Source organism: Vanellus vanellus (assembly GCF_965231255.1).
Source record: "Vanellus vanellus genome assembly, chromosome: 3".
NCBI lineage: Eukaryota > Metazoa > Chordata > Aves > Charadriiformes > Charadriidae > Vanellus > Vanellus vanellus.
Window position 1 is genome coordinate 123,043,359 of NC_138907.1, and position 144,179 is coordinate 123,187,537.

The window sequence follows — 144,179 nt, forward strand, 5'->3', positions numbered from 1 at the left end:
TGCCTTAACAGTTCTTAATTTCAACTTTAAATGCTCTGCATACTCTGCGTTGTGGTATGCCATACCAGTATAGTTATATCTGCGCTCCTCACCTGATTGCCTACCTCCTAGTATTTAAAAAACAAGTTCTCCTGCTGCATTCATCATTTGTGGGCCAATTATTCACAGACTTTGCAAATCTGGTATACTAAACTCACCAACCAGACATTCTGGACAAAAAGCTGCCATGTTTGGAAATCCTGCATGGAAATTGCACTATAACCAGCAGAAAGGCAGGTCCCTTAGGCTGTGTCACTGCTTCCTGCAGGTTTCTTTGAACCAAGGTTAAATTGGTGGCTTGTGGTAACTCCATACAGCTCCCTGGTGCTGGTGTGCACAAAGTGCAGGACAGTGCTGAGCAGAGACCGCCAGATCAGATCTGCAGCCATGATAAACTAGCACCACTTATGTATCACTGCCTGTGTAGCTAGGTGAAGATCGGGCCTGCTCTGCCTACAATTGGTGCCAACTTTTTGAAAATAAAATGCATTTATCGTGGAAAAATTGTGAGCATGGGAAACACTGGTGCCTTGTTCCGCTGGAGCACCTCAAATTTCTACTGAGCTTTATTTGCTCCACAGGATTCAGAATCGGTCCTTGCATGAATATGCAATGAAAGCTTGATCATGATGTTTGGCTTCTAATGAAAAGCGATTGCAAGAAAAGCTACTGCTATTCATTTGACTGGTTGTCTAACATCTAGAACACTTGCTTTCCCTTTAACGTGACGTACTTATAGAACAAATTGGACAAATCTAAAAATATTTAATTCTATAAAGAATACCTAATAAAAGTTGTTCAAAGAAGCTGTCAAATAAGTTCAGATACCAACACTTTAACTGCTGTCAGATTTCTTATACGATAATAGCTGGCATTTATTTTTAGTCTTTTAAGTAAAGATTATTCATCATTTTAGAGGTATTTGCAAAAAAACACAAATGGACTTTCAACAGCAGTAAAAACCATGGGGATAACATTCATAGGAAAACAACACGTTGTATAAGTTATTAAATGGTTTGCTTACCTCAATTATGGATACAACAATTTAACAAACTTTAATGATTTATATAGCTGGAAAACTATTCGTCCAACTTCTAATTTAGCTCATAATGGTTAACACTGCAAGAGTTGCACTCTTAGCTGCTGTTTCAGATTCTCTTCCATAACTGAAAACTATTCCCTTGGTTTTCATGTCTGGTTGTTACCCAAAAGTGTATATTTTAATTTTAAAATTTGGAAATGTCCACAATATCTGTTCAGGTATCTTGTAGCTTTGTGAATATATTTTTTTTTTCCCAATGTGCATTTCTTTTTATTTTTTTGTTTAATTTTGGTGGTTGTGTGTGTGTGGTTTTGTTTTGGTTGTTTGTTTGTTTTTTGTTTTTTGTTTTTTTTTTTTCCCAAGAGAGGTAACTCAAAAGAGGAAAATTCTGTAATGGTAAACTTGACTTTAAACTAAAAAGGTCCCTAAAGGAAAGTATAAACTGAAGGTCAGCATCAATTTGGTTAGAATGAATAAAAGGCACCTGAAGCCAACTAAAAGTTAATATTTAATAACACACCACTGCACATGGCTTCTGATCTGTCCTAAACACAAGCACAATTCGCGTGTAGTTTCTGCACATTGCTGAGTTTTTCAGACTTTCAGAATTACATTCTGCCTCCTTCCATATCCTGCAAGAACAGCCTGTAGACTATGTTAGCGTATGTGATAAAAAACACATTTTCCCACATAAAAAGAGGAGCAAAAGCAGGTGGGAACCCTGAGCAATGCCCTCTCCAACACCTCCCAGGGCTGGCCATGTCCAGGGGCGACAGCCATCAGAGACAATGGGAGCAGCTCCCACCTTTTGGGCTGAGGGGGAACACTGTCTGCAAGTATGGGACACACTGAGGGATGAGGGGAGGAGCAGCTTGCACGAGACTTCTTATGGGATATTTAGGGAAGGAACCAACGGAGGGGAAAGGGAGGGACCAGGGTGGGTTGCAGAGGAACAAACGTGGGAAAAAAGAGGGATAAGGGGATGAAAGAGGTTAATTGCATGTAAACAGGCTGCTGACCAGTATGTTCGTCTGACTATGCCCTGTGCCTGATCAGTGCGGTCTGTCCCGTCTTTTTCTTACTCTCCATTTTCAAATTTTCTCCTGGGTGAGGGGCTCTCTTGTGTGTGCACGTGTGGGTATGGGGGTGTGAGTGCAGCAACTGCAGTGGGACCATGGGTCGGAGGGACCATAGATCTGTGGTACCAGCAGCTGGAGGGAGCGTGGGTGTGCATACTGTGTGGGTGTGTTATTTCAGTGTGTGATCGCGAGTGTAAACCCTGCCAGGCTAGCTGGCGAGCAGGTGAAATGTGTGTGTCTCAGGGTGAGGCACCTGGAGGAGCTGGCTGCTGGAGGGATCAGGGGGTTCAGGCCATGCTGCTGAGAGCCTGTGGGGTCTGAGGGTTGACTGAGACCGCCTTGTACATGTGTGGGTGCATGCCTGTGTCTTGGCAGGAGGCAGCTGGGGAGAGCAAGGATTCAGGAGGAGTCTGTATTGTACATATGTATTTTTACATATATGTCTTGCTTACAGATTTTAACCCTGATCTGCTAGAGAAGGGAGCAGGATGAAGCTGTTGGTGCTGCTCGTGTGAGAGCTCAGTGAGTTCTACTGGTGTTGGCCAGTGGGGCCATCAGTGCCTACGCATGTTGTACACATGTGTTTGTGCATGAGCCTGCTGGGAATCCATGCTCAGCCTCGGTGCAGATTGGACCCCAGGGTGTGGAGCTGTGGCAGCCTCACCTCTGTCAAGCCACCGACTTAGCAACTCCCTAGCAGGCTGGAATCAGTCATGAAAATATTTGTCCTGAAAGGCAGGACATATTTTTATTAAATTGTAGGCTTTTGGCAGGAAAGAAGTACCTGTTCTTGACAGCCAGAGATACACAAGCAGCTGAAGAAAAGTGGCCTTGACACTGGGATCCCATTGCTCTGTGACTGCCCTGTCATGGATGACAGCTCCGTGCACTTGCCATACTTTCCTAGGTAGAAAAAAACAAGGGAGGTGGATTAGTAAAGCAATGTGGTGGTCAAGTGATAGAGCTAAATGGGGTCTTCTACCTGGAAATAATTCAGAAGCTTCTCGGGGAGGGAAAGACAGCACTTTCCCACTGGGACAGGGTTAAATGGGTATTAAAAGGTCATCACGATATCCTACTCAGGAGTGGATTAACAGTATCTAAATTGTTCTTCTTCAAGTGTTTGTCCAGTCCGCTTTTAAATACGGCAGTGCTGAATTTCCATGGAGCATTTGTCCTCTTACTTGACTCTCCCTACTGTTAGAAAGCTTTTCTACGCATCAGTAAGAGTCAGAATGAAGTTTTTATGCATACTACCACCTCAAGGGTAGTATATCCACAAGCAGATTTTTAACCCCCAAAAGAAAAAAAGTATATTGACCTATCTTTGTATTTCTACCTTACATATGAAGTATGAATGTTAAAGGGAATGCAGTGGGGCATCCCTCAAAAACCATCTTAGAAAATGCAATTGTTCCTCCTCTGGCCATGCTATAGGTCAGATCTATCTGAGCAAACCCCACAGTTTGGGCTGGCCAGGACTCTATGTTTTTATTCATTTGTATTGGGATAAGTAACTCCCATGTTTAAGCCAGGGAAACAAATGGTAGGAGTCTTCTTAACAAGAGAGAAGAAATCTAGAGCTATGAGAAATGAGCAATAAAACTCTTTTAAATTGAATTTCCTTTAATAATTTTTGGAGTTTATTGTATATTAAAGAAGAGTTTCAGGAAAAAAACCCATGGAGACTATCACATTGCAGCCAAACATTTTTTGATACTTTTGAGGAAAGTATAAACATTTTCCCTGGAATCATATTTCCTGTGGAAATACAATATTTGACAAAAAAACTGATCAAAATATTTTGAGTTAAAATTTTTGACCTACTGCAAGTGAGTCTTCTCCAGTCAGCACAGTGAGAAGATAACCCTTCACATCAGCAGCCACCTCCCAGAATAATCACAACTTCTTTTATGTCTTCCCTCTAACGAGCCTCACTAAAGGCCCCTCTCATCTGTACTTAGCAGTCAAGTATTTCAAGTGGTCTCTTTCTTTACGCTAGTAACGGTATTCATATCTTTTCTGTGCCGCTGATTGTCACAGAAACCAGAAGTTTAGGCTTAGCACGTATACCTCCTGAAAATAGATATCTGGGGTCTAAAAGATATGGCTGTAGCCATTGAGAGGTAAGCTAAAAATAATTACTTCCTTCTGAAAATAAATTAAGTCTAAGGCCCTAGTTCTGTGCTGTGCTTAAGCACTGTGCCAAGCAAAACTCGACTTAGGCATGTTTTTTGCTTTAAGCAAACCCTTGCAATGGATTTGCAGAATAAGAATGGATTTCACTTAAAGCACAAGCTTAAGTGCTTTGCTGAACCAGGGTCCAAATGCCTCAGTTGCTAACCCGTTGTTTACAGTTAGTCTTGGCATCTGTGTTGTCATTTTAAAGATATACAAGGGTTAGTGGAAATACTGAGGGAGCTTTGCTCATTTTAGGTGAAACTGGCAAACGTTAAGGGCTTTTAGGAAAAATATATTTTTTTAATCGGTCACATTTATAGCTTAAACCCGTAGGCTTTATTGGCAGCAAACATCTTTCCCAGTTATTTGGTACATTCTAAAAGTGTGGCTCATCACATGGCAAAAAATATTTCCTCTCCACCGGTATGCAGTGGAAGGGGAATTAGACACAAGAAAGGCATTCAAAAGATAGCCAGCGTTTAATTGAAACAACCAAGGAGAAGCTTTCATCATGTGGCCATTCTGAATGACATTGGACATGCGACTGATTGGCACAGCATTATTTATTGTTTTCACTTTGATCATAAAATTACTAGGAAAGGCTTAATGGAGTTATAAATATCTTGTTTCCATGAGAGTCCTGGGAAGATAATTATAGCACTGAAGTCTTTACAGAGATAGAGCATTTATAAAATGATATTATCTGAGGACTCCAATGGATAACGCAGGGAATTCTGCACTCTATTCCCAGCTCTCCTGTTGACTCACTGTGCTTTTTGGGTGAATCACTCCATCCCTCAGTGACTCAGTTTCCTCATCTATATATTGGGCTAATAATGATAATTGCCCACTGCTGCAAAGTCTGTATGGATTAAAAGTTGTAAGTATTTCTTATGCCCATCAGAGCACTCAAGCCTGCTTATTGAGAGTAATGGATGTCTGTAAGAGTTTGGATAAGCTATGTGCTTTCCTGAATTGGAACTGCCATATTTGTGTTACTGGTAAATCACATCACTTGTAGAATTACAGCCAAAACAGTCAGAAGAAATATTTTAAATGTCTTGGTTCACACTTTTTACGAAGCTGATAAAACAGCTGTACCTCAGACTCGTTAGAAATATTTTGGTTTTAATGCAAAGCTTGGAATTTAAAGACTATGGACAAGTTTCTTGGTGAGCAAAAATACAATGTCCTTTCACAAACCCAACCGCTATGGAGCAGCATTACCTAGAAGGTTGTCTAGCAGCTACCTGTGAGATAGGAACTACATCTATACTCTAACTTCCCTAAGTTTTATCAGGCTTTTTCACTTGTGTACTGCTTTTACTGCATTAGAAATTTGATACAGATCTTTCCCAAGTACCAAGCAGAGTATTGGAGTAACAAGCATTGAAAGAACTTAATGTACCATATACGTAATGTTCCATAAAGCAGCTTTTAGGTAGTATACAAGGGCAGAAAACTTCTTTTCTGAGGGTGTAATACCCCCCAGAAAGGGGACATCAGATTAGGTAATCACAGCTGGTCAGAGAAGCCTAAAGCTAAGGAGGATCATGTTGTTTTCAAAGTGTAATTAGGGAATGGCAAGATTTAGCATTCACTTTTTCCTGGGTCCTTGCTTAGAGACAATTACCAGTGATTTCTGTGAACATCTGACCCAAATAAGAGCCAATGAGGCTCTATGGATGTAGTCCTTCAGCACTGCATTTCCAGACTCCTCTAGCTGAGATGTCTTGCACTGGTAAAGTGTGCTCCAAGCTGAAGATAGGGCTCTGTCATTCTTTCTCATCTGAAAGGTTTCAATCGTAGCTAGACTTGACTCTTTTGAATTAAACACAAAAGTTTCAGTGGGTTCATGGTGTTGGTCTTTGTTACTGCTGACACACATCCAGAGGCAACTTCAAGGCATTGGCCTTTTATCTGGCCTTTATTCTGAAAACCGTCATTGCTCAGAAAAGCATTAAGTGTGTCCATGTTTGCTTGATACCAAAAGAAGATCAAGTGCTTTGCAATATCGTGACATGGCTGCCTGAGTGTGATTCACAGGTTAAAATGAATAGATGAGCAGTGCAAGATACTTAAAGAGTTCTGCTCTTTAAATAATTCATTACAGTTTAAGATACTGCCTTTGACGCTCTTCTTCTGTCCAAATCTTGGTATTAGCATTTACTATTTTAAGCTTGTTTATAGAACTGGAATAATACACAGATAAAAAAGGATGGTTGTAAGAGTGTTTTCAGGCATTAAACCTGAGGTCTGAAGTTTCTTTTTCTGAAAAAATAAACCAAAGAATGTTTTACTGTCTGAAAACCTGGCAACTGGTCTTTGCTTACCATGAACTGAAATCAAGCACCACTTTGTTAAAAGCCAGTCTCATCACAGTCATCTGGTTGTTCCTTAAAATAATAAAAATACCTGAATTAGCAGGAGATGGTTATATTCTGTCCTTTGGGTATCAATCAACATATTCAGCCTTGCTAAATTTGTCTTAGAGCCTCTGGCCTTGCAGCTTGGTTCAGAGGTTTTGTAGACATGCACAGTTTGCCCATGTAGGCATACGGGTCTGTAGGAACAAATTGGGTAACGAGTTCTCTACATACCCACAAGCCAGGACAAATCCAAGTGACAGAACATAGCAAAAGTTGCAATCACTAAAGCATCTGCCCTGAGCTACCCACACCTGCCAGCACTGATCTGCACATGACGAGATACATTTATCCCTCCACACAGCAACATGCCACTGTTGGCATCTTTGTACAGGGGTCGAAGGTGGAAGCTGGGCAAAGGGTGGGAGCTCGGGCTGGCCCACCTTCTGGACTCCAAGCATCTCACAGCCTGGGGGCACACTGTGCCACTGGATGTCTTGATGGGCTGGTTGTCTGAACAAGACAGAGCTCTTTCTGCAAACAGATTTACATAATGAATTCACAGCACAGCGGGCTTCTTCCAGAAGCGTCATTTGAGCAGCCCAAGGGCAAAATCTACACCAGAGGCCCTGTTTCTTCTCTCCTTTCCCTTTTAACTTTCCTTTACTGTTCCCATCCTCCCTGGGAACTTCACTAGTGCCCTTTTTTACCCAGCTCATGTCTATGCCCAGCTTACTCTTTTCTTCAGGATTTTCAGATATCCAGGCTGCCAAATATCTGAAAACCTTACAGTTGTAGTGCAACACTGCAAGGTAAGACTGGTAGATCAGTGCCTCCGTAGGACATAATGCCTGGATGGAGTGGCTATCTCTTTTGGAGATCTGCCCCACAGCTGGAAGAGCAGGAGGAAGGGGTAGACACTTCCCTCTGGCTGATGTGGAAGAAGGACACTCCTCAGAGGTTGCTTTGCCACAATGACTCAGTGTTGTGGAAGTTATGACTGCCCAAGAATATTTGTGTCACGAAGACCATTTCAATTTTTGCCATCTCCAGTGTTCACCTTGCACAAGGGCTGGCAGTACGTAGGCACTGGCACCATCTAGGGGCCAACTGCCAATCATCGATGTATTTCTATTTCATAATATATAAAAATGATAATCTATGTAAGCATATGCTATAATAATGTGTCTAAACAAAACATATCCTAGTAGAAGTGTTGAAAAAGGCAGTGTCTGTAAGTCTTTACTGCTATGCACAATTCAGGCACAAAAATATAGTCTCAGTTGTTACTTACCTGCTTGAGCTGCTTATTTTGTATTAACTGAATATGTATGTGGTATCATGTGCTGACTAATAACTCATCATTCACACTCTTCTGCTTCCAATGATATTCCAATTATGCCTTCAACAGTCACCTAAAAGTGTCAGAATAATGAATGAAGACTTAAGAAAGAAAACACAAAAAACCTTAAGACTATGGATCGCACTTTAAGAGAACGAAACGCATAAATAATTTTTTATGATCTCTCAATATAAACGAAACTCCTTAATCTGACATTTTTGAAAGCTTTCTGTGTCAATCTCTATAATTATGGATAAAGATTAATAAAAGGCAAAGAAATCTAGTGCAATGGACTTCTCCATCAAACCTGTCTAGCACTGCTTCAGAACTAGGGCTCCTAAATTCTACTTCTTAACAATTAATAAACAATAATTTCCACACTATTCACTTTATAGGAGTAAATTGTGTCTTGCAGTTGATTACACTCTGTGGCTTTCTAATTAGTACATGTAAAAATAGTATTTGTAGTATCTTTATTTTCTTAGTTGTTTACATTCTGAAGCGGATTAAATAATGTATTCAGAAGTTCAGTCTGTATTTAGATACCTAAATAAGCATCTTGATTTTTCAGAGCACCTACAACTCTCAGCATTGCACAGTGCTTCTGAAAATCAGGCCATTTATTTAGGTGTCTATATTTAGGTACATGAGTTTGAAGCGTTTGGCTTGAGGTCACATAGCTATGGCTCATTGCATTTTTTTTATTTCAATTTGGGTCACAATGGGCAAGTCACTTCTAATAATTCTCATCACAAATCTAAGAAATAGCAAAAGAGGTGGTAAGAATTACTTACTAAATACCATCATGATGCTTAGCACTTCCTCAAATAAATAAAGTTTCCTTCCCAGAGAATTTCAGTCTAAAAAAAGATAGAAATCAGTGCATCAGAAAGGTAACACAGTGTGTTTAGAGACTGAACTTATGTTCTGGTTAAACTGTGCTCATTTCCTGAATTTTATTTGTCTGGCATCTTTGTCATTCCCTCTATAAGCCTATGATCATTTTGACAAGCCAGATGTTCTAGCTTCCTGTAGTTTGATTGGGTAAATCCTAGAAACCAAGTGATTCTACTTGTTAACACATGGCAGCAAACTGCAGTTTATTCTTGAGGAATTTGAGCTGACATTATCAGTCATGCTGTTGAATTGTGACCGTACCTCCAAGACTGCTTTTGAATTTGCATGGTAGCTTGCACAGGCCTTGACCTTACTGAACCAGTTATGAAATAGCAGTTGAAGCCTCTGCAGAGAGATCACTGGGAAAAGGACATCAAGAGGAAAATACAATCCTTTAAAGAAACAAGGAAATAAGTTTCCTTAACATCCTACCTCTGCAGTTTGTCATCCCTCTACTTCACAACGTGAGATGCTTGTAGCTTTGGTAGCTTTGGTAGCAGGTGTACACACCATCAGCGCTTCAGAGCGCTGCCTTCATTTTGCATAGAGATGGTGGCTGGGAAGAAACAGGCAGCCCATAGGTGAAACCAATCATCTTAAATACCTCATATATTTCAACAAAATGAAAACCTCCTCATCTTTCAGCATCCTCTTTCAAATGGGAGAATTTAAATCTTGCCATAATATTTGAGATTTGAGAGAACTCTACTTGTACTTTAAGGATGGTATTTGGTTCAGAACAAAAAGCTTGCTTTTTTTTTCTTTCTTGAAATGGAGACTGTTTTAAAAGTCAATGAAACCCATTTTTGATCTATCATGCATCTAGGCTAAAAAAACATGTCTTGGTTAAAAATATTCCTTAACCAGAAATTGGGACATGGCATTTTTGTTGTCTTCAAAACTGAGGGTTAGCTATAAGATAATAAAGCTCTATGTTGTGTTAGATATGGAAATTTTGCAATGTCAAATCAAAAAGACTTTTTTTAGGCAACTCACTCTCTGAAGCGGATGGAAAATGTGAAGACTCTTTGTTCCTCTTCTCATGGCTTTAAAAGACAGGAGTCTCCTGTCTGACCCTGAAGATGCTCAGAAACAACAGGGCTATGCTAGAGGGAGGGTTTAGGGAGCAACACGGCCAAATGCAGGGGCTGTCCCACGGCAAGGCTGTGAGTTGAGGGGTTTCCAGAGTGCTGCCACAGGTTCTCTCCATTTGCCTGACTCCCACATACCAGATTTGGAGAGAACCAGCATCCCTGTGCACAGCAGAAGCTTGTTCTTCTCTGCATCTCCAAATGCCCAAAGAAGGAAATGGCCCTGCTCCATGATCCACCTGCTCATGGAGTATCATGTGCAAGGGCGTTACAGGCACTGAAATTTTACAGCAAGTGAAGGATACTCTCCCTTTCTGCAGCAACTTTTCATTGGTGCAATTATTAATCATTCTTCTTGCACCTAGAACCGTGCAAAATACTCTGTAGATAAATGAAAAAAAAGGAAAAGGGATGGCCTTTGCTTTACACATATTTCTTTAAACATCTGCAATACGTTCTAGCTAAGCTTCTTTGCAATTGCTACATGCATACAGGATGGAACTGAAGAGGTGTCGAGGCAATGTTGTCTCACTGTACTGAGTGACTGGGTGATAAAATAGCAGATGAAATTCAGCGGTGATAAGTGCAAAGTAATGTACATGGGAAAAAATAACCCTAACTATACATACATAGACACCGGTTCAAGCTATCCCTTTTGCTGCAGGAGATCTGGAGGTTGAAGTGGAAAGCTCTCTGAAATTGTTAGTATGGGGTTAGGAAGTGGTCAAAAAGGGGAATTGAGTGTTAAGAACTAGTAGCTCCCCCCTTAGATGACAAGGAGACCCCCAAAGTCATAGGACTCTATGGCTCATGTGCTCAGAGTTCTGAGTCCCTCGGCCATACAGCTCTTTCCTGTTCCAGATCCAACAAAATTCATTTTAGTAGAATCAAATTTTAAAAGAAAGTAGTGTTTTCTAGTAAAATTAGAAAGGATAGAGAGGATGGTGATAAAGTTTCACACTGGAAATAGAGAAAACCACATCAGCTTGAAAGAGGGATAGCTGAAGGGAAATCCAATTAAAGTCTGGAAAATAATGATGGTGAGAAGATCAAAATAGAAATTTCATTTACTGCCTGTATAACAAAGGAACACTTAATACAACAATCAGGAAGGAGAATTAAAATTGTTTTTATACAGTGAAGAATTATCATGGCACATTCAAAACCACAAATAGGCTTAAAAAGAGTTAAGACAAACTCCTAGAAAACAGGACCACTGGTAGCTACTAAGCATAGTAGATTGGATACAACCCTGAGTTCCAGAAGTCCCTACTTCCCTAGTTGCTGGAAAATGATAAGGTAAATAGGAGAAGAATACATGGTCTATTTTTACACTGTTTTATTAAGTATCCAGTCTCGGCTGTTGGAGACAAGATACAGAGCTGGATGGATCCAACTGTGTTTTTATATTCTAAAAAAGTAACAGAAACAATCAAGGGTATGCTAATGCTGATAGAGTCAACATTAATTTTACTTGCTTTATCCACTCTAATCTCTGGACTCAGACATTTGCAAGAAATCATAATCCATATCTGGCAGAAGAATTTGGGATTATCCCAGTGAGAAGAAATGTAACAGAATCAGTGTTCACTTCTTGAGAATCTACAGATTTTGAGACATTACTTACTCATTTGTTCCGAAAAGAGAAAACGTTGTCACCAAAGCTCCTACAAAGGCTGCAGGAGTGAGTCAGTGTTTGTATTTTGATGATCAGAAAACAGCTCTAACACGGGACCAAAGTCTTTTGGCTACACTTTATTTATGTTGAAATTCACCATGGTTGCTTCAGTAGGTTTGAGAGGCCACTTTTTCTTACCGATTAAATCTGTGGGTAAGAAACAGGTGCAGAATGAAGATAATGAGCAGCTCAGGTTTTGGATGAGATGGGCTAAGCCCGTGCTCTGAGATACCAGTAACAAAACTCCCACTCAGTTCTGTGGGAGCAGGACTACAGCACTGCTTGCAAATCTTGCAAGTAGCAGCTGTTTTATCACCTCCTCTGGTATCCTTTCCAGAATTTCAGCTTCCTCCAGATTTTGGCACTCTACAACTACTTGGGTTGTGAGAAGATGCCCACAGCATTTAGGAAGCACAGGCTGCATGGCCTGAATAGCACTGGGGCCTAGGTGAGTAAACGGTGTGACTCCAAGAAGGACGTTCTCTCAATTGCTCATTTTTTTCCATGTCTAAATAATATATTATTTTGTGACCTTTCCTAATAGAAATCTTTAATGCTTACAACAGGGGATATTAAAAACCCTGCAATTGTTGCCATTCTCACTATTATCTAATTTGAAGAACATATTTAATGCAAACTGTGGAATTTGGGTTTTTTTCCCCCTTCATCTTAGCAATAATGTCTGGACGTACATAAAAGCAAAAGTACTGACTTAGGCATTCCTGATTTTTCCTGAACGTGGATTAGCTTGCTTTTATAACTGCAGAGTTCCTATTTTACTACATGGAAAGCATATGCCAGGGCAACTTCATGACAATGAAAATATTCTTCCCAATATAAAAAAGAATAAAACTTGAGACTGGCTACCGTGAACAAGACACAGTTAAGAGGTATGGGGGGATAAGAAGACACAAGGAAATTGTATAACATAAAATGTGGGACAGAAAAAGCACGGTGGGTGCTCTTCCTACTCAGAATATTAAAATAAGACATCATGCAAAGGGAACACATGTAAGTGGAGACAGAGGAAGATTTCGTACCAGGTTTAATTCTTAAAACAAAACCCAAAACAATAAGCGTATAATTTGATTCAAAACCTGGTTAGTTTATATTGTGACATCTTTGGTTTCATAGCTTGCTTTCTCTTCTGCTTAGTGCCCGAAGCAATAAGATCATGGTCAGGGATTCATATTTTAGGCACAAGGATAAAACAACAAGAAATAATAATTACTAATATCTGTTATGTATTATATATTAAAAAGGTAGAACCAAAAATGAAAGCCTGGAAGGTGCCTAAACCAGATATGCATCAAGGCATAAGTCAGTCTTTAGTTAACGGGACCAGGAAGAAACTCTTCTGTTGCAAATACGACAATTTACAATGCATTGCTCTTAGGTATTTGCAGAGACGAGGTGGGATACACTATTGATCTCATTCATTACAACAGTTTTTTTCTGCTGTTATGGAAAGTGCTGCTATAAATGGCATACATCTTTTTATATATTTGTAACTACTGGAGAATTATTCCTTCCATGGATTTTTTTATAGGGTATTTAATAATTATATGGAAGTCTCCTAGTTCTCCATTATATTCTATAGATTTTCAAAGCCATCTTTACAGAAACCTATTTACATTTCTTTATCACCCTATTGATTAAATCCCTCTGTATTACAATCCAAAGTGAACAGACCGCGGAAAATCAGCATTAGCCTCTGACGCTTAGCAGCCTCGGATGTACAGCTGGAAGAGAGAAAATAGCCCTTCCTTTAATAAAGCATGCCTTGGGGGCATCTGAATGCTTTCTCTTCTTTTTAAAATCATGACCATGATCAGCCCTTTTCCACTGTAACCCTGATGTTCCTTAAGAGTCCTACAAATGCACCTTCTGGCCTCATCTATAATGGGGAGATACACCTTATTCACCTGTTAGTCTGAAGAAGAGATGAACAACAACTGGATCCATTCCAGATGGAGCTCACTTCAAGGGTCAGTTTGCTTATCAGTGGTCAGAAGTGGGAATGGTGGTTGGGAGGTCCATGCCCCAGAGGCATTCAGACCCCCTACAAAATCACCATGGGGGACCGTTAGGGGGTTTGTCACTAAAACCATGGTGAGGTGTGCTGGCACCGTGCAGGCATCCATCCCACCTCTTCTCTTTGCATCCCACCTCTCCCCTACCCTACCCCATCCCACCCCTCCGCACTCCCATCCCATCCCATCCCATCCCATCCCATCCCATCCCATCCCATCCCATCCCACCTTTCCTCACCCCATCCCATCCCATCCCATCCCATCCCATCCCATCCCATCCCATCCCATCCCACCTTTCCTCACCCCATCCCATCCCATCCCATCCCATCCCATCCCATCCCATCCCATCCCATCCCATCCCACCTCTCCTCACCCCATCCCATCCCATCCCATCCCATCCCACCTCTCCTCACCCCATCCCATCCCATCCCATCCCATCCCATCCCATCCCATCCCATCCCATCCCATCCCACCTTTCCTCATCCCATCCCATCCCATCCCATCCCATCCCATCCCACCTTTCCTCACCCCATCCCATCCCATCCCATCCCATCCCATCCCATCCCATCCCATCCCACCTCTCCTCACCCCATCCCATCCCATCCCACCTCTCCTCACCCCATCCCATCCCATCCCATCCCACCTGCCCTCACCCCATCCCATCCCATCCCATCCCATCCCACCCCATCCCATCCCATCCCACCTCTCCTCACCCCATCCCACCTCTCCTCACCCCATCCCATCCCATCCCATCCCATCCCATCCCATCCCATCCCATCCCATCCCATCCCATCCCATCCCATCCCATCCCATCCCATCCCATCCCATCCCATCCCACCTCAGGGCCGGGGGCAGACATCCTGAGGGGGGGAAGCTTTGTCACGCACTAGTACCAAGGACACAGACCGCTGCCTGGTTCCTACCGCTCCCTGGGTGCCGGGGGCGACGTGAGACCCTCCCCCGGCTCACCTGTCCCCACACGGAGCGGGGAATGCCCCCTCACCGCCCGCCGCCGCCAGCGTCCACGCTGGTAACCTACACCGGGCGCGAAGCGGTGGGAGGTGAGGGGCGTGGTTTAGGGTGGAGAAGGCGGGGCTACTTTGCTACTCGCATTCTTATTGGTGGCCCCTGCCTGCTCGTTTGGGCGGAGAGGCTTGCTGATTGGTTTGTGGCGTCCCCTCACTCCCCCCCCCCTTTCCCGCCTTGTCCTCTACCTTCGCCTCAGCGGCGCGGGCAGCTGAGAGGTGCGGGGCGCTCGCTGAGCAGCCGGCGGCGCGGTCCTCAGCGGCGGCGATCGCTACCACCACCGTCAGGGGGAGGAGGGCGGGGAGGCGAAGGGCGAGCGAGCCCGCAGCAGGTAAGGGCAGGGCCGCTGCCGCCAAGGGGCTCCTTCCCCGGCGGGGCCGCCCGGTTGCAGCCCTGCCCCGCCGACCTGGCGCCGTGCGCCCGCTGTGGCGGGGTTATGTAACCGCCCCCCCCCCCCGGCTCTCCCTGCGGCGCCCGCGGTTCTGCCGCCTCCTCGAGCCCCGCTCTTACCTCGGGGCTCCTCTCGCCGGTGGCTTTTCGGGGCGCGGGGCGAGCCCGGGGCTGCCCCGCAGGCGCACGCCCTCCGGCCGGAGTCGGTGCCCGTCGTGCAGCCCCTGCGCCGGTGGCGGGGGGGAGGTGGAGGCGTGCGGTGAGGGAGAAGGACAGGGACGGGGCAGGTGGTTGGTCCACGGGGTGCGGAGAGGAGCGTGGGGTGGGGTGAGGTGAGGGAGTGTCCCCGCGAGTGGGGCAGGCAGCGGGGGGGTGGGCTGGGGGTTTTGGGAGCCGGGCGGGAAGCGCTGGGTGCCGGCTCAAAGTGGGGGGGGGGGGGGGGGGGGAGGGGATGTTTGAGGCGGTGCAGACCTGTCCCGGCTGCTGGTACCGCCGAAGGCTGGGGTGCAGGAATGCAGCGAAGCCCCTATCCCTGAGGAGGAGTCTTCTTGGGCTGCTTTAAAGTTAGCTACTGTATCCCACAGTGATGTTATTTGATGCTTATATAGCAGGTAGCTCTCTGGTTTGGTTTTGTGTTGGTTTTTTTTTTTTTTTCTCTCCCGGCTTTTTTTGTATCTCTTTAAAAATGCTTTCCTAAAAGGAAAACGTATGATAGGTTTATACAACTTAAAGAAACCATACAAATGAGAACGATAATCAGGAGTTATGGTTTGCGTGAGCTCCTGTGTGAGGCTTTCAAGATCAGCACTGACAAATTGGTTTGCTCTTTGTGTTGTTTAGCTGGTTAGAATGGTTGTCCTGTTGAAAAGGAAAAGTCTTTTTCTATGAAAATACAGCATTACTGTAAAGAAACTGCTCCATTTATTGTTGAAGCAAAACTAGATTACATGGTTACACATCGTTCCTGAACAGATGGAAGTCTGAATACTGTGAGAATATAAAACAATCAGGAAAAACTACACACACATCACAGTAAACAAGGACAGAAGAAGACTTTCTGTAGACTATCAACTCCCATAACTGGTAACTTTTTCTTAACAGCAGGAACTGTATAAAGGAGTCCATTCTCCTTAATCCTCTGAGAAAGAGTTGTCAGCTATGTGATCTAGTTTGTCTGTCCTCTTCCAAATATTGTAGTGTATGTTCAGATTCAGTGGCTTGGTTTGTCATTGTATTGAAAATGATTGTCATTGCATTGAAAATGTTTGTCATTGCATTGGTGTCCTTAATGATTTTTAAGCTATAAATTACTTGTGTGTACCAGCAGAAAATCCTTTTCAAGGAAACTTTAAAATCTTATTCCAAGTCATCATGGTGTCTTGAGTATTTTCTAGGAGTTAAATACTGCAAACAGGTCCTCTTGCATATAGTTCTGACATACGTGGTTTCTTCCTTTTTCCCTCCTGATGGGGAAAGGCAAAGTGGGTCTTGGTAGGAATTGGGGTATAGTTATGAATTTTATGTTACAAGCCAGAGGGCTGTTAAAGGAATGTTCCACTGACCCCTGTGTGAGGTGACAGGTCTGGCTGAAGTCCAGCAACGTTGTAATACTGTGCCCCTTATAAAACTGGCTCGCTTTAAATAGAATAGCATAGAGGCCAAGTGAAGGTAATTGGAAAGCTTGTTCTGGTTTCTTTGGGTTTGGGGAGGGTTTTTTGTTCTTTGAATACCTTGATATTACCATGGTAACTTCAGTGGTTGATTAATCATAGCCCAGCTTCTTGTCCTCAAGAGTAGCGCACAAATCTTCAAGCCTGGCATTGGCTGACCAAAGCATCATCTTCCTATTGTGGAATGGGGCTGGAGTCTTAGCTTAGTAGAGTAGAGCACCAGCGTTTGCTCGCTTGTTTTCTCCAGGGCTGGACATACAGGTTGCTTAGCAAGCCAATGCCAGCTGAGTTACTTTACTTGTCACAGGATACATCCCTGGCATGGGAGGCACAGCTGAGCCTTCTGAGCAATATGCAGGTCTTGAGCTGGCCAGCCCTGGTCTAGATGCATAAAAGTGAATAGTCCTTTTGGATGTTAAAAGCTTCCAAAAATAGTTACAAAGTCTCAGCTAAATTTAATACGGTTAAAATGTCAATGGAAAGGATTAGAACATTTGGGATTTGCACCAGTTAGCATTTAAAAAGAATAAAATCCTCTTCCTCGTATCTGCCACTTCTGTAAGAGGAATAGTGGAGATTTGACACTGTTTTTGTGTGGTGCTAACCAAATTGAAGTTAACATGTGAGTGGACTTCGCTGTACCAGTAACTTTTATTATTGTAAGGGGAATAGTCGTTGCATAGGTGAAGGTTGAGGGAAGGGGTGACTGTGGTCTGTATTGTTTTGAGACTTCAACAGTTCATTAATCTTGTTGCATGAGGTCCTGTTCTGCTCTTTCTAATTAAGTAAAATGTCTCCGTTTAAGTCCATGGGAGGTTTCCATAGGGAAGAATTAGCACCAATATAAAAATAATACTAATCTCCAGTGTTCATTTTGCAGAATGGAATGAAGTTTCAGTAGGTTGCTATTATCTGAACTTCCCTGTTATACTTGTGCCTTCTGCCAAAGTCTTTAGTGTGAGTCCAGTTGACTTCAACAGGAGTTATCCTTAGGCTAACACTACAGAAGCTGGTGATTCTACATCTGTTGAGTCAATAAATATTTTGACTCAAAACTGATTGTTTCAGTAAAATCTTAGTGGGTTTGATTCCTCCTCTGTCCCCTCCTCTTTGAATTCTGGTTAAACTTGCTGCTTGGGTTGTTTTTTGGTGTGTGGTGGTTTTTTGCTTGTTTTTTTTTTTTTTTTTCTTTTGTTTTTCTTAGTAGGAGCAGAGGTATAATCCCTACAGTTTTTCTGGACCCTTCTAGAAAAATAACTGCAACTTTTCTCACTTTGTTTTTTTTTCCCAAATTTTCTTAATTCCTGTAGATTACAGTTTCCAGGTTTGCACTCAGGACTCAATAATACTTTTAGTTTATAGTGATTATATTTAAAGCTTCTATTTGTAACGTTTGTTTGCTTTATTCTATTTTTAGTCATGTTGTTTGTCATGGCAAGCAGTGTTTAGTAAAAAAAAGTAAAGTTTCCTAGCAATTTCAAGAGAGATGTGCCTGTTTCTTGATGTCCCTCAGGGACTCTTTTTAAAAACTCTTAAGGCAGGGAAATGGTCACCAAGGAAATGCCTTATTAGTTTCCATAAAACAGTGGATAAATCTATACATTCTTGGTGATATATAAGGCATTGGTCCATTCAAACACTTCATGTGCTCAAGTTGTCTTCATTCAGCAAAATTTCAGCTGAAGTTCTTTGCTCTGTAGGGGTCTAACTTCATAACAAGATGCATATCTCTGCACTTTCAGCTTTACTCTAAAAAAGCAACACTTTTTCATAACAATTTTTGAAATAGAAACCTCAGTAAGCTATTGGTATTTGCCGATGAATATAGTCTTCTACTGGTCTCTGTTAATTTTAATTAGAGGTGTACCATGTCTAAAAATAATGAAGTAACAGAATGAATACTTGGCTTCCACCTGGAAACTACAGAACTTTCAGCTGCAGTATCTACAGTGTTGAACATTGACACAACCTAATCTGTTCCAGTGGGAAGGGTGTTTGCTTCATGTTTTGAACAAATGACAAGCTCTTGTACCCCTTGACCACAGGAGGAGGAATTTGAAATAGCTTACATCAGTGTAAAGTGATGCAAATTGCGCATGTGAACTGCACAAAAGAAATGACAAGGAGATTTCCACGTAGGGTCTGGAAGGGTAGAGGCTGAGTTGGTTTTCCAAGGGTTAACAGTACTGCACTCTTGGGGTACTGTATTCTGTGTAATGTATTTTCTGACTTGAAAGTTTAGGGTCAAAATCCTACACCAGATTCAGAAATAATATAGGAACACAGATTACATATGGGTGAACTTTATTTCAAGGGGATAAAAGGATGTGACAAGCAATCAACGTTAGCTGGAGGTTACATGAACTTGGGCCCAGGTTTGTTTATGTCTCAGTATCTCAGTCTTCTAAAGGGAACAATCCTGCTATAGAGTTTACTAGTGTGGTCCTGGTTAAGATCTTGGTGAATGAATTTAGCATCAATATTGGTGCTGGATGATGCCTTGGTGTTACTGCAAATTTTTTTTTTTTTTAATGGTGTTGCCACTTTTGAAATTCTTTATGACAACTGTATCTTAAGTATTTGAAAAAATTCCTGATTTGGGAAGAGAGGAGCAAATGCACAAGTCATTACATTGAACTCATTACATTTTAAAGTTTAGATGAATGTGGTTTACTCTTATGGATGCCTTTCTATGTTGTTTTTTTTTTTTTATAATATAGAAGGGACTGTAAGAGGTGGGAAGTTAACCTATTTTGTCAGAAGCTGTGGAAAGGAGCTTTAATATAAATGGGAATATGATCCAGTGATTGTAGTATAGTTACATAAAAGATGACTTTTAATTGGATTTATTTTATATGGCAATCCAGTTCATGGATGACACATGATTTAGAATTAATTGTTTTTTAGGGAATTGAAATGAAAATTCTTTTGTTCTAAATTAGTAGAGTAATTTTTTGACAGAGGACTGCCTGAAGTGCTAAGTAAATTCAAAGAAGCCATAAAACACTACCAGAACACCTGAGCCTTAAGGTGTTTGACAGACATAATAAAGGATATGTAGTTATGATTTGGTTTCTGTACATGTGTAACATTATTTATAATACAGAAATGGTAGGATTTCTAGCTCATGACTGGCTGAAGTTAACTTCTGATATGGTGACTTATTATGAAGTTCATGCAGAGCTGTGAAAACTGAAATTATAATTTCATGAATGCTGTAAGTAGGTTAGTTGCTGGAAAGTTAGATCCCAACTTTTGCTGTCACCTGCCCATTCACAAACTCGTCCCTCACTTTTTCTGGTTTCTACAAATATTTATGCAGCCATGAATTGTATCAGGTCAGTTATCTACCTAATGGACTCAAACTTTTTTTCATTAGGCCTGGTCTTTTCCTTTAACTCAATCAGTTTGTGCAGTTGTGCTATGAATCTGAGCAGACTACAAAAGGTGGTGTGGGGCCAGTCTCTGTAGGAAGTGACTGGTGTTGGAAGCGAGAAGCCTGAGGTGCGTGGCAGATTATGTTGCGTCTTTTGGCAGAAGTGCTAGTTTGTCCAGTCAGTCTGAACTTACAGCCCAAGGATTTGAAGTGTGCTAACAAATGTTGATTCAAGTATGTTTGTCTGCTCTGATAACCATTGAGCTCAGGTTCATAGGCAGTTTCAGTTCTCTTGAGGAACACGTGTGTCTTTTATTAGTGAGATTTCCATTTTACTTGTGGTGCTGTGCCTGATATTCTGCAATGCATGGACCTTGCATAGCAAAGTAAAACTTGTGAAACAATAGTTATTCCATACATATGTTCTTAACTGTGCAGGTGCCATCTTAAATTGGGCAGGGGATTTGATAATTAAGGTATTGTAAGTTTACTTGCTAGTGGAGGGAACACTTACCAGAATTCTGGGTATATCTGAAGTATAGAAGAGGCATGTGCATCTACCTACAAGTCTTGAAAAGGAGATGGTCAAAAGGCATGTGAGACAGTGACCGTCTTAAGAAGACTTGGCCAATACTGGAGTCCCACTGAGCAAATCTGTCTCAAGAGTTGACTGAAAAAAGAAGCAAGCTTTTCTTGTTAAAGAGCTCTAGCAGAGCAAAACTGCCACCACAAAATGTGAGAGTATTTATTAATTTCTAATCTCAGATGGAATTTTGAAGCCTATATATTGTACAATTACCTGCTATGGTTGGCAATAAGGAAATGAGCATACATTAAGATAGTTAAAAATCTGAACTTGATTGTAATAACTTAAAGTCCTGTTCTGTTTTATTGCTTGTCATAGTGGTTTTCCTTAATGCTTAATTTTAAAAGCTTCCTTTTATATCTAGTACCTTATAATATGCCTCTACCAGGAGAAAAAAAAAAAATAACAGCGGTTTAGTGAAGAAAACTAGATTTTCAGACTTCTGTTGATATATTGAGATTCTTTAATTCTCTTCATGCTCTAATAGCTGTGTTATGCATTGAGGAACAGAACATATGAAATCTGTTAGCTGCCCTGAAGTTATCTGGAACATTACTATCATACTTTACAGTGAAAGTGAAACTTGTTTGTTAGTCTAAAAAGTACAGTTTAAGAGATCATCTAGTATAAATAGGGATGTATATAGAAAACAAACCAGTGTTGCCTGTCTTGCTCTACTTTGACTCTAAGTTCCATTCAGCCAGCAAATTCCTGTTTCGTTATATCCTACGACATTCTTGTAGATCTTAAACTTCACTATGCAGTTCCATTTAATCTCCTCTCTTCTCGCTAGAGTGCTTATTGAGCGTTAATTCATAATCTGAATTCCTACAACTTTTGAGTATCAGCTTGTGTCATCTTTATCCTCTTGAGTCTGTTGCATAAAGCTGGCTTTGAAACATCCCTCTCTGCTGAGTGGACTCTTCCAGCTTCAGGCTTGTGGGGGAAGAAGGGTTTTACCCAATGTGACTATAAAATAGTCAGTATTTTCACTGCAAGTACTTTGCCTGTTGTGAATGAAATACTTCATATTCACTGGCAAAAGTCTGCTCTGCCATGTAAATTATATTTTGTAATGTGCTGGGCTTGAGGTTTATTTTCATAAACCAAAAAGCAATGAATCTTATCTTGACACAGGCTAGATGTAATGGCAAACACATTTAGAGCTGATTGTATTTGGAGTAGATGATCTATTAATATTTTCTGCTAGAGTGGTGATACATTCTGAATTTAAGTTTCTTCCCCAGTGTTGGCTGCTGTTTGCATTTCTTTATAGTACTTATCTGGGAATGTTTATGCTGAAATGTACAGTAATACTAGTCTTAAGTGAGTTGGTTCAAATATCAGAGGCAATATTGCTGTGATACTTAGTTCCTATTACACTAATGTATACTGTTGGAGTTGTAGCCACTCCTCTGTCATTTGTTCAGGCTTATTTTCAGTTAGAATTAAATTCCTAAACTGAAATTAGTTGGAGATAGTTGTGCTAGTATCAGACTGAGTTGGCAAAAATACTAGTGTGTATTTGATGGTCTAAAAACCTGTCCTCAGGTTGACCCAGTAAAAAAGTAATTGGCCTGAGGCTTTCATACTACACCTGTTTCCTTACAGCACTGCATCTTTGTTTTAAACCCCTCCCTCATAAATTACATGCATAGAGTATGGGACTAGGAAACTATTCTGTTTTTAGCTGTGTAACATATTTTAGTACCTAGAGAAGGAGGACAGCTAAGATCCCGTGACCTACCAGCTCTCTGCAGATCACTATATGCACTATGAGTGGTATTGCTGTACAACACTTACCTCTGGTCCTGAATTATCTTGGTCTGACCTTGTGGTTTGGACTGGATGACCTCTGCAGGCCCTTTCCAACCTTAGCTGTCCTGACTAACACTGGCTAATAAGTCTGTCTCTATCGCGTGATTTGAGAGTGATAAATGTGGACTCTGCTCCAAACTGATACTTTTGAGCATGACTTAAACCTGTTTTCTTGTTGACTTCTGTCATTAGCCCTGAGTCTTCAGCAGTAACAATTACTGACACTCCTGTAACATAAGGTTATGGGATGATGTGCTGTCATCAGCCAAACGTCACTTCAGAGCAGCAGCAGAAACAAGGTTATACGAAAGGCCCCGGCATGGCAAATTATCTCCATAATTTAGCTTTGCTTTACTGAGGTTAAGTGTAATAAGCCCATAGGGTTTAATTTTGGACACTAGTCCTAAATAGTGTATTTGGACTAATATTTACAACTATTTATAGAGAATAGCAAGTACACAATAGAGCAAGGGCAAATCTGAAACAGATGAGCACGCAGTGTTTATGTAACTCTCTCCTTATGTTATGAAGAGAAAGAGCAGCCAATGATTGCATATTGTTATTGAAAGAAACAAAAATATAAGGGAATTAATTATTCCTCTGCATAGCTTCTAGTCAGCTTCCTGGACCTCTATAGAGGTTGATGTGTGATACACCTGTACTAAGGACTGATAAATACCTGAATTTATACTGACACACTAATAATTAATTGGACCTTTACTTACTCTTCTTGGCTGGTATGAAGCTTACTCTTATATCAACAGTAGGGATACTGTTTGATGTATTGTCTTGTTACTTCTGTGTGTCTTAATTATCTTTCTATTCTGATGGATTTGGGGCAAAGGCTCCAAAGTCAGCAGGATTTTCCTAAAAGGTGGTGAGATTCACCTCTTGAGTCCACTCTTCCCTTAGCTTTTTTTATTTGCTTCCTAATGTGATTAAGATGCAAAGAAAGAAATTGCTAATGGGCATGGAGAAACAGGGTACGTTCTGTCCTTAAACTGTAGAAAAAAAATTGACTTTATTCTTTGTAATAGCAATGTGTCTTAGTTGTACTGTTTTTTCGATGCTTCTGTGTTCATGCTATATTTCAACAGGGACTTTCTTTGTTCTTTTTTCTTTTCCTTTAAGTTGATGCTTGGTATAATTTTCAAAGTGATTTTCATTTTTTTTTCTTACCTAGTGCATTACACTTTCTCTTGAATCTGAATGCAAGCTCAGAAGCACCAGCCTGCCTTACCAGTAACAATATGACTCTCAAACCCAAATACAACACAGCATTTTCTTTTAGGGCATGAGGCACTTAAATAATGCCTTGCTTCTGGTTGTGTTCAGCAGCTTGTGCTGATATGGTTAGGTCTTTATGCAAACAAATGAAACTAAGCAAAGTTCTAGTGCTCTGTTTAAGATGTCAATTGTTGCCTTAAAATAGTGTGAAACACACATTCTACAAACTAAGCCCCCAAACTAAGAATTTCTGAGTTAACTTGTGTATGTGATGTTTTTAAAAGTGTAGTGTAACTGTGTCTCTCTTCTCTGTGCTGCTAGGAATGAGGGAAGACTCCTATTTCTTTGGAATGCGAGGCCTTGGTCACTATGGCTGCTTCCCAGAAGATGGAGGACAGTTCTTACTCTACTCTATAAATGGAGACAACGATTTAAAGAGGTGTTTTGCAGAGGAAGATTTTCATGAAATAATTGACTTCAACGATCTCCCAAACTCTCTCTTTGCTTGTAATGTTCACCAGTCTGTGTTTGAAGATGAGGACAGTAAGGTACAGTGCCAGTTTCCATATTTTCAGTGTAAGAGACACATATGCCTTATGTTTGTGTTTATTGCAGTTTCAATGAAACAAACTATTTATCTTTCTTGTACAAAGAAACCAGATCACAAATATGACTTCTTTCTAAAGTGACAGCAACACTCTGCTGTGATGTTTATTTCACGAGCTTAAAAGCCTTTTTGTAGACTATGGTAAACAAAAATGTTTCTCTTGTTCAGATCTGCAGAATGCTGAAATACATGTCTTCACAGCAACCATAGTTGCAGTCATGATGGAGGTGGCAAAGTTAAACATGTGAAAGTTTCTCTCAGTTGCTGATCACGTACCACTGTGATGGGAGGCTACCTTTCTTGTCTTTTCTCATAGAATTGTTTAGGTTGGAAAAGACATTTAAGATCGATCCAACCATCAACCTAACACTGCCAAGTCCACCACTAAACCATGTCCCAAAGCACCACGTCTACATGTCTTTTAAATACCTATCCAGGGATAGTGATTCCACCCCTTCCCTGGGCAGCCTGTTCCAACACTTGACAACCCTTTCAGTGAAGAAATTTTTCATAATATCCAATCTAAACCTCCCCTGGCGCAACTTAAGGCCATTTCCCGTTGTCCTATTGCTTGTTAATTGGGAGAACAGACTGACACCCGCATCTCTACAACCTCCTTTCAGGAAGTTATAGAGAGCGATAAGGTCTCAGATGTTTTAAGTTATCTGAAATTTTAGATTTTTCCAAATAAAATAATATGAATGATAGTGAGAACAATAGGAACTGCATTACTTTTATTTTTTTAACTCTGCAATTAGTCTAAAACAGAATGTTGAAAACAACATTCTCCTAAAATTAAAAAAAAACAACATATTTAACTTTTGCAGGAAGTGTTGAGTTCCTGTTTCTTAGCCTATTATTCTTCCTGATGGAGATGTCAGGAATATAAAACTGATAGCTTGGGGCTTTGTTGTCTAATTAGATTAGTCTTGGCTAATTGTTATAGGCACATCTGAGGCTAATTGAGTGTCTTGTCCAGAATTTTCAATTCAGAAACAAGCTGGCAGTAGTAAAGTAGGTTTTGGCTGGAACTGGCTGATGAGGTATTCAGATAAAACTACAGATTCACTGGGACCGAAGCTGGCCAGGTTGGACAAAGTGTCTTTAGTGGGGAAACTAATAGATGAAAGAGAAATGAAAGAAGGCTTCCTGTTAAAGGTACTGAAAGTGCTATCTGTTGAGGCTGTACAAGTAGAATTGTTTGGGTTTATTTTTTTGAGACCTTTGTCTTCCATAATGATGTCTTGTGTATGTTTGAGTACTACAAATTAAAAGAAAATAAAATTTCATACCACAGCACTAAACAAAATGGTCATACTTATAAATAAAAAAATCCTGTACTCTAAACTGCAATCTTGGGGAAACAGTGCACCATTTTATTGTATTTAAGTCCTTTTGCTAACAAGCATCTTGCATTTATGTTGTGCCATTTTGTGGAATTTTATAACAATCTGGTAAAGATTTTATAACTATCTGGTAAAGAACTTCACTAAAGTTGAAGGGGTCTGAAAGTCCAGTTTTAAAGGTAGAAAACAGGAGCCTGCCTGGAGCTAGAGAATCTCTCTCCATCTTGCAGAGTTTCTATCCCCACTTGCTCCTGAGCTTTCCCTTTTGAGAGCTGTATTCTAGGATTTAGCCGATGGCTTAGAAAATGGAATGGGCGATTATGTAAGTATGTGGGATAGCAATCCCCAAAGACTTGCAGGACTTAAGGATGCGTCTTAAGAACAGCAGCTGGGTTGTGGAGGTGGGTATTCTGTTCCATGTGCATATCTGTATCTGTCAATGATGTGGATTGTCATTGTGCTCAAGCACAAACCAATGTCTATCTGTCAGTGACGTGGATTGAACAGCTCTGTTTGCAGGTAAGTAGTTACTCCCGTAAGTCTATTTAACTAGATGGGATTACCTTCAGATTTCTCATTCAATCCAAGAACCTGAGGAGTTGATTATGATTTTTATTATTCCTGTAGAACATGTACTTGTGTTCCTAGTTGATTTAATACTTTCCATTATTAACTCCTGCTGCAGGGTAAGAGTTCATGAATTCACACACAGTCACAGTAAATGCTGCGAACAATCATATCTTCAATTATATATTGATCCAGTGTATGTGTAGTGGTACAGTAAACTTTTCAAAGAACATACCGCAGTAATGGTTATATCTACAGTAGTTTCATTGTTATCCATTCTACAGAAAGTAAAGGTTTTTTTGCAATGTATCTTTGACTTTTACTCCTCACCTATACTTTTAGGAGGAAAATGGAGGTATGATTGGTTTGGAAGCTACAAGTTAGCTAGTGAAGAAACCTGTCATTGTAAATGTTGGGTTTGATTTGGTGTGTGAATAAATAATATTTAAATATTTAAAATTCTGAGTGGCTCTGGCATGCAACAGTACTGATGTAAAGAATTCATGCTGACAGCTTTGAAGTTATGTTACCTGAAGTGTGTAAGAGGCTGAACTGTCAAATTCAGACTTCTAATGCACAAATATCTAAGCAAAAGATAGGTTTTAAAAGCAAATGCCTTAAACAATTTTGGTTTTAATTTGAAGGCATATAACTACTTTGTACTAGATATAGGGTAAACTCTGGTTTGTGCTTGAGCACAGGCTTGCAGCAACCCCAAGGGAACACTTAGCTTCACATACACCTGCACTGTGGATAAGCTGATTTGCTTTTTCTGTTCTTACTGCATCCTGTATCAGATATGCCCTTTCACAAATACCATGTGGCTGTACAGTGCTTCTTAGAAAGGATTCTGTGTTGCCTACCAAGAGCGATGATGACATCTGCAGGGAGCCTGAGTTTGGACTGTCATTTTCTGAAGATGAGGAATTCTTGCAGCCATGTAAAGGCCATGTCCTTTACAGATGAAGAAGCTGTGTTGGGCCAGGCTTGAGATTTCTCCTGCCTGGCACCCTAAGGTCTCAACGTAGAGTGAGTCTGAAGACTTGTGGGCCCTGGGATCTGAAGACTGGTGTTGCCATCTGGCTTAAAGGAAGCTGCTCAGGAGTGACTGTCTGATCTTAAACACTGGCAGAAGAAAGGAGGAATATAGATTAGTACTAGCTACGTGTATCTGATTTTGCTACAGTAACAGAGCACCTAGTCAAAAAATATTTCCCTACCTTTCAGACCTGTGTTCTTGGAAAGAAATCTCTACTTGGGTCAAGACAATGCCCTGGATAGCTGGATTGATAATACAGGCATTTAAGGATTTGCACAGTATGGCTTAGCAGCTTCAATGAACTAAAAGCTTGCTACAAGTGAAGGGAGGTGGTTTTGCTTGTCTCCACTACCATTATGGACAGCCTGCTTCTTTGTACAAAAAATGAAGTTTTAGCTTCTTAACAATGTTGGCTAGAAAATACTGAGACTTTTAGTTTTTAAGGAAGAACAAAGGCATGGAGAAGTAGATTATCCAACAGACCTGTTGCAAAGCTGGGATCCCATTCGGCTGTATCCCCATCATGGTCCTGTGTTCTGATAATTTGTTTTGGCATATAACCTGTTAATGATAGGGGCAGATTTTTGTGGGTTGGTGGTTGTTTTTTTTTTTTTTTGCCTGTACAGCACTGACTATCAGTATTTAAAGGGGGCCTACAGGAATGATGGGGACAAACTTTTTAGTAGGGCCTGTTACAATAAATAGGACAAGGGGTAATGGCTTTAAACTAAAAGATGATAGATTTAGACTAGATAAAAGGAAGAATTTTTTTTACAAGGCTGGTGGAACACTGGCACAGGTTGCCCAGAGAGGTGGTAGATGCCCTATCCCTGAAAACATTCCAGGTCAGGTTGGATGGGGCTCTGAGCAACCTGATCTACTTGAAGATGTCCCTGCTCATTTCAAGGACCTTTAAAGGTCCCTTCCAAGCCAAACCAGGCTATGATTTTGTGACTTGCTTGGGTCGTGGAAGTCTTCTTATAAAGAAGCAAAAAATCACATTACCCCTAAACCCTGGGATTTGCCACATGTCTCTTGGAAAAACTGATGGGACTACTGACGTGAGCAAGATATGGCAAAATTGAGATTTATTTTTGGCTGATAGTGTGAGTGAATGGGAGGTGCTGCTCCTTTTATCTTTGCTGATAAAGAAATTGTGGTGTCGAGCCAATTGACATGACTGATTACTCCTAAGGGTGCACATGTGTGTGTTTCAACAGTTAATTGCTACGTATAGCCCTGAGGCTTTCCAGCTAGTAACCCTTTTGTTGTGCTTTTGTTATGCATGTATCACTGTTTTGTAAAACCGTCTTTTCTCTAAGAAAAGTAATTGACTGTAAAGGACTGTAATTTCCTTCAGGGAGAAAGTGGTAAGCACGTTGTCAAAGCGAAGCAGATATCTTTGTCTTTTAAGATGGTTTCTTCAGATGCTGTAATGCCTCAGGAGATGCTTACACAAAACTTACCTACTGTAAGCATGTTCTAATAGTAAGGATGTGGTTCTTCAAGCTATTAAGAAGCTGTATGCTCTTCTTTCCACTATGTTGGTTCAAATTGGAAGGAACCCCTGTTAAACTTGATGGTTTTATTTCAGATAAAGAATGATGAATTGGTTTCTGAGTGTTTTAGTTATGGTGGAGCTTCCTAGGAAATGATAGCCAAAGTCCATTAAGTACTGATGTAATTCAAACCAATAGGAGATATTATTTCTGCATGAGAAAATACAGTGACCAAACGTGTGTCCAGTTCTGGACTTCCTAGTACAAGGAAGGCATGGACATACTGCAGAGAGTCTAGCAAAGGGCCAATAAGATGATGAAGGGACTGGAGCATCTCTCCTATGAAGAAAGGCTGAGGGAGCTGGGACTATTCAGCCCGGAGAAGAGAAGGCTCAGGGGGATCTTATCAGTGTGTATTGACACTGAGGGGGGAAAATGCATAGAAGAGAGAGCCAGGTTCTTTTCAGTGGTGCCCAGTGACAGGACCAGAGGTAATGGGCACAAACTGCAACACAGGAGGTTCTCTCCGAACATCAGGAAACACTTTTTTTACTGTGAGAGTGATCGAGCACTGGCATAGGTTGCTAAGGGAGATGATGCAGTCTCCCTCCACAGAGGTATTCAAAAGTTGTCTGGATGCGGTTCTGGGCAGCTGGCTCTGCTTGAGCAGGGGATGTTGGACAAGATCGTAGATCCCCTCCAACCTCCACCAGTCTGTAACACTGTGAACGTATGTTGAAGTATATCCTGCTCTTCTGATGAGGAGGGTCAGTGTGTGAATGCAATATTGGGGAATGAAGGTGATTAAAAAAAAAATAAAAAATGCATTTCCTGAACTGTGAGCTTAAAGGAGGCTGGGTGGGGAAGGGAGGAGGGAAGACGTTGAACTAGTAAGTCAATGGAAAAGATAATCCTACTTTAATTGAAGGACTTTATTATGAAAACAGTTACTATTTTCATAAGGGATTTGTTCACATTGCAACTTAATTTACATATATTGGATGACTACTTGCTTTTACTATAGAAGCCTGTATTAGACTTCCTTTTACTTTTTTTAAGATATGTTATTGAGCTTGAGCCTTTAAAAAGACAAGGCTACCTCAGGTGACTGCTGGAATATTTGTCCAAGGATGATGCTTTAAGAGAACTCTGTAGCCTTACTTGGAAAGGCTTTATTTCCTTTGTGCTTGCATTCAGCTTTCTCAACAAAGCACATCTTCATGCTGCTATTTTTATTTTTAAGGTGCAGTAAAAGACACTGGACTGTTCAGTGGTCTGCTGTGTTGTCTTTAACTTTTATATGTTAATTCTGGAACTGAAACTTTCTACTGATTCTTTGACTCTGAAGCATATAATTGAAACGTGTCTGTTCCGTGCTCCTTCTAAACACAGTGGAGCCAGTGTGTCTGCTGCCATGTGTCAAATGTTTTTCTGGTTCCCTTTTCCTACAGGCTGACTCAAGAAGATGCTCCAGGAGGCAGGCTTTGTTTCTGCAGGGGAAGATCTTTTCCTCTTCCCTTCATTTTTAAAAATCTAGATTGTGAAGTCAGAACCTCTTTGGTCATATTACATCACTGAAGCCTCTAGGTATTGAGTCATCATTATATTTAGAGGGTGGCACGCTTCTTTTTAGTCTAATATTAGTATTCAAGCCTGGACTCAGTGGAAGGTCACCCTAGCAAAGATGAAGTCACCACTCCAAGGCTGGAAAGGAATGCAGGCCTCGTTCTGCCTTCCTGGTACACTTGCTGTTGCTTTGTTTTACTTTCAGTTTTTCTACCTTTTAAGGTGGTTGTCCATTGATATGATAACATTATCAGGAACTGCCACTTGAAGCAGACTGTGCCTTGTGCTGTGGAATCCTCACCTACTCTTTGTTCTGCTTTATAAATGGGATGAATGTTATTCCTTGTCATTCTGTAAAAATTGAAGTTTCTTTACTACACACTGTATATATACGCACCTAGCAAAATAAAAATACAGAGTTGCAAAGAAAGGCTGCAGGAGCAGCGTCCTTCAGCACTTGATGAATCATAGCTGCCCTCTAGGAATCCTATCTTGCGCTCTTCCCTGGGTGGCGCTTTACAGACATCTAAGAAATACTTTTTTTGTATGGTCGTGGAAGCACATGGAGGCTGTTCTTGCTCTGAGATGTACGCTGTCTAAAAAATTCATTTTCCATGGTATTTATATTTTATTTTGTAACTCATTGCAAATACTTTCTCTGAACTGTATCAGTGCAATACAGTTATTTCAGCTGAAAATACCTATGAACTTCCATGCTCTGCATCTGAGGTCTCATCTGACTGCTGGAGTGATAATCCCAACTTTTTGAGACCCGTTATATAAGTCCTCTCTACAACCCAAAAGAGCTGTTGATATGTGGCATTCATAAACCTACCTTGGTTTGCTTTCTATGGTATAGCTGTCAGACCTTGTATTGACTATGGAACAGGATGCTGGTCTAACAGCTCTTCTATGTAGCTGTGCTTTACTCACAAGTCAGATGTGAGTTATGACAAGGAGCTCAGCTAACAAAACCAGTCCCTTCATGAAGTCAGACATACTGTATCGTATGAACTATCTAAAGATGCCTGGCACTAAAAGCTCCAAAGCATATGAGTGTCTAGAGCTCCCTAGGACTGTAGAACCACAGTAACAGTAAGGTGCTCAGGTTTTACTGGAGAAAGGGCATAGTGAAGTTAACCTTTATCGGCATTTGGATCTATTGACTGTTCATTCTGGTTTTGGGGAAGAAAATGAATTAATTTTGATGTGTCATTTGCACACTCAGAATTTCAATACATATATATCAGGAGTTTATTTAAGGTTACTCTTGTTGCTGTTAACATGACAACTTGCTGAGGGTACTAAAGGCAGCTCATGTATTTATGTATAGATATAGGGGCTGACACTAATTTTCTCTGAGGTAATCTGCAGAATTTCTGATGGAACTGTAAGGAGTCATTAGTCTGGTTTAGGCATTCCTTCTGTCTTCCCTCATAAGTGTTTCTGGCTCTTACTGAAAGGCTTCAGCATTTCTACTGTCTTTCTGGAAAAATGGATAAGCGTTGTGATTTGATAGCTTTCAAAGAGACAGCAAGAGCATATTGAGATTGTGCAGTTGTAACAGTATGGTCAAGTTGAATCTGTGCATGTGCCCACTTCATCCCATGTAAGTAGAAGGTATACCTGGCCATGATTATCCTCTTGGCATCCAGGAATTGCCAGACTCCAAATATTCAATCAGTGTTCAATTCCTGTTCTGAAAATGTGTTGTTGGTGTTGTGTTTTTTAAAAACAACAAAAAAAACTTCAACAACAAAGAAGTAACTAGTATTTCTGGGTCTGAAGCACCGCTGTCTGTAACGTGGATGCTGTCTAATAATTTATGCAGAATTTGGGGTTATTTTCCCATCCATGCAAAGGGTGATTGGTAGCACAAACTCTGTTGTTTCAATGGGAGAACGTGCCTGGCAAAAGACCAACTGGGTTAAAGGTAGGCCTGTATTCGTTGCAGCTGAAATTTGGAGTAGTGCTTCAAAGCATTTAACTATACTAGTTGTTTGTAAATTACAAAAATAAACTGATTAATGTTCTTTCCAGAACACACAAGACAGCAGTTACTGTCTGCTTTTTAAATTTGGAAATGTACTTTTTCTCCTTAAGAGCAACTATGGAAAAATTCTTTTAGTATTGGCTTTCTGTGTCATGCTCCACTCTGCAGTCTAGAGGGAACGTGTTATCTCAAGAAACTAGGATGGGTGGGAAATCTTTGCTGAGAAAGGACCGTTCAGGGCAAGTAGTTAATTTTTTTTTTTTTTTTGTACAGGAATATCATTTTCTTATCAGCTCTGCTAAAATATGCAGAGTTTTGAATAATGAGAAGTTTTAACAAAGGTGTTGGTAAATCCATGCTAAGATTTGTGGGGACCTTCTGTTGTGGCATGAGAAAACATAGGCTCTGGGAGCCAGAGGGAATTGCAAGGTCTTATCTGTAAGTCAGTAAAGAATCATTCTGTTAATTACTCCTTTCCTTAGCACAATGAACTTTGCAGTTGTCTGTCTTCAGTAAAGGTTGAACTAAATTCCTGGACTCAAATGCCTTTCAGTCTTTGAGGAAGTTGAGATCTGACCTGGCACACTGAGGCTAGTGTGCCTTTCCTCTGAATTCACTACCAGTGCTAGCTGGGAAGCGGAGTTCAGCTGAGGACTTACGCTCGTGTAGAAGTTTTCTTGTTGGTGGTTTTTTGCCTTCTGATTATCCTGCTTGAAAATATTTGAGAGTTTGACTGCATGTACATGGAATACTGAATCTTTTTTTTTTTTTTTCCAGAATGGTAGTGGGCTATGTTGCCTTCTGGAATGATAAGAGAACTTAGCAGCAACCTCTTCATGCAATTTTATACCACTTCCTATTTCCCAAGTTTGAGAGGGTTTGTATTGTAACTGGTGATACTTGCTATTCTTGGCCAGTGTTACTCCTGGGGTTTTTTTGGCTTTTTTTCTTGTCTGGCAATCTAAGGTGTGGTGTGTGGTTTTGTGTGTGTTGGTTGTTTGGTTTTTTTTTTTTTTTTTTTTTTAAGAGCAATGTAAAGCCGAGAAGATGGACACCAGGTCATGCTTGGAATAAACCACAACAATGTCTTCTACGTGAACTTCCTTACATCTAATTGAAACTTTTATGTTGGTACAGTGCATATTAAAGCAAGAAGTCAACCCTTCCGGTATCTTCTGACACAAGCAAGAGCCACCTCTTTCAAAGGAAAAACCTGTCTTTAAGTAGTTTATAGAAAACTCTTTGGTTTGTTCCACTAGGTAGTTCTTATCAGCCAATATCTGCTAATAATCAAACACAGTCTTGCCCTTCTCCCTCCAGCAAACTGTCATTCTGAAGTCAACAAAAATACTGTTTTTCTAGCTGATAGTAATCAAAAAGTGCAGTAAAGCCATTCTAATGTTGTTAGGGCAGCAGCTGTTCCTTATTTTAATAACATCAGAGGTCCTAATCCATCCAGAAGTTCTGATATCAGTTTTCTGGCCCAAGGAAAAGCCTTCTGAATGAAGGTCAGCCTTCATTACCAATGCATAAAGACATTGCATTTACAGAAGCTGCATTCTGGCTTTATCACATTCAAAACAGTAAATTTACAACTCTACCAGTTATTGAAGGGATTTTCTCAAATGTTTCATACAAAATATAGGTTAAGAACACTGCACCAGAGTTTCATGTGATTAATAAATCAAATAATGCTTTAGAGAGGTAGGAAAAAAGTTAATGCTTCAAAGGGAATGCAGTCTTGGAAAATGAAGGAAACTCGAAGGTGATTTGAGGTAATAGAGAGGAGAAGAGAGACAGCAGCTTTAAGCCTGTGGCATTGGTTAAGACAAATTCTGCAAATTCTGATAAAGGTGAGAGATCATATTCAGAGTTGAATCAAGGTGAAATGAATTATCAATTATTTCTGTACATTTGAAAACATGTTTTCTTCTGTGCCAAATAAATTTATGCTTCTTTGTGGCTCATAGAAGTTTTAGCATTTGCAGCAGTAATACAAAGGCTTCTCCATGGTTGTGTTCTCCAATCCAATCCTTAGGCAACAGATCTGCTGATTAACTGTACTGTTCTGTCAGCTGAGGATTTTGTTCAAATTCTTAGTTTCCTGTGTAGTGCGAGTGTGTGAATAGTTTTAAAAATGTCTTGTACTACTTTTATTGCCTTGCTTTAATGTGATTACTTTTACCTGTAGGTCCTTTTGCTCTAATTTGGTTGCATTTTATGGACACTTTACCCTGCTTAAATTACATGACTTTTGTAATGTGCTTTGAAACTTAATACAGAAGCAGAGGCATTGCAGATATGGTAGATGTAATGTGTATGTCTCAGAGGGATAAGAGAAACCTTTTCCATGTGATAGAGACTAATGAGCTGGAAGTTAAGATGACAGTTGGATGGGAAAAAGAAATTACAGTATCCCTGGCAGGAGAGTAATGAAGGTATCTATTACACTGCAGCAGGGTGAATTCAAATCAGTATGTGTTGTCTTTAATTGGCTTTGCCAATAGTCCAAAAAGCATAAAGACATTGTAAAACTGCTGCATGCAGTCACTTAGAAATTTTGCATTTAATGTCATTGGGATTACTATTGCGGAGAAATCTAATAGTTTAATCCCTGTGTTTTCAGGGTTTGGTTGTATTACAAGGGAAGAAAAAAACTGAAAACTTTGTAAGATGCTGAGGACATGAGGTACCAGCCCTCGGCTGAGTGGGGCCTCAGTAACAGACTGGAGTGCACTGTGGGGCTGACTTCTCTAAAACCCATGATAGAAGTCAAGCAATGCACATCTCTTCTGTTCTTATTCTTCATGACTCTTCTGAATGGTGGTTGTATATTTGTTTCTCAAGATATTTCTTGTTGAAACCTTCAGGGTTTTTTTTTTTTGTGTTTAACAGCTGGAGTCCGTGGTATCCCTGGTTGAAAATACAGTCAGTTCACTCAGGCTGAAATACCGCCGATGTTGAAGTGAAGGGAACAGGTATTTCACATGGCTGAAATCATGTTGCATCAAGCCACAGGGCTATTTAGATCAGCCTTCTGCCAGTTTGCAAACTAGAGGTCCTTTTATTTGATTATTTTTTTTTTTTTTTTCCTTCGGTTGCTGGGACAGGGCCATGTACAGCCTAAGAGCACTGGTACAGCACAGGCCTTTACCAAGAGGCTAGCTCCTATGCCATATCAAGCATGTATATTAGAAAGTTTACTTTGACAGTGGTTGCTTTCACTTTCTTGCCTTTGCAAAGCTTTTGTGTGGATTCTCCCAAGAATGTCTGTTTAACAAGCAAAGAGAAAATTCAGGTTACGTAATGAAACGTACCTAAATGAATAACTTCTAGACCCACTCTGTTCTCTGCTAGTGATTCTAGTCCTCTGAATAACTGTGTATGGCTGCTTCTCACCATCTGACTTAAGGAGTTTGGTCATGGACATTTCCCAATTCCGTTAAAGTCTGCTGCTGTCACCAGCAACTGAGAAATATATCACAGAACAGTGTTATGTTGTCCTTCCTTCCTGTGACCTTCTGCAAATCCCCTTACCTTTTGCATCTGTAACTACAAATCTTGTTTGTTAGTACAACCAGTTCATTTCAGGTGTTTCTTTAGACATAGTGTCCAGAATATATGCTCTGTAATACAGCTTCTGATGCGAGCATTTCTTTAGCAGTTGGAGGGAGAAACGCAAAACACAAATGGTACAGGAGTGTTTCTTAGGAAGGTTATCTGTCTTTTTTATATTCCAGTTTTAAATAGTTTAAATAGTAAAGCTTATACCTTTTAGTAAGCATTTCCAAAATAGTTAGTTTTATTCATTATTGTCTTTATCACCCTTACAGTTTTGAAACTGAAGTTTTTCTGTCTTCCTGCTGTTTTATGACCTACATATAGCAGATGCAGTCCTACATACACAGGACACAGTGCATCAGCTATATGTATTTAAATTTTGAGAATTTTTTTTTGGAGGTGACTGTCACTTACTGAAGCATAGTTCAGATTATCTATAAAACCTATTGCACTTTAGTCTTTCTGTTGTTCTAAAGTATATGATCAGATTGACATTATGTAGGGACAATGAAAACAAGCATTTAAAATAGCTTGTCCAAACCATGTACCTGCATTTCGTGCATTTACTTCAGATCTAAGAATTAAATCCTTCTCTGATATTTGTCAGAGTCTTAAACCAGAAAGAGATGGATGTATGCCTTATCAATACCTCTACTGAATCCCTGGGAAGGTAATGGAGCGACTTATTCTGGATGTCCTCTCCAAACATGTTGAGGAACAGGAAGTTATTGGAAGTGGTCAGCATGGATTTACCAAGGGTAAATCATGCTTGACCAATCTGATAGCTTTCTATGATGTTATAACTGGTTGGCTGGATGAGGGGAGAGTCATAGATGTCATCTACCTTGACTTTAGCAAGGCTTTTGACACTATCTCCCATAACATCCTCATTAGGAAGCTGAGGAAGTATGGGCTAGATGAGGTGTCAACGAGGTGTCAACTCTGCAGACAGAGCTGGCTGTGGGACAGAACTCAGAGGGTTGTGAGCAGCGACACAGAGTCTAGTTGGAGGCCTGTAACCAGTGGTGTCCCCCAGGGGTCAATACTCTGTCCAATCTTGTTCAATATATTCATTAATGACCTGGATGAGGGGACAGAGTGTATCCTCAGCAAGTTCGCTGATGATACCGAACTGGGTGGGGTGGCTGACACCCCAGAGGGCGGTGCTGCCATCCAGCATGGGCTGGACAGGCTGGAGAGCTGGGCAGAGAAGAACCTAATGAGGTTCAACAAAAGCAAGTGCAAGGTCCTGCACCTGGGGAGGAAGAATGTAAAGCACCAGTATAGGTTAGGGGCGGACCTGCTGGGAAGTAGCTCTGAGGAGAAGGATCTGGGGGTTGTGGTAGACAGTAAATTATCCATGGCCCAGCAATGTGCCCTTGTTGCCAAAAAGGCCAATGGAATCCTGGGCTGCATAGGGAAGAGTGTGGCCAGTAGGTCGAGGGGGGTCATTCTCCCCCTCTACTCTGCACTGGTGAGGCCACAACTGGAATACTGTGTCCAGTTTTGGTCTCCCCAGTTCAAGAGGGACAGGGAACTGCTGGAGAGAGTCCAGCGAAGGGCAACTAAGATGATTAAGGGATTGGAGCATCTCCCTTATGAGGAAAGGCTGAGAGAGCTGGGACTCTTTAGCCTGGAGAAGAGAAGGCTGAGGGGAGACCTTATTATGGCGTACGAGTATCTAAAAGGTGGGTTGAAGGAGGATGGAGCCAGGCTCTTTTCAGTGGTTCCCAGTGACAGGACGAGGGGTAATGGGCACAAGTTGGAACATAGGAAGTTCCATTCAAATACACGGAAAAACTTCTTTACGGTGAGGGTGACAGAGCACTGGCACAGGCTGCCCAGGGAGGTGGTGGAGTCCCCTTCTCTGGAGATTTTCAAGACCCGCCTGGATGCAGTCCTGAGTGATGTGCTCTGGGCAATCCTGCTTTAGCGGGGGAGTTGGACTAGATGATCTTTAGAGGTCCCTTCCAACTCTGAAACTCCGTGATTCCGTGAATACACTACAAAATAAAATGAGATTTTTGTGAAACTCGTATCTTCATTCCCAGTACAATCCTGTGTATTTTTGGTTGGTGGTGTGTGTGTGTTTTTTTTTTTTTTATTATTTTGTCCTCCCTGTTAGTAGGTCTTGCACAGATTTGCACTTTGAGAATTGAAATGGACCACCAACTACTCTCTGGTAGTATATCTGAAGGGCGGTGGGTGGAGTCTGAATGCAAACATTAACAGACACTGGAGTCTCCAGAAAATGCTTTGTAAGCTGAAAGTCATGTGAGGACAGTGACTGTTTTAGGATTTTGTGTGTTTTGTATATACTGCAAAGATGGGGTATACAGTTTCTGTATAGGCTGATCTCATTGAAATATTTGGTACCTGCTTTGCTTTTTCTTCTACTTTTTCCCTAGCTGTTAAGGTTCTCTCTAACTTACTTTGCTTTTGAACGACCTTCAGCTATCTTTTATCTGTGTTCTTGTAGCATATCATCTGCTATTAACCCCAGACGGGTAAAACACAGATTGTGTTAGTATTCTGTGATACTGATGTTTAGGAAAACTTTAGATTCTTATTAATGCCTTCTGAGTGTTTGAGCTTTCAGGTTTACCTGAATCACCATCTATATGTGGGTTGGTTTTGGTTTGTGTTTTTTGTTTGTTGTTGGTTTTTCTTTTTTTTTTTTTTTTTTTTTTTTTTTCCCTTGAGGTCATTTCTTGGGTGTCTGTAGGGTTGGGTGAAGGAGAGGAGTTGAAATGGGGGTTCTCGCACAGATGCATCACTTCTGTAAACTGGGTAAAAACACCAATATTGTGGAATTTGAGATTAAATTTACCAAAGTGAAAGGCACTGTTCCACTTCTTTCTGATCTCTCCTTGCACCTAATAATCATGCAGCGTCACCTTGATGGTCAAGATAACTTATATCCATTTAGACTATTTACACAGTATAAGCGAAAATCCTGGCTGGTACAGAAAAAAACCCCAAACTTTCTGTGAATAATCCACTGTGTATGAATTAAAGGTCATCAGAATGTGTGTGCTCGGGTTGTATCAAGTGCCATGGGTGCCATCTGCTGACTCCTTCATGTACCACATAGCTCTTCAGCTGTGGGAAGAAGGAAAGATAAGATATGGTAAGGAATGTAGTTATAAATACCCCGCCACTGAAATATTATTTGTAAAATAATTTTTAATCCTTGCTGGTTTTGTGCAATATGAATAGCAGTGTTCACCCTAAGTGTATTTGAGTTTTATTTCAGCCCTGCAAGATAGTAACAATAATTACTCTGTATACCTATCAGTGTTCTTTTGCAGTGTTTTTGCTTAGAGTGAACCTAGATCTTAATTTTTTGCAGTGTATTGCGGCTCATGGCCTGAACTCGGCTTCTAGCCATGTGTTTTATCTTTTCAACTTTTTTACATCTCTGAACTTTTTCCTCATTCTACTTGTTATATTTCACCTATGGTATCCTGTGTATAACTAGGAAGGGAGACTAAAATAATTTCTTTATGTGCTTGCTTGCAAACCTGGTAAAGTAGATTCTGTTGTCTTCAGTGAACATACCAGCAGCGCTATTGGGTAAGGTGGTATAAACAGTTGGCTACACCTGATTTAGTAACAAAGCTGAGACAAGGGGCAAACTGGAGGAGTGCAGATTAGCTATCCCCTAGGGTAGTTCATAGCCTATTTATTAAATTGGTTTTAAAGGGAAACTTTTGTTTTTCCTTGAAACAAATTGTTTAGCCTTGCTTGTTATAGTTTTCTTTAAAACCTAAATTGATGAATTGCTTTGGGTCACTCAACTGAACGTCAGTATCTACTAAGAAGTAGTTCAATCCTAATAAGCATGAAAATGTAATATCTAATGCTGTAGTCTTGGGCTGTGTTGCTGCTGTAAATCAAATTATGTTCTGGCAAGGGTTCCAGCACTATAATGTGAGATAATGTTTTCAACTGAGTTGTTAAAATGGTCTGTGCCATGCTTTTGGCTGAGGACAAACAGTACTTTCCCTAGGAACTTCCAGGCATAGTTTGGGAGTCTGCATGGTCCCTGGGATGGTTCCCAATAACCATTTTAGAAGCCAAGAGTTAAGTTTCCTTGAAATAATTTAACTTTCATTTAATAGTATAGGTGCAGCCAGCATGTGGCAGTTAGGGCCCCAGGTATACCAAGGGACTTCAGTTACTGTGACCAGCTTCAGCTTACTGGTCCATTTAAGCACAGGATGGGGGCCTTCATTCCTGGCCTGAACACTTACGTAGGTCTACCTGTCTCAAGTCCTGTCCTTGAACCCACATTGTAGCCTGGGACTTATATTGCAGCCTTTCTAATTTTGGCTCTGATCCCATCTCTTTCTCCTTCTGACTCCCTGGATAGACCTGGACCTGTTTCCATTGCTTTCTGTGGCCAGGGCTGTCAATGGCTGTAATTGGCACCCTGCTCTGCCCTCCCTGTTCAGATGCTGCCAGATAGGCCCCTGTCTGGGAGGGTACTCCCTGCACTGTGGTCACCCTCAGCTTCCAGCTACTCATTATGCATGGAGCAGTTTTGGTTTTGCTACTCCTGGTCTCTAAATTGAAGAGATGGATTTGACAAATGGACCACTCAGTGGATAAAGAACTGGCTGGATGGTCACACTCAAGGAGTTGAAGTCAATGGCTTGATGTCCAAGTGGAGACAAGTGATGAGTGGTGTTCCTCAGGGGTCAGTACTGGGACCTGTACTCTTCAACATCTTTATCAGCAACATGGAAGGTGTGGTTGAGTGCACCCTCAGCAAGTTTGCTGATGATACCAAGCTGTTTGGCAAGGTAAACACGCTGGAGGGGAGGGATACCATCCAGAGGGACCTGGACAGGCTGAAGAGGTGGGCCCAAACCAACCTCATGCAGTTCAACAAGGCCAAGTGCAAGGTCTTACATCTGGGTTGGGGCAATCCCAAGCACAAATACAGGCTCAGCAGGGAATGGCTGGAGAGCAGCTCTGAGGAGAAGGATCTGGGTGTGCTGATTGATGAGAAGCTCAGCATGAGCCAGCAATGTGCGATCGCAGCCCAGAAGACCAACCGTATCCTGGGCTGCATCAGAGGAAGTGTGGCCAGCAGGGCGAGGGAGGTGATTCTGCCCCTCTACTCCGCTCTTGTGAGACCCCACCTGGAGTACTGCATCCAGCTCTGGAGTCCCCAACAGAAGGACATGGACCTGCTGGAGCATGTCCAGAGGAGAGCCACGAGGATGATCTGGGGGCTGGAGCACCTTTCCTATGAGGAGAGGCTGAGAGAGTTGGGGCTGTTCAGCCTGGAGAAGAGAAGGTTCGGGGGAGATCTTATTGCAGCCTTCCAGTCCCTAAAGGGGGCCTACAGGAGTGCTGGGGAAGGACTTTTTACTGGGGCATGTAGTGATAGGACGAGGGGGAATGGCTTTAAACTGGAAGAGGGCAGGTTCAGATTGAACATTAGCATGAAGTTTTTCACTTTGAGGGTGGTGAGGCACTGGCACAGGTTGCCCAGAGAGGTTGTTGAGGCCCCATCCCTGGATGTCTTCAAGGCCAGGCTGGATGTGGCCTTGGGCAACCTGGTCTGGTGGGAGGTGTCCCTGCCTATGGCAGGGGGGTTGGAACTGGATGATCTTCAAGGTCCTTTCCAACCTAAGCCATTCTATGATACTCCATGACAGTTGGCCTCAGGACTTGGGAATGGGCCTTGACACTGCTTAACTTTTGTCATGTAGAAGTAGCTCTAGTGTATTAATATGAGTCTTAACTCTGGTGGATTAACTGGAGATTTCTCATGTGATGTCTTGGGATCACGATTGAACATATGGTCAGGCTTTAGGCTAGTTACTGATGGAAGCATTGCATATGAAATAGGGACAATAACTCTAGAAACATCTAGTAGGGGACAAAGAACACATTTTAGAGAGTTTTGCAAAATCAAAGGTTGTGTGCGCTTTCTTTATGAAGCTAGTGTAAACCAAGCAGTGCTCCAGAGACTCCCAACATAGCTGGAAGCAGAATGCAAAGGCAGATCCTGATGGAAAGTAGTATGGTTTCAATCTTGATGAACAGCAATGCCAGAGAGGATGTGCTGAAGGTGCTTTGCTAGTGTCCGAACCCACATGTGGCTAGCAGTAATGGGTTGAACTTTGGTTGGTGCAGGTAAGTCAGAAATGGGTGTTGAGAGAAGTTTATAAACATTCTTTCTTCCTGTTACCTGACCTTCCAAACCACCATAGAAAATGTAGTATCTGCAGAGGAGAATAATAGTTGAAAACCTTGGAGTGATACCATCAAGGCTCCTCTATTTCCTACCCAGCTTTATTTGCATCAAGCAAAACACTTAATATGCCAGATGGTTTATTTTCTTCCTTTTAAGGACAAAAGCAAAACATTTGGAAGTGCTGTGAAGGTATGTGCTTGGGATACAAGAACAAAGATTCATTCTCTAGCTTTTTTGATTCTTTCATGGAACTTGGTTTTCCTGCTTTGGCTTCAGTTTGAAGGAGCATGCGATCTGTCTTTACAATACCATTTGAATCTTCCATGGTTGAATGATTATGAAACATTTTTTTTTTTTTCCACAGACAGTTTGGTTCTTGATTACCTGAGGTTTTCTACTGAAACCCATTTTGGCTGAACGAAAAAACCCCAAACCTATGGTGTTCTCATAATGGCCTCCCTCTAAATACTTGAGATAGATGCCTGTCTCCTTTGTCAGAAAGATTAGAAAAAACATCTGAAATGGGAATTCATACAGTTCCTTTACCTTTGCTTTTTTACCTCTTGCTATTTGCTTTCCTCTGGATCACAGTCTTGCATCTTGCAGAAGCAAGAATCAGCGGGTGCTGCTGTGCACGTATTCTCTCTGTCATTTCATGATGTAGGTTCTAATTTTCAAATTACTTTCTTTTAAATTAGAACATACTTCTATAATATAATATTTTTTTAAAGCTTGTTTGTAGTATTCATGTGTAGTATTTGAGTGTGTTACCATGATATGTTTGATGGACACACGAAACTCGAGTTATGTAAAATTTCAGTTTATACAGTCACTCAAACTCTGAATGAAAACAGTGCCAACTTGTACACTGCAGTTGAACTGAAGTATGAATTATCTGCAAAGCTTAGCAGAACACTTTATGCAACTGAAATTTAAGTGCACTGCAGTGCTAAAGGCAGTTTTCCAAAAAGCAAGTATTGATATAAGCACCACAGGAAACCAATTGCTTCTCAGTGCTTTACATTAATAAATTGCTTTTAATACTTCTTAATTGTCTGCTGAGCTCTGAATCCTAATGTGTGTTTAAATATCCAGTGTTTCATCTCTGTGTATATATATATACACACCTGGCACTTTCAAAAATCTTGAACAAATATGAATGTTCTACTGTGCTAGCTAACTTCTGATGAAATAGCTTCACTGCTGTACTGATAACAGTAAACTAAATCTAGAAGTGTGAGTTTTTAGACAAGCACTTGATACTGGGTTACATAGTTGAACTGCACGAAATTAATAGTTTTGCAGTGCTTGGAAAAAGATCTTGTTCTTGTAACTTGAGATGAATGAATGGTATTTTGTAGCTGATTCCTTTTAAACAGGTAGGTCAATGTCTAAAAAAAAAAAAAAGTCTAGAATATGTTGGAAGGGTTTAGAATCTGGCCCATGGGGAGTGATGATGGAAATCAGTGCATGAAAACTTGAATTACAAAAAAAAGAGGCCAGAGGCACAAAAAAAAAAAAACCAGCAAAACAAACACTTGGAACAAATGCAAATCCTGTTCCTGGAGACTTAGTTTTGCAGTCTTCCAGTCCTCCTAAAAGTGTCACTAACAAGCATGTTATTTACAAGAAAGGTCAACCCTCCACCCTCCCTTGAAATTGGAAGTACAAATTTATTTTGCTTTCTTGCCCCTTGAACATGGTTACTCTGCTGTGTTTAAAATAGTTTCAGTCTATTGCCTACCTTATGTACTTAGGGTGCACAGAACCTGCTACTTAACTAAGAAAAAGAGCTATCTGCTTCTCAACATTAATACTTTAAATGTGAGCTTTTATCTAACTTCTAGGATGTTTTCCTTTTCAGAGTTTGGAATGTCTCATCTGTCTAAATAGACTCACCAGAAGGTGGGGATAAGGACCTTTTTAAAAGCTTGGAAAGGAAACATGAGAGCTTTTTCTTTATTATTCTGCTTCTTACTGGTACTTTAAATTATCTACTTGCTATATGCTAGTAATTCAAATTAGAATATTGTATCTGTATATGATTCTACTTACTCACTGAACTCCCCTCACCATGATTTGAAAACAACCCAAGACTATGTAGGTAAAGTAGCCTTCAAATATCTCTTTCTAGTTCCTGGTGGTGTGTTTTGTTGTTTTGTTTGTTGTTTTTTTTTTTTTTTTTTCTCCTAAACACAATCTCTTCCCTGTCAGTGTTTGCCTCCATCAGTCTGTTTAGCTGTGGATTGTACAAGTTCTGTTCTTCGTACCAGCTGACACAAGGATATTTCTACCTCCACCTACAAAGGAAATGGTCCAAGATACATACTAAGTGGAAAATCCTGAGTGGATAGTTTGGTTTCAGTGCTGTGGAGAGGAAGCATAACCATATGATTACAGACCTGTTTGGGACTTGGGACCCAAATTGCGTTCACTGGCTTATCTTTCTATCCTGACCAGGCTGCTTTATATGTCTTTCAGAGTGTTCCCACCTATTACAGCAGGGATGTTGTTAGGATAAATGTATTCTGAGAATTATTTAAGGCACTTGCTGTTACAGGTAGCACCTGACCTTTTTTTTTTTTTTTTTTTAAAGAAAAGGAGGGGAGGGGAAATACTGTTGCATTAAGGTGATAAAAATCTGATCCATGTTTATGCATATTTGTTGTCTTATTTGGCAAAGCCCTGCTGAAGCATATAGGATTACTTGAAAAGCATAAGATGGATAAAGTTTCAGCCTGGCTTAGATGAATGGGATCAGCTAAAATATGCAGTAGTAAATTATTTAAATAAATTTAGAGTATGTTTTGAACAAAATGGGAGGACTGAGTACTTGTGCTGTTCATAGCCCAGCCTTGGTAAGGAGACTGTTTTTGTTAAAAGATTATAGTGCCTGTGTCCTCTCCATTTGACTGCTTAGGGGGATGGGGAGAAATCTTAAGTATTCTGATCTTTATGGGGGAAGGAGGGATGTCTTCCACAATACACAGAAATACTTAGCGGAGCTAACTGGTAACTAATGGATACAGTCACTATGTAATGCTTAAAGATAGTTAAGTAAATGAATGGACAGAAGAAAATGCTTCCCGATATATTTGAATACATCAGTAGCTTTAAATGTATTGAACATGAAGTATATATTTTCAAGCCATGCAAACAAAAGGACTGATCCCTGATTATGTGATTATTGAATTTTACTATCTGTATCAGAAGATGGTAAGTTCTGTCATTTTTAATTCCTGCTGGTGCATGCTCATTTAACTCTGGTGCTGAGTGACATAAAAAACCTCTAGATGAACATGCAGTTTGGGATATATTCACTTTACAGATACTGTAGAGAAACTGTGTTCATAAACAATGAGTAATAAAGCCCTAGTGATGCCAGAAATGCTTTTTGGGTAGATATGACCCATGTCCTTCTTTCATACTTAGACAACTTTGACTTTTCAATGAACCCTAAGCCAGACCATTTAATTACAAACTTCCTGCTCTAAGGTAGTATTTTTGACTTGTTTTACTGTGTGTAGAAGGAATTAGCATAATATATTACGGCTGCCCAGAGAGGTGGTGGAGTCTCTGACTCTGGAGACATTCAAAACCTGCCTGGATGCCGTCCTGTGCAACCTGCTCTAGGTGTACCTGCTCTGGCAGGGAGGGTTTGGACTAGATGATCTCCAGAGGTCCCTTCAAACCCCCATCTGTGCTATTTACATAAACTTAATGTGATGATTACTTTTTTCTATATTCTGAATATATAAGGGCAGATAATAAGTCTTCATACCAGTTTGGTTCTTTTAATTCTGCTTTTTTTTTTTTTTCTGTTTTGTATGCACATATGCATATAGTGTGTATGTGCATACTTCAGAAAAATAATTCTGATGTGAAAGCTAACTGACTTTCTTGGGCTAGCAGAAAAGTCAGGTAATTTTAAGGAAGCCAGTAGAAAGCCTGCTTGCCAGAATTCAAACAAAGAAGTTACTGGCAACTATAATTGAGTACAAGAAACTTGAACAAATATAAAGCAGCATAGAGGAGATGTTACTGAATATTTTTTTAGGTAGAGAGACAACTCATTACTACGAGAGTTATTGTTTTATTTCCAAAACAATTTGCTCTAACTGGAATTCAATCCTGTATACGATATGTTGGTAATACTGGAAGAACCTATAGGCCAACTAGGTAAAAAGATGGCTTTGCATACTCAAAAGCCACTGTGATGAAGTACATTGTAATTCAAAGTTTGGGTGACTGTAGTGAGGTATTTAAATGTACTTACACTGATATTAAAGGGGCAGTCAAGGAGTCAGCTTGACAGATAATTGTTAAACAAAAGCAAGGGAGTTTTCTAAGCTCTTGGCAAGGCAAAGTATATTGTATTATTTCCATATTGAGAATTTGACTTCTGTCTACTTGAGGTATTTCTTTTCTGAGTCTACCTCAAGCGGACCCTCCCTCCTCTTCCTCATGCAATTAATAATTTGAGAATCTGTAATGAGAAGGTCTGAAACTAACCAATGCCTTTTTGAGTTTGAGTGGTAGCACAGATTTACCTGAGCAGAATAGCAAGCGTTTTATTTGGTGCATCCACTTAGTGGACAAATATATGCTTTGTTTTCTCCAGGAGTGTCCCCCAAATTATCGTTGATGTGCTGAGCAATTAAGTTCCTGCACTGTATCTTCAGTGAATCAGACACATTGGTTGGAACGGATCTCTGGAGGCCGTCTGGTCCAACCTTTTGCTCAAAGTAGGACTGTTGCCAACACTAGATAAGGTCAGCTGTGACTTTTTTTTTTTTTTTTTTTAAAATCGGCTATTGAAAACCATGAAACTCCACAACCTCTCTGCGTAGATGGCATCAGTGCTGCATTAAGCTTCAAGAGAAGAAATTTTTCTCTAATGTCCAATCAGACCTCCCAAGCTGTGACTTAAGGCTTTACCCCCTATTTTACTACCTATTTTACTATCATTTGCGCTTTCAGCAAATTTGCAATTTGTCTACAGAACTCAGAAGGTTGTGATCAGCGACACAGAGTCTAGTTGGAGACCTGTAACCAGTGGTGTCCCCCAGGGGTCAATACTCTGTCCAATCTTGTTCAATATATTCATTAATGACCTGGATGAGGGGACAGAGTGTATCCTCAGCAAGTTCGCTGATGATACCGAACTGGGTGGGGTGGCTGACACCCCAGAGGGCGGTGCTGCCATCCAGCATGGGCTGGACAGGCTGGAGAGCTGGGCAGAGAAGAACCTAATGAGGTTCAACAAAAGCAAGTGCAAGGTCCTGCACCTGGGGAGGAAGAATGCAAAGCACCAGTATAGGTTAGGGGCGGACCTGCTGGAAAGTAGCTCTGAGGAGAAGGATCTGGGGGTCGTGGTAGACAGTAAATTATCCATGGCCCAGCAATGTGCCCTTGTTGCCAAAAAGGCCAATGGAATCCTGGGCTGCATAGAGAAGAGTGTGGCCAGTAGGTCGAGGGGGGTCATTCTCCCCCTCTACTCTGCACTAGTGAGACCACAACTAGAATACTGTGTCCAGTTTTGGTCTCCCCAGTTCAAGAGGGACAGGGAACTGCTGGAGAGAGTCCAGCGAAGGGCAACTAAGATGATTAAGGGATTGGAGCATCTCCCTTATGAGGAAAGGCTGAGAGAGCTGGGACTCTTTAGCCTGGAGAAGAGAAGGCTGAGGGGAGACCTTATTATGGCGTACAAGTATCTAAAGGGTGGGCTGAAGGAGGATGGAGCCAGGCTCTTTTCAGTGGTTCCCAGTGACAGGACGAGGGGCCGTGGGCACAAGTTAGAACACAGGAAGTTCCGTTCAAATACACGGAAACACTTCTTTACGGTGAGGGTGACAGAGCACTGGCACAGGCTGCCCAGGGAGGTGGTGGAGTCCCCTTCTCTGGAGATTTTCAAGACCTGCCTGGATGCAGTCCTGAGTAATGTGCTCTGGGCAATCCCGCTTTAGCGGGGGAGTGGGGCTAGATGATCTTTAGAGGTCTCTTCCAACTCTGAAAACTCTGTGACTCTGTTTTAATGTCCAGAGTATGTAGGAAAATACTAAACAGTATCTGCCCTGATACTGTTCCTTATGTTACTCTGCTTGTTACTTGTTGCCAAATGGCTGTTGAGTACTTGATTATTAGTGTTTCAACCTGTCAGTTCAGGAAGTTTTCAATGCATTTTTAACGATCTGTTCATGCAGCCTGTACTACCTGTCATGGTTACAAATGAGATCATTGGGTAAGGATTTTGATAAGTTGGCATTACTCAAAGCTCTTTAAAGTGCTTATGAAACAGGTGATATATGCATTGTATTTGAATGCTTAGTATTAGCATGTTATTTGCTGTACATGTAGTTTTGTTTTGTTTTTTAATGTCTGGGACTGGCCTACAGAGAAAGCTCAGTTTGCTTTCTGTGAGTTACTGGACCCTGAAACCTGAGCTGCTGGACAAAGAGATGTTATTTCTTCCTTGGAGGCAACTGAGCACTAGGAAAGACGGGTTTCCAGAATGCAAGGTAGAAGGGGAGAAAGCTTAAGAGAGAGAGAAACCTGCAGGGCAACAGAGTTTTGGGAAGATCTGGGAGTGAAACAGGAGCTGCAGGGACAGTGGAAAGAGGCTTCCCAGGGAACGAGGGGGCAATGCGTTGGGTTTTGTGCAGTGCAGGAAGCAGTTTTATTGCTGGATGGAAAGCCACCTGAAGGGTAACCCTTCTATCTGTGGGGATGCAGTAGACAGGGGTAATTTGCTTCCAACTGTGTTTCATTTCTGTTTTCTCACTGTGAGACTTCTGTATTTTAAAATGTTCAAATTCTAGTCTTCAGTCACAGATAACTGCATAATGTGCTACGTCAGCAAGAGCAGGGCCAGCAGGCTGAAGGAGGTGATTTATTTTATTTACTTGTGAAGCAACATCTGGAATAGTGTGTCCTGCTTTGGGCTCTCCTATACAAAAAAGATGCTGACAAATTTGAGAGGGGCACTGAAAGAGCACGTAACATGGGGAGAGGCTGTCTTCACATGGGGGTTGGGTTTGTTCAGCCTAAGGAGGAGAATACTAAGACCTGGGAAGGATCTAGTTGTTGTCCTCAACTTCGAATGAGTGTCTATAGGGAAGAGTGCCTGACCTCACAGGTGCGCAATGAAAGGACAGAAGGCAGCAAATACAAGTTGTGATGTGAGAAAATCCAGCTGGATACAAGGATAAACAGTTTTCAGTGGCTAAGCACTGAATCAAGCTGCTGAAGGAGGCTGAGAAACCACCACCCTTGAAGGTTTTTTGGAATTTAACTGAACAAGGCCCAGAGCAATATGATTTAACTTTGAAGCTCTCCTCAGTGGCACTTTATTGGTGTATCCTGGAAAGCAATGTGGATTTGTGTACGTGGGTATTCTTCTGCTCTTTGACTTTTGAAGGTCATTCAGCAAAGTCAGAAATATCTTTGTGCTGTGGTTCTCTTTAATATTGGCTTTGTAAAGCATTTAATCTTTACATGTGAACACTGTGGCAAATCTGCTGAAGAAATGTCTGGAACCAGCCTTTTTGTTGTCGAATTGGCAAATGTAAAACTCCCTTGCATATAAGCTGCCACAGATGGAACATGGTTGGTTGCAAGCCTTTTAAAAATCATGCTTTTATTTGGACTGCTTCCTGGCCTTTCTGTGCATTGTTGTCATTACAGATCAGAAGATTTCATTCTTCGCGTTCCTTCCTGCATGACTATGAAGAGATGGAAAATGGTTAGCATCATTCTGACACCAGCCTAATCGTTTTTGCATTGTTGATAAAATGTTAATTTTTTGCATGATAGTGGCTAAGTACTGTCTGCTTAAGTTCTTTTTTGATAACCTCTGCTAAATATAGCTGTCTCTGGACTGAGATCTTGAAGGTGTGGGTCTGTAGAGGAAAATGGTTGTATGTTATGTGTGTGGGAATATGGCATTTCAGACTACTTTTTAACCTAGTTTAAGCCCTCTGGACTGACCATGCTCACTATGGTCCTGGAATGCCTCTTCCACTTCAATTTTGTCCAAAGAAACCAAATTTGCACACTCAGCTTGATCACTGGTGTAGAACAAAGTGTGGTAGGTGGGGGTTTTCAGGAGACTTGCTTCAAAAGCACAATCCTCGTCGGAACTAAATGCAAATGTAGATGCACCCATGAAATACTCCTGTGTATGTGAAACATATTGAAGTTGAGATTTTTCTCACCTGCTTGGGGAGACTTAAAACAGAATAATAAAGAATGCCTGGGGCCATATTGGCATGATTCTTAGTAATGTAAACTCTCTCCAACATTTTAAAAGAAAAATACATTTTTAGTACACAAGTTGAATAACCCATTACTATGAATTATATTCTGATATGTGCACATCTGGGTTGTGGAGCTACTGAACAGCCATCTGCAAATAAGTTATTGTGCTAGGGTGTGCTTAGTTGAACTTCACACATGGAAAGACAATAAAAAGCAGAGGGGACAGAAAGGCAACTAATGGGGGAGAAAATGTTAAAGATGGGGTTTGGTTCATTTCTTAAATGACAGTAAAACGTTAAGTATGTGGGAATTCATGCTTGACCAACCTGATAGTGGTCTGCAATGAAGTGACTAGCTCGGATGAGAGGAGAGCCGTAGGTGTTTATCTTTACATTAATAAGGCTTTTGACACTGTCCCATGTAACATCCTCATACACAAATTAATGAAGTAGGTACTAGATGAGTAGACAGTGAAGTGGTTTGAAAAGTGGCTCAGCTGCTGGGCTACAAAGGGTTGTGATCAGCAGCACAAAGTCCAGGAGGAGATCAGTCATTGGTGATGCACCCCAGGGGTTGCTACTAGGGCAGCATCTTCATTAATGACATGGATGATGGGAGCAAGTGTACCTTCAGCAAGTTTGAATATAATGTAAAACTAGGAGGAGTGGCTGATAGACCATATGGGTGTGCTGCCATTAAGAGGGACCTCAGCAGGCTTGAGAAAAGGACCATCAGGAACCTCATGTGAAGTTCAGCAAAGGGAAATGCCAAGTCTCGCCCCTGGAGAAGAAAAACCCCGTGCATGAGAAATGGTCCTGAAGTCCTGGTGGCCACCAAGTTGAACATGAGCCAGCAGTGCAGCCTGGTGGCAAAGAAGGCCAAAGACTTTCTGGGCCATATTCTGTAGAGTGGTGACAGCAGATTGATCTTTTCCCTCTGCTCACTCCCATTTGGGTGCTGTGTTTTAGAACTAGAGTTCTGGTCTCCTCAGTGCCAGAGAGAGATGCATACTGGGAAGAGTCCAGAAAAGGTCCATGAAGGCAATTCAGAGACTTGAGTGTTGCATAAGGAGAGGCTGAGAGATGGGACATTTCAGCCTAGAAAAGAAAAGGCTCAGGGGAATTTTATCAGTGTGTATTAACACCTGAAGAGGAGGAGTGCAGAAGATGAAGTCAGATTTCTCAGTTGTATTCAGTGAAAATAAAAGAAGCTGTGGGCACAAATTGAAAAAAAAGGAAATTTCATTTAAATATTAAAAAAAAACCCACTATAATAAAAATGTTTTCTATTCGAAGGTGGTCAAGTGCTAGCATAGCTTGCCTAGAGAGACTGGACTCTCAATCTTTGTAAACATTCAAAACCTGACTGGCATGACCCTGAGCAACCTGCTCTAGTTTGACTCTGCACAGAGCAGGGGGTTGGACTAAATGACCTTCAGACCTGCCTTCCAGCTGCAATGATTTCCTGATTCTTACTTGTCTGTCTTCCCATATAAAAATGTCACAACTTAAAACTGTTGTTACAAAGCATGCCTATAAAAGCTCTGTGCAAAGTAGAATTTTCTTGGTAGATTGGGGAGTGTTGGTGTGCTAGTATCGGACTTCTGCTTCATGTTTGCCCATGCTTAAATTTATCATTGCAGACCAATTAATTTAAAATGATCAATTGCATGTACTGATTTAAGTCATAAGAATCATTTTATTGCACAAATCGAGGTATTTGAACTGGCACTTCTTGAAGTTTTTAACCAAATTAAAATCAGGCTCTCTGGGAGTAAAATAGCTTCCAGTATGTACGAAGTTCAGGTTATCAGTGAGCTCCTGTTAGACTTGGATTTGATACTGTATTCGTAATTCACTGATAAGAAATAACCTGTTGTTGCGTTGCGCTTCGTTGTCTCTTTGGCTAGGAATCCTCTTTAAGTTGCCTTGGATCGTTCCTTTTTTTCCACCTGACTTGAGTCATCAGCACAAAAGCTGGAGTTGATTCAACTTCCCAATTCTTATCTGACTCCTAAAATCCAGCTGGCCTGTTTTAATGGACACTTACGTGTGCTTTGCTGACAATGTAAAAACTTGAATGACTGAAACCAAACTCCTGTTCCTTTTCTGACGTCTTTTTTTGTTCTTTTATGCTGAATATGTCGCAATATCTTTGCCCTGATTCTAGGTGACAGACCCAGGCAATCGATCTAATTTTAACTATGCTCGGCAAACTTCAGCTTTAAGAACTATTCTTTCCCCCTGCTTCTGTGGCTGAAGGAATGTATGTGCCATAATAAACTCTTAGCTGGGCTGATCGTGTGCTTGAGTTTCATGACTCCCACACTCTCCCATGCTATTTCATTATTCAGCATTGCTGTTAAGCATCTTCCTTATGAATCACTGTGAGCATGATTCTGATGTATCTGATGATGCAAAATGGTATGAAATAAGAGTGTGCTCAGGTTTCTTTTTTACTCTCTCCAGCACCAATACACTTACCTATTCATGCCACTGTTTTACAGTTCTGTTTCAAGTTTATCACCTTCTTTAGTCTGCATTACTTCTCTCCCATACTTAACTTTAAAAAATCTTTCAAATTACTGTTGGAAAGCAAAGGACGAGTAATGCCAATCACGCTGTCCTGTTAGCATTCCCACAGACATCTTGGAGCTTGTTATTAAATGACAAGTGTGTATTCATTTGCTATCTACCATTTTTTATCTATCTCTTCTTTAAATTATGCTAAGTATTGAGCTGAGGTGTTGTGAAGTGACATAATAATTTGTCTGTCTTTACGTGGAAGCGTTCTGCTGCTGAAACCTGGAACTGGATTGCCTTTTTCCAAATGCTGGTTATGTTACCTTACCTGTGCTGCTGGTGTGTGATAAATTTGTAGTCCCAATCTCCATCTTCCTGTGCTTTGAAGGCTTTAAGCCATTGACAGTTTTGTGAGTGCCTGTCTGTTGCATGGCTTGTCATTAATATGCCAGATAAAATTACTGTTAATAATCAATTTCAATAGAAGTGGTATGAATAGCCTGCCACTGGTCTGGTACTTCCTCTGTTGGTGCTGAAGGTAGTGCTATCCTCTTCTGCGCTTAGCAGTTCCTATACCAATCTGGTCTTCTCTGCATTAACAAACAACTTGCTGTCTGGCACTGTATCAGATGATTTATTATATGCGATTCCCCATTTATTTATCTGAAATAAACCATGCTAGACAAAATCTATTAAAGGGCCTTTTTCTGAAGAGAATAACTTTAAACTTTTGCTGTCTTTTTTAGCATTTGAGTGTATGGATGGCAATGATCTCTTTCAAAACTTCTTCCAAAAAATCTCTTGGAGTTGTGTGGGCTTGTGCTTGCCTACCATACTTCTGCCTATATTTAAGAAAGCTGTGTTTATTCTTGTCCAGTCATGTGGGTTTATGATTTGGTGACACAACCCCAAATGGATTAAATTTGAGATTGACCCAAGTCCCTGCCTTTGATTTGAGGTGAAATTTTCAGATGGTTTTTATTCGAATTTGTAAATAACGTGCTAAAAACAGAGAGCACTCAAATAATGAGATATCAAAAGTAACATAAGAGACAAATGAAGTGGTTAGAAAATTTTACTCTGCAAGAACAGCACATGGAGGGGACACAGGAGTCTCTTTTTCCAGTTCAGCCATTTTCAATGGTGTCCTGGGTTGCAGCAGATTCTCTGCAGTCATAAATGGAGAAGGTCGGAGATAGTGGAAAGAAAGGAGCTTGGTTTTGTTTCTCTGTTATCTACCCATTTGGAAACTGAAATCTCTGTGAGAGATCTGTTTCTATTTCATTTGAATTTAAAACTACATGGACTTCAGATCACTTTTATTTATGTAAGCTCTTCTGCAGCGTTTTGTAAGTTAACAAATTCATGTTGAAAATAACAGCACCTCTAGCTACCCGTTCACCAAAGGAAATTATACTTCAATTCCAGCCAAAGCAATTTCTGTACATCTGAATTCTCCATCAGTATTACATATAAAAAATTATAGTCAGAAATATAAACTAAATGAAAAATATTATTCTGTGTTAGTTGCAGCATGCAATTGTTCTGTGGATTACAAAATCGCTGTTTGAGGATACTGATTTTTAAACAGTGGAAAAGATATCTCCTCATGATTTTTCTGTCTTTTAAAATTTTTCTTTAAAAAAATATTATTTCTTTGCTCAGCTTTTACTCTAGAAGTAGTGCTAAACTAGTTCTTAACTTGTTATCCCTTCTACATTTTAGGAGCAGAAGGAACTACTTTTGATTCTGTACATTAAGCTTGCATAAATGTTTTACTTCCAGAAATTTGTATAGTAATAAATAGATAAGTAAAAGGAATTATTCATGTTTATCTTAATAAACTGAGGAATTTATTTAGCAAATTAAAATACAGCCATTTTCATAACTAAGGAATGGTTCTAAGGCATTAGAGGAAAAGTCAAAGATGTGGGACATGAAAATTTAAATAACTTTTCTAGATCTTAAGTTGGCTTTTTAAAAAAAAAAAAAAAAACCACACAAATCCAAAACTGTCAATGCCTTGAAGATTCTGTGTGTCATGAGTTTTTACTTGATACGTACTCTGCCTTCGAGAATCACTTTTGTTATCTATGTGTTATCAAAATACTGTGAGGTATTTGCCCCATCCCTGGAAAAATTCCAGGTGTGGTTGGAGGGGGCTCTGAGCAACCTGATCTAGTTGAAGATTCTATGATATTTAGTAGCTTGTGAACAGTTATTTTAGAGTTTCGTAGCTAGCCCCACATATAAGCGGATCTTAATATAGAAACTTTTCTGTCTGTCATCCACCTTCTCTTTTGTATCTTTACAGAAACAAGGCAGCAAGTTTGGGACCATCTTTATGGATGTCAGCATATGTATCTTTATGAATGAATGTCTTTTAGTCCCTGTTGGTTCATGGGATTGGTGCAAGACTGTGACTGTACCGTGCCCCTGTTTCATGACCACTGTGCTTCCTGGCTTATAGCCAGGAGTGTCTTTCAGTGGTTAGCAAGATGCTCTTTTAATCTTTTATGTGCAAATTTTTTATACTATGGCCATCACTACTCTGAATGTGATGCCTTGAAGACTTCAGTGGCCTTCTCTTAGGACAGTCTAATATGGGGTAGACCTCTGTCCTGCAGCAGTCTGCAACCTGATACAGGAATTAATTTGCTGGGGAATTTGTTCTTTTTTAAAATCTGCTTACTGTATATGGTTTGGTACATGTGCCTTCAAAAATTTGGTTGCATTCTTTTGTGTATGTAAAATATTTTGTAAATAGTAACCAGACATTACAATAACATTTTAAAATGCTAAGAGAACATTGACAGAACAGGAAATATATAACTCTTTCGATTGCTCTGTCCAAAAGATAAGAAATTATTTTTTGTTCACATTCTAATTCAGTTATCTTCAAGGAACGTTTCTTGGCTTGTGACTGTCTTCAATTACTTCCTTCTGTCATAGAAACATAAACAAGCTTGAGATACACTTAGTAATTTAGAGTGGAAATAAATCTGTGTTAGCTGCAGAGCATATCCTTTTCATGAGAACTGGTTGCTATCATTTGATATCATCCAATGTTAGAATACATTTTAGCAGTCTTTTAAAAGTTAAAGAGTTGTGACCTTCTTCGGTTATGGGCATTTTGGAGCATGAATTTCTTATTCAGGTTGACAAAAGCGGTGCTGTGAAATAAAATGACGTAGTTCCAAGTACTCCTTTGAGAGTGTGCCTCTTGCTATGTGTTGTAATATTTGAGCCTAATTTTATCTCTGTGGTCTGAGGAAATTGTAATGCAATTGGTGATATCTCAAGTGAACTGAAGTAGAATTTTTCTTGTCCATCTTAAGTTGGAAGGGTGAGAATGAAGTTCTGACTGTAAAAACTCAGTTTATAGCTAAAATTTATAGATACTGTTTTAGAGTTGCATATTAAATTACAAATTAATACTTGTATTTTTTGTCTTTTCAACAATGAGCAAACAACTGCTGTTTTACAGGAAGCCCAGCTTGCTTTATGCTGCAAAGAAAGATTCGTTTACAGAAGAAAGCTGTGAAACAAATAGTGACCTCCAAACTAATATAATGTCAAGTTCATATTTTATGGTAAACGTCAGTATGGAGCACCTTGCATCGAAGGGCATAGGGCAGACAGGAGTGTTTTCTTTTAGTGAGACTTTTTTTCCCTCCTTCAGCTGGGATCCTGTACATGATATGAAAATTGAAGCTGGATTAACGCTTAATGGTTTGATTTTATTTTTTTGTTTGTTTTTGAATGTTTCAGTTCTGGCATTCTCCCTCTTTGTAGCTTATTCGCATTGTTCTAATTTAACTGACTAAAAAGAAAATTAAGTGATCTATAGCTATGTGATAAACTTTCAATACCCTGTATAAAGGAAAGCTGTAGAGTCTGTATTAGAGTTGTATCAGTAACTGCTCTATGAATTGATTCACATAAGTAGAACAGAATATTACCTTGAATTCTTGGTAACAGATTACAAAAATAATTAGCAAATTAAAGTTAAATCATCAATAAATATTCTCAGATAACTTGAAGAGCTTACTTGTGAAGAAATATAATTAAATATGCATTGCTTGATGATGAGGTGAAATAAGCTGTGATAAGGTGAGCAAAATTCAGAGTGGAAAATAAGTGGGGCGTAAGCGGTCATGATTATAAATGCAGAATTGAGTAGCAGGTAAATTCATATCGTCCTAACAGATAATTTTAACTACAGACTCTGTTAAAGGGAGACTCCTCATTTGGATGTTTAAATCTAGCTTGGACAAATTTAGAGATGGACTGTGCTCTAGAGAACACCTCCACATCAGATTAATGGGCCTGCATCTTTGTGTTTTGACGTGCAGCAGTCAAAGGCAGTTGCTTTGGGATTGAAGTTATGACTGTGGAATTTTTACTTAGTGTTTTCTGAGATCTAGCAATTTTTTTTTTTCACCTTTGCAATGAAAATGTTTTAACATAGGTTTGTTGTGTTTTATTTTTTTTTTTTAAATTGATGATAAAACAGGTCCATTGGGCTCTACAAACTATCTTTGACTATTAAAGTCTGTCTGGGAGTGGGGGGCAACTAAGAAATCTTAAAAATGGCATCTACAACAGTAAGTTCAAGCATGCTTGTCTATGTAAACGTGGCTAGTAAATTGTTAGACGGACCTGAATCTAGCTGTGCTAAGTAGTCTTTTCTCCCAGCAGTTCCTGGGGGTGGGTAGAGCTCCACAGCAGTTGAGATCTTCCCCGTGGGCAGGCTGAAGATAGATATCTTCTTTTACAGGCCAACAGTACCAGCGCAGATGTGGACTGCTGTGTGCTAGTTGGTCTCAAAACTAAGCTTGGACTGCTCCTAACAGACTTAGTTTACTGGAGTAACTGCAAGTACAGTTTAGGAATCAGTCCTAGGTCCAAATTGTATGTAGCCACTGAATCCGAAATCTTCAAAGAATTAACCGGCACTTTCCCAAAGTCAAACAAGTTCACAAGCTGGGTTTGCCTAGATGTATAGCAACCAGAAGACCATAAGAAGCTATAAAACAAATAAATAAAAATCTGAGGCTGAGAAAGTGTCTTGTTTCCAAGAAAACAAGAAACTTTGCAGAACTTCATAGAAACATTTGTTTCTGTTTTTTCGAGTATTTACAGGGACTCCTGATTAAAATCAAGTTACTTAAATGATAAAAGCTGAAACAAACAAAACCCAAAAGCTAAAGTAACAGCTGAACTGCTCTAGTTGGACCCAATATCTGGGTTCTCCCTCTCTGGCCTTTGGAAAAAAACAAAACAAAACAAAAACAAAACAAAAAAAAAAACACAAACAAAAAACAACCAAACAAAAAACGTCTTGAAAAGTCCTTGTTGTCTAGGCTTTTATATATGGTTTTACAAAGTAAGGTGGTGAGGAATAACACGTATGCCTGAGGTCTTGTCTTAACTGATAGTTTGCATCTGTTAGAAACCCACAATAATTTATTGTTGTTTACACAATTATTCTATCGCCCGATGACCCCTCCCCACCCGGCAAGAGGAATCTGGGAAAAACAAGGAAAGCTAGGGGTTGAAATATAAACAGATTTAATATAATAAGGCTGGATAATTAACATTGATAGCACTAAAGAAACAATATTGATCCCGATACCAACATAAACTATACAAGGATTATACTCAGCCAATTCTAACAGTGGGAAGCTGTGCACTCCCAGCAGGGGATAGCAAATGTCAGACACTGAGCGCTATGGCTTCGGGAGGAAAGGAAGGGCTCAGGGGTCTGGCAAGAAGTTCTCAGGATGGCAGCCACCAAGGGAGAGAGAGAAACTCCTCAGCAAACTTTCTAATTTATATTGAATGTGACGTTGATGGTATGAAATAATCCTGTTGGCCAGCTTGGGTCAAGTGCTTGGGTCTTGTTCCTCCTCATCCCTGCACCTGGTTAACTCAAAAAAACCTGAGACCTTGAAACCCACATACCATAGCTGGCTATAAAGTAAATATTTCACAAATTCAGACACTAGAGTCTTCTAAAAGGGCAGTTTTCCCTGCTCAAACCAGGACAGCATCTACCATAGACTTTGTATGGCACCTGCAGAACTGCTGCTTCAACTACAAGTATGGCTGATACCATTGTTCAAAGGTGGGAAAAATCTACACTGGTAGACATAGAGAATTTCTCTATATTAGGCTTTTAGTGGTAGCTCTAATTTGATCAGAATATGTAGCACAGACGAGATTTACCAGGGATCTGCATGACTCGACCCAGGAATGCTGTAGGGTTTTTTTCTTGAAGACTCTCAAAACTAGAATGAGGTAGAATTTTTGTATGGAAATGTTCTTGTACTAGAGAATGTTTTGGTTTGTATAATAGCATAACAGTTGGGTTCATTGTTCGCAGCTCCATGTTTCAGAGGGAAGCTGATTGTTTAAATATAGCTAAGTTGCTTTGAAATAAGATCAATTTTCTGTAACTCGTATTTTTTTAATGTATCTGCTATTTAACTACTGTCAATTTAATATTGACAATGCATTGTAATGCCCTTTTATTAGAGAGTGAACCAACATATAGAATGACTAAATGATTTAGAACTGTATTAAATGCGTGTCCTCTGAAACCACTGTACTGATACTTCATGTGTGAGGTGACTGTATGGGAACTAGCTGGGGTTTAATTTTTTTTTTTAATTCTATTTTTATTAAGATCTGTTTAGAGCTGTATCACACTTCATAAAAACTACTGAAAAATTGAGTAAACTGAGAGTGCAAAGCGGAATAATGGAAAACTGGTTCTGGTCGTTTCCTGGGCTGGGTTAATGGAAGACTATTTATCAAGTTCTAGTTGGGAAAATAAGTCTGTTCTTTAGGGAGAGGAAAAGAGGGAAACTAAATCTGATCTTTTCTATCTTCACATAAGATACAGGCTCTTAAATGGGCGATCGTCTCTTTCTTCTGTTTGTGAAATCATGGAATCAGACTTGTGGGGAGGGACTCGGATAAAAACATCTTATAAATACATTATAAGTTCACTAATATTTTAGAATTACTCAGATTTTTTTTTTCTTCTGATCATCAGTTATATGCTGTAGGGCAAAAAAAACCCACAACTTCCTTTACAGATTTCAAATTTCACTTCAGAGCCACTGGAGAAGCTTTATATCCGACTTCTGGGTCCCATATTATCTAATCTCCATCTGTCCTTTGAACATAAATAGAAATATAATAGGAGAGAATTTATCAAAATGGAAAACACTGTCTTCTGTCTGTAATGAAAACAAGAATGGATATTTGTGTACAGTAAATTTTAAGTATCAACACTTTTTTTTGTCTGCAGCTGGATCAAGGGATTAACAGAAGAGACTATCTGGTTTAAAGTGTTGCAGCAAAATAAATAGGCATTTTATAATATCAGCATAAAATAGCATTTACGTAAGAAATCTATTATTCATTGCTTCATTATTTGCTGTCTGACTGCATGCTGTTTGACAGTTTACTTTTTTTTTTTTTTTCCCTTTGAACTGGACTGCTTTTGCTGGCTTGGCAGTAAGCACTGCTTTCTCTCAGCACAGCTATTAAATCTCTCACCTGCGTGTCCTGTGCAGAGCTGCAGTTGAGAGATAAGGTTGGTCTCTCTCGCAGCCATGAGCATTGGTATTCCAGGCTCTTCTTTCAAGGGCATTTTGCTGTGATGAACGCCTCAAATGACAAGGAAAACATACAGGCATGTTAAATACCCTTGCTAGTCTGAGACAAGTTAAGGGTAAATGGAAATGACTTAAAAATGCATTTTGAAACTGTTAACAGAGTCCATGAATAACCGTAAATCACATTTTTAGGCAGGAGTATTACAGGCCTATCACAACCGGCATCATCCATTAAATAATGTCTAGTAATGGAGAGTACTTGTCCTGCCCAGCTTATACTTAAAATCCAAATAAAACATAAGGGCTCTGAGCCCTTCGGAATATCTGTTCCTGTGTGTTCTTTGTCCAAGGTCACAAAGGTAGTTCTGTGAAGAATTGAATCCATCTCTTCAGCGTCTTCCTCCTGTGCCAGCCTATGAGCACCTCCATCTTCCCAGTGTGACCTGAGAAGGTGCCTGAGGTTTTGGAGTTTCTTGCAGCTCTCAGAGCATTGGCTTGACATCCTGTGTGTGTGGTGGTCTCTTACAGAATCTATGTATGACCTAGTTTTAATTCTGTTTTTAGGTACTGTAAGAGTAAATATGTGTAAGTGTATGACCTGTTTCTCAGTCTTTCATAAAATAAAAGAGAACATAAGAATCTATCAATCAGAAATTGCCTGGGAAATCTGTTTTACACATGCTTATTCACATTGCCATACATCTACACAGTAGGTAAGTATTACCATTCCTGTCTTGCTGTTGGAGAAATTGAGGCACAGTGGTAACATTATGTGTAGGACTTGGTTCCAGATCAACACTTAAATTTAAATGTCAGCTTATACATATGTACATATGCACTGTATGTTTAAGTTTCTGTTGTAGTTGCTGGAAATCTAGTTAGCAACCAGTGGAGGTTACAGAGTAATTCAACCCATCCGAAACTACACATCAAGTGCCTGGTCAGCAAAATCCCACTCCGGAGTCCATTGAGTGTATTAAACAAGAAGCATTCAATTGCCCAAATACAGGTGCTCAGTGCTAATTTGAATATCTTAAAGGATCTCTCAGGGCCTCTGGCTGATGGTTCAGAAGGGAAGGGTCTTCCAGAGGTCCTTTCTCACATTTTTCATGTGTGTCTCTTGCATATCCACCCTAAGGCATCTCACATTGCACTAGCTATCCATGCTGAAGCAATCTGTTGCCAGTAATGGAAGTGTATATACCAGGATGTGGAGTTCTATGTTTAGTTCTCTTAATTTAAAACTGAAACCCATGCAATTTATCTATAATACTGTGTAGATAGACTGCAAATAAATTTAGCTTACACTGCAGGGTTATGATCTTCTTCTGTTATGAGGGATTCATGGGTGTGTTATGTATTCTGTGGGTGGTCATCTGTTCACCAAATGAATCAAGAATGTCCTGACTTCTGAACTGCAGGAGCTCATTTTATGAGAGAGAGGGTTCTGTAGTTTAGAACTGTAACAGTTCTTCTTATCCTGCATAGATCTGGCACAGAGAAGGATTTGTAACCATTTCCAGTAGACAGAAGACGCATGCACTGATTTCCACCCCCTCACACCTCCCCACATATACTTGGAAGCTAAGGACTATGAATGGTACTCCCACGTTAAAAGTAATTCAGCAATTCTGACTCAGAGTTGAAACTTGTATGTAGCTAAATGAGACAGCAAAATGATGTTGGCTGAATGACATAGTCGTTTATGCAGTCACCGAAGTATTCTCACATTAACATATGTGGGTCTTTGAGTTGCTTGATATGATCTTTAATAAAGGAAGGTGAAAGCCTTCATAATGTTTATGAATTGTTTTATTTTCTGACTCTTGGACCCTCAGATTCTGAGATCTATAAGTATGAATAACAGGAAGTTATTACCTACAGAAAAGCAAAATATCACTTATAATACAGAAAAGTTGCCTTTCCAAAAATCAAGGCCAGTTATGGCATGGTTCAGCTAGGGATTTTCCAAACTCTAGAGTTTCTGCACGTATGAGGAACTTACTGATTTAGGGTTATTCTAAGTTTAATTAAACATACTTTTTCTTTTTTCTCTGGCTAAAATTCTGTGTCTTTAAAAATTCTCAAATCATAGGAATGATTATTTGTTATGAGAAGGGGTGAATCGGAGTCCTTTTTTGCCACATTTGTTGCCAATTTAGAAGTTGTAGAAACTTTAGCTTGGGGGTCAAACTCACCTTGGAAAAATCAGAGGGTTTGTAGCTGTTGGATAGTTCGTCGTTTCTTATTTATTGTAAATGCTAGTTAAATTTTCTGTCTAAAAGATATTTTATTTGATGTATAATTCATCTAGTTATCATCTTTGGGAGGTTCAAAAATGCTCTAGATGCTCTGTTTTCTATCTTTGATATTGTTGTGTTCCATAGCCTCGGAAAATTCATGGAGTTTTGATAGTAATTTGGCACCTAAGAAAGAATCAGTTGGTGCAGATAGGCTTTCTCTGGCTTAACACGCTCGTTTCACTGTTGTCTCTGTTCTTGGAGAAGTTTCCTAATGGATGTTAATGGAATCTCAGTTTTTTTCATGTATTACATCAAGATTTAAAACCCTTACAATGTTGTCAAAAGGGGCATAACTTTAACAGAGTAATATTTAATGGCTGTTCTGTTTGGGAATTAAGAGTGGGAGTAATATTTCCAGGTAACGGTGAATTCATGTAGCACGGTGATGCTAGCTCATAGTATCCAGTAATGTGTTTTATCTCATTTGCTTTCACATCTCCCTTAACTTCAGATATCTCTCTCTGAATTGTCAGCCTTTCACCCTTCAATATATACAGAGTGCAAATTGCAGCATAGCTAGAGAAAAGGATAACTCCTCCCCTCAGTTCCCAGTTCATGGCCCAGATTGCTCTGGTCTGACGTGTTGCCAGTGTTCCTTTGGCTGGATTTATGTGTTACTTCCATCCTTTTGGGGGGTAATCTACTTTAGCATGAGTCAATGATCACTGTCGTAAGAAAAAAAAAACATAATTATGCACTTTCTTTTTCCTTCTATGGCTGAGCTGAACCCTACTCAGTCTTCAGTATTCCACTGTCTTATAAAATCTTTATGAAAGACCTCTTTGAAAGAGCTAACTTTGTTCCTGAAGAATGTATCTGGTTGGCCTTTCTTATCTGCTGCTGCAGACAGAGAAACTGGAAGAAAAGTCTTTTATCTGGGCTTTTTTTCAGGGCTGTCTGTTACGTTACTAAATTTTGATGGGTTTTTGAAAGTCTTTATCTTTTATAATTCGGTTGAAAAATAGGATTATATTTGTAAACGTATGTTCCTGGCAATAGGTATGTAAGGGAGCTTGGTTTAAATACTTTTGACTCGTGTTGTAGGTTGAACGAGATCAATAAAGATGCACATCATTAAAAACACTTGAGTGAGACATAATGTTAGTCTCTTTACAGTGTTTTATTCAAGCACCAAAGGGTTATTGATGTAGGGTTTCTTTTTTTTTGTTCTGGATTTGTATAACGCCTTAATATGATTTGCACCTGCAAGCAGAGCTGCTACAGAAATATTCCTTCTATTCTTAGTAATAATGAGCACAAGCTTCATCCAGTGAGCAAAAAATGTCACACTTGCTTCTGAATTTAGCTGGTATTTTTGGTTACAATGTGGCTGATGTTACTGTGAGGTCTAGATATAGTGAAGTTTCCCTAAGGCTAAATCAGTAGTAGTGCTTGCAAAAGGAGGGTCAAGATTTCACACAAGTTGTTTTAACGACTTGACAGTTGAACTTGAAAAGTCTTAAATCTGTGGTACTATTTATATGCATCCAGCTGAGACATAGCTATAACTCTGGTAGCACTGTAGAAAAACAAAACCTCCACGCGCAGGAGTAAAGGTTGTAGAGTAGGACTGCGTTATCCCAGGCACTGTACAAATCCAAAATGCAAGTGTCCCTGGCTTGAACAATATGACTTATTTTTCCTTCTGATTTTTGAAACTTTTCGTCTTTTTGAAGGGGGTTGCTGATTCATGTATAAGACTTGATCATCAAGTGTTAATCATCAGAGGGTCTAGTTATGCTATGGAACTATGTTTGTTCTTGTAACAATATCACCCGGACTTATGTTTAATCAATGTTATTCTGAGTTTTAGAACCTAGTTGATGGCTATACATGTAACTGCAAAAACTTGGTATTTCCATATTCAGCCTAGATGTACAAGTGGGTCTCAGTTGCTCTTAAATTCACTCCCCTGAAATATTCAAACATAGTGAATAGTGCTCGTTTAATTCTATGCACAATTGTTGCTCTGGACAAATTGAGAAACTTCTGAATGACTGTTAAAAACTCTCTACTTTCTCTCCATTCTCAGAATTGGTGGTCGTGGCCTTAAGCCCAATGTAAAGTTGGTAGGAGATGGCAATAGAGCTATATGCTTTTGGATGCACTTACATTAGCATTCTAGTTCAGGCCATTTTCTTCTGGAATGGTCTTCCACCTTCTGCACTTTGGCTCACATTGCAGAGCACTCTGCATGTGGATTCCTTTCAGATGAACCTATACAGAGGATGCCTTCAGGACTGCTTCTACTGTGTTGCTGCTGGGTACTGGTCCACAGGGCATGCTAGTCCTAGCCTAAAATAATCCCTCTTGAAATAGGTATACTGTTCATTTCAGGTCCTCAGCACCAACTGTTTCACTTGAAAAAAAAAAATCTGCTTGTATTGGTCATTGATATTCCATATATTGCCTAGCCTTTGATGTGGAGCTTTAGGGTGTATATGTGATCCACAAATCCTCTGGCTTGGCACCTGCCAACAAAAGCATGGCTTTCCTGATCACATGTTAGTACAAACGCTGTGATTTGTGATCTGGAGAACCTACTGAAAGAGCGGGTTCTTCGAGTATGCTGAAGTGCATTATGTGTCTATGTCAATTTGTGTTTATTAAATATGATACTTTAAAATATGCATGAAATACGCTTTATTTTTTCTTGGGAGTTTGCTGAATTGAATTTAGCAAGACCATTTAGAACCAGAGTTAAGAATTTTTTTGAAAGAAATTGAAAGAATCTTTCTTTAAATTTGATTGAAAAACAAGTCTCCTGATCTGGAGAAAGCAATCAATATTAATCAATTTTAAATTATCCGATAATAAATTTTTTTTATTAATATTAGATGAGACTATAAGGAATTGTAGATTGCCCTGAAAAAAATCTCACGTAGGATTGTGTCTTGATTTCAAATGAGAAGCGAGTAGTAACAAACAGAATATGACGTATATTGAAAGATGGAAGTTGAAGTACTCAAACGCTCTGTAGAGTTCTTCTGTCAGGTAACGCTTGTTTTCGAGAAGCAAAACCAACTAGATTGTTGGTTTAGAGCTCACTAAAATACTGTAACGAGCTAGAGTGGTTTTTAAGGGGAAAATATAGGTTATGCTTAGGCATAAGAAGGCAAGAAGAAACAAGAAATGAAAGTAATCGTGATCTCAGTAAGGTTTCCTTACTCAGATAGAGTAGAAAAATTGCAATGATTCTGTTTTGAAAGAAGATGAATAGTAGAAGTGCAAGAATAATCATGAAGTGGAACAGGTCAGTTCGCACACCATGTACCAGTTTTCATAAGATTATTTAAGGAAATGGGCTATTGAATTTGATAGGTGACAGTTTTAAAAATGAAAAAAGGAAATAAATTATTATGGAACTACCCAGTGTAGTTCTGTACTGTAAGATCTTTTTTCTGTCACTGCTATGAAACCACGCTCAGGCCAGGCATCACTTTCACTTCAGATGCCTTCCTAGGCCTTAGGGATCAGCATCATCTAATTCTTGATCTTTTCCTTTTTCAAATGTTTGTTATGGGTTTTTTGACCTGTTCGTCCACGCTGCTGAAAGTTTCATTAGGCTCAGATATACATGACTCGTCTTTTCTTTCAATGTTTCCTTCCAGCTCTTTGATAACCACTTACTAACTTCTCAGTTTTCTGATGACATGATTTTTCCATTGCTGCTTGCTTAGAACCTCAATCAGGCATCTTTATGGCTTTTTTCTATATCGCATATATATGATATTCAAATATATGAATAAAAGTTCCTCTAAACATGCACAAAAACGTTAACTTCAAATTCTTTCTAAAAAGTCTTTTCCTATGGTTTATGCAAAAACTTGACAGTGATTAAGTGACTCGTGTATAAAACAATTGATTATCATTATAAAACATATTGATTCATTTGTTGCCTTGTACTCCCCCATCTGTTTCTGTTGTTGGGTGTAGCCCTGGTTTATAAAGTCTTTAGCGCTGGGATATGTTTCTGTCCTTGTTCTGGATCTTGGTATAAGAGATCGCAGCTTTTCTGTATTGGCAACTAACCTTACTGCCAGCTCGCAGGGGATGTTCTGCCATCGGCTGATCTGGAATTCCCTGTGCTCACCAAATTTACAGTGCTGGTGAAAAGAGTAAGACAGGAAGCTGGGTGGCTTGAGTCTAATCCGATGGTGCTTCTACTGGTAGGTATCTGAATGCACAGCTTTGGTGGAAATAATTTGATATATATTTCCCAGGTGTCTTCATTTTTAATTTCATTAAGGGTACGGTAGTCTGAAGCCCAAACTGACCATGGTTCAGCATACATGTCTGAGATAGTTTTAGACAACCCAGTTTAAATATCAGTAGCAAACTATGTGCAGCAGCATCACAATGTGGTGCAAGCTGCAGTATCTGTCAATGGAAGTGGAGTAGGCAGAACAGTCTCTTACATTGAACTATGTGCTGATGCTAGGTTTATATCAACACTTAAATATATTAATTCTGCCTGTTAATCTGATTTACCCATAAATGTTATCTCTAGGCTTGCAACAATTAAAAGTAATTTATGGATCACAAGAATGAAACATTAGAGGAAGAATAATAGTGCAAGTCTGGGATAAAGATCAACTTTGTTGAGTCAAAGACTCAACTTTTTTGAGTCCCAAATTTGTAGATATTTTATGTCTATCATTAAAAAATAAACTTGCAAAATATAAACAGCCCACTAAGTCAGCGGGTGTAAAACTTCTTCACTTTACTTAAATCTGTTTCTTTCAGGTGAATACTGTTACATTTGTGAAGGAGTAACCCCAAGGACAGATGGTATAACGGATGCCTAGAGTGAAGTCCTAATTTCAAGGGAAATTTTCGTGTTCTGTTCTTTGAAGGGGTATTGACTTCCAAATCGCACACAGACATGCCTCTGATCTTCCTGTCAATTAGTCATACTGCAACTTGTACGTCTAAGTACTGGGATCAAATTTGCAGTACGTTGATCTCTCCTGATGATAGGAGTAGATGTTCTCTAATCTCATGTGTGGGGTTATATAGCGTACTTTATTAAAAAAAGAAGACTTGGAGCTATTAAAAGCAGAATGCTGAGGGGGTTGTTGGTTTGTTTGTTTTTTTTTTTTTTTTCCCCCTTTCATTAGTGCTCTGCTGTAGGTTTTAAAGTATAATAAAGTAACGAACGTTACCCTTAGTGGCTTAGTGGCTTTAAAGGCTGGGTTAATTTACACTCAGAGTGGAGCTTTCAGTGTCAGGCGATCTTTTTTGCCAACATAAGCACTCAGCTGAAACAACAGCTATGACTCAGTTGCCAGTGAACGCTGCTTGAATTGATTTAGTCCGAGTTCAGATTTAGCACATAATCATGTTCAATTTGATCCACTGTGCTGCCTAGAGATAAAAGGGTTGAAAAAATAGATTTAGCTTATGTCAGTCTTTGCGGTGATGTCATTGCCATGAGAGATGGAATAGCGCTGTTACTATGCTGTGCCTGCTCAGTTGGTGGGTGTGCGAGGGAAAGGCAAGGAGCAACTCAGTTAAGTGCAAAGAGCTTGTGTCGGAAGCTTGCAGTTATTGTCAGCATTGAAACAGAATTTTGGACTGTTCAGTTGCAATACTGAATTGAAGATTTTTATTTTTTTTTCTTCCAATCGTTTGTTACTCTGAGGTTGCCTAACTCTGTGTACAAAAGGGGGGGATGCCAGCCCGTAGCATGGACTGTGATGTCTCCACTCTGGTTGCCTGTGGGGTTGATGTGGAGATTTTTGCCAACCAAGAGGTTAAGGTATGCGCCTACAATTCTTTTGTTACAGACGCTTCTTAGAAAAGCCTTTGGGAGCAATAGGCATTTGTATGTAGCAATTCAGAATAAGGAGGCAGATGGGATTCTGCTGCAGTAGTAAAAGACGTGCAGTTAAAAAAAAATTGTTAATTAGGGGAGAGAAATATGGGAGAGAAATGTGCCTGCTTTTTATTGTGTTTTGATAAGCTGAAAGAATAGGCTAGTGTTTACCCTTGAATGATATAAGAAATGGGTTATATAACTGACATCTGTGCATATGCATGTTTCATATTCATAACAAATCATTCATTGTTAATTTTGCCGAGATATTTTTAGTCCCATGTCACTTTTTAGATCAGCCTGGCCATAAATGTTATTTATCAATGTTGATAATCCTCAGATATTTTTACTCAGTTGAGCAGTAGCTGTTTCTTTTCTTCAGATCCAAATCATGTATACAAGTACAAATTTTTTGTGAAGGGTTAAAAGTTTGTAGCAAGTATTGCATCTGCAATGTAACAGAATACAAAAAGTTGTGCATCTTGCATATCATATGAATACCTCAAAGACAATGCTTAAATCAAAGGCTTGATATGCTGGGCTCATAGTCTCTTAATTAGACAACTGCTGTAGAAAAATCATTGTGTGTAATTGCTTACTGTTGAAATCAATTATCTTTTTCATTTATTCTCATATTACAGCAAAAAAATTCTCTGCAAATTAAGTTTGAAAGAGGAATTTTAAGTATGCTTTTCACAGATCATCTGAAAGAGCTCATAAGCATAATACACTGATATTCAGCAGTTTGTTTAAAAGACAAAGATACAGGCAACATTAGTTTCTGATTGCTCTGTTCTTAGTATTAAAAGAATGGAATGGGGAAAAAAGGATTTAAAAAATGGAGATCAGATTTTGAGCCCTGTTCTGTTTAATTCTTAGTCAAACATTGAAGCCAATGGAAGTATCTGGAAATAAAACCACTTTAATTTGCAAGAGGTTATTATGATTTTTATTTCCCTGATAGTTTGTTACCAGGTGATATCATGCACACTTTGTACAGATGCATTTGTGTTGCCAGCAAGAAATTCTTCTTAATTTAAGAAGCTTTTTCTTAACACTTTAATGCTGGATTTAGAGATGAAATAGGGAATAACTCAGAGGAGTGGTTCAAGTGAGCAGTCATGCCTGCACTGGGACATGTTTCCTGTAGTGTTTTGAAGTAGTGAAATGTTTGTCTGCTTATTCCTTTTTTCTTTAGAACATATTTTTGTTTTTAATTTAGAAGTTACACCTGCATTGATATGGGCTTGTACCTGGAGCAATTGTCTTTTAGTGTCTGGTCCACACTGAACATAAGACTATGAAAGAAATTAAAGTTGTAGTGATCTTGTATCCTTATTCATATAACAGTAGCAATGAAAAAGCAAAATTTTTGGCTTTCATAAAATCAGCAGAAAGCTTTCCATTGACTTTGGTAAGACTTAGATTAGCCTGATTTAAGCTGCAGCATCTGGAAAGTGTGGCCCAGGAACATGGGATAAAAGAGAACAAAAGGGTTACAGAGACGTTACAGGAATTGTAGTCCCTTTTATGTTACTTGGACTTTCTGTGCTTTGTTTGCTTTGGTTAAAACTGCCCTTTTTCTTGTTTCTTTTTTTCTGATGTCTGAATTAAAATGTTGAATGCAAAGACTTTGGGTATATTTACAATGGAGACTGCACTGCAGACTGCACTGCAGCTTTGAAACGGTAAGTCTACTTGGAAGTTGTCTGGCTTAGATGCTGGAAACAGTCTGTCCTCAGTGACCCACAGCTCACTGCAGACTCATTTTCACTTAGCTGTCACCAAACTCGGCTGTGGGAGGCCGTGCAGCGCTGCCGCAGCTAGGCTGCTTCCAGTGCTCCAGCCTCGCTAGCTCTGCGCTGCTCCCCGCTCTCTCTCTATGCAGCAGGCTGCAAGTGTAAGCATCCTCCTTGTGAAAGTTTCAGCGCAACTGATATTTTAATAAAGTGGAGAGACCTACTGCTCTTTGCTCACTCCCAGGAGAATTGCAGCCCCCCCCCAAAAAAACAAAAACAAAAACAAAAACAAACTCTTTTTGCTCTTTTTGTCTGCAAAAGGAATTCACTTCAAGGTGGGTGTTTTTGTTGACAGTATGGTCACCGTGAGCATGAAAATGTTTGTGTTGACTTTGATAGGATGATGGGAACATCAAGCTTTAAAGTTGAAAAGGAAGGAGTCTGTTTCTGAGAAGCGAAGGGCATGGAAGTTGAAGTAAAAGAGCAAAAGCAAGCACAGAAATCCTGCCTTCGCCCCTTCTCCTCTTCTCCTTTGTGCACCCCTCCACCCAGCCCTTCTGCAGGTCAACTGGAAGGCACAAGAAGTATTGAAAACTGGAGCCTAGGCTATTGGCCTTTCGGTTTTCTTCTGCTATAGAGCTTCTCATGTACGGCAAAGATTTTTTTGCACAGAACCTTCTGGCTGCGTGAGGGGACTGTTACTTCAGTGGTAGAACAGATATATCAAAGACTTCATATGTGTGGTGCTTGATGAGACTTATTAAAATGAGCTATTAGTCCTGTAGAAGTTCTCTAATGTCAGCAAGAATTGTGGTTTAGGTTTTAGGATATGCCTGCAGCATGGCTCACTTTATTTCTATTTAGGGTTAGAACTGCAATGATGTTTTGGAGAAGGATGCCGGCTGTACTGAGCCATCGTTGTCCCGCTTGCAGCATGTGGGTTGGATGCACCTGGGAGGCTGACTGCAGCCAGCAGGCTGCAGAGAGGGATGGACAGGAGCTGCCCTGTTTGCCAGGCCTGCAGTGGAAGACTTTGGTATGTGTTTGGGTTGTAGAGCAGGAGCTCTTGCAGCAGGTGGCAATGGTGGCTCCTCAAGTTGTCGCTCCTCCAGAGCAATGGCCCATCAGTGCTGGGGTGTTCTTACAGAGAGGCAAAGGCTGCTACTGGGCACAGGGCTTGGAGCAGAGTGAGCTGCTTAGCTTATTGCTGCTTTTCCACCTATGCAAGTGACCTTATTCTGTAGGCATTATGCTCTTAGCATCTGGCAGACAAGCTCGGAAATACTCTTTTTTCCATTTGGCCTCTGAAACAGGAGAGCGATTACTTAGGCAAAGCTTTTTAGTTTCAGCATTTGGAGTGGCTCATCCTTTCAACAGAGGCTCGTATGGATGCCCTGAAACTGGCAGCTGGCCCACAGACTGACACCGTTGGTTTACCATCCATGAACCCATCCAACAGGCCTTTCGGTTTTGATCAGCTGCTGTTTTGAATTGTCTTTTATAATCCAAAAACTGGGTCAGGCTAATCAACATGCTACTAACTGTACAGCACCTGTACATCAGGAACTAGTAAAGTTGAGAAGGCAACCATAAAAGTCACAAAGTGCAGTTCTGCTTTGAAGTTCACCTGGATAATTAAATTTCTTCTTTCAGTGCCTCTACATGATAATTTTATGTAATGATGTTTGTTACATAAGCAATTAGCTAATGAATATCTTGTTTATTTCTAATAGAGAAATTCCAGACATTACTGAAACAGTGGAAGAGAATTTAAACTGGTACTTCTTCCTCTAGGCAAGGTATTCTTATATTATTAATTCTTTATGTTCTCTCTTCAATTATGTTCACATGCACAATTCCGCTAGGCAACAAGGTATGATTGGGACCATGAGGCACTACTGTAGCAGAGAAGAAATACTAATGATCCAGATCGATTGAATTTGTATCTGAAGACAGTAATGTAATGTGGGTAGGAACATTATCTTAATACAGGGAAAAAACAATGTGGACATGAGCCAGGCAGCAAAGGGAAATAGTAGAAAGAGTTTCATTGTTTTGACTGCATTGCTTTGTGGGATTAATCCTCACTGGAGCAGGATCTCTCTCAATCTGTAAACTCATTCAGTTCAAATGCTCCAGTGAGCACACTGCTAATACCAGTTCTTTAGGATGGATGGTTTGGAGATCAGTGATTGCCCTGCAGTTGCCCTTGAGAGGTTTAGCAGTCTGACATGTCTCAACTGAGGTCTTGAGGGTGAAAGCATACTGGGTTCTTGTGTTTTTTTCCCTCCCCGCTTCAATTCTCCATTTTAAAAGTGTTTCATTCACAGAGATGTTCTGAGGTTTGAAGTTTAAGTGCTCTAAGATTAGAATCGAGTGAAGAAAGCTGTAGAAAAACATGCTCCTCTGGATACTGCCAGCTGTCCAATGGCAGAAATCATGACTTGGGAGAGTTTCAGGGTTTCTTTTTTCAAATTCTTCTCCTGAGCCCGTAAGCTTGATTTGTGGGAAGGGACTGGGTAAGTCATAAGGCTGCCCAGACTGGGTCTATAAGGAGGAAACCAAACAACAGCATGATTACCAAAAATGCCCTGGTGGCTTGAAAGGACTGCTTTTGTAATTTCATCTGTTACTATTTAGAATCACAGAATCATAGAATAGTTCGGGTTCATAAAGGTCCAACCTCCAACCTTCCAACCTCCCCTACCGTAAGCAGGGACATCTTCAACTGGATCAGGTTGCTCAGAGTGCTGTCCAACCTGACCTTGAATGTTTCTAAGGATGGGGCAGCCACCACCTCTCTGGGCAACCTGGGCCAGTGTTTCATCACCCTCATTGTAAAAAATTTCTTCTATATATCTAGTCTAAATCTTCCCTCTTTTAATTTAAAGCCATTACTCCTTGTCCTGTTGTAACAGGCCCTGCTAAAACATTTGTCCCCGTCTTTCCTGTAGGCCCCTTTTAAGTACTGAAAGGCTTCAATAAGGTTTCCCTGGAGCCTTGTCTTCTCCAGGCTGAACAACCCCAGCTCCCTCAGCCTGTCCTCATAGGAGAGGTGCTCCAGCCCTCGGATCATCTTCATGGCCCTTCCCTGGACCCGCTTAAGCTCAAATTGCTCACTTGTCACCCAGTGCTACTGCAGACCCAGGTACTGCCAGTAACCTGTGTTACAGAAATAGTTTAGGCTTTGCCTTTGTTATTCTAACAGCCCCCATGTGACGGCAATTGAACCCTTAAGACTTCTAAGGGTTGTGATATGCCCTTTAGGCTTACCTTCAATTATTTCTATTTGCTTTTTGCTTGACTCGGAGGAAGTCCGGCTTTTGCACTGGAGGTCAGTGGCAGCTGCAGGTGCTTATGCACCTGTGAGTATGTCATGCTTTCTGCTTATCATTCTGCACTCTTTTATATTAACAGAGTGAACAGCAGAACAAGTCAGAGGTTTTTGTATTCTTTTTGATCCTCCTTTCTGTTGGAACTCACGCAAAGTTATTTCCTTTTCATAAGGATAATTATACAATGAGCAATTTGTGGTCAAAAGAAAATAAATAACAGCTAGAATGTGTTGCTAGATGGTGCAGTATTAATCCAAGGCAGGGAATAAGGTAAGATGGACCTTGCAATTATACTGATAAATGGCCCAGCATATGTGAGGAACAATTAAGAGATGGTGATTTTCTTTAGCAGATTTGAAGAATTAACCAATACAGCTATAGATTGACGTCCTTTTAATACAGATGCGAGATACTGGTTTTTCATTAAATAATGACTTTGGTTAGAATTCCCAGAAGAACCTAGAGAGATGAAGTACCCAAATTCTTTTTCTCCAAAAGAAGTTTTTCAAGGGTACGTTGTTTTCAAGTCTATAGTGATCTAGTCTCATTTTTCTCTAGAGGTACTGTATATGAGCACTGTTTTGTCTCAAGCTTTACTGATACCTTTTGCTGCTTCTTAGCATGATCTAAACTTTGTTACTGAGAGAAGTTGCAGGTTTTGAGGCAGAAGTCTGCACCAACTTTTTTTTTTTGCACATAGAATAACGGATATGCTTTATGGTTGGACGATTCTTTAATATTTTCTAGGGGTGATTCTACCAAAGAGGTTAAACAATCTACTTAGTTTTGATAGTTCATGTGCCAAACAGCATATTTGCTTTGGAAGATATTATCTAATCATATGCTAGAATGCAAACAACCATGACCGTATGGTCTCGAGCAGTGAATTCTTCCTTGGCAAAGAGATGCTGAACGAGAGTGCCACAGTTTATCGAACACTTGGCCAACACACAAGCTGCCAAGGGCCAGAAACTGGCCTAGCTAAGCCTCCAGTCAGTGCTTGGTAGCTGCAGGATTTTGTTTTTGCCATCCATGTATTTATAGTGGTGCCAGGACTGTGTGCATGTGCTTTTCCGGAAAATTTCTCCCATTCATATGGCTAAGTGTCAATAAGCATCTTCACCTTCTAAATGCCAACAGAATTAAAATTTTTCCCATGGGAGACTTCTGAGACTGTACTGTCTAACCTTGCTTGAAGTAACTGTATTTATTGACTTCCCAGTGTTGAGTCTTGACTCTTTGGTTTGGTGTAGATCATACAGATGAGCCTCAACTGCTGCTGGCTTGAGGCATGACAGCTTAGCTGCCCTCTGCACTAACTGCAGTACAGGATATTAGACATTTAATTTTTTTCTGGGGAAATAGGAAACTTCTCCCCCCTTTTTTTGCCTCCTTCACAATGCTTCCAAGATGTACAAGCGGCCAGCACGTTTGGCTCCAGTCCATGCTTTCCTTCTAGAGTTCAGGCTGATTTCTGCTTTGTCCATGTTAATTCCCGAAAGCACAATCGCCTTCTCACAACATCAGTGTTCCTGTGATGCATTTAGCTGCCCCTGTTTGGAGTTTGTTGGTGCTGAATCAAGGTTGCAAGCAGCTCTGATGGAGTGAACAGCCCCGCTGTCCATGCAGGGTGTCCGCACAGCAAACTGCGCAATAGGAAGGCAGATAGATGGGTCCATGCGGAGCTGGGTGCTGCAGTGGCTGTGGGCTGCTACTTACATCTCCGTGGCAGTGTGTGTTTCTCTTCTGCACTCCTGGAGTTGCTGAACAACTTCAAAGTGATGCTATAGATAAAAGATTTCCAAGTATTCTCATTTGCAGATGGAAAACTAAGGAACCAGGAAATAAGTTTTCCAATTAGGAAACTGGATTGGAATGTACCAGATCTGGTGTAATTAAAAATCCTTTTTTTTTAATAATCTGGTTTTGTAGGTGTTCAATTTCAAATGCTGTTTGAGCTCTATATGCTTTCCAGGGAGCAAGGAACTTTGCTTAGTTACTGGTTAGTTTTTGTTTGTTCGTTTTTAATTAGCTCAAACTTCCTACCTTTCAGAATCTGCCTGAGATTCTGGCAGCATCTGGACAGAGATATGGACTTTATCTTGCAGGATGGCTTCATATTTAGCAGGAGAAATGTACTGCAGCATGGAAGAGCCTCCAGTTTTGCAGCACCAGATAGTCCTATCTGTTGAAATAACAGTCACTGATCTGAGAAACACAATAAACCTATTGTGCTCAGCGCAGTATCAGCAGGCAGCTGTACACTGTAATTTCTTCAGCTCAATTTGTCACTTGTGGAAGTATCTGTCTGCTTCAGATGTTGCAGTGAGTAATCTTGATACGTTGGCCATAAAGGGTGGAGGCATTCAAACAGCTGAATCATGCAACATGAGTTCTGCTGTGTGTACCCATGTCACGGCCAGAGGAGCGGTAGCCTTGCAGAAATCTCATTTGACCTTTTATTCATGCAGGTCAGATGTGCTGGTGTGCAGGCAGATGAACAAATTATGGTAAAAGAACTGCTAATCCTCTCAAGAAATGAAGTTCCATTTATGGAGGAAATAAGATTGTTTCATTTGCGGTATAAGTCTTACTCCAAGTTTACCAGCCTCAAGTTTCATCAACCTTTGCTGCATATTCTATTGCCTGATGGCAAGCTTCCTTCAGTTTTGGATCCTTTTCCATGTTTCTGAGAGAAAAACAATAACTAAACCAACAAGAATACAAACTCTTTCCTTGATTAAATAATTAAACTATACTGGGAAATTTAACTACCACTTGTCTGTAGCTGTTGGTTTGGTGTGGGTCCATTTGTTTGGCGGGGGTGGTGGTGGTGTTTGGGGGGAGTAGTAGTATTGTATTTGCTAGTGCTGATCAAAAAAACCCACCCCAAAACAACCCACCATCAGAAATGGCCTTTATGCCTTTCTCCTTGAAAGAGGAACATGTATTTAAGACAAGCAAGTATCTTTAAGGAGCAGGTCATAGTTGGAAGTTCTCTGGACTGTGGTTTAACCGGAGGGAGGAGGAAAGTTGGTTATTCAAAAGGGTGGCTGGAATGAGGAAGGGGAGTGCAGGCTTTCAGAGGAGGGAAGTCCTCTTTTTTCTTCCCCATGAGAAGTGCCTTTGTGGTGCAAGACCAAGAACGGAGAAAACTCTTGTGGAAGCTGGGGCAGGGAGGTAGGTCACGGCAGGTCTTCTGATTGAGTGGGTGACAGAGGCAGAGAAGTTTAAAGTGGAGGGAGAGTTGATGAAAAATGAATAATCAATAGAAGACCAAGGTGAGAACAGAGGACCTTGACTTCTCATGGTGTAGTGGAATGATTTAGGGACTTTAGACCAGAAGCTGACACAAGATGCCAGATAAAACCAGGTGATGGTTGAAAAAAGAAGGAATTTTTGACAAAGCTTTCACCAAGGTGTTAGGATTGTTGAAACCTTAGGTAAATTAATCTTGAAAGTTCATTTGCTTTTCAGAAAGCATATTCCAGAGGCTTCCATTCCACCTCCAGGTAACAAAATCCCTTTGTGAACTGTTACTCTGGGCTGCTGCCACTCTTCTTTCAACTCTCTCCTCAAAACGTTTTGCTGTTAAATGTCTTACAAGGAAATAAGTGATTGAATGTGGCTAGACTAAGCTACATGTGCCTGCATGGGACAGAATATGTTTTGTAAACCCTACCAAAAAAAAAATCTATTCTTTTTTAATGTATCTTATTCCTACCTTCTCTGTCTTCCTTTCTGCTTCATCCTTCTGGAATGCAAGAAGGAATTGTCTGTTTTCCCTTGTTTTTGTCCAGTGTGGTAGATGATACTAGAAATAAATAACAATACTTTCTAAATTGTTGAAAGTATCCAAACAGTAAGTGATACAGTAAGACATCATATATCAAATTATGAGAATGTTCTTGGCACACTTCTTTCAGCAAATGGAGTTAGTTAATTTGTATTTGATTTTCGATTTTGATCTTAACAATTGAGGAAGAAATTAATAATGGCAAGTACTTCGGATAAAAATTATTTTGAAGTAAGCTTTTGAAATAATGAAAGTCTGAGATGAGACAAACAAGGAAAATTATTTTTTTAAAAAAGTCATTTTCAGCAGCCTTATGGAGCTGGTAAATAGCGTCCCCTAAGAAGATTATCTGAGAGACTGAGAAGTGCATGAGAATTAGCAGTTAAGGAGGCACTTTTGAATGCATAATGGAGATTATCTGTCCTGATGCAAAGGACAGATGGGATGTACATTAAGAGACTGTTATGGCTAGATCAGATACTCCTTTTGCTTTACAGCAGTTTAAGGATTTATATATAAAGTGAAAACAAAGTGGGCAAAATCACAAAATGAGTTTCAATTAGCGGAGAGTTTAAACAAGAATAAGGAAAGTCTTGTGATTCTTAAAAAGTTAGCAGAAAACAATGTGCAAATCCATTAACAGCAAAGTACATACGTAACGAACAATCAGGGGAAGGTTATGGTATGACTGATTTCATGTGTGGTAAATAAAATGCTTGACAGATAATCAGCTAAATTAATATAAAAAAACCAAGCCTAGTAGTGACCAGAGCAGACAAAAACTGCTAAAAACACAGAGGGAAGACAGTTATTCAAGTGTACAGGAGCTGATAAAAATCCACCAATGAATGCTTTAGGATGTAGTTGAAATAATCTAATTTGAAATTATCCTTGAGAATTCATAGGTTACAGAGAGATTGCTGAGGATAGGAGAAGGAAAGAAATAGCATTTGTGTTTAAAAGCTGGAGGGGGAGAAAGGTCTGTGTAATTAGAGATATTTTTATCTAATTTGAATTTGGGAAATAAGTTTGTAAGTACTTTGGAAGTAATTAGGCCTGGGTAGTCTAGAGCAAATCATGTCAAATCAATATGCCTTCCGTGTTTGACAGGCCAATTGGATAAGTGGGATAAAGGAGATATTGAAGGTAGATATTTTGACTAAAGCTTTCATGCTGTTCAAGTCATTTTTGTAAGTAATCTACAGTCTAAACATAACTTCCGTAAGGTGAGCGCATAGTTGTTTAAAAAATGTCTAAACCAGAAGGTGTTTATTCTCAAATGGTGAAGGCATTTAAGTAGATAAGCTCACATGTGTCTTCCTGGAACCAGGTTGGGATTAATGACAGTAGTCAACAGAGAAAAACCTTAAAAAAAATGTGGATGACACCATGCTGGTGGGGCAGCATCAAAATTCTGAACAAACTTTAATTGAGCAACAGGAGTGCAAAGGATTACGCCTGAAAAGAAATAAAAATCACAGCTGTATATAGAAATTCATGTGTCTAAGCAGTTGTGTGCTGCAAATCTTTTAAGTTCTGGTGAATTGCAATGAAGAATAGTCAGCAGTATCTCACTTTTGTAATCAAAACAAATGTAGAACTACAGAATTGTTTGGGTTGGAAGGGACCTTAAAGATCATCCAGTTCCGACCCCCCTGCCATGGGCAGGGACACCTCCCACTAGACCAGGTTGCTCAAAGCCCCATCCAGCCTGGCCTTGAACACCTCCAGGGATGGGGCATCCACAGCTTCTCTGGGCTACCTGTTCCAGTGTCTCACCACACTCAGAGTAAGGAATTTCTTCCTTAGGTCCAATCTAGATCTACCCTTGTTCAGCTTAAAATGGTTGTCCTGTCACTAGAGGCCCTGGCAAAAAGCCTGTCCCCACTGAAAGGCCACAATAATGTCTCCCTGGAGCCTTCTCTTCTTCAGGCTGAACAACCCCAACTGTCTCAGCCTGTCCTCATAGGAGAGGTGCTCCAGCCCCCTCATCATTTTTGTGGCCTCCTCTGGACCCATCCCAACAGGTCCGTGTCCTTCTTATGTTGGGTGCCCCAGAGCTGGACACAGTACTCCAGGTGTGGTCTCACCAGAGTGGAGTAGAGGAGCAGAATCCCCTCCCTCGACGCGCTGGCCACGCTGCTGGACATGCAGCCCAGGGTACGATTCCCTGCGTGTAATTTCTGGACGTATGGAAGACAGTGCAGATCACTTGTTCTCTCTCTTTGGTACGTTGATGCTGGGCTACTAGGGCTAGTTTTCAGTGTGCTCTGTGCTCTAAAGCAAATGCAGACAACCAGAGAGAATGTGGCACAGCTGCAAGAATGTTAGAAGCTGAGCGCTAACCGGGATGGCAGCCCTTCCAACGGCGCTGTTACTGCTCTTACGCTCGTCTGTTATAGCTAGTTGTTGGGGGGAGGTGGTTATTCTGCTTCTTGAGGTTGTTACGGAGCCTGGCATTGTGAATAAAAGTCTAGTCCTGCCTGGTGCTTGGGTAGTGGTTTGCAAGAGGCAGGTACTTTCTGACTCTGTTGTCAAGCTGACTGAAAGCTCTCAAATTGTGGGTAGCATTGTGGTGTTCTTGGGCACGTTAATTCTGTTGAGTTTACTATTTTGGGTTCTGTGCTAATGTAGCCACTGGTCAGCTTAAGTAAGCTCGCTGTTGCAGGTACGCCGTTTGTGTCTTCAGGCTGGTTAGACTTTTCAGATGCACATTTTTTGTCTAAAAGTGAGATTTCATGTTGCTCTCTTGTTTGCAGATCCTAAGTAAAATACCTAGTGTGAAAGGTAGTACCTTTATCTTTAGAAACAGCTGATTATATTAGAGGAATTCCAGGACTTTGTGACCAGCCAAGTTTTCTGCAGACTACTGCTAGTCCTTGAACCGTAATCTGAGAATTGTTGAACTAAAAAAAATTATTAATCACAACAGCTGGGAGCAAAGCCAAATGCTGGCCCATAACAGTAATAAATATGCAGCTTATGTTAGACAGAAGTAAATTATTGGCATACTTAAAAGTTTTAGAGGTTTGGCAAGTTGATGCATTTTTGTCTGAATTTTTAAAATAAATGAATAAAGAGAAAAGATATTTAGGTATCTACTTCTTGCTTTTGTAGCAGGTAACTGGACTGAAACTGTTGAAAAACTGTAGCGATTTAAGCTACCTGCACACAATATTAACTCCCAAAGCGGTCGTACTTCTTGGGGTAGGGGAGGGAGCTTGGTGTCACTAAGTAATGTTGAATGAAAAGATTTGCTTGGCTTACAGTAGCAGTCCTGAAACGGGAGAGTACCCAATGCATACTGCATCCTAGAAAACAATACAGAGTATTATTGAATGCCATTGGCTCAGTGTTTGCTAGAATTTCTGCTTAAGCTTTAACTATTTTTTATAGTTTTATAGTTTATATAGTTTTATAGTGAAACAGAAGCAGAGCAGATGGACTTTAAGAAAAGGTTTAAATTGTCTTGGATAAGGAGAATTTACTTTGGGAATAAGTATTTGGTATACGTATGGTAAAATGATAATTAATAGGTGTGTATACATCTGTGTAAAATAAAGTATGTGGTTGATAATAGCTGCAGATTGGTGTATATTGAACTACTCTATTTTGAGACCACTTATCTATAGGAAGTTACCCTTCCTTTCAACCTCTTGATTTATTCTCCCCTGAATGTTTTCCATTGAATCTGAGGTTTATGTGTAGCAAGACTAGATCTACTGTGTTTCTGATTTAAATACCCCTTAGAAAGAGTCTGTGGACTATGCTAAGGAACTTGTAGAATGAACTTGTTCACTTTTAGGTGGTAATTTGTTCTTCTTAATTAAATATTAGTATCCTATACTGAGTAAGTAAACAGTTCAGTTGAAATTGAAAAATGTAAATTCTGTTCTTGAGGCTACAACTGACACTGCTTCTGCCGCGTAGTGGTTTGCAGCTGGATGCAGGTGTAGTCGGTGCAGCAGGCTGAGTGGTCTGGGAGACCCTCTGACATTTGAAGGTGTAACCTCGGTAGTGAACAGGTTGCTTCCCTTTATTTTGACTGATGAGTTCCTCCGAAATTAGTAGTCCCACGTCTTCCTGTGTCACTTAGAATCTATTTGCACCAAACTTTAGTGCTTTGAAAATCTCAATGACCTCCAAGCCAGACTCCTCGAGTCTACACATTTGTCTCCAACTCTGCAGACGCACACATTATGGACTTACGTAACAGCATTTGCAAGGCACATAACTTTCTTTCACACAGTGTGAAACAGTGCCACAGGGCAAGAGACTGGACTCTACGGGATACTAATTATTTTTATATGTCCTACTTATTTTTAAAAAACTTGTTCATACAAAGAACAAAATCTACCTTTGGTTACTACTCTGCTTGCTAGTCACTGGGCTCGTTGCCTTTGCACTGAGTGCTCTGGATACAAGCCTCTGCGAAGAGCAGCTTCAGTTTCATAATGCCAGTCCAGTATCTTTTTAATATCATGCTGTTACTAATATATTTTTTCACATCAGGAAATGAAAATGATTTTGATGAAGAGCAGTGCTGTTTTTAGCTGTAAGATAGGATTAGTCTACTTTCCAATTCTTGTTTCTAAACAAAATCTGTGCCAACTGGAAGTTATCCAGTTGCTTGGAAAATGACAGGGGAGCAGTTTGGTCAGGAATATTTGCTTTTTCACCCTGGGGTTTCTTCCATCTGCCTAATAAAACAATTATATCACTGTAAGACTAAAATTCCCTCGTCTCTATTCTGTTGGGTAGTGGACAGTACTACCGGCTGTTGAGGCAGATAGAAACCATTGCTTCTTTTTCTGCCCTTATGTACCTGATACAGAGCCTGGGTCTGTCATATCAGTAACTCTTCCTTGGCTGCTTACCAAGTCCACCCAAAACCTTTCTTCTGGCCTACACAAGCCCAGTTTTCTGAAATGTGCCGAATTCTTGATTTCGTTAGGTACTATAGCACTATAAAGTTCTAGAGGCTAATTAAGCAATGTAGTATATATTGGAAATGAAAATATGCTGTTGATTATTTTTTTTTTTTTTAATAAGGCAGGTAGGCTGCTGTATAGCTTTTCTTTGATATTTCAGCATCTGTGCAGCTTGGGATCCTGGAGTTCTCTAAAGACTGTGACCTCTGACGGGGAAGAATACTGCCTCTCGAAGTGTAAAAATATTTCAAGCACTTTTTTTTTTTTCCACTGAAGTTCATTCAAACTGGAAAGCATCTTCAGTTTTTTGTAGGACAGTCCTGAAACAGGTGTTACAGTGACAATATAGAAAAAGCATGGAGGGAAGAGTGTATCATTTCTGTTTATGCAGATGCTTTCCATCCATTTTCTGCCACGATCTGCAAAATCAAATTCACAGGTAAACTTTTCAGAATGATAACAGCATTAAGATCAATTATACCCAGCAGGCTATAGCTCATCTGAGGCTCCTCTTGAGGGCATCAAATCACTGAATGTGGGAGAAAGGTATGCTTGCAGTATTTTATAGTTGCCTTTTTCAGTGCAATGTATAAATATAATCATTTTAGTCCATGGAATTTCTACCATTTTAAGTTAGGGGAACAGACTGTTACCTGTAAGTTATCATCTTTTTTCTTTTCCTGTGTCTTTCCATTTCTGATAGCACAATTCCTGTTGTAAGGAAATTCTATATCCTGTGTAATAATAAAAAAAAGACTTCTTTTTCTCTTCAAAATAAATGTATCAAGCTCAAATGTTTTCTTATAAACAATTAGTGAAGGAAGGACTACAAAGAGCAAAATAGGTTAAAAAGAAAATATACATAAAGAGTTGATGATGAAGATGGATTTTCACTGGCAAGCTACGGAAGGAGACTTTCATGAATCATAAAAGCCTTTTCTGGAAATAACTGTGCTTAAGAGATTGCAACAGCTCAGTGTATTTTTTCTGGATCTCAATTTAAAAGAGACGTCACTGTTTCTGAACTATGTTTTAAGGTTGTTTATTTCGCCATATTTTCCTCTTCCATTATCCATTTTTTCCCACTTGGAACACTTCTCTATTTTAAAGTGAAATTAGGAACTAGAACAAGTTAACATATTTTAAGAAAACTGTATTGATCTCTTGCTCAGCGAGATGTGAAGGGGTTTGCTGTGTGAACCAAGCACAAAATGCGGAAACCTGTGCTGTGGTTTAAGCATCTCTTGTGTGACCCCGGACCCTCAAATCCTTATGTAGCCCATCAGGTAAAATTAGTTTGAATTGTATGTGTCATCCATTCAGTTACGGTGTGTTGCTCTGTGACCAGTGCGTTGCTATTCCATCACCTACACTGAGCTGGATGTAAGAGAGACAGAACACGTCAGAATGTGTCTGAAACGGATCCTAGAAAAACATTCCCATATCCCTCTGTAAGCAGAAAGTTTCCTCTGTGTACACCTTTGCTCTTTTCCAGCCCAATGATGATTTTTTTTTTTCTTAGTTTTCTTTCTCTCTCTCTTACATGTTTGTTTCTGATAGAAGGTACCTGTATTGAACTCTTTTTGCATACTGTTAGTCTTGAAATGTATTTTCATGTAGTTTATGTAGGTTTGCTGCAGACTCCATTCAGTCACTCAATTGGAGATAGCATTTTATTGTCCATGATGTATCTTTATTGTACAAAGAGACTCCAGTCTTAAAGGCTGTAGATTCTAAGAGCTGTTTGAATGTATACAGCCAACAGACCTGCTTGAGTAATTTGCAAATGAAGTGTAAGACGGGGAATGACAGATGGTCGCGACAGACTGGCAAGAACGAGAAACAGTCAACTAGTACAACCAGAGTGTTAGACGTTGGTCACAGTACTGCAGGTTCTGCCCACTAATTGTGGGCTGCAATGGCAGGGAGAAAGGCAAAAGGGGACAGTAAGCAGCTCTTTGTTTTAGTGCAGAGGTGCAAAGTAAGACTAACGCCCTGAGTGACAGCTGACTTCTATGTTTTTGTCTCTGGGTAGACTGTTTTCATTTGTATTGGAAGCTACATTTTAGCAGAGATATTTTTACTAAACTTCTGAAGTTGTGTATTCGTAGGTTAATATGTGTTTTTTCGATAGTTAAATAACATTTATGGAGGAGCATGAGATTAGATTCTCTTCTACTCTCCTACTTGTTTTTCTTAGTAGTCACTTTCAAAATTGTCAGTGTCCTTTCTAAATCCAGACAAGTTGAAACTATATTTTAGTCATGTTAGTGCAGTTTGCAGTTCTTGGGAGAGAGCGAAGGGAAAAAGCATTCTCCATGACCGTGATGAGAAACAGCTGAACTGCTATAAATGTTGATCACTGTAGGCAAAACAGTAAATCAGGAGTGGGCAAGGCAAGCATTTTATTTGTTTGAACTGTCCCATGGCTTTTTCTTGTTTATTTTTCTAGTTTAACTGGGTTGACAGAGACAGGGAATGAATAGTATGTATTTTATGGTGGTTTTACAACATTACAGCTCCAAGAGTATAAATAAAACAAAGTTTTTCAGCTCTTAGTGCTCTCTTTATTATATTTCATTCTTGCATTTAACATTCTATTCAAGTGAGGTTCTGATTCTGTGTCACTGACAGCAACAGAGGTGTCCCCTGACACTCTAACAGGCTTGGTAACAGATTTTTGAGAGGCTGAGCTTTCTAGATACTCTGGGTTTTTGGATGCTTGTAGAAGTAAAGATGCTCCTGAATGAGTTACGGAAACAATGGTTCTACTCCCATGGTTGCCCGAAAGTGGGCACTGTGACTATAAGCGAATCTGTCTTTGCCTCAGTGTCACCACACAGGAGAGTGGTATACCTCAGAAGGGTTGAGGAGATGAAACTTAAGTTCTCAAAGATCAATGAAAAGTAGTGTAATAAGAAGATGGATATTTATGCAACTTTTCTTACAGTTCCTAAGTTTATAGAGTTAGTATGAATATTTTTCACCTGGCTTCTCATAATGCATGACCTTAATCCTAGTTTCCTGCACGTTTGATTACCAGTCCCTTATTTATTATTGTCCCTAGCACTTAAGGTTTTTATTTTTTTTTTTTGCTTTTCCAGGAGTGCCAGCTAACTGTTCTTAGATACTGGCTTGCGTCTACATTAGCATTTTTAGTCTGAGCTGGGGATTCTCATGAGGCAACTTTCCTCCTGATCTTCATTAACTGTGCTTTTCTTTCACATCACAGACCAGTTCATGAACTGGATACCTTCAGATGAAATTAATATAGAAGATGCACTCCAGTAGTGTGCTTCATATGCTCCAACTGCTAATGGGCATTCGGTCTGTGGCACCTGATCAGAAAGTCCTCAGCACCAACCGTTTTGCTGTAGAGATCTGCTCCTATTGGAACACCATTACTGATAGAAGCATAGCAGCTATTGGTAAAAACTAATTAAGGTTGGGTTTTTTCCCTTAGCTTTGTTTGCTGAAATAAGATAACAAGAACTTTAGGAATTATTGAAACAGGCTAAACATATAGACAGCAATTTGTTCCTTGTGCTATAAATTAATTGCTGGGCTTAAATGTTTGCAGCAATAAGACAAAATTGATAAGCCAGTATTGTACTATGTACATTCTTAAATCCAATGCAGATGAGCTCCTTGGAGTTCACAACATATATTATCTACTCATTTATTGTTTGAATTCTTAAAATCAAGCAAACAAAAAAAAGCTTTTCTTCAGGAAAGTCTGAATATTTTCTTCATGTCTTTGTGACGAGCATTACTTTTATCATTCTAAAGCCAAAATGTAAGGCTGCTATTTAGAAAACAGAAATTGCATTAAATCCTCCACAAACCTGCTCTTGCTTTTTTTCACTGCCAAATACAATGCAACAGAAAAAAATATAATCAAGTGATGCACAAAATGGTACCCAGCACAGGAATCAAAAGTAGCTTCTCAGAGAGCAAAGAATGATGTCTCTACAGAACACTCCCTAGTACTGGGGGCAAAACTAATAGACCTAGCCATATAAATGTGTGCTTGGCCAGCTGGTTTGAAAGAGTGCTTCCAGCGTTTCAGGGAGCTAATAGGGCATCTGGAACGGGAGTACTTCAAATATGGAGTGCTCAGAAAATCGGTCGCTGGTGATACAGTAAAATAGCAGTGCTCATATAAAGAAGAAATGTAAAGTGTGGATTTTTCTTTTAGCTCAATCGTTGGGTGTGAAATTGAATTGAGAAGTCTCCAAACTATATTAAATCACCCCCTTGGCATTGCCACAGGAACAATTTATTTCATCTTGAAGGAGCCTTTGGTTTCCAGATCAGTGGAGCTAAGCAGGAGGAATGTGCGTCACATTGAGGTAAACAGGGATGTGAGCTGGTTAAAAACAGAAAAGGCAACGCAGCAAAATTCTGTGCCCCTGACATTTGTCAGCCTCTTCTGAAATGTGAATGCCGTTTCCATTAAGCTTTGGGGCAGATATTATCTCTGTACCTTTTGTTGTGCTGATGAGTTGGAAGCTGAACGTAAATTTATTTAGTTCAGCTGATTTTTCAAGTGGCAAGTCTGTCTTGTTTTGTGCACCAGGAGGTTTGCGGTGCTATTGCAGTGCTATCACGCCTTGGTGGACTGTTACAGGAAGACTGGTAGTGAGGGATGGCACTTACTGCCTCAGTCCTGGTGTGAAATGTGACTATCAAGCTTCTTCCAGTTTCCTACCTATTTTTGTCATCACAAGTTTTCATGAGATGGTGAATTACAGATGTCTATGCAACATTATGCAATGCCTCATACTTTCTCAATGTCTCTCTCCGGAGCATCTGTAAGCAGTAAGCTTTATATCAAATATGCATGGTGTCAGAGTGATTTTGGCACATAATGAAGGCAAAACCCTGGATGCAGCCTTCAGGATCTGCAAGATCACAGAATCATAGAATGGTTTGGGTTGGAAGGGACGTCGAAGATCATCGAGTTCCAACCCCCCTGTCAGAGGCAGGGACACCTCCCGCTAGACCAGGATACTCAAAGCCCCATCCAGCCTGGCCTTGAAGATCCAGGGATGAATCTTCCACAATTTCTCCAGGCAACCTGTTCTAGTGCCTCACCATCTGCATAGTGAAAAATTTCTTCCTAATACCTATTATAAATCTGCCCTCTTCCAGTTTGAAGCTATTCCCCCTTGTCCTATTACTTCATGCCCTTGTAAAAAGTTCCTCCCCAGCTTTCCTGTAGGCCCCCTTTAGGTACTGGAAGGGGCTATAAGGTCTCCCCAGAGCCTTCTCTTTCTCCAGACTGAACAACCCCAACTGTCTCAGCCTGTTGGCATCTATACAGATGCCTCCAAAACAGCCTAGTGTGTAAGGGTAACATGGCAACATTGGTGAACCATGGACCAGGGCTGTGTGTAGACATGTTTGTGGCCAATGTGTTTAATTTCATCTTTGGCTCACAATTTGCCTGACCCTCTGCCCCTTAAAAACAACAGAAACCCAAGCATAGAACAAACCGCATGAACTGTGGTAGCAAACATGGGTTGATCTGTTGATGTACTGAGACAATTGTGTAATTTAAATAAATAAACCCAAGCTCTTTTCACTACTCTCTGAATGCTTAAATCTAAGTGCAGTTTTCTATTCGGGAAGAAACAAGCAGAACTCGGCACTGAGTTCCAAGGTGAGAAATGTGCTTTTAGTCAGTACTGTAACCTGGCAGTCATTGCAGAGCACTTTGTAATTCTGGTTACTTCATGACCCAGTCTTCCGCATTTTTTCCATTCTTTCAAAATTTTACATTTTTCTACACATGTAGAAATGCTACCATGTTAGTATGTACCCTGATGAATGGACAGGTGGAAGGACATGTTTTTCTGTTGCATTTTTTCATTGCTGTTTCCATCTACAAGATTGTATGAGAGATTTCCTTTAATAACAGAAGAAACTTTCTGCAAGACCAAAATTCCACCACCAAGGCAGTGGTATTCAGTCTGAATGGTTTATTGAAATAATATTCCGTCCCATTGGTAAGGAGGGAGTAGGAAGACCTCACACTCTTGACTGCACTACCTTCAGTGGAAGGTAAAATAAAAAGCTAGGACATGGAGACCGGTGCCTTACAGTGATCTCTGAATGGTAAATTAGTATTTTATTCTCTTGCCATTTTGTAAAAGTGTGAGGACAAGTTCATGTGAGGTCTTTATTGATCATCATCATAATTGGTTTAAAATATTTCCTCCCTTTGCAGCACTCCTGGAATTTTAACTGAGAATCAATAGTGTTTTTTCATACACGATCTCCAAGTTTCCTAGGAAATGTTGCTATTTTAGAACCAGAGAATGTGATAGTTGATTAGGCTGTTGTCTACACTGGCTACTTGCAGGAGTTCTTGCCATGTTCTGATTTGACAAATTTTTAGAAATAAACTCCCTCTCCCTCTCCATTTTTTTTTGTTTTTACTTTCAGAACTACAAAAATGCATACTGCTGTTCCATAATCTTTCCTTCCTATCCTTTTCATGAAAGTAATTAGCCTTTTTGCTACGTGTGGGACAGTGGCACTTTCAAAATTTACTGGTCTACTCCTCAATTCAAGCTTAAATCTTTTAATGGACGGTCTTTGTTTTGTATCAACACTGATGTTTATTTTAATTCAGATAATCTCTTTCCCTTCACATCATTTACTGATTTCCTTATACTTAATTGTAGCAGGAAACACCCTGTACCTTAGTCTCAGTTTCCCAAGGAGAGATCATCTACTTCCTGTGGCAGGCTCACCACTTCTCTGATCATCCTTGCAGTCCTCTTCTGCTGCTCTTCCAACTTGCCTCTATCTTCCTTAGCCCTAGATGAGAAAATCCATTTGCAATATTCAAACTAGGTCATTACAATACCCTTCCTGTACCACTGACATATCCCAATCCCGAAATTACTTCCAGCTGGTATTTTTTTTTTTAATGCGTGGAACTTTAGTGACTCATTTATCCCTCTACAATTAACCATCATGCCCATCCTCATTACTATAAACTGGGAATGAACCTGTTGGTAGAATGTTTTTGTTACTAGACTCTTCAGCGTGCAGCCTCTGTATGTCCTATCCAATTCCATCTTTCCTCTTGTGCTGCACAAGAGACCTGCAGTGTTGCAACCAGTGCGGCTGTGTGGAAACAGGAAACATTGGCCTCTGAGACTTGAGTGTATTTCTTATGTGAAAATTTATATCAGGTACAGAACTTATTTCAGGAAAAACGTTTCATAATGTGAATTACATCTCAGTTTCCCTATTGTATACAATTAGTTACTTGGATTCTCTTATTTATATAAACGAACAGGAAAAATTGAAATGGGAAAAATGCTTGCTTTATTTGCTTACAAAACTCTAGGAAAAAGAATTAGAGTAAAGTTTTAAATCACAGCCATCTCCTAAATCAAATGTGTAACAAGGGTGATAATGAGCGTAAACACACTGAATAATAAAACGTTAATTTGTGTTCTGAGTTCTAGGGCTGTAATCCAAAGCTCACTGATGTCTGTGGAAAGACTTCCATTGATTTGAATTAGGCCTTGGCTTTTGTCCTGAATGAACACAATGCCAGTGGAGCTATTCATGAGAGAAATGTTTGGAAATAAATCACAGGAACACAGAACTGGAAGGAACTTGCTGTGTCGGAACCCAATTCACTTGCTAATTCAGGCAGTCGTGTTTTACAGTGCTTGTTGTGTTGATATTCTGTTATAGTCCCTCGCATGAACTAACCAAATTCAATCTTAAAAAAAATCACTTGCTACTGCTTCTGTAACTGGAAGGTTGTTTCTGGATCATTACTCTGATGTTTGGAACCTTCTTTAACTTCTAGCCTAAACCTATTTATGCCAATTGTTTCCACTTGTTTTATGCAAATGTAGTCTTCTAGTCTGTATAGAATACAGTTCTGGTAATTGTCCCATTGTTCTGATGATTGTCCCATCTCCTATCAGGCTTTGCTGTGTTTTGCTAAATAAGCCAAACATTTTCATTTCTTATTCAGTAAGTTGTTCTTTCCTTGTAGCTTTTATCTGAATTTATTCCTGTTTTGCTTAGTCTATCTGGGGTACAGGCAACAGAACCTGCATTTTTAATGAAGTGTAATGGTGCTCTATATAATGTTGTTAATACTTTCCTTGCTTTACTGGAAATACTTTGACAGATACAAAAATACAAAATACATCCAGTATTTTGTTTGCCTCCTCATGGCTGCATTTCACTGATCCCTTTTATGGTGTGACTTACAGGATCTCGGTTCCCACGTGAGCTCCCATTCAGTAGTAGAAATAGTTTTTAGTGCAGGAGAGTATCGCTGTACTCTGAGGTTTTTAGCTGGTGTCTGTTACTCCAGTGCTCGTTTCTTCCTTACACGGTGCTCTGTTTGTCCTCTGCATCTGCTGTCATAAATGATAACAATCAAGCTTGAGTAATCAGCAGTCTTAATTAGTATGTTCCCACTTTGTGCTGATTTTGTTAATTAAAAAAACCCCAACCAACTCTAGAAACTGATAGAGGTGGTGAATGATGAGTGATGGGAAGGTGACAGGAAAGAACTGGGGAAAGGTGCCCCGCTGGGCAATGGAATAGGGAGAGGGAGCGAGGGCACGGAGCCCACGATGGAGAAGTGAGAACTTCTGCAGTATTGGTCCAATGAAGGCTACTCAAATTTGCCAGCGCATTATTTAGGTCTCACAGAGACATAGTTGGGATGGATGAAGACATGCCAAAATCCCAGAAATCAATGAATCACTCATGACTTTCTGCATTTTGAGTTTTTAGAAGTAGCAACACTGCTGCTTAACTTCGGATGTTCCTTTATTTATTTTTTTTCAAGAGTTTTCAAAGTATCCTGAACGTTTAAAGACTAACTTTCTAAAAGCATCTTAAAAATACTGAATCCTAAAAGCGCTTTAAAGGTCCTGAATTGAGAGGCTTATGAGTCCTGAATAATTTATCCACAAAACTTTAAAGGAAGAGAATTTGCTTAGGTTTTTAAAATGTATATGATACATTTACTTATATATTGGGAGGTCTCTGAAAGACTTTTAGCCAGATAAGTACATTCAGCAGATATTAGAAGTCAAAGGCAATAGCAATTAAGGCATAAGGCATTTCCTGGGAATTAATACCAAGATGGGAGGAGTTGGGATGGCTCAAGATGCAGCTGAGGGCTATTAACTGCAGTTGATGATTAATGACCTCTGCTGAGGTCATTATTATTATCAGCTGAAAATGTAGAAAAATTCATATATATGAATCTTTTTAAGGGGAGATGCAGTTTTAGTTGGTGCAGTAGATGTGACCCCACGGTGGATAGACTGCCCTGTATTAATATCAAGTAGAGGGCTTGATTTCCCTCCTCCCTGCGGCATTTTTAGGAGCGTTAATCAAAGCTGGATTTCTAAAGCTGCGCCAGTATCAAATTGAAAAGTAAGCAGAATAAAGTCCATAGTGCTTTAATGTTCTCCCAGTATTACATTTGGCGTCCAGAACTTAATCAGCTTTATTTAGAGATATTCCCATCTGTCCCTGTCGGTGCCTCATGAGAGTGCATCTCAGTATTGTCCAGAAATGTGCCCCGAACAGCCCTTGTGCTCACTGTTCTTGGATCCACATGTGAAATCTTGTCCTGCCTTCATTTGCGTTGTGCCCCTAACCAGGATCGAGGTTGTGGGTTGTCATATATGCTGTGTACAGAGGGCAGGCACACAGGGCTGGCCGATGCAAGAAAATACTGCTGGGTCCATACAGGAAGAATCTGTTCCCTAATAAATAGTCAGTCATATCAGAACTTACTTCCCAGTGTCCAGACAAGTCCATGCATGGTTTCTTCCACAGTTGATGAGTTTTATTTTTTTTTAATATGATGAATTATTTCATTTTTGACTCATAGGGAAACTGAGAGGTCCTACAGAGGACAAGGAAATATTCACCATGCTGCTTATTTTTAGCTTGTGTGACTTCTATTTTAATACCTTGATCATCTCATATATATATGTGTATGTATATAGAGAAAAATATAAATATATTTATAACCTATATCAAGGTATTTGTTTACTTCAAGGTGCTTTTTAAAAACAATACTGATGAAGTCTGAAATAGGTAATATAGGTAACATAAAGACATCCGCTTTAATTAGTCACTATTATCTTTTATTTAGATTATACACAGTACTGGTACTGCATATTTCTGAATGCTACAGAGGTCCTACTTTATGCCTACGCTGGTCCCCTGTCCCTTTCTGTCCCTTCCCCCAGGCCTCTTCCCCTGGTCATTGTGAACGTTGTAGCATCAAAATTCCAAGCAGGACAGGACAGAGATGACTGCTGCTTTTGGCTGACCTTTATACAAATGTCACTGGATGTAGACTTCTGCTCAGGAAAATGGAATTTTGTGAAATTGTAAGAAAAGCAGTTAAAAAAATATAACTTAGGTGTGAAATATTGACAATGTGAATGTTAGGTGGTACAACTAGACTCGCCTGTGCAAACCTATCAACTTCACGCTGTTTGTGGGATTGCTGCCTGCCTTTATTCACCTTCAACCAACCCACTGAGCTCTCTCCTCTCTTTTTCTTTTTCTTCTTTATTTTTTTCATTCCTCCAAAGTATCTCCTGTGGTGAGAGAAAGAGGTGAATGAGGTCAGGCGAAATGAAATGAAAATCATGAAAGCTTAATAGACCACAGGCAGGTTCCTTTGAAAGGGTGCCAGAGATGGAATATCAGTTATGGGGAAGAAGACCACAGACTTGGCAGTGAATGAAAGGAGATCTGGTACATGCGCATTACTGTTTCATACTCCTTGCCACAAAACTGGCCTGTTTTCCTAGTTAACTCTTTAACAAATGTATCACGCTGACAGTAGGCAGTCCCACAGTGCTACCGGTGCTCCCTGATGCAGCTTCACTGTGCTTCAGGATATATTTTTCTAAGTTCTGGATTCTTTGTCTTGCTTGTAAGATCAACAGATGAGAACTGAAGTATTGATGGGATTACATAAATTGCATTTTCTGTTTCATCTTCTGCAGCCTCTGCTAGTTATCCACGCTAAGGGATCTCATCCCTTAGAGGGATATTATCCCTTAGAAGGATAACTGTTTTCCTGGATGAGAAGGAAAGAAGTTATATTTTAAAACATGTGAAAACATGCTTACTTGCGCATATATCAAAGAAAATGTCAGGTTATTGTAATTATACAAACACCTGACATAATAGCCCTCAGTGTATGAAATGGTGCGGCCAATCATCTCAAACACTGTGTTTTCAGGATAAAGAACTCTCAAAAGAAGGGGCTTTACTCTGATTGATTCTCCTTCTTCTAAGACTTCAAGTCTTGGTTGCCGTAGTTAAAATGCTAGGACTTTATGTGAGACTTGCTGGATGGCAGTCTAAAATCTGAGTAAACACAAAGGCTAGGCTAAATGATAACTGCTCCCTCTCAGTCTTGACATTTTATGAATCCATGCTTGTGTGAGTGAAAAGACCTGTGCAAGAGTGTCAGAATTGATTTAGGGACTTTGGTTTTATTTGATGATATGGAACTAGTCCTCTGTGTGCGCATAGTTTACAGAGAAATTGTAGAGACTCTAATCCTCCAGGGCTGTGAATATACCTTGAATTTCTGTTGATCTCTAGGTCCATAGATGTGGTACATTTCAGACCCTTCCTTTGCAATGTTAAAATATCAATATTTGTGTCATGTGCTTCTGGACATGGAGTTTTACAACTAAACATTTTTAAGCCTGAAATTTGTCTTTGGGATGGGACACTGTTTTCGGTTACCTCATTTTTTTTTCCCTGCTGCTACAGGAGCTTTCAAGGAATGAGTGTATATCTGCGCTAAGTATTTAAATGACAAAACATCCAGAAAGATGTAATATGCAATACAAAATGACCCTGCAGTGTTGATGTGAATGTAATCCTCCATTTCATTGGGCCTGACTTTGTCTGCTGACTCCATTGTAATTCAGCACAATGTTTGCTTTTGTACAGATGAGACCACAGTTGTCTGGTATTTTCAGTCATATGCCCTTTTGAGATTCATTTAATAAGTCATTATCACAATTCTGCTCAACTTTTACGAGAAGTTCAATAGCTGCTGGGTTCTCAATTTGAAGACTCCTTCCCCCAAACATTTTGCAGAGTTCAGCACTTCTAGACCAGTGCTTTTCCTGAGTGTCTTTTCACAGAGCCTTTATCAGTTGATGGACACCCACCCCCAAAGAACACAGGGTGAAACCTCCCGGTTCAACAGTTGTTGTCAAGTTTCAGATAATCCTTTGACACAGACTGATGTGACAAAGCACAAAGTTAATCTTCAGCATTATTTCTTTTTCATTTGCAGGAAAAATTTGAAGGCTTGTTCCGTGCCTATGATGACTGCGTGACATTCCAGCTGTTTAAAAGCTTCAGGCGTGTGCGGATAAATTTTAGTAGTCCCAAATCAGCTGCTCGTGCCAGAATAGAGCTGCATGAAACACAGTTCAGAGGGAAGAAGTTAAAGTTGTATTTTGCACAGGTAATGAAATCTGGAATCTACTTCTATGTTAGTGTATAGCTTTTATAGAAATACTCCGCAGTAACACTGAACAAAAGTAATAAAGGTTTATCCCGTGCCCAGTCTCTGCTAAAAGATTACTCAAACATCCTTATGTTGCCTGAGCTGTACCTGCCCAGTGGGTCTGCAGTAAATTTAAAGGACCACTTATTCAACACACAAAAGTTACATAGCTTAGAACTGATTTACAACATTGGGTATTTTCTGTGGCTAGCTCTCTAAACGAACCATAAAAAACCCAGTAATGTAAAGTATTGTAAGTTCATAAAAACCATAGGGCTGAGTTACTTATTTGACTGCAACCCTGAGCCACAGTCAGGCTTCCTCCTGCCTTTTTTTTTTTCTCCCCTTACTGAATATATGTGTGAATTTTCTAAAAGGAATTTATTAAGTTCTTATGCTGGAGACTCCAGAGCTGGATGCAGTACTCCAGGTGGGGTCTAACGAGTAAAAGGGAGAAGGTAAGGGGAGAAGAAAACCCCCAGCCTGCAGGCATAGGTGATTGTATCCATCTGTTGGAAGTGTCAGATGAGGGTTCAATCCTTCTTGGCCAAGGGAGAGAGAACCCAGATCTCCCACAGCCTGGGTGAGTACTTGGCCCCAGCCAGGGTATAGAAGGGTGAGGGAGACTGAGAGCCCAACCACCATCTTTTCTCAATGTATTTTAATAAGCTTCTGTGGCCACTGTGGCTTATGGGATACTCACTAGTGCTTATGAGCAATGTAAGTTTGCTTTGAGCTGCCAGATTGGTCCTTCAGAGGTCTTAGGTTAAGGGCAGGCTCACTGGAAGGGATCAGTCAAACCTAAGAGGCAGTTAAATTTTGAGCCTCTACAGCCTGGTTAGAATGGGAGCTGTTTTGAGCCTAGGCAGAAGGAGAACCTCAGGAGGATGGGAAACTATAGTTGTGGAAAAAAAGACAAACAACAATACGCTTACAGGTTAGATGAGTTCAGAAGATCTTACAGTTGGATTTAAGTGTTGAAAATCTACCTCAATCCCATTTTATATGCCTTAATCTTGTAGATATGGCTCCGATTTTTTTCTGAAAGGTTTCAAAACCTGCTGTTAAGCAGATCTGAGAATCATTTCACTCTAACTGCACAATCAAGAGGTTAATTGAAAACTTGGGATAACACAAGAAAAAAGAGCATAATAGTGATTAGTCTCCATATCTAAGCTGATTTCCCGCAAAGCCACTTAGGTATCTGCACTATGCTCTCCAGTATATGCAGTCTTAAAAGAGCTTATTAGTTGTGTCCAGCGAATGAGTGTGTGGAAGCAGCACAGTGTCTGGAGCAGGGTATATTTATATGGGCCTGAGCCAGACTGAATAAGCACTTCCATAACTGGAAGTTCTGGGGAACATGGAGTTGTGAGACCCAAACTGGCTCTTTGCAGAACCCATTCCAGTATAGCAGGGTGCTGGCTCAGGCATCCTGTCATGCAAATGCAGTTTATTGCTTCTGGACCCGAGCTGGTTGGAAACTTGCTCAAGTATGGCTGTAGCATAATTCATTTATGTTGAGGCTTCTTTAATATACCAGAGGAAAAGCAGGAATTAAACTAGATAACTTAAGATGGAAATAAAATGAGAACAATTAGTTGCAAATGACTAAGGAACATGATAGATTCCTTTATCACTTCAGCTAAAGAAATCAAATATTGAGAAACCTTTCTGAAATTACTGATAAGGCCTTGGTGCAGGAGTTACTGGCTTCTTGTCTAATGCCTGCTTTTATTTAGGAGTTTAGGCCAGTAGATCACAGCAATATCTTTTCAACCTCAAAAATCTCTGAACTAGCAGCTATGGATACCAAAGCTTTGCATTTGTCCTTGGAGGACATATACAGTAGGCACAAACATTGTAGCTTTGCTCATATTACAGCCCCCCACAGTGTATTTACTGTAGAGGAACCATCTGTAAGGTTGAGATGAATTTCATCTCCAGGCCTCCTCTGCTGAAACTGACGCTGAAACCCTGCTTGGGTGGCATTTGGTATTAGAAGTGTATGATTTGAGTAATCATTCCATTTACCCATCCTGTACTAAACAATGTATTTGTTATGCTTTAAAGATTCAGACCTCCGAGACAGATGGAGACAAGCTTCATTTGGCACCACCACAGCCTGCAAAACAGTTTCTCATCTCGCCTCCAGCCTCCCCACCTGTAGGGTGGCAACCAATAGATGATGCAACACCTGTCATCAACTATGACCTCCTTTATGCAGTTTCTAAGCTAGGACCAGGTAAGCTCGTGGTCCTTGTGTGAAAATGTGTCAGAAAAAGCAGACGAGGAATAGCAGCGTAGATAATAACTGTAGCGGAAGTTGGCGTAGAGCCTGTAAGTTGCATTAAAGCTTTGGATTTAAGTTGAAGCATGTCAACTGGCTCTTTAGTTGAGAATGAGTTCTACCGTATGTATGTACAGAATTATATCTTAGCTGCAGCTTGTGAGTGCTATCTGATTGAATAGCAGATCAAAGCTTGTTTACACAATTTCTTATGCTTCGGTTTGTGCTTAGATGAGACAACTGATGTTTATGTGGGGACTGGACAAATGCTTGTCCATGAACTTGATGAGTTTTTGCTTTAAATCACATCTGCTCCATACTGCATTCCAAGATGCAGAATACCTCACCAAATGTTTAGGCGTCACTGCATCTCCACCCAAGTGGAGAATCTCTCATGTTAACAAGTTTGTTGAGACAGAACTACCATTCCCCAATCCTGGCAGGATTCTTCTGTTGGGACTGCCCATTTTCTGTTGAAAACTGTATCCAGAAGGAATGGGATAAGTAGTAGCCTCTATTACCATAGGATAGATGTCAATGGATAATGCAGATAGACTTTCTTCTGTCTTCCCATCTTCAGCTAATGCCTGGAATTGAAGTTAGCTGGGATTAGCTGTTAAATCACTGTCTTTTAAAATTTTCAAAATGGAAAAGTTTCCAGTTTCAGGTCTAAGTATAATTTAGAAATTAGTCTAATTTATGTTTGTAAACTATAAGAAAAATTAGCTCGTTAAATTATTTTTATATTGAAATAAAACACTTCAGATCAAATCTAATAACAATTGGGGGGTGAGCTCATGAAAATTTATCAGAGTTTATTTTGAAATCCTTGTGGGATGAGACAATTGTTTTCTCCCCAGCTGTACTGAAGATGCTGCTTTCTTGTTCTGAGATGAGCTTCCAATTGCTGACATTTTATCACTGGGGCTTTTGTGTAACTGCACCAGAGTAATCCAGAGCTGAAGTGTGTGGGGTGCAGGAAGAGATGTTTCATGATTCACAAGGTTTGCAGGATCATCTCTTGTCTTTTTCACATGGGATCTCTCACAGGGGGGAAATATATATCAGGCGAACATCAGAGATTCCTGTGTTTTATTCCCCTTCAGCAGGAAAGCCCACAGAAAAGGGCTGTCAGGTGTAACACTTCGTATTGTATATTGCATATTATTATTTCCAGAATTGATGCTTTGCTTCTAAACTGCTGAATAGAAGAAAAACAAAAACCTAATTTTTTTTTCCATTTGATGCAGCAGTGTTATAAATGGAAACATGTAAACGAATTCCCTGGCTATCTGGGTAATAAATCAATTCCTGTTCTAGAGCAGTGGAATGTGAAATATCACTCATTGTCCCACACTCTGGGACAGCTTTGCGTGAAGGTCACATTCACCCGTATTTAAGGAGCCTGCAGGGAGCAATATGAAAAGTCATTGTGTGCTCTCTTCTTTCTATTTTTAGCACTTGTTAGAGAGATCAATTTTAGTTAACTGCAGTGGCGGTTTTAAAATAGTGTTGCAGTTCTCAGTTGTGCATTTACTATGTTTAGAATTTCATTGAAAAACAACTCCCACCAAAACTGATTTCTGAGTATCACACCAGTAAAACATGCTGCTGTATGTCAAACAACACTGTTAGCCTCAGCTAAGTGTGATTTTTTTTCATTCAAAAAACAATAAAAAATGTAACCGTGGCATATCAGCTATCAAAAAATACTCACTGGCACAGTTGTTTACAGAACTCTGAATGTTAGAGCCTGACTTCTATGTCATTAACTTGTGAGAAATCTTTGCTATATTAAATACACTGTTTTGGTAAGATTAATATCTGAGGACCAGGAAAACTCATTTGAGAATGTAAATAGCGAACAGTTTCTGTGTGTGTCCTCAGTACAAGATGAGTTTTACATAGTTCGCTGGGAATGTAAGATACACCACTTAGACACAAACCCATGCTACTTTCCCACTCCATGAATATAGGTCATCTCCTTTCACAGTACACTGCCATAATCATCGTAGCCACAAAATTAGAGACCACAACTATCCCTAGGAACAAAGGGTGGGAGATTCGCTCCAGAGTAAAATGAATAGGCCAGAAGCTAGTTAGCAGATTTGTTGTGTGTTATCTTTTTCCAAGTTCAGTTTTGGGACAGTTTTTTTTTTTTTTTTTTTTTTGCAGTCTTGTCGTTGCAGCAGTGACTGTCTAGCATCTTGGAGGTCTAATGGGAAAGATTTCTTTTTGCAGTGCCCAAAAGAAAAGTGGCTCTTGGTCCTTCAATATGAAATTCAGATCGGTGAGGGCTCATTTACTTCTTAGAGAAGACCATGGCATATTTAATTAAGCTTCTTGTTGATTGATGTATATTCTCGCTTTCTGCAGATGCAGAAATGGAGCTTTAAACAGGGCATGAACAGAATACTGTAGACCAGTCAGAGCCAGGAACTGTGACTTTGCCAGGTTCTGACCACCAGCCTACCGTTTTTTCAGAAAAGAAGCGTGATCATTAATGTCTTTGATGAAAAACACTTCCACTGTCAAGAGAATATACTGATGAAGATAAAAAGATATTGCACTGAATAAGGGTGGTAGTTTGGCTGTTTGCCTATCAGGCCCAGGTTGTGTCTCTGCCTGGACTGACTTGGACCTCACCTTCCTACAGAAACACTTGCAACCTAGCAAGCTGTTGTCTAGTCTGGGCCTTCATGTCTTTTCCATAACATTTTATAAGGTCTTAGTTTCATCCCACTGAGCAATACAGGAAATAATTTTATGTGAGAAATGTTTGTAGGGGGGAGTGGGGGGAATCTCCATGTCTAGGCTAAGCATACACAGCAGAACTGCTCCTCTAAAAGAAAAGGCAGCTATGTTTGCTTTGCCATTTGTTAGTGCCGCAGTTTACAAACCATCACCATCTTCCTGGCGCTAGAGTAAGTCCTTTTTTTCTGTAAAGCAGTCCTACACCCTCCCTATCTCCCCCGCAACCTGCACATTTCTTCCCTCCTTCTCCCATTGCCTCTTTTAAAACTGTTACCCCAATTTCTTCTCAACAGACTGCCCTGTACTCTCTCACTTCCTAACTGCACTCTTCAGAGCACCTTTCCTCAGGACCCCGGGTGCCGCCCGGACCTTCCCTTGCCAATCTCCCTGCCCGCTGCCCACATAGCAGCTGCCCAGACAAATTGCCTTTGATTCACGCATCATGGCTCCGCTGATGAGAGCACAATACGATAAGACACGATATAGGTCAGGGTCCTGAGCACTCAACTGCTTTGGGTGGTCTCCAGTCCGATTTTGCCCTCTGTCTGCTGTCACTCGCCTCAACAATTTCAGGCACTAATTGAAAACCAGTGCAGACTGGGCACCTTCTTACAGTATCCCGTATAGACAAGCTTGTGCCAATTTCAGTTCTCTCCACATTTCCCAGTCCTTCATCAGCATTCCAGCAGACTTTGCACCTCTGAAATGCCCTCAAGCTACACTCCAGGACATGTAAAATACATTTTTCGCATTATGAAAGTGCCATTTGGAGTGTTACACATGATGGCTCTTAGGTCCACAGTGGTACCTCTTGGGACACAAAGGAGACCCTGCAGCAGTCTGTGCCACTTGGCTGCGAATGATCAGTGGTCAGAGGAGGGGTTGGGTCAGGGTTTCGTTTGTGTCTCTGAGCTGTTAAGATGTGGCTGTTCCTGCCGTGCTGTGACTGGGCTTCTTGAGGAGGATGTTAGCTCCTGCCCCTGCTCTGCCCTGGGTTCGGCTCACCCTTGCCCAGGGAAGGGGAAAACGGGGAAGAGCAGGACCCTGCCCAGTAAATATCACATGCAGGGATTTCAAACCATGTCTCGCACAGCAAGTTTTCTATGCCCAGGTGTTTCCAAACTCTCATGTTTGTTCTCAGTGATTGAAAGGAAACACTAAATACTTCATCTGACTTCCAGAGAAGATTAAAAGGGGGTGGATGGGCAGGCAGATGGGTGATAGATAAAATTTCCATCTCTGTCGTTCCTCTCCCCTCTCTTCTGTGGCTGGTTCTGCCCTTCCATCCCCTTGCCAGGGGCAGGGTATGTAGAGTTGCTGGGTGGAGGTTTCCCTCTGCCTTGTTCTGCTGGCCAGGAGAGGAGCGTGCCCGTCTCCTGCAACATCAGTAATGGCATTCTGGAGAGCAACTCCTCCATCTTGTATACAGGCAGATCCATGCAGCAGAGGTATCATATGGGACGTTTTGTTGTATCCCTTCTGCCATAGTCATGCACCCGTACAAAGGACCACCTGTTATTTGCACCATATTGTTAGTAGAGCACTTGGATGAGGGGACTAAAAGTGGAAGGTATTTTTATGATGCTAATGACATGTTTAACGTGGAATGGACAGCTCTGAGCCCATTAACCTTTGATCATAAGTCAGAAACGGGGAGGTAGCTGCACAGCATCATTACCATTTCTTCATTATTAATTAAGTGTATGAACGTACTGTTTGCTGGACAAAAGAACCTTATTAGACAAGAGATGCACCATCAATGAAAAGTTATGGTACTGATTCACAAAGGGATAGAAAATCGCACATATTTTTAATTCTGAAATATTGTAAGTTGCTTTTGTGCTGTTCTTGTGGTCATCTTTGTTGTGTTTCCTGAGCTGTGGGTTTGCTTGTGGTTAATGTGGTCACAAAAGGTGGTGCCAAGTGACACAAAAGCAGCTGGGCCCATTGTTGAATGGTGAAACTTCAAATTCCTTTTTTTTTTTTTCTGGTGCAAAACAAATGACTAGAGGAACATCGCTGCTATTTTCACAGGTTGTTAGGAACATTTTCTATCAAATCTATATGGTGGAGGTGCCACAGCTTAATTCTTCCCTGCATTGTATCCTGAAGGCAGAGTTTAGATGTTTGAGCATATTTGATAAATTGAGTGATATTTTTCTGAGTAAATTTATGTGAGTTTCCATTGTTATCTTAGCTTACGTGAATACTTGAAAAAACTTATTATTAAGGGATAGAGATAGGCCAAAGACTGCTGGAGGAGAAAGACACCTCCTGCCAAGAATCCTTTGGCTCAACCTGTAAGAGCTCTCCAGGCAAGTGGCAGACGCGGGAGCAGTGGGGCAGCGTAGGGCCTGAGAACGCAAAGGAGGCAGCGTCAGAGGCAGCTGAACGAGGTAACTTGACAAATGCTTGAGTGATATGAACTACAGAAGCTGGTGAGTCTTAACTATGGTAACTTGACTTGCTACTCTTAGCTTGGGATGACCTATATCTTGTAAACATAACTTCATTGCAGTGATTCAACCATTACTCTACCAGTTGGACTGCTGTGGATTTAGCTGATTGGTTTTTTTCTATTTATGCTGGAGGTGTTAAGAGGAAAGATAAAAACATAACGAAAAGCAGAAGGGAAGGGCTAATCTGGCTGTATCTACTGCATTTTAATTTTGTACTTATTACATTAGTATTTTTTCACAACAAGAGTTACATTTAGGAACAAGATACAGCTGTATAAAAGTCCCATATTTACTGTTGTCCTGTTCCTAGCTCAGCCATAAAAAGGTTTTCTGCAGTTCGAGTCACAGTTCTGCAGGCATGAATAATCGTGAGTACAGAACTGATTCTGCAGCTCATTTATGCTCAGAAATAACTGTATGCCTTAAAAACCTAATTTATGAGTGCATCGCATTTTGATTTGCAAAGTGACATTAATTGCTGTTGCAGTTACTTGTGCCAGAGGCATCTGAATATTTTTCCTTGTGTCTGTACTTATTTCCACTGTTCTTTTTCAGTGGAAAGAGTCCTTCTGGGAAGGATTTGAACAGTAAAAGAATGTGGCATTTGAACTGGGATTATTACCTTTTAAGAGGGCAGTGAATCTGATTTACTTCGTGGTACTGGTGTACGAGGAAAGGGCCCAGCGTTGTGTGCGCACAGCACTGCAGAGCTGCTTGTAGCTGACAATGACCAATGTAGCCTTCAGTGCTGGTTGGCAGCATTGACGTCAGCCCATAGCTGAGAAATTAGCTGAAGCCCGCAGGGAAAATAGGCAAAGAAAAACCATATAATTTCTCAATGCAGCAAAACCAAGCTATTTCTCCTTTTATATTCTAGCCTATCAGCAAGACCTGTAATGCTTTGCTCAATTTGGATTCAGAGGAAAGGTTGCCAAAAATAGAGCAGTTAAATGTCAACATTAATGGTATCACAGCAGTAAAATATTTCTCACAGCAAGATGCCTGACTTATAGCTATTATTCACTAGTTGCCTCCTATTTTTTAGGCAAAAATGCAGCATGTCCTCTAGTCCCAAGCCACCCAGTCTTATTTGGACCAAGAATTTGTCAGCACAAATAGCACGTGATGACAGTCCCAGAACTGCGTGTGCTAATGCAGGGCCAAACCTGCAACCCCTTCCTCACATTAATTACTCTGCCACAAAGTTGCTAATAAATAAAAATCCAAATTAGTAACTGGAGCAAACTAGAAGTGCTTTGAGGTAGGGGCTGCCATTTCACTGTCATCATACAAGACCGAGCCCTGCCAGGTTCTGCCTGTGGCGCAGGCATTTAGGAGCTGCTGCACCACAAGTACAGGTGAGCTATAGGCATGTTGGGACCTCACTGTCCTCGTCTCTGAACATTTTCCAGGCAACATGCAGTCATTCCGAAGCAATCTTAGGAAACAAAATCCAAGCTATCAGGGGTTTGTGTGGTTGCTGTAAGCCTATTTTAATTTAACTGTGGCTTGTGAGTGTTGGAGATGAGAGTGATGACAATTAGGCCAAAGTGGGGCAGCGCATTATCTGGAATGGTTTCTAGTTTCTAGTGCTGCTAATGGGTGGTTGTCACTTCTGAAAGACCAAGTCATCCTGTCAGAAATGTCACCGTTGGGACTTTTTCTCTTTACAGTCTTAAGTTAATTCCTTGTAATTTAATATCCAGTACCTACTTATATCCTGTGTACAATCCAAAACACGTGTAGTGCCAACAGACTGAATGCAGGACTAAAAGTCCTGTCTAATCCTGATTTTCCATTGTTTGCTTGTGGACTCTTGCAGGGCCGTACTCCTCTTCCTCACAGGAGTACTGGGTGGAGACTTAAATATGGAATGTACATAGTTAGAAAATCTAATGTACTGTTTAAACATTGAGTCTGCTAGTGACCATTTGTAGACTGTGCTCTGTAATCTCATCAGTAGAGGCACAATTTGTAACAGCTCAAGCTAAAGAGCTTTGAATCTCAAAATCCATCTGGAGCAGATACATGTTGGTGGGGTTGTGTTTTTTTTTCATTTCTGGAGCAATTGGACCAAGTGTTGATGTCTGTCTGGAGGTGACAAGTTGCAGAATCTAGTGGACTTCAAATGGGACTGGAGCCATGCTAGACTGAAAGAAAACAAGCAAACAAAAGACTAGCCCCAGCCCAAGAGGTGTGACATGACTTCAGGCCAAATGTTTGCTAGGTTGGATTCCAGTCCCTCTGCTTAACCATCCAGGTGCAGGAGTATTCTGCAGTCCAAGAGTGCCATGGTCTGTGCTGCTACTCAGACTGTGACCCTTTGATCTATTTTTTTTCTGCTTCCAGGAGAGAAGTATGAGCTACATGCAGGAACAGAGTCCACTCCCAGTGTGGTAGTGCATGTCTGCGACAGTGACATGGAAGAAGACGAGGACCCAAAGAATTCTCCAAAGCCAAAAATCATTCAAACTCGGCGCCCTGGTCTGCCACCTCCTGTATCTAACTGAGCCTCTCCGGCAGAAGCGGCACTTCTCTCCTCCAGCACAGCTCTTGGTTTTTGTTTGCTTTGTTTTGTTGAAAGGCAGCCATCGCCTTTTGAGTACCAGGACATTAAACTCATTGAAATCCCTTCACAGTAATCAAGCCTATGTAATAAAAGGGCTAGGAAAAAGATCTTTGTATATGTAACCATATCACACACCAACTAATAGATTTTTCTGGAAAGGACAAAACAAGGCTGAAGAAACAAGGAAGGGTTTCAGTCTGAGGATTTTTTCACAGCTATAGTTTGCATGCTGAAACACCACTACCAGAGAGGTCGTTCAGGGTGGGCAATTAGGTCGATATCAGGCTTGATATTCAAACTCCCACAATACTCGCTAGCACCCTTCATCAAGCAGCCAGCTCCTCTGCCCTCCTCAGTACCCACCAGACCTTAGTCTTTTCCCTTTTTATTTTTTTTAAGGAGGGGTGTGTGTTGTTTTCAGTCTACTAGCAGCTTGGTGGCCTTTTCATCCCTGTGGAATTTTATTTAATCTTTGCGATATTTTTAGAAACAGCAGAAAATCACCCTTTTCCACCAACGGCTGTGAGTACACTGGTCCTTAATGGTGGCAGGGCTGAGACAGAGCTCTCTGGGCTGAGGGGAGAGGCAGCAGCTTGCTGGACGGTCTGGTGTCTTTCAGTCTTTCTCTCTAAAGAGGAGGGAGCCAGGATATCAAGAGGGATTGTCTTTTTATCTTCCATAAAGGTATGAGTGGTACTTCTCTCTGAGTTTGAGAAAGAGAAGCTAACTGACTGCTCATTTAAGATGGGATTCATTGCTCTCTGTCATAGCTGTGAGTTCTAGTAATGAGGAGGCTGAATGCTTTCCTAGTGGTGTGTTGAATAGCCCTGAAACTGTTAGGAATTACTTGTACATCCCCAATATTCACACCTCTTTCCTCCCCACTTCCTATGCTTTAAAGTCCTTTATGAGCTGTATGCAGTTTGGGTTTGTGGAGGTGAGGAGAGGTTAGTTGGTGTTCTTTTGTTTGGTTTTTTTTCCTCTTTTTTTAGGCCAAAGAAAACAGGACCATAATTACACACTTGAAATTAGACTGCATGCAATTTAATCCTCTTTTTTCACTCTGTCCTGCATGTTTCTTTCACTTGCAATGTATACTGGGTTACAAAAATTGTTCTGTGTTTTCATCATGGCTGACAGCAGACAGATACTGGATTCTCTGTTTGGCAGACCTTCCGTGATGATTTTTATAATGTGTACTTGTCATTTTGAGAACATATTTTCTAGACATTTGAGCTCAGATTTTGCATATATTTAAGCATGCGCTTAATTTATGCACATGAGTAGTTCCACTGAAATTAATACTGCAGAAAACTGAGCATATGTGTAAGATACAGTGGGATTTTTAAGCTAATTAGCTGCAGCTGTACTCCCAAAAGTGACTATAAAATGGCACAGTGAGATTCCAGAGTTTAAAATCCTTTACAAGTTAAAATAAGTAAATACATTTTGGAAGCTCATTCTAGGATCTGAAAAGTCAGCTTAGGTTCTGTAATCAAGATTTTTGTCATAAAACCTAATGATCTGGTTTCTGAGGGAGGGTTCCATTCCACCCTTAATTAGCAGTGAGGCTACAAGCTTCAGCAGTCAAACCCCCCTTGCCGGGGTATTGGCCCTGCAGTACTTCCAGGAAGAAAAGCGCGTTGCTTTGTCGGTGAAGACAGGAGATGCCATTCTCAACACGCACAGCGAGGATGTTCTGAGAATGAAGGCTTGCCATTCTCATCTAGTTCATCCTCTGACCACCACAGCCCCCTGATATTCCTGTTGAGATGTAGTGCTTTACTTAAGATATATCTATAATGTGATACTTGTTACTGCATTATGGCCATCGTCGTGCGTGTGTTACAGTAATAGAAGCACGTTAAATACATCAGAGACTTAACAAAAAAAAATGGGGCTTTAGTATCCTCATGGTATCTGTGTAAAGTTGTCTTAAAGTAACTCCTTGGAGGTTTCACTTCAATTATTTTTACAGTGATGCATTTAGAATTGGTTTAAATAAAGAAATTGTCACTCACTGCCCTAGGACTATAATCTGATGTTCCCGTTGAAAACACCATCGTAGACGACCTACAATGTTTCAGGTGTAACACCACTGTCTTTTTTGAGAACATACAAAACGCTAAGGTGTATACAGGGTTTAGACCAGTATAAACAGGGAGAGTAAGATTTAAATGCATAAGATTTTTTGTTGATATGTGCTGTATGGAAGAAACTACTGGCCACATCTTCAGCTGATGTAAGCGATCAGAGATATCTCCAACTAAAGTTGATACTATGGATTTTTTTACATGCAAAAGAGTTAGAGGCCGAGTCTAGTTCATGTACTCAAACTTTGGAGAGACTTGGTTCTGAACTACGGACTTGGGCCTCAAATGACATAAAACAATACTGCAAATTAAAGCATTGGATATTAAATGTTCTTTCCTCAAAGTGCATTTTCAAAGAGGTTTAAAAACAGGCCGCATTCAATGACTGCTCTTTGTCTTTATAAAACTATGTAGTAACACCCAGGAGGGAGCGGAACATAGCTCATTGGTTACAGCACAGAAACACAACTGCAAACCTGAAAACTCAGAGAAGCCCGTTGTAACTACGGTCAAAGCTTGTATATCACCTTTCTATGATAAAATATGGTCATCACAGAAAAATGTTTCCAGTATTACGGAATAATGTCCCTATCATAAAAGTAACAGCCTTTGTGACTCTCTTAAGAGAACCTGGTATTTTACTAAAGAATGTTTCTTGCCTGGCATGGAAGAAAGGCTTCTTTCAAAAAATGCTGGCCATCTGGAAGAGTAACTGTCCTATTTAATTCAGTAATTGACAGGCAGAGTCCCTACTTACTTCAGGGGGAATCTCCTTTTGTGTAGCATCTATGAACTCAGTCCCTCTGACTTGCACTTCTCACGGGGTGTCCACAGTGCTAAAGTAGATTCTCTCATGTTGCAAGACTATAAATAAGAGTGAAATCTCTGTGTTACATTACTGCTTCTGATGCACAGTGACACGGATGATGTCCTTTTAATTTCCTTTCCAAAGCAGGAGCCTGTGTGAGCGGCTGTCAGCGATGCCCTGGGGCCCTCTGCTGAGTGGACCTTGCTCCTGCTGCTGGTTGGAAATTAAAGGAGGAAAACAGGGGAAGACACTTGCTGTTTCTGTTCCCTGCTGCCTGCTTGTCCTTTCTGATCTCTTCAGATATGAAATCGAAATTTTAATGACTTCCTAAGCAGAGTTAAAAGCATGAAAACATTTACAGTGCACAGAGAAAGGGTATTTTGGAATCTGCTCTTCTGGAACAAAAGAACAAAGAATTTCTGTGGCCTTGATTTTTGTAATTAGGACAAGGTAGTACAGACTCCCCCCTTCCTAACACGTACACATGCACTCAAGTACACTTTGTTTTCAGCAGGAAAACATGGCAAGGGCATCTCTTCCTTAACCATAACAAGACTACAGACATAGTTATTGTAAAGTGCTTTATACTATAAAAATGTGCCCCATGGATAAATTGTTTACTGTTTATTTGATCGTAAATTGGGTGGGAAGGGTGGGTTGTTTTTATTTAGGTCTTTTTCCCCCTCCCTCCCATTCGGCAACAGCGAAAAAGCTTGCTGCAAAAAGGAAGACTGTTCTTTGTACAGAATAATGGACTGAACCATCTTGCAAGACTTGATTGTAGTGGTATGTCTGAGCACTGTGACAGATTATGTTAGCATTTCCATTATATTGTACATACTTTTGAAATACTCTATTTAATCATATTTTATAGGAGTATTAAAAAGCTATTGGCTAATTAATCACTTTTACACTTGTATAATTCAGAGCTTAGTTTAAAAAATAAATATGGCGAACAATATTTTTGTGTTCTGCTTGCGTTAGCATTTTGAAAACATTTAAAGATGGAAACTATATTAATAAACTGACTAGTGTGATATATACCACTGCTCTCTTAACTGGTAGAACTGAAAATGCTTAAATGTGTGACATAGGCCAAACTGTTTCAGTAGAAATTGGGGGGGGGGGGACGGGGACCAGAATAGCCCTCTTATTGGCAGGATATGCCGTGTTCCATTTAAAACTGCTGCAATTTCACAAAGCCACGTGAACTTGCACTGGTTTGCTGTGGATTTGGCAAGGTGTATGCAAAAAAAGCATACAGCGCAATCCCCCGTGAGCAAAAGCACATCCCTGACAGCTGGCCTGGTTCTTACTGTGCTTTTATAATAATGGGTAAATACAGCGGGCATCAGTGCTTGAATAAGGAACATGGCACCCAGCTACCAAACAGGCTGAGGAAAATGTTCTAGTAACATTAATTATTACAAAAAACGAAACTTATTGTTTGTAGTCTCTTGTGTCAATTTGCACTGGATCTTGCGAAGGGCTGGAAACCAGGTGATGAGTTTGCTGATTAACTGTCTTGTGAAATTCTTATATTTGATCACTCAGATCTGCATTTGGATTTTTTTTTTTTCCTGAGTGCCAGGCATAAAAGACTCAGTTTCTCAAAGGGTGATTATTCAGAATTCTGAAAATTAGATGTGCTTAAGAAGTCTCGTTGGAAATGTAAGCTCTGAGCTCACTGATTCCTTTTGAAAAGACAGGCCTTAACCTCTGTGTTCTGATTACAGAAAGTAGTAATAGTCATCTTACAGACTACTTTAGAGGTAAAATGCACTATAGGGGGCCTGATTTATTCTTCACTGTTGAGCCCAAATGAGCTTTCCCCAGCTACAGTAAGGTTCTTCATCTGATCTGATTGAATTGTGGCATTACCTACATGCCCATTGTGGCTCTTCCTTCTTGCTTGGAGCTGGAGACAGCACCTGGAAATAAGCTTCAAGGCTTCAGTGGTAAATGGTAGGGAGCAATGCGTCCCACAGGATCTCAAACTGGTCTTTGTCTGAGGATGTGACTGTCTGTAGGTGTATAATTTCAATGCACACTTAATTCGCACACACAAACAGGCAATATTTATTGATACTGGGCATTTGTGCATGCAAGGGATAATGTGCAATCTGACCATTGCATGATACTGAAAAATGAGAGGTAAGAGTATTTCTCCCAGCCACAGCAGGGCCCTGAGGCTTCCATGGCTCCTGCCTCGGTTACTTACAGCTCAAGCCCTCTACCCTTTGTTACTGATCGTCTGGCCATTGCTGTTCCTTATGCAGCCTCGTTTTTTTGTCCTGAAGAGTTACAATCAAAGCAAGAGAGATGGTGATTTAAGAAGGACATGTTGGAAAGCGCAGAGCAGACACCAGCTCTGCAGTTGGGTCTGTAGTGAGTTACCAACTCACTGATGGTCGGCCCAAGTTCTTAAAAGGCATTCAGCAACTCACAGGGTTGGGTCTGCCCGACGATGAAATCCTTAGTCAGTTTGGTGGTGTTACAGACAGATTTCTGGAACAGCTGGCTTGAAACAAAGGCAGTATACCTGCCATTGATCTGGGGAGCTGGAACAAGCTTTCTAGGGAAAAGGGGATTTAAGTAGGTTATTGTGGATATCCTGACCAAAGTTAGTGCTTTCAGATCGCATCCTCCAAAGAACTTTTACTAAAATTATTTTTGTTCCTCCTTTAGTTGTAAACATTTTACTACTAAACATTTAGCCACTTAAGACTTTCTCTGACATACTAGTACAAATTTAAGACCTTTGCATTTCCTTCATTTCCTTCTGCCTAGGGAATCGTGTTTAGTTCCATTTTATCAAAAAGCAAAACCAGGTATGGATTAGAGTCACAGACAGACCCTCATTCATAATCATCTCCATGTAGTGCTCCTGAATAACTAGTTACACTAGCAAAAAAAAAACAAAAACCACAAACAAAAAAACCCCAAACCTAAACACTGCTTTTCCTGTTTTAGCACATCTTCTGGGGAGAGTACAGCAGTTTTCAAATATTCTAGGCTCCTCTTAAAAGGAGATGTTGTTTTCTAATGTGAGATGTGCTCTTTTTTTTAAATACATGTAGACTGCAGCATTCAAGGGTAAAATGCCGAGGAAGCGTTGTGAAATCTCTTTCCCACACATCTATTTGAAGTGTCGAGTGTATTTACTTTGGCTTGGAGGGGAGCTTGCACTGTTAGAGGTGCAGCAGCACTCCCAACGGAAGGGCAAGAACCCCAAATGCCTCCACTGCAGAGATGTTCAGAAAGCGTTAAAAAAAAGCACCTTAATTTGTCTCTCCCCTTTTGTCAATTTGTTTGGTCGGTACACAGAGATTTTGGGGCTACAGAGTCAGGGGCTTCCTGACTCACCTGAGTAAGAGTATCCAGCAAGAGGGATTAAACTTCTCTATTATTATACCCCAGAAAAGCAGCCCTGTTTTAACAAATTATTGTAATTGATCATTTACTTAGTATGAGAAAGTTGTGTCTACGTTAGTGTCACACAGATGTGTTCACTATTTGGTTAATGAAGGTAAATGTTTTGAATCCATTTTAGAGCAGAGTTCTTGTTCAGAAACTTCTGAAAGAAATGCCATCTGTAATGACTGACGGATCCTTAAGTGTCCACTTGGCAAGTTGTCCTACTGTGGGTAGCTGCAGAAATATTTCATGTATGTTGTTGTAGATTTAAAAACATTACTCATGTTTTCATTCAAGTGTCTGCATTTCTGACACAGATGTGACATATCTGTATATATTATAAATCAATACTATTTTTAACCACATATTTTGTACAAATATTCACATTAGCTCTGTACTTCAGTGAAAATCTATTATGGTATTAAACATTTTGGTGGAATTAGCAAACTCCTTGTCCATGCTTTGTTTTCATTTTATAACGTTTTAAGGATCTGAGACATTTCTTAGATCCAAGACAAATATAATTTCCAGCCATTTAGAACAGTGCTTTAAATCCACATACACCTGTACCCTCTAGTGACTAATTCCAGCCACTGCAGAAGCGTGCAGTTCCCCAGACCTCTGGATCTGAGTGACAAGAGGCCGAAATTCAAGTTGAACCAACAGTAAATGTGAGTACTATTTTTCCTGGTTAATCAGAGTAACTATCAAAGTGAGACAGCCCATCACTCCCAACTAGAGATTTCAATACACGCAGATGCAAATTTATAATGGCTTTTTTCTTTTTTACCCGGTTCGCCAAAGGTTCTGGTGTGGGTCACTGTCGGGAATCAGATGATGAACTTTGTGCTACAGGTGTGGTCTAGTTCAGTTTGCTGCATACAAAACCCACATCCATACAGCTTCTACCAATCACAGCAGCAATATGTATTTCCAGTTTTATGCTAGTCTCAGTCTCATAGCTCTATCAGAACAACAGTAATGAACTGGGGGAGGGGGGTGGTGGTGGTGGTGAAGGTATTAAGAAAACAAGTAGGAAGCCTTTTCCCCTACTACAATTCTTAGAGCCGGGGTGATGGGGAGGAAGGTATCACCCTTGCTTAAAAAATGTAGATATGATGACCAGATTTTGCGACTGCCCCAGGCTTGAGCAAGTCCCTTACTGCATGAGCGGGGCCAGCTCAGCCATCTCAAGTGCACAAAGCCAAGCTGCAACTTCACACAAGAAAGAGGGGAGGGAGCCAGAATCTTACCTGGATTACAGCCCGTACACAGGTTATACGTAACCCTTTTCTACCTAGTTACTAATAAAGTACTATGTCGGAGGTGTAAAACCTCCAGTAGGTTGCCATCAACAAGAAAACAGGTTCATCCTGGATGGATTAGGCAAACAAAAAAAATAGAAAAAAAAAAACCACAAATGTTGTTTGCTTTGCGTTATAATGCTTGTTTCCACCAGAAGGACATGTAAGTTAGGCAGCGCCAGATATAAAGTGATTAATAAGCAGCACGTTCCTATGCACCGGTAAAAGTATAATGGTTTTCTACACTGCCACAAGGTGGAGTAAGGTCTGTGTACACACACGAGGCGTGAGCTTTGGACCTGTATGTAGCACGGGTCCTCAACCAGCGAAGGTGGGAAACCCGGCTCGGGCTTCTGTCCCCTTCAGCGGTTCACTTTCTAGTGAGGTGAGGGGGGATACACCGCTTTGCCTCTTCATTCCAGGGCGCGGCTGTGGCTCCTGAACATCACAACACGGGAAAAAGTATCTACCAGGAAGAAAAAAAAAAAAAAAAAAAAAAAAGGAAAATTTAGAGCCTCAGAACACCAAAGGAGAAAAAAAGCAGAGAGAAAGACACCCGAATCAAAATAATTTTGTGTTTTTAAAACCGAAAAAGCACTTGGTGATACCCAGAAAGTGAGTTTTGCTCCTCGCCTTTACAGTCGGGTCACAGCACAGCTACCCAGCCTGCGCCCCGCTTCTCGTCTATTTAAAGCAATTCCACGACATGCAGCGACACCCTTTACGACGGGCCCCCTCTTCAGACCCCCACAACCGCCGTACCGGCAAGCCGGGGCGCTCGCCAAGCCGCTCGGCTCCCCGAAGCGGGAGAAAACCGCCGGGGCCGCCTCCACCCCGGGAGCTGCCTCGGGGGCACCCGGGAAGCGTTACCCACCGTTGGCACCACCCGCCATCGCTGCCTGAGGCGCCTCCTCACAGCCGCCCCGCCCCGCCCCGCCCCGCCTCCCCTCCCCTCACGGCGGCGGCGGCGCGACCGTTACCCGCCGCTGACTGACAGCCCCGCTGGCCACTCCCAGCGCGGCGGGCGGCCGTTACGTGCGGCCGCCGCCTGTGCCCGGTGAGGCGGTCGGTCTGGTGGGTGGGAAGGCAATGGTAGTGTTCTTCCGCCGCCGGCAGGTAACGGCGCCGCGCTGAGGGAGGGCCCCGCTCCTGGCCTGCCCCCCGGGGAGACGGGGCAGCCCGGAGCGAGGGGCTGCGGGGGCGGGCGGTGTGGGGGGTGGCGATATCGGGATGTGTTCGTTAGGCCCGAGTGGGCCTCGGTGGGGGCTGTCCTGCGTGTGGGAGTGCGGGGTTGTGCAGTGCGGGTGTTGCCTGGCGCGGGCGGCTTGTCAGGGTGAAGGAAACCTTTCACAGAGGTGTCCGGCCGCGGTCGGAGGCGGCTGTGTATGGGAATGCCGACCTGCCCGTGTCATTCCTCTGTGTCCTGAGCTCCTCTGGCAGCTGAACGGGTCCCTGGGCACTTGTCTGTCTGTCTGTCCGTCCGTCTGTGTGGCGGCTCCCTGCCCCGGACAGTCGGACACCTTCGTCCCAACAGAGCCTCTTCAGGAGCCCAGAGCTGTGCTCTGTGGTGCTGGGTTTCTGCAGAGACCTGCTCAGGTTGTACCTGAAAAAAGACCTTGAAAAAACCCCACACCATTATTCATTATTAAAAATATACAATTAAAGGATTAGGTGATGTTGACATCATTGACTGTGTAAAATTCAGAAATAAGGACCTGATTTCACTCGAGAGGACCTAAATTCATACTGGTCACTTCCCAGAAGGGCAATTTATGACTGGGCCGTGGGCTACGCTTAATTTGGCAGGTGGGTGCAGGTGGACCCGACAGCCTGTTCTCCTGTTCTTCCTTCAGGGTCAGCTGAAAGAAATCCCACACTGGGTGAAACCAAGTGATTCCACAGCCTTTAGGTGTGTGGTGTTTGCTGAAAGGGGAGTTCTGCCTCTGAAGTGTCACTTCGTTCTTAGCAGGGCTCTAGGCCTGGATTTTAATTTTGGGAGACACACAAGTTCGGTGTAACACTTGACTACCTGCAAGTCAGCAGTGCCTATGCGGTTTTTCAGTGTAAATATGAGATATTTACCAGGGGAATTGGAGTAGGAAAATTTCCCCTGGAAGATATATTTGGTGTTCAATCAAAATGACAAATCCTCTTCCATCATTGTGGTGGTATTCAGATACTTGTTACAGTGTAACTTGTTATATTAACTGGGATATTTATGTTCTCTGGATATTAATATGGGTTTATTGGTTACACAATTAGTGTTTTCCAGCCAAATTTCAGTAGTGACTTGTGCCAGAGGATTGCTGAAAAATGGGACCCTAAAGGGAACTGTGTGGAGTGTCAGTACAGTCCATGTGCAGGACTGGATGGAACAGTGTCTGGTCTTGTGGTTGACTGATGCTGTTGAGCAAGAAGTGGGCAATATTAGCATGAAATTTTAGAACAGTTACAGATAGGGAAATCCTGTGTTGAGGGTTCTTAAAGGGAACTTATTTTGAGTTTGGTAACAGTTTTGAACACGCAAGTGTTTGGGAAATGCAGAGGGAAACAGGCAGGGGAGTACAACCCAATACAATATGAAGTTACATGTCATATCATGTCATGCTATTAGATAAGGAATGCCAGTCATAGCTAGGAATAGTCCATATCCTTAAGTCATATGGCCAGAATTAGTATTGAATATTTATCTAGGGAGCCAATGCTTTAGGGTACAGTGTGTAGTGGTCACCGTCTCATGCAGTTCATGGATGGGAATTGCATCATTTTTCTTGTGTCCTGCATACTTCGCGCTGCTGCGCTCAGGTGGCAGTGGTATTTGGCTGGAAAGGACAGATGATGCTTGCTTGAAAATTGTAGTATTTCCAGTGGCTCACAACTGTACCACTGAATCTTTCAACCACCTCTTTCCAATCCATTCAGAGACCTAAGTGTTTACTTTGAAGAACTTAAACTGCACACTGACTTGCATAACTTGTATACATTCTTGTTTGTAAAGCTGTCTGTACACTAGAAGTTACCTTTGCTAGTAAGCGTCAGAATTAGTTGAGCTGGGTTATATAGGGAAGCTGTGACCAGGTTAGAGATGATATAAAGTGTTGGGAAACTGGTGTTCATGCTATTTGTTTCTCTAATTCTCGATCTGATACCTTTTAATCAGCAAAACCTTTTCATGGATATTCTGCTGTGTCTGAAATTCAAAGCTTATTTGCTAGTTTTTGTCCTCAGCACGTTTGGTAATCCCGTACCAAGTGTCGGGGCTGAGAAGCTGTGAGGATTTCTAGCTGGTCCCACCTCCCTGGTGAGACCTGTGCAGGTGCAGAGTCCTCCGGCTCCAGTGTGTACTTCCTGCTCCCACCCGCTGCTCTGCCACGTGATGCTAGTGTGTCTCTGCCACGCTTGCGCAGAAAAGTAACGCTCCAGAGATTTTAATGGGGGTTATAAAGTTCTGGTGGGGTTGGACCTTGTTATTCTCAAGATGAGAACTGTCCTTGTTTACATCTTAACAAGCAGAAGCTTTCTCATAGGACAGTTTCTTACAACTTTGAGTACAGAAGATACTTGAAAACATGTCAAATTGCAAAAGCAGCAGTCCCTGTGTATTGGGAGCAGGAAGAACAAGGGAAGAGCTTGGGCAGTGGTGTTGGATAAAGAAGTTGCTTTGTGAACTGTGTTTCATTCAACAAATTGTAGTGTCTCACTTCCCATCTCTAAAATTGGGATATCAATATAATTGATAGGTAGAAGGTCTCGTTCCTATGTTTGGAGCACTCAGTGTTAGTAAGGCGAGCTGTATAAATACATGAGGAATATTTTAGCTACTCATTCTTAAAACTAAGTTGTGACTTTGACAAACAGGTTAACACAAACAAATCTTCTGTCTCTGCTCAACAGATGCCATGTTGCCCCAGAAGAGGGGACGAATACCTTCCAGAACAGCCATGACCTGTTATTGGAAAGTCCTGGCTATTTCCTTACTATTTCTTCCAAGTGCACTGTCTCTCCAGCCAGCCCAGCCCAGAGTGTTGCTAGTATCTTTTGATGGATTTCGATGGGATTACATCTATAAAGTTTCAACTCCCAACTTTCATTATGCCATGGAGAATGGCGTTCATGTCAAACAGGTCACTAATGTGTTTATAACAAAAACGTATCCTAATCATTATACAATGGTGACTGGTCTCTATGCAGAAAGCCACGGTATAGTTGCTAATGAGATGTATGATCCTATTCTGAACGAAACTTTCTCTATGAACAAAATGGATATCCATAACTCCAAGTTCTGGGAAGAAGCCAGCCCAATATGGGTAACGAACCAGAGGGAAGGACATAAAACCGGAGCAGCTATGTGGCCTGGAACAGATGTGAAAATACACGGAGTATTTCCTACGTATTATATGCCCTATAATGAATCTGTTTCCTTTGAAGACAGAGTTGCTAGGCTTATTGACTGGTTTATATCAGAAGAACCCATAAACTTTGGTCTCCTATATTGGGAACAGCCTGATGAGATGGGCCACATTCTCGGCCCAGAAAACCCGCTGATGGGACCAATAATTAGCGATATTGACAAAAAGCTGGGATATCTTATGTCTGAACTGAAGAAAGCGAAGCTGTGGGATGTGATAAATGTCATAATCACAAGTGATCATGGAATGTCACAGTCCTCCTCGGAAAGACTCATTGAGCTTGATCAGTATGTGCATAGAGAGCTCTATACAGTTATTGACCATTCTCCTGCAGTAGCTATTTTGCCAAAAGAAGGTAGGACCTATAGCAGTAAAATTCTCTGAAGAAAATACTCGAGTGTTGAAATTTTATAGGCTTTGTTCCTTAACTAAAGTGGTGGTAGCAGCACTGATGCCGGTAGGTCATCAGCCTTGAGCAAGGAGTACTTGCAGGATCACTTCTTTGTTCCTTTTGCTAGTTCTGTCAAAAGCCTGGATTAACTTTCTGAAATGAAAAATGAGCAAATCTGTTTGTTGTTGACTAATATTGCCAAATATCCTTCAGTCCTTACGAGAAGTAAGATAATCTAACGGCATTATCAAGCATGAATGGCGTTCTAGATAGATAACAACTGAATGTTACTTATCTTGCCTTTCATCAAGATGCTAAAGCCATAGTGGAAGAATTAGATTTCTAACTCAAACAGTAAACTGAAACCAGATGCAAACCTTAGATAAAAAGAAAGCCTGTGTTGGCTATTTGATTAGCTGCCAGCTATTGTAGTTCACTGCAGTTTTTTTCCCGTCACGCTGAACAGCCAGCCAGTTATGTTCATACCATTTTTATTTTGATAATGATGGACAAGAATACTGTTGGAATCAAAATCTGAAGTCTGGTTGCAGTCGTAGAAGGGTTGCTTAAGTGTCAGGTGTATGCTTAGTGTCACTGATGCAGAGGTGCTGCTCTTTGACTATTTGGTGCAAATGTGTTAACCTGGAAAAATAGCCTTTTTTTTTTGGTGTGTGTGGGCAGGGGTGGTAATCTGGAAGTTGAGTTTTCAGGTGACCTTCTGAAAAGGTGGTTTTTAGGATTTCTGTAATATTTACATCACTAATGGATTGCACGCTGTATTTAATGCCCCAGCAGGGAGGGTATTTTTCAGACTTTAATTACCTTTAAACGCATAAACAAACGTCTCTTGTCATTTTTTGTTTGGAGAATACTCCAGACTAAAGTATTAGTATGTCCAAACTGAGATCATTTGCTGCCTGAGCACACTCAGGTGCTTGTAGCCGGGCACTGTTTCTCTCAGTGGTGATGAAAGAGCCGAGTTTGCGAGCTCCATCCTGATGGAGACAAACATGGTTAACCAGGATGTTCTTATTACCAAATAAAGGAGTTGTAAAAGTAAACTTTAAGGCTGAAACATCCCTAATGCAGTAAATGAGAACTTGAAGGTGCGTAACCTGACTCTCCTGTCTGCTAAATGCTGAAAAGAAATAGTATCTCTGCAACAATAAGCTGACAGAATAGTAAAAAAGCCATTTTGATGGATTTCAGAAATAGCTTGGATTTGGTTTTGCTGAGAGGTTCAGATATTTATTACACTACCAGTAAACAAGAATTAGTTTTGAGCACAGGTATAATTCCTTCCGTCTGTGTTACCAGCTGTAATTTTTATCATAAAACAATGAGCTTCATTCTCAGTCTAGCTATGAAATCACATGCACTTAAGTACATAAGACTGATTCTTCAACAGTTAATCCATTTGTCTTGCTAAACCAAAGGAATGGTAAAATTTAGTGAGACATTGAGAAAAATTTTGAGTGTTTAAAAATGCAGCAATTTCTGCTACTTTAACTGTTTTGCTGTGTATTTCTTCCCTGAGGGGTGGATTAAAGCCATTATTTAACCATGGTAGTATATTAGCAAGCGTGGAACTAATAATGTGTTCACATAGATGGTACCTGTAGCACAGCTGGTGATGCTGGCCTTTTTCTTGCATTTAATATAATTGTATTAATTAAAATAATTAATTTAGTAAAATCATAGTTTGCTATATTTGGGGCTTCTCCTCCCTGTTATCCCATATAGAAAAGTGGCATAATGAAATTAATTTTGTTACTAATATAGCCCTAGAAATGCTAGATCAGAGTCCCTTGTTACTGTAACTGTATCATATCTGGACTTTTGCTGTTTCATCTTGACCTTCGTTGTGTTTCCTGAGTTTAGTGATTCTTTTTTTTGTGCCAAGTTGAGATAAGAAGCATTATACATTAATCTATTTCCTCCAGAATTTCTATACTGGATCTTAGGAACCGAGGGGGAAAACGAAGACAGTTTGTTTCGAGACATTGGGCACTTCCTCCCAAACTTTTTTTTTTTCATAAGATATATGCAAAACTCCACGCTGCACGCTGTAAACTATAGACTAGATTTTATCCTTGGTTTACTTCAGGTGGTGTCTCAGGTCAAACTAAGCACTTGTTCTTGTGGTCATCAAGGCGATTGTTTCTTGGGACAGACAGTCGGAGAAGAGTTCGTTCACAGGAACACCCGCTGCAGGATGTACAGCTCTCTGTGATGGCAGAACTAGCGAGAAATGATAAGTCAAAATGACAGGATGTGCTTAAATCCCACTCGTCTGCTAAAAACAGCAGTGTTGGCCACAAAGAAAATGTAAACATCTTCCAACTGTGCTTCAGGCCTTGTAGTGCCGAAACTGGCCTGCAGAGACTAGCTGTGAACTCAGCTGTCCGACTGAATTGTGCATGTGTGTAGCACAAAGTGTTTAAATAAGTCATGGAGCCGAGTTATTTGGTATATAACAGAAGTCGGTTATATACACTGCATAGCCCTCAACAGGAGCCTGTGCTTAAATGGAGGAGGGGATGGAAGAAACTTGCTCAGATGTAGATTCCTGAACTTGCTTTTGTGTTCCTGCGTGCGTGTCCTGGTTCCTCCTTTCCGTGCACTGGTGTTCCAGCTTGTCCAACTACTTTCTGGCTGTTCAGTGACTTTTGCAAAGCTCCGAAACTGGAAATATGCAAATCAAGAATTGGGGCTGAAAAATGCCTATTTATTTGGTAGTGTGGGTACAGCTCTCGAGGGTTTGCACTCACCATGCAGTCGATGACTAGGGAAGGGAAAAGAGTAGACACTAAGAATACAAAGGAGTAGGTGGTGCTGTGTCGCTGTGTCGCTGTCGGGACGGCCAGACTTCCCTCCCATGTCCCCAGTGGCTCACCTACTACAGGTGTCGTCTTAAAAATGGCCCAGATCTGTCAACAGCTCTGCCCGCTGTCTTCAGCTTCACTGGGCTCCGTCCCCACGACTATTTCCAGTCGTCTTCTTCCTTAGCATCACGTCGGGGTCACCATTTGTGGTGATTGAAATGCACGGACTCCAAAATGCAGGATCAAAATCCAAATCCCAATCAGCTTTATTAAGCAAGCGTGCTCTTTATATACCTTTCTACCAAGGCCAGTAATTTTCTACTTTACTTGTTTACACCATCACGTACTGTAAAAGATCACATTCCCACCGAAAAGGGAATCTCTCTTCCCTGTGAGCAGCACCTCCTTATCTAGGGAGTAGCTTCACACAACTTCATCGTCTGCCAAAACAGTGCTGCAGCTGCTTATTCCTCCCTATTAGTTCTACCACACTTAACCCTTTTTTTGTCTCAGTCCCCACAGTGCTGTTAGCTGTTATTGAATACACAGAGTGGCTGACGGTTCTAGACCAAAAGTGCCATCTTCATCTGCCAGTCCAACCTGTCCCTTCGTATGTTTGTCATCTGTTCCCTGCTTAGGCCTCTGCAATCTTTGTACGGCTCCTAACGTGTTGGTGGCATCTGGACTGTGACCTGAGGGTTTCCATTGAAAGATTAATGCAAGCTAGTTTTGCTTATCCCTAGGCAATTAATTGATAATATTATGATGTTACATGGTGCATAGCGACAAACTAGCTACTCTTTCTAAATTGGCTAAACTTGCCATCAAAATGGTAGAAGAAAACTGGGGCTCAAATGAGGTCAAATATGTAGCTGTTTATTAGAGCATCTTGTACAAGGAGAAATAAATAGTTGGGTTCACTCAGAAATAGGTTTTCAGAGATGCCAAAAAACAAAGTGGCTGCTCTCTTTGGTCTTCTAAAGGAAAGCAACTAACAACTAAACTGCTTTAAAATAAATCAAAAGTGTCACTTATCATAGCCAACTGGGGGAAAGACAGAATATGGCCTTAATGTAAACATTACCTCATAAACATTTTTAGGAGGTACCTTCTTGCTTTTAAGCTTTGCGTGGAGTTAGGAGGAGCTGGTTTCTTTTCCTTGAGACTTAACCGAATGCCTCCTAGCTCATTCTTGTGAGAGGCTTACATTCTGATAACTGTGAAATGAGGAATTTTTCTAAAATTAGCAAGGCACTTACTGCTTAGGAATAGGCTGTGAAGTCTTACGCCAGGTGTGAATGACGCTCTGGATTTCTCACTGTACTCCGCTGTTGTCTCTCACAGCTATAATTAGCTTTTGGGGAAGTGCATTTTGCCCTCTTCTTTCGGTTGTATTTAAACTACTGATGAGGTCAGCAAAGATATTAGTATGTTTAAGTTTTCTCTTTTGTTTCTTTTGTTTGTTTGAAGGTAAACTGGATGAAGTATATGAAGCTTTGGCCAATGCTCATCCCAACATGACTGTATATAAAAAGGAGCAGATTCCAGATAGATTACATTACAAACACAACAATAAAATACAGCCAATCTTAGCAGTGGCTGATAAAGGATGGGAAATTGTATATAATAAGTCTGACGGTTTTCAATGTAAGTATTCTGTCTTTACAGTGTTTTGCTGTATCTTCCTAGTCAGAGACCTTACATGGTACTTTCTCTCCCAGTCTCAACCAATGTTAATTTTTATTTTATTTTTTTAAGACTGGGAGGGAAAACTCTGAAGCTAAGTGTGAAGAATTTATGATTTTTTTTTTTCCCTGATGGGATGGGAAGTATTCTACTATTAGGGGAGGGGGAACTGGATTTACTGTTTCTAAAAATTGAACTTGCTAAGATAAGATCATTCATATGATTTAGTGGCTGTGTACTTGAGGTCTTCTTGCGAGATCTAGCAAACTGACAAGCACTTCCTGAGAAATTAAAAAGGAAGTTACAACTGAACTTGTTAAGTAGAGGATGAATAGTGTTGTTTTATCATGTACTATTTACTTACTGGAGAGGGTTGGGTTGGAAATACAAGAATGCTTTCTAAAAGTCCTCAACTTCTGTGGATGCTTACACTTACTGTAACCTTATTCTGTTGCTAGAAAGAATCTTTGAATATTGTGTCACTGTACACCAGTGGTTTTCGTTTGCCTTATATGGTAAGATGCGTTCTAGGTGATTTGGAGGAAAAAAAAAACACTTAAGTTCCTCACTTGGCACTTTGAGATTTATTATAAGTAGAATGAAGACAGTAAACTGTAACTTTTGGTTGGCTAGGAGGAAAAATAGAGGTGTTATACAGTCAGTTCTTAAGTTTCTTAATTGAAAACCTGTTAAAATTTGCTGCTGAAGAGCGTTACCTGCAAGACCTAGCAAGTTTTTCAGTTGTTGATAGCTGATGAGAGCAGCTTTTTGTGCCTGCATGTTTATTCACTTGTTCAGAGTTTTTAGTGCCCCTGTAAGGAAGTGCCACTGGAGACCCTCTAGTGAGACCTGTGGATTTTTTCCTTGTTCATGAGTAGATAGTGCAAAAAATGGGACAAAGTGTCAAAGCAGTCAGAGCTTAAGTTCTGTCTGCTACTAGCAGTCAAACAGTCTGTCTACATGTATTTTTTTTTTTTTTCTAAGAGATCTGGTCCAGTTGCAAAGATGAAGTTTGTCCTTGAGGAAAAATCAAGGAAACTCGGATGTAGCGTAGCGTGCCATTGACATCTTTTTTAAGGCATCTTCTATTTGTAATTCTGAGACTTGGTGTTTGCTAGGAGACATCTGTGCTGTTGATCAAAATGATTCTTCTAAACTTCTGCAAGAATAAATGATGGCTGTTCCGTTTCTGCATTACGCTAATTCTAGGAAAAGGTTCAATGCTTGTTTTGCAACTTCAGAATATTGACCTTTATCTGTCTTTTTTTTCTAGTTGGCAATCATGGATATGACAACATCTTACCAGAAATGCATCCAATTTTTTTGGCAGTTGGGCCTGCTTTCAGAAAGAACGCAACCAAAGAAGTCATGAATTCTACAGACTTGTACCCCTTATTGTGCCATCTGCTTGGTATTAACCCACTGCCAAACAATGGTTCGTTCAATGCTGTGAAAGACATACTTGCTGAAGAAGTTCCTGTAGCCTTTGGAGCGGACACCTATGCTACTGTTTTAGGAGTCTTGCTGGGCAGCTTTCTTGTTATGGTTTTTATTGCGGTTTTTGTTAAGCATTTTATCCTCACCCAAGCAAACACCATGCAAATGCCACATACTGAAGCTGCCCAGCCACTGTTGCAAGATTAATAACACTTGGTACTATTTCTTGTTTGATGCTTAAAATAAGCTTATACAAAAAAAATAACAATAGAGCTGGATCAGCATATGTGGAGTAAAAGGAAACGAATGCTGATCCATTGGTATGCTGGAGTCCGTACATATGAGCTATGTGGAGGAAGAGCATGTTTCTGTTTTCACCCTACAACCACTTAATCTTTCAGGGGTTGAAAATATTCTGGGTAAACCTGGAAAGCTGTGTATGTATGTAGACATGTAGTGACAATAGGCCTTGAATACCTCATTCTGAGCTACTTTTAACATCAACTGAGGTGCCCTTCACAGACTATTAAATGGTGATTTAATTTGCAACCCACCTTTTTTTTGTTGTTGTTTTTCCTTTGAGAGGTTTTTTTCAGTCTCTTGGATTCTAACAAGTCACTGAATGTGACTGGACTTCTTTGGGTTTTTTTCTTCCCTGTCCCAGGAAGCTTTTGCATGGATCACCATTACATATAGCTTGGTGGATTAAATCCTGCTGCAAACAATGTTATTGTTAAGCTAGGTCATGCAGTGCTAAGTGTCTACGTTTAGAGTTAGGCATATTACTTTAAACTACTGTGTTAACTGTAGTCCCAAAATACAAATCTAGGTGGTGTTGCCTTAAGTAATCAGCATTAAACTACTTGATTTTTTTTTTTTAATTTAGGTAAATATAGGTCTTTATCATTTTCAGTATGATTTTATGTAAGTGTAGGTCTTTACTTTTTCTGTTGTTTCCTGTACACTGGACTAATTTTTCTAGGAGTTCCATGCTGCTGGCAGTTTAAAGGCACCTACAAGCACAACACCCGTGTATCCAAATGGAGTCTTTGCTATTTCTGTGGTAAGAGGGTTCTTTCACAGTAAGGCGGATGAATCAGTTAAGGAACATACAGGTACAAGCTGGTTTCAGAATGCTGTCAAGCTTGTCATTGGGTGTAACATCAGATCCATTACTGGAGACTCTTCTCAGGCATGAGCTTGGCTTGCTGTCTTGTGTTTCATCTGATAGGTCTGGGTGGACCTTAGAATTTGATGAGTAGGGTTAAGCGTGCAATTTAAGGAACAGCTGTATTGAATCTTAAGCCATATATACTCTTAAATCTGAAAAAGCACACTTTAATATGAAAAAAGGTGTAAGACTGGAGTTTGTTCTTCCAGAGGAAAGTCTCTGTCAGGGAAAATTATTAATTCTGAGTCAACAGAACTGTATATTACTCTGTTTCTTTTGTGTGGGGCAATAAATCTTTTTGCTATTGTATTTGTGGTTAATTTGATGAGCTCACTTCAATGGTAGGTGAGAAGCTGCTGGCTGAGGCTTGCATGAAAAACACCGTATGAAGTGAGAAGAGTTGCCTGGTTGTCAGACTTGATTAAAAGCTGAATTTTTTTCCCCCTCCCTCTGTGAGGTAGCATTTCTCTGCAGTTTGCTTATGAGCACAATGCCTGAAGGAGAAAGAAACTCTTTGAAAATTTGCACAAATATTCAGTCTTGTATTTTTAAGTGCAATTTATTGCTTTATCCACAGCACCCAGCAGAGGGCAAAGATGGGAACATCTTGGCTTTGGATCTGCTCTGTAAAACTAATGGTGTGATTAATGGTCTGATACTGCAGTTGGGAGGGTTGCTAGCAGACCTAGCAAGGAACTGCAACAAGCTGACTAACTGATGTACAAAACTTATTTTGCCGAACTTAATTCCAGACCCGATGAATGACATCCGGATGAGTTCAGAAGCTACTTCTCGCTGCCTCGGTGGTGACTCTGCAGTGCCACGTCACGAACTGGCTGGTGCTCACTGCGTCAGAGGTAATCTGTTGGATTCCTCTGTGATGGCAGGGACACTTGCTTAGCATTAAGCTGTACTGCAGACAGATATGAAAAGTTTCCAGAGACCACAGCTAGGTGCGGTCAATGCTGGAGAGGGAAGGCAATGAAATACTCCAACTTAAAGTATATGCTGGAAGTCTAGCCGTAATAGTACCTTTAGGAAGGCAGGAAATGAGCCGATCTGTTGCAGAACAACCCCCTTCATTTGAGGGATACGTATAAAGTCTTGTGTGACTTAATCTGACTCATCTCTGCTATTCTGCTGATGAGTGTACTGCCTTGTTTTCCTACATTGCTACTTTCTTAAGAAAAGAGTTAAGGAAAATGTCTGGGTTAGGTGTGCCTGACACTGTAAAGCTGATTCTTAGTGGAGCTGACCATTAGGTATGTCTTAAGTTTAATTTGCTGATGCTGCAGGGGCTTTTCAAGCTGAAAGGTGAAAGCAGTAATAATATTCACAGTAGTTTCTAGAGTGGCTGGGGAAGTCCAAGTAGAAAACCTAAACCTCTAAATTGTTACTAATCACTTCCCTAGCTACCTTCCAAAAAGTGGGTGGCAGACAGCAAATTGATACATTGAGTCCACCTTTTCTTGCTTATTTGCAACTTAAAAACAAATTGTAACACAAACTTAGTGTGTGTTTAAAGATCTACAGGCTTCCTAAAGGGAGTAACTGAAAATTGGAGATGCTGTAATCCTTGCTTGAAGCTACTTCACTTACACACTTTCTCACTTTGGAACATGCTGCTTTAATAGAAATTCTTCTTATGGCGGTAATTTCATAGCAACGCTTATGGCAGATGTAAAAATAACTGGATTGTCATCTCAGAGGTGTTCATTAAACTTCCACTTTTTTAATTGTGGCAAGTGTAGTTCTATCGTCAGCCAAAGTGACCCTTGATTTTGAGGAGGGGGCAGAGTTGGTCAGTGTTGTTCAGTCATCCTGGGACTTCGGCTTACCTGCCCAAACATGCAACAAGGGAAGAGCAGTCAGTTTCCCCTAACAAAGGGTTTGGGAACAATAATATTCAAAATAGATTGGGAACACAAACGTGAGAATTCTTCTTGATGTCGTTGTTCTGTATTGCAATGTAAGGCCCTTCTTTGAGGAGGGTAAAAGGAAACTGTAGAAAACAAGGGAATCTTTCAGCATTCCGGTATTTCAGTTCAGATGTAAACGTTTCCTTTATAGCTTAGGTATATTTGCAGGTACGTCTTGGGTAGTTCCCTTAGGAATAATTAGGATAATTGCCAAGCCAGTGTTAATTTTACATTGTTGGATGTATGCTTGTGAAATTGAAAGCACATATGATGCCACTGGAGACAAATAGCAACTTTTTTTCTGATGTGATATGAAATTTATTCAGACTACCTTTTTGGTTGGGGAGGACATGGGATTTGGTTTCTGTGTATATGATACTTTTTATGATGTATGAACAAGTTCATTGGAACGTGGATTTGAGTACCCTGTATACTACTTGTAACTTAAGCTTGGAAACAGAAGCCTGCATGGTTTGTCTTTCATTATTGACCTGTGAAGCATACTTTGAGAAGTCAAATGTTTTGTTTGTTTCTTCCTGTTTGGAAACTCTGAAGTTGAAATATATCTCTCCTGTAGTGCTATCAAGCATTGAGTGCTTGCTTCATTTAAAAACACTTCTGGGAAAAAAGTTTGAATTGGGGAGGGGGGGTGGGGGGGTAGGAGGGGGGGAAGGGAAGGCAGCTGGGGGAGAATGGCCTTAACTCGCGCATCCCAGATGTATCTTGTATTCTGCATAGTGTATGCCTTTACTAAAGATAACTGGAAATGTGATAGAACTTAAGAAATTTACGTCAAAGTTCTTATAAAAGACCTCTTCTTTCCCACCTTGCTGCTGTATATGGAAATATCAGCTATCTGTTACCAACAATGGTAATACAGTTTCTTTTATCAAACAAATCTTCCAGACTTTCTTGGCAAAGAGCTGAAGTAATGCTGTTTACAATAAACGTGGTCTCAAAAAACCCCCAAAGCGCAAAAATGCCTATTATAAGATGAAGGATTGTGCAGCGTGACTTTTCAGAAGTGTGGAACAACACAATCTTGAGCTGTGTGTGGGAAGAATGACAAATGTGCAGTTGTTGAGTCCTGCTGTTTTCTGAAATGCAAACAGGCTTACTTCCAAATCTCCTTCCCTGCTTAAATAATGGCCATGGATGCTGTCTTGACCACTTCTGTGCCGCTGTTCCAACCTTTCACGAAATGTCATGTTTGTACTACAGTAAAGGTAATGTAAGCATTTATTAGATGTTAGACTACAAAAATTATTGCAAGCACATGAAAATGGTAAGTTCAGGAGTGGTAGTTGCGGCACTGCGAATGGACAGCCTTTCCACAATGAAATCCTAATCTGAATCATATTAAGTTAACAAATCTCTATTACTGTTTTTTGCAATAAAAGGCGGTACCATGCATATTAATGCAAACATCTATCCCTGTGGTCTGACCCTTGGAGGTACATGATGTTCTAGGATTTTTTTCCATAGGTAGTACATTCTTTTAAATTTATAACAAGTTGAACTCCCCCCAGAAAAAAAGTGGTTTGGAACTATAGTTAGTTGAAATCAGCTCCATTCTGGAACAGTTTCCTTGGTGCTAATTGACAAAAAGCATATAAACCCAGAGGGGTGGACGTTTTAAGGCTTCTCTACCCAGTGTTGAGAGTTGCTTTATGGAGGCAATCAACATAAGTAAACATCAGTCTTTACTGCTGGGAAGCAGTGTTAGAAACTTTCCCTATTGCCTTCTAAACTTCAATGTTAGTTTAAGTCTTAAGAACTTCCCCTAAATTAATATGCCCTATATGAACATTGCAGAGTTGCCTATATGTAGCAAGGCATGAAATGTTGCCACAAACTATTGTAGGATATCATCTCCTTTATCATAGCTTTGAGGAAGGGGGAAGCCACAGCTGCTCATGTTCCTGTTTTGAATTACCTATTCAAAAGGAAATCAGCCACTGACTTTCACAAGCAGTAATTCATACAAACTGTAATTAGATAGGGGAAATATTTAATCATGTTTAAGGCACTAACACTTTTAAAAATAATCATCTTTAAATATGTCAACTTTATCACTAAGGAGAAAGAGGTGTTTTTCTAGATGCTCTTTATTTGTACGTGATCTGTATGAAATCCTGGATGTACAAGAGCTACTTTGAAACTCTCCCAGCCAGCAGCAAAGAATTGCGCCAGGAAGAATACTCAGCACTTTTATAGACTGTACTGCATCTTTGGAATTGAAAATAATTAGCAACCCAACTGGAATATAGTTTATCCTATTTCTTGATTAATACTTAAACTTTCTTTTTAAACCCTTCCCACAACAGCACTGTTTAGTCCCAGCGCTAAAGGGAGCTGGAGTAGGATTTCTGTAGACACTACCACACAGTTTCTGGTTTCAGAGGAGCTCAGTTGTCTGTAGCAATTCTTACCAGAAGGGGTTACCTACTATGCATTTATGAGAAATGCATTTACACCTAGATTTCCTCATCTGTAACTATTCATATTTCAGATCAGAGTGGTGCCATTGCGCTTCAGTCAACATTTACATTTCTAGTAATTAAAATCTTGGTGGTAACCTTGACACCTGGCCTGTGATGGTGATGCACAGAGGAACTGAAAGCACATCAATCACACACTGTATGACAACTACTTGGGGGAAGGAGGAGGAGGAAGGGAAGAATAGTGGAGCGTACCCTGTGCTAATCAGTTTTAGCATCTAGAAAAACCCCTCACAGGTAGAGGACAGTAGTTTGGTCTTACCAAGTCTGTCAGAAACATAGAGAACCCAGTTGAGTCAAACCTTTCCATATAGGGATGATGCAAAGCACCTCCCAGCAAGTCCGACACCCTCTGAGGATGGCAGTCTTTATTAGCAAAATTACAAGAACGTAACAACTCTCTCCACTGTAGGAATTCAAGCATCCTCCCTTTTACAGCATCTCTAGGCCTGGGTTCTACCCTGAAAAACATTCACTTCACAGTTACTCATTAACCCGACCTCTAATTGTATGTAATTAATTACTTTAAATCTTCCAATAGGATGAGATAACTTCTATGTTCAGTCCAGTTATTATTTCAATTTCAGATTAATCCAGAGTAAAACGTTAGTCAGTATGTCAAAACTAGTAGTTTAAGGAGAGGGGAACAATGCAAAAACTAACCTGTTCTGCATTTTTAATCAGTACAATAGAATCCTCAGAGAGGAAGATACAATTTAGTAAAACTTCACACATCATTTTAAAAACTCAAATTTATTTTTTTGAGTGGTCAGTTAAAAGTAAGCCTTCCCTCCAAAGTCCATACTTCCTCTCAGTTGGATCAATAACAGGTAGTCTGTGGCTAATACCGAATTGCATTGAGTTTGAGCGTGTGAACAAGAAACCGCGTTGCATGCTATCAGGCAGCTCAGCTCTCTCCCTTCAAATTATCAGTTCTTAAAACCATCAAACTCATAGGAAAATGAATTGGTAACCGTAGTCCTCATTTTGGGTTAGCATTAACAATTCAACCCCATGTTCTTTCCTCACTAAAAGATAAGGTACCACTAAGGCTTTCTAAACCAAATTAATTTTTTTTTTTTTTTATGGCAAGTTACTAAACTTGACCATTAACAAGGATCAAGAGTTTCAATTAAGAGAAGCATTAGCACTGGTCTTCACCAGAACTTTACAACTATACAACTTTGACACTACAGATAACAGATCTTATCTCGAGAACTAAATTAATTTTTTCACTTTAAATTTCCAGGGTTTAAAATAAGAGTTTGGAATCCTTGCTTGATGATTGCATGTCAAACTTCCAATTGTTGCTTTGTAGCATGCCGACAGCCTTCACAAAATAATTATCAGCTGGTACACAGGGCAGAACCACCTTTATTACAAAAACACCTTAAACAGAACTTACACCTTAAAAACTTTTCACAGGGTATAGAAGCAGTAATTTTACTACTACAGCCCATTAAACTGAGTAATCCAAGGATTCTCAGATTAAATTGGCACCCTTGAAATAAGCAAGTAGTACCATCCCCACTCTCCGAGTGCACGAGCTGTGGAACTGTCATCCACAGACACACATCTAGAAACATTGATCTGCCCAGTGCTGTAACTGCTGAACTGCATACTTTATTGCTCAAAATAGAAGTGATATGCACCAATTCTTTCCTCACTGACGTCTGTTTACCTTCTCATCAGTTTCTTGTCATATGCCTTAGGGTGGAAATAGAAGCATTAGGTCTTCTCTATACCCTCTATCCCCAAATTTAAGAATAAATCAGAATATACTGTCCAAACAGAACTAACTTCTAACTCATAAAAAAAAATAATCTTTCCAACACAGGTGCAAGAACACTACAAGAAGTCAACATTAATTTAAATTTAATACAAAAAAAACAATTATCATTTACAAACGTTAAAATTCACTTTGTCTATCCTGGCTAGTTCACATTCTGGAATTTAATTTTGGAAGCGTTCAAAGGCTTGAATGAAAAATTAAGCATCCTTATTTTGTTAAGTATATCTTCCAGCAGAAAGCCACCTGTTCACCAGTTTGTTCTGAAAATATTTTTACAGGACTTCTAGTCAGGTAGCACACACAACCAAGTTAGCAAGATCCGGCTGTACAGTTTTTTATACAGATACTGTTAAAGTGCATCAAAGAATGCCGTCCAGTGCAAGTTCAAACTCTCTTCCTGAAATCACTATTTAGCAAGCGAGGCGAGGCTCCCTACATGCTATCCAATTAAAGGATCATCATCGTCATATTGTAACTGAAGTCGGGAAAATGGCTGTGGGGGAGCTACTCTATTCTTTGAGATTATTATAATGCAGGTGAAAGTAGTCAGTATCATAAAAGCCCCAATAACTATCCCAATAGCTCCTGGAAGATTTATGCACCACTGGTCAACGAGCAAGCACCTGGTGTTACTGAAAGTGCCATTGTGTGGCTGTGGTGTCAGTCCCAGGATGTGGCACATCATGGGGTAAATATCAACATTGTTCATTGTGCTCTGCTTGTAACCCCGACGAAAAGCAGGCCCACGAGCAGCCAGGAACGGATGCATGCTTGGGAGAGCATTGTCATAGCCATGGTCACCTACTGGAAAAATGCAAAGTTAAGAGTTAACATCACAGTTTCTGTTTGCATATCGATTATTCCCCTCCCTCTCTCTCCCCTGTGCCCAAAAGGCATATATTTTAACCAAAGGCTAATGCAGAAGCAGCTGTTAACCCAGAGTTCCTTTCCTTTTCCCTGATGCCCAGAAGTCTTTTGCCATACTGGTCTTCAGCCATGGTTCCCCATCCCCCTCCATTATCTCTTTTTCCTTTCGGTCATCAGCATTTCCAGTTTTCTCCTTCCCAATCCTCATGCCAAATTTGGAAAGGACGCTGCTAATCCTCAACGAGTCAGTAGCTGGAATGCAAATTTGTACTTTTCAGATTTTGGAAAGACATCTTCCCCTTGCACAGCAGACACTTTGATAACTTCTTCAAAGCCAAGCACTTTCCCCTTGATAGCCTTCAGTTCGAGCATACTAATTACCCTCAAATCATGCTTATCGGATTAGGTACTTCAGGTGAAGGGATACCCAAACTGTCAACACTGAAACACAGTCAAAGGATCAGGATGCCTGTGACAGGCATAAAACAAAACACTCATGGCTACAAGGTCACCCGTACTTGGAGATTTGGTAGGTTTTTAATAAACACTCTGATTTTTGGTGGTATATAAACAGCTAAAAAGCAACCATGGTCAAATTTCACAGAATCACGGAGTTTCGGAGTTGGAAGGGACCTCTAGAGATCATCTAGTCCAACTCCCCTGCCAAAGCAGGATTGCCCAGAGCACATCACTCAGGACTGCATCCAGGCGGGTCTTGAAAATCTCCAGAGAAGGGCACTCCACCACCTCCCTGGGCAGCCTGTGCCAGTGCTCTGTCACCCTCACCGTAAAGAAGTTTTTCCTGTGTATTTGAACGGAACTTCCTGTGTTCTAACTTGTGCCCATTGCCCCTCGTCCTGTCACTGGGAACCACTGAAAAGAGCCTGGCTCCATCCTCCTTCAGCCCACCCTTTAGATACTTGTACGCCATAATAAGGTCTCCCCTCAGCCTTCTCTTCTCCAGGCTAAAGAGTCCCAGCTCTCTCAGACTTTCCTCATAAGGGAGATGCTCCAATCCCTTAATCATCTTAGTTGCTCTTCGCTGGACTCGCTCCAGCAGTTCCCTGTCCCTCTTGAAGTGGGGAGCCCAAAACTGGACACAGTATTCCAGTTGTGGCCTCCCCAGTGCAGAGTAGAGGGGGAGAATGACCTCCTTCGACCTACTGGCCACACTCTTCCCTATGCAGCCCAGGATTCCATTGGCCTTTTTGGCAACAAGGGCACATTGCTGGGTCATGGATAATTTACTGTCTACCACGACCCCCAGATCCTTCTCCTCAGAGCTACTTTCCAGCAGGTCCGCCCCTAACCTATACTGGTGCTTTACATTCTTCCTCCCCAGGTGCAGGACCTTGCACTTGCTTTTGTTGAACCTCATTAGGTTCTTCTCTGCCCAGCTCTCCAGCCCACGCTGGATGGCAGCACGGCTCTCTAGGGTGTCAGCCACCCCTCCCAGTTTGGTATCATCAGCAAACTTGCTGAGGATAAATTTCCTAATAACATGTCTGAAAAATGTGCCCAAGATGCCCAAAATTTCTCATAGGACATGCAGCACAGTATTTCAGTGACTACATTTAAGTTTTGAGTTCATTTCTTAGTAACAGTTTAACGAGTCTCCCCGAGAGCTGTCTCCATGGCTGCTTCACTGAAGTTTTTGTTATGAAATGTCAAGATTCCTATTGATAAGGTCACACTCACCACTTCAGTATACTTCCAATATTCCTTTTTTGATGTTTTCCACCACTATGTTTATTACCACAAAGATACTACTGTATCACATCTTGATTGTTTATTTTAATGCAGTCCTATGTTTCTTGACTACATTTTTTTTTCCTTCTACTACTTGCTTGTTTTGAACTGAGCTGTTCCAAGCCCTCCCTCCAATGAAGTTTCCTATCTTTCACCTCAGAAGTAGGAGGGCTGGTGGGTGCTAACGTTGCTAGGTATAGTGTAGGTATTGACACCCATGGCTGGTGTCACTGCCACAATTTTGAATTTTGACCTTGATGAGCAAGACTGGCAAACTGGTAACAATGGACAAAGAGAAGGCTGAGGTACTCAATAACTTTTTTGTCTCAGTTTCCAGTGGCAGCCCCTCCATCCCCACACCTCTTGAGTGGATGGACCACAAGGCAGGGACTGGAGGAGCAAAGTCCCTTCCACTGTAAGAGATCAGGTTTGTGACCACCTGAGGAACCTGAACGTACAGAAGTCTATGGGAGCTGATAAGATGCATCCCAGAGTCCTGAAGAAATTGGCTGATGTAGTTGCCAAGCCACTCTCCATGCTATTTGAAAAGTCATGGCACTCAGGTGAAGTCCCCAGGGACTGGAAAAAGGGAAACATTGCACCCATAAGGGTAGACAGGAGGACCCTGGGAACTACCGACCTGTCAGCCTCACCTCTGTGCCCAGGAAGATCATGGAACAGATCCTCCTAGAAGCTATGCTAAAGCACACGGAAGACAGAAAGGTGATTCAAGACAGTGAGCATGGCTTCACCAAGGGCAAGTCCTGCCTGACCAACCTAGTGGCCTTCTATGATGGAGTGACTACAGCAGTGGACAAAGGAAGAACAAAGGACGTTGTTTATCTGGACTTCTGTAAGGCCCTTGACATGGCCCCCACAACATCCTTCTCTCCAAATTGGAGATGTATGGATTTGATGGGTGGACTGTTCAGTGGATGAGGAATTGGTTAGATGGTTGCATCCAGAGGGTAGTGGTCAATGGCTCAGTGTCCAGATGGGAGATCGGTAAGAAGTGGTGTCCCTCGGGGGTCCATATTGGGACAAGTACTATTCAATATCTTCATCAATGACATAGACAGTGGGATTGAGTGCACCCTCAGTGAGTTTGCAGATGACACCAAGCTGAGCGGTGCAGTTGACATGGCTGAGGGAAGGGATGCCATCCAGAGGGACCTGGACAGGCTTGAGAAGTGAGCCCGTGTGAACCTCATGAGGTTCAACAAGGCCAAGTACAGCGTCCTGCACCTGGATCAGGGCAACCCCCAATATCAATACAGGCTGGGGGATGAAGGGATGGAGAGTAGCCCTGAGGAGAAGGACTTGGGGATACTCGGGGATGAAAAGCTGGACACGAGCCAACAATGTGCGCTCGCAGCCCAGAAAGCCAACCATATCTTCAGCTGCATCCAAAGAAGTGTGGCTGCCAGGTTGAAGGAGGTAATTCTGCCCCTCTACTCTGCTCTGGTAAGACCCCACCTGGAGTACTGCGTCCAGCTCTGGGGCCCCCAACGTAAGAAGAACATGGACCTGTTGGAGCGGGTCCAGAGGAGGGACATAAAGATGATCAGAGGGCTGGAGCACCTCTCCTGTGAAGACAGGTGTTGTTCAGTTGGGGTTGTTCAGCCTGGAGAAGAGAAGGCTCCATGGAGACCTTATTGAAGCCTTCCAGTACTTAAAGGGGGCCTACAGGAATGATGGGGACAAACTTTTTAGTAGGGCTTGTAGCAATAGGACAAGGGGTAATGGCTTTAAACTAAAAGAGGGTAGATTTAGATTAGATATAAGGAAGATTTTTTTTTTTTTTTTTTTTTTTTTTTTACAATGAGGGTGGTGAAACGCTGGCCCAGGTTGCCCAGAGAGGTGGTAGATGCCCCATCCCTGGAAACATTCAAATTAAAATATAAACATATCTTACATTAATAGTAGTACTTTTGCACAAATAATGAGAAAATTTGAACTTAAATGTGCAAAGGGCAGACAGTAAGAACAACCAAACTGGGTGAAACCAGAAGTTTACACCACCCAACATCCTGCAGGGAGTCTGGGAAGTACCCAACAGGGTTCGCCCTAACATCCCAACCAGTCTTGAGCTGCTCAGAAACTTCCTGGGAGTTGGTACCTTTGTATTTAATTTCTATTAATGTTTTTTTCTTCCATGATTTTGTCCAATCACTTTCTGAACACACACATATACATATATATATACACACACACACACACAGAGCCTTCGTCTGCAACCAGAGTTATTGGTTGAATTCTCTTATTACGATGATAATTAAATCTATCTGGAATTTCTTCTTTGAGATATACTTTCACATGACTGTTGCGTTTTTTCAGCAAGTTATACGTTCCTTTTTTGTCTGCCAAAAAAAACCTGCACATGAAACACCTGGAAATATGTATATATATATACACATACACATGTACATATATGTCTGTATGTAATTTGACATTCACAGCATCTAGCAGGAAGAAAGTGCATAGCTTAGCAATGCACTGTGTGAGGTAATATCTGCTTTGGTTTTTGTCTTTAAAAAATGCTATTTGATGCCCCTAATAGGAAGAACTCTGGCTTCTTTGACCATTATTGCTGTGTTCCTATTATCTTTTAGTATTTCCTCCCATTTATTTTTGTTTCCCAGTATATGGACTGTAACATTAAATGTTGTGTCTTGCATTCTTCAGTTTATGCTCCCCTATATATACTTTCTATACACAAAAAGCAGTTAAACCACACTCTAGTGGAAGCTTGAGACAGACTGCTAACTTGCCTACAGTAACTCTTAAAAGTGTACCTCAGGATTTTAAGTTGAACATGACAAAGAGTTTTAGCCAACAGAATATTCCCCATCTCTTCCTTATCTGTTAAAACACTCCAGACTCAGGCTGAGAATGGTCTAGAAAATGCTGAGATGTTCCTAAAGATGCATAGTGGCAGGACTCTGCTCGCTAAACTAAGACCATCCTACAGATGGCTGGAATAAAAACAAGACAGTTTAACAATATAAGCCACCAAAAAAACACAAATAAGGAAAACACACTTACATTTTGAAAGTGACTCGTTCTGTACAATTGTCCAGCCTTCATCTGCAACCAGAATTATGGGTTGAATTCTCTTATTATGGCGATAATGAAATCTGTCTGGAATTTCTTCTTTGAGATACACTTTCATGTGACTGTTGCATTTTTTCAGTAAGTTATACACGTCTCTTTTGTCTGCCAAGAAAAAAAACAGCATGTTAATCAGCTGGAAATTATGTCCCGTTTACTGCAATTATCTGTCATTAAACATAAGATCCATTTTTTTCAAAACAATTCTTTTTTAAAGGCACATAGAAAAGGATTTTTTTCATGTTCCTAATGCAACACTACATGTATTAAGGTGGATTTCACAATTTGCTCTCATTTTAAATCAGGCACCTCACAGCCATGGTTTTGAACCTACAGTTCAACTCACCCTCTGAGGTTGCAGATGAGGAAGGCAAAATTCAAGCAAAGAATCAAGAGAAAGAAATCACACACCAAAGTAGTCAACATTTTACCCAAAACAGTAAGTATTAACTTTTGCTAATGTGTAAATCACTTTGTTCATTAGAAGTGCTTCAGTCTGGCCACAGTTGTGGAAACTGAGACCAGCAGTGTCATGGTTTAAGACATGCCTGTTAGTAACTACTCCAAGATACAAAAATTGAATTCATTCACAGAAAACAGATTGGTAAAGCAATCAAAATTGGGTTTAGATTTTTACTTGGAAGTTTAAACAATGATATTTTTCACTCTGAATAAACATGAGGGTTTATTTCACGCTCACTGTGAATTGCCAGCATATACACTAAGTGAGCAACAAGACAGCAGGTGTACTAAGTGCCTGTCTACTTTCTCAACAAGCTGTACCAGGACCACCTGTACCACCCACAGCAATTTGACAAGAAACTCCCCTTGGCCCACTGATTACCAAAACAAAGTATTTTCTAAATAAACAAACATTCCTTAGCTTATTCATTAAATATGTCAAAGTTCTGCAATGTGAACTACACTGGTTTTGCAAAAGACATGAACAGTCTACCATAGTGTGTACGATAAACAAGATTTAATTCTCAGTGTATGACTTAAAAAAAAAAAAAGAAAAGGCACCACACAACAAAACATACTCTGCCTTGGCAGCACTGCAGCAACTGGACTCTTGTCTATCAGGGTATAGTTATTGCGACCAATGCAGTCATCCAGGATAATCAGCTTCTTTGAAGAACAGGAGGCCATTCCGTGATCACTTGTTATTATGATATTAATAGTGTCCCACAAACCTAATGCCTTCAATTTATTAGTAAGGAAACCAATATGATTATCCACTTCTTCTAATACTTTGCGCATGTTCTCAGTGTCTTCTGGTCCATACTTGTGTCCACTTGCATCCGGTTCTTCCCAGTATAAAGTAGCAAAACTGACTACAGGATTAGAGCTGTTCAGCCATGCAACAATTTTCTCCACTCTCTCCTCAAACGTTACTGAAAAGTTATACTTCATAAAAAAATGAGGGGTGGTATCGTTAATTTTTACATCGGTACCGGGCCACATTGCAGCAGCACTTGCTCCATGTCCCTGCTGTTGATTTGTTACCCAAATTGGAACTGCCTCATTCCACCAGAAGGGATCTGAATCATTGAACTGTGAGAACTTTTTCTTGGCATCTGCATCATACATGTCATTAGCCACGATGCCATGGCTTTCTTCATATAAACCTGTCACTATGGTATAATGGTTTGGGAAAGTCTTGGTGATAAAAGCATTTGTAACTTGTTTTACAAGCACTCCACCCTCAATGAACGCCTGAAGATGAGGAAGTTTATAGGTTTCCAAGTAATCAGCCCTGAAGCCATCAAAAGACACAAGGAGTAACCTGGATACCGAATCGCCAGCAGAGTGAGCACAACAAGCAACTATTCCAGAAAAAAATAATGTTAACATTGAGTTCATTGTTGATACTTCAAAGTATTTCCACCAGGTAATCAGATGCACCTGAAAAATTAAAAAAGATAAGGGATGTAATACAAAATAATTGTACTGGAACCAGTTTAACTAGCTATATATTATATATTTCTTCCTTACAGAGGTTAACTGCAAAATAACCGCTCTAAAGAACCACTGAAGTCAACAGTGTATTTCCCTAATGACTTCAGAAGTCTCTCATATATTAGCATAGTTTTTCATATATTAAAACAAATGAAAATGAGATTTTTTTCATTCCAGACTAAAGGAAAGGAAGAATTCTTTTCTCTCTTTTAAGCAATAAAGCCATCATTCTGTGTCTTATTACAATTCTACATTTCAAGACAGACAATCAGTATTTTTCCATATGTCCAAGTACAGGCACCTGAACAATTCTGGCTCCACATTTAAGAGTCCTGTACAGCTCTAAATCCTGCTTACACACCACTGTTCAGGCCAGAACTTTGTTTTCTACTGTAATTATAATTTTCATTTTTCATCCCACCTTTCCTCTTCCACAGTTTCCACCCTCTTGAGTTGCTAGAAGACTTTTGAGCCTTTCAATGTTCCTTTTACTTATTGCTTACTCTATACATGAAACTGCCAGGAGTAACTTCTACTTCTGTTTTCTCTCTAAGCTGCTGTACATCTACCACAACAGTATTAAACGTGTTCTTTATGTATCGTATTTCTTTCTCTCTAAAAAAAAGTTAAAAAATAATCAGTAACCTTAGCTATGAGGCAAGTATTTCTCACCAAGGAATTCATGACTATTACAAATGCAAGGTATGATCTGTAAGCTTTTTTCTTCCCCCTAAACTCATTATGTATGACAGGTGCACTGTTCCGGACGGTCCAAAATTATTCTATAAGCATTTAAGAAAAAGGAAGTGAAGCTCCAGGTTTCACAAAAGCTTCTGCAATATTCTTAGCGTATTTACTTCTCAAGAAGAACCCCACTCCATCAAATTTATCCTTTATCTCACACAAACTAGGGTGATTCTAGGAGGAACAGCAGGTACCTTCCCAACTGGAATCGTATCTTCTGACCTGTCTCAACACTCTCCCCCAAACTCTGTAAAGCTACAAGTGTGTTATTTTAAAAGTGTAAGTAGCTTTAATGTCAGCTAAAGTTTTAGCAGTGAGAGGTGTTCAACGCATGGGAAATCATCCCCCCTCAACCGTAAGCTGAAATTTCTTTAGAAGATACAGATGTTAGAAGAAAGGATCATCAAAGCCAACATTAAGGTAGCTCTTAATATAGACGACTTGTAACACACAGTCCCCTTAAAGAGGGGGAAAAATGAAGAAGAGATGAGGAACGGAGCACAGAATGACCCGTTTCGTGTTGTCAGGTGCTTTAAAAAGCAGAACCAGAGTTTTTCATCGACATAAGGCTGCAGCAGTAGCTTCGAAATACTCGGAAGATGCTGTGCGTTGGTGTTCTGACCCGCTGTGTCACACACAGACAACCCTACAACGCCACCGGCGCGACGGCCCTCCGCTCCTCACCCTCTCCGCCTTCCCGCCAGGTTTCCCAGTTGCTCGGGTCAGTCAGAAAGGAGTTATCCCGCCCCTGAAAAGCTGAACACCGACGTTCCGTGCCCCCCTCGGTACAAACTCACCCGCCGTACGGGACCGGCTCCCGCACCGCTGCAAGAGACACCCCACACTGGGAGCCCAGCCCGGGGGAAGGCTCCGACAACCGGCCCCGCCGCCCCACCAGCCCCACGCAGCCTACTGGCACTTTCTTTCCCTCACGTAGAAACCGGGGCGGCGGAGGCGCGGCAAACCCGCCGGTCCGAAGCCCCAGCCCCAGGGGAGGGGGATCCCGCCGTCCCGCCCTGGTCACCACAGCCTCCCCCAACCGGGAAATCTCCTTGCCCGACGCTCCCCCTCCCCTCCTTTCCCGCTGCGGTTCCGCCCCGACCCCACCGTGAGGGCCCGCTCCTCCGCGGCGCTGGAGGTGACCGGCTGTGGCGGTGGGGGGGGGGGCGGGACGGGGGGAACCGGATAAGCACCGCGCCTGCGCACCCGCCACCCGCGCGGCCCCAACCGCCATCAACGGCGGCGGCGCGAGCAACGGCCTTTTGGGGGGGGAGAGGCGGTGGTAGCGGGGGGAGCTCGTCAGCGGGCTCGGCCTCCGCCGGATGCGATTGGCTGAGGGCCCGCTGGCGGAAACTCCGATTGGTTCCAGAGGAGCGGGCGTGGCGCTGTGAGAAATGGAGGGGGGAGCAGAGGTGAGGGGGGGCTTTGCGGAGCTGAGGGGGCCTGAGGGGAGCGAGGAATGTGGGGGCCTGAGGGGAGCCAGGAGTGGGGGACCTGAGGGGACCCACGGGGTACTGAAGGGAGCGGAGCTGAGGGGAGTCATGGGGGACTGAAGGGAGCGGAGGTTAGGGAGAGTTGCGGGAAGCTGAGCGGAGTAGAGCTGAGGGGAGCTATGGGGGAATTGAGGGGAGTGGAAGTGAGGAAAGGCTGTGGGTAGCTGAGGTGAGAGGGGGGGCTGTGGGGAATTGAAGAGAGCTATGGCGAATTGAAGGGAGAGGAGATGAGGGGAGCCGTATGGGATGGAGGGTGCAGGAGGTGAGGTGGGCTGAGGTTGAGGGGCGTGTGGGGACCTGAGGGGAACCATGGGGGACTGAGGGGAGCAGAGGTGAGTTGAGGTGAGGGAGGGCTGTGGGGAGTTGGGGGGGGGCGGGCTGAGGTGAGGGGAGCTGTATGGAGCCATGGGGGGCTGAGGGAAGGGGAGTTGAGGTGAGGGGGGCTGAGACGCGGGGGGTTGTAGGGAGCTATGGGAGGCTGAGGGTAGCTGTGGGAGGTGGCTGTCACAAGTAGGGAGATGTGGTGGGTTGCAGGGGAGCACAGGTTCTTATGAAAGGCATTGTAATGCCCCCCTGGGCTGGGATGTGGGTGGGTTGGCCTCTAAGGTGGGACAGTGAGGCCTGCTGGTGAGAGGTCAGAGCTCGCTTGGGGTACAGGCTGTTTGCTGGGGTGCCCCGTGACTGCAGAATGATGTTGTGGTGTGAGGGTGTGTTACTGTGACACGGTGTGCTACTCGGAGTTGTCCTGTGTTTCCCCAGGATGCCTGTAACCAGCCACCTTTGCAGGTGTTGCAGCAGCTCTAGGCTGTGGCCATCACAAGGCAATGGTGGTTTGTCAGCGCGATTACAAGTCTCCTGTCCTCCGTGACTCCTGCTCCCTGTCGGCCACAAGGCACTGAAAGTTGACTGTTCATATTCTTTCCTGTGTATGACCTCTCTCTGCTCTCTCGTGACAGCACTGGTTTACCCTAAAGCTTAGAATACATGCAGCAAATAGTATGTGTTGTTGAACATAAGTACTCTGAATGCCAGTGCTGCTTTTAGAAAGGCAGTATGTGGTATGATGGGTTGAGGTCTGTTTTGGGTCCTGGTGTAGGTTTGCTTCGTAAATTAAGGCAAATAGTTTACATTCCCTTGGTTTTCCTTTTTATTATGAAAAGGGATTAGTAATTCTGCAAAACCTGTTAAGTTACTGGTGCTGAATAACAATGAAGTCAGCTCTATGTAAATAAAGTAAGTTTCCTTTAATAGCCCAGAGCAGAAGTTGTCACTCCATTTCAAATTTCATTATAAAAACTGAGTGAGGAACATGGCTATAGCTTCATGATTGGCTTAAGTAGAGGATCTGAATTTCATTCTGTGTACCCTGCCAGTGTGTTTATTCTGAATGCCGCATAGATTTGAGCTTGTTTCTTTCTAATGGGTTTCATATGTATGAGTTCAGCAGGTTGTGCTGCCTGTGCATGCCAACTGTGGAGCGGCTCTAAAGATGTGGTACAATATACTGAATAAAGTGACACGCCTTTGATTCACCTTGATTTATGGAATGTAGCAGGTGTGGCAAAGCACAGGGTTGTGAAAGAGGAAAAAACCAATTCCAGGTGAGCTAGATAAGACTTCTTGCAGCTATATTTTATATGTCAAGTTCAAGTCAAGGTGCTTTTTTCTCTTTTTCCTTTTTTTTTTTATTTGTTACACTAGTTCAGCTTTATAAATATACACATGTGGAGGAGGGAAGTGTCCTTTATGAATTACTTTATTGTATTTTCTTCAAAATATTTATTACATAGAGTGAATTAGAGGTCAAGGGAATATATAACAGGTGCAATGCTTTAGCCAATTTCATCAAATTACGACTGAGGTCTTGTTACAAACTTTACGCAGAGATACAGACAGATTTTAAGCATCAAAGCTCTTTTGATAACCTAGTTTGGCAATATACTCAGCTATTCAGTCCTAAAAGGTGTGAGTAAGCTCTTGTTTACCCTTACCCATGTGCTTTGAAACCTATTTGTGTTATTCACCTATTCATGAACCCAGCCTAAATTAGTGTGTCCAATTTGACACGTCATAAAAGCAGCATACCATACCAACTCTGGACTTTGAACTGGGCTAAACTGACATGTATCATGTATTTAATACTGCTCTTGGTTCCATTTACAGTGCACACCTACAAGAAATGGGCGAGTTACATGTATACTTACATTAAGAGAAGTAAATCTGGGAACTACCAAGATATTTGCCTTGCCTCACCTTAATCTCTGTGTTGTATTTCACCCCGCAGTTTTCTGTATAGACTGCAGTCCTTCTAAGCACTAGGCTGTACTAAATCCTGCCAGAAGCTGTAAAGATTTACTGTTGTAGGTACTATTGAGGATTTGCAGCTTGAAAACCATTACACGCATTTGTTTGTGTCAGTGGAGTTTAGTGAATGACAGGAAGTAAAGGCACTCTCTACCACGGCAGTAGGCAACCTCAAAATATTCTTTGTGTTTGGCTAGGTTTAGTAAACCACTTAATTTCTATATGGGAAGCTATACACTCCTGTTGGCAGTGTTGTGGAAGAGGAGCAACTCCTTATTTATTTGGATGAAAACTAGATGTTGTACATGAATAGTTCAGATACTTGTCTTAAGTACTTACTTGAGAAAAAGCAGGGCATTTTCATTACTTAGAGTTAAAATAACTGAATATTGAAAGAGAAACATTTTCCTGTATTTTTCCAATTTTTCTCTCAATTTTATCCATATGACAGATCTCTGATAATTTTCTTAATCTGTCATTTACTGTGTTTTGATGCATTTTTATATAGTTGAGATGAGTAAAAGTGCAAGACATTTCATAAAACCATAAAAGGCGAGGTGACTAACAGCGAAGTATTAGACTTCAAGCTTTAAGTGCCCATTTAATCTGAAGAAGAGGTTGTATATGGAGGCTACAAACAAAATGAGGCTCTTAACCATGCTGTTTCTCAAACTGACTGTGGAATGATATCCCAAAGGCTCCATGGCAGGGTGGTAGTGTGGTGTCTCTGCCTTCCCTGTTTCGGTTACTAGAGCCTCCACTGTAAAAAAGCTTGAAGCCAGGTTGCTGGGCTTTCTAAGGGTGCTTAGTTTCAGAGGTAAATAAGGATGTTGAAATAATGCCAGATTTTAAAGGCAAACAAAATTGTTTTCCTTGGGGCAGCTGGGCAAATAAAAAGTCAGTATTTCTTAGGCCCTCGGGTATTCTAATGGTGTTTCCAGCCATGGAGCTGGAGAGCAAACTGAACAAAATTTTATAAAAGGAAGTGGAAGAAC

General features: G+C 40.8%; 4 protein-coding genes across 5 annotated transcripts in view; 3 read left to right on the forward strand and 1 right to left on the reverse strand.

Annotated features, from left to right (window-relative positions):
* The window catches only part of CYP39A1 (cytochrome P450 family 39 subfamily A member 1), a gene marked incomplete at its 5' end in the record, with an annotated part of 24,523 nt that extends 24,520 nt beyond the window's left edge, over positions 1 to 3 (forward strand). Inside the window, one exon of the mRNA XM_082481335.1 lies at positions 1 to 3. This exon is cut by the window's left edge and continues 169 nt beyond it.
* A 24,161-nt stretch (positions 4 to 24,164) lies between these two features.
* Positions 24,165 to 105,145, forward strand: RCAN2 (regulator of calcineurin 2; the record flags this gene model as incomplete). 2 transcript variants are annotated; one of them, XM_082481172.1, is made up of 4 exons in its annotated part: positions 24,165 to 24,389; positions 94,917 to 95,090; positions 97,206 to 97,377; positions 104,985 to 105,145. In XM_082481172.1, the coding sequence occupies 4 exons, from the start codon at positions 24,165 to 24,167 to the stop codon at positions 105,143 to 105,145; spliced, it is 732 nt and encodes a 243-aa protein (XP_082337298.1). The 2 variants fall into 2 exon arrangements, with proteins under 2 accessions (XP_082337298.1, XP_082337299.1); XM_082481173.1 differs by lacking the exon at positions 24,165 to 24,389 and adding an exon at positions 68,546 to 68,706.
* An 11,580-nt stretch (positions 105,146 to 116,725) lies between these two features.
* On the forward strand, positions 116,726 to 123,827 carry ENPP5 (ectonucleotide pyrophosphatase/phosphodiesterase family member 5; the record flags this gene model as incomplete). The annotated part of the gene is made up of 3 exons (XM_082480370.1): positions 116,726 to 117,590; positions 121,922 to 122,098; positions 123,411 to 123,827. 3 exons carry the CDS (start codon positions 116,726 to 116,728, stop codon positions 123,779 to 123,781), a joined length of 1,413 nt encoding a protein of 470 aa, XP_082336496.1. The 3' UTR covers positions 123,782 to 123,827.
* Positions 123,828 to 129,821: 5,994 nt separating this feature from the next.
* ENPP4 (ectonucleotide pyrophosphatase/phosphodiesterase 4) lies at positions 129,822 to 138,724 on the reverse strand. The gene is made up of 3 exons (XM_082481749.1): positions 137,725 to 138,724; positions 136,619 to 136,789; positions 129,822 to 131,761 (listed from the first exon to the last, which is right to left on the reverse strand). Exons 1-3 carry the CDS (start codon positions 138,545 to 138,547, stop codon positions 131,397 to 131,399), a joined length of 1,359 nt encoding a protein of 452 aa, XP_082337875.1. The 5' UTR covers positions 138,548 to 138,724; the 3' UTR covers positions 129,822 to 131,396.
* Positions 138,725 to 144,179: the final 5,455 nt, after the last annotated feature.

What these genes read in the sequence shown, in the direction of transcription:
- ENPP4 (XM_082481749.1), bottom strand. Translation starts at nt 138,547, where the DNA reads ATGAACTCAATGTTAACATTATTTTTTTCTGGAATAGTTGCTTGTTGT. An exon ending in TGCAGTGCTGCCAAGGCAGA is followed by an intron (nt 136,790 to 137,724) that starts GTATGTTTTGTT and finishes TTTTCTTGGCAG; the next exon opens with ACAAAAGAGACGTGTATAAC. An exon ending in GAACGAGTCACTTTCAAAAT is followed by an intron (nt 131,762 to 136,618) that starts GTAAGTGTGTTT and finishes GCATTTTTCCAG; the next exon opens with TAGGTGACCATGGCTATGAC.